General features: G+C 40.7%; 1 protein-coding gene across 9 annotated transcripts; it reads right to left on the bottom strand.

Annotated features, from left to right (window-relative positions):
* Positions 1 to 14,395: 14,395 nt before the first annotated feature.
* Positions 14,396 to 95,540, bottom strand: ARHGAP5 (Rho GTPase activating protein 5). 9 transcript variants are annotated; one of them, XM_005285315.5, is made up of 8 exons: positions 95,154 to 95,540; positions 89,469 to 89,578; positions 81,606 to 85,505; positions 67,216 to 67,363; positions 32,335 to 32,412; positions 31,022 to 31,153; positions 28,375 to 28,480; positions 14,396 to 16,691 (listed from the first exon to the last, which is right to left on the bottom strand). In XM_005285315.5, exons 3-8 carry the CDS (start codon positions 85,329 to 85,331, stop codon positions 16,361 to 16,363), a joined length of 4,521 nt encoding a protein of 1,506 aa, XP_005285372.2. In that variant the 5' UTR covers positions 85,332 to 85,505; positions 89,469 to 89,578; positions 95,154 to 95,540; the 3' UTR covers positions 14,396 to 16,360. The 9 variants fall into 9 exon arrangements, 5 of the variants coding, with proteins under 5 accessions (XP_005285372.2, XP_023957644.2, XP_042713413.2 ...); XM_024101876.3 differs by having other exon boundaries at positions 67,216 to 67,360; XM_042857479.2 differs by having other exon boundaries at positions 95,393 to 95,523.
* Between the last annotated feature and the right edge of the window lie 28,404 nt (positions 95,541 to 123,944).

Below are 123,944 nucleotides of genomic sequence, written 5' to 3'. Positions count from 1 at the left end.
AATATAAATTTTGTTTGGGTTTTCTGGGGATGTTTATTTTTTCTTAAGTAAATCAGGCAGTTTTTAAAGTGGGAAGTTATATCTTAGGTATTTATACTTTTTTCCTGAAATTCTATTCCTGGCTCAGCTGTATCAGTCTAAACTTCATCAGGTTTATTTTATAGTGAAATGGCCTGTATGGCCAGTACTGGGATAAAACAGAGTTTCTCAGATAATTGATAGTCAATAAGTAACTTTTTGTTTGACAACCATACTGAAATGTTCCACTGAAATCAACCAAGCCTATGTGCAAGTTGCATATTGTCTTATGACTTTTTCAAGGAGACTTTTCTATAAAACTGGCTTAATATTATTAATAGTCATCATCATCTCTATTATTACAGAACCTAGGAGCCCCATTCATGGATCAGGACCCCATTGTGCTTGTCACCACACAAACACAACAAAAATATAGACCCTGCTCCAAAGAGCTGACAACCTTGACCAGCTCTAAGTAAGGTCAAAACTTGCAAATTTGATTGCTTTTCAGTTTTACCGTAACCTGAAAGCAAACATTGTGAATTTTTGTTCTTCTTGCCAGAAGTATCAAAGAAACTTTAAAAAGGTGGATAAATCACAATGCATCAAATTGGGAGGAGTTGTTTGGTACGGTATTGCCAGAGATTAGTTTATGCAGTGTAATAGTAGCCGTGTTGGTATCAGGATATTAGAGAGACAGGATGGGTGAGGTAATATCTGTTATGGGACCAACTTCTGTTGGTAAAAGAGACAAGCTTTTGAGCCACACAGAACTCTTCTTTAGGTCTATGTGGCTTGAAAGCTTGCCTCTCTCTCACAAACAGAAGTTGGGCCAAAAAAAGATATTACCTCTCCCACCTTGACTCTCTAGAGATTAGCTTAAGCATTTTGGATGGGCCTACAAAATCATTTTTCAGGTCCCAGCCAGCCCTATCTCGCTCCTGTCCATTAGAATCATAACACTATGCACAGAGTTTGTTTTTCAGATTTTCTAGAGAGTAACAGAGGATTGTATGGGGCACCTCCAATACTACTCCTGGGGGAATTCTGCACCTAAAAATTTGGAGCACAATATTTTAAAATTCTGCATATTTTATTTGTCAAAATAAAGCAATATAATCACACTGATAATTATTTTGGTAATTTATTTAAACTACAATACAATGGATGGAGAATGGGAGTGGGGAGCATTGGAGGAAATCCCCAAACCCCCTTTGTCTAATAGTAATTTAGCTAGGTTTGACCCTTTATTTCTAGTTATTAGTCAACAAATATATGCAGCCATATGCTCAGTGTTACAGCATAGGCAACTGGAGCGCAAGTGAGGGTTGGGGAAATCAAACTCACAATTTATATTGGCTATTGACTATCTCCAGAAAGGTAACAAACAGTTCATGGAGCACATTTTGATAAGAAATGTTTTCAGTCCAAAAATTTAGACCAGTTCTAGTCACTATAAGCATTTATAAGGCCATACTGTCCTTTACACCACTCTGGCAATATAAAGGAGCCTTAAAACTTTTACACCTGTTTTATACTTCTGCGGGAATTCACAAAGACAACAGGAACAATTCACTAAGCAAGCAGGCTGCTACATTCTGCTCTGCCTGAGGATACAGAGCCTGCCCCACACCTACCTCCTCAGAAACACCCCAAAGCCCTGTCCCTCCATGCTGAACAAAAGGGACAGAATATCTCTCTCTCACACACACATGCACAACAGCCCAGCCCCCTGCTGCGGTGATTTACATCTCTACCAGCTGCTCCCAGCACCTGAACCGACCTGCCTGAGCTGCCGGGGAGGACCGCATGACCGCTCTTGTGGCTTCCCTTTGCGTCCCAAACAGAAGTAATTTTTCGGTGGGGAAGCAAAGAAATCTGGGGGGGACATGAATTCTGCACATGCGCAATGATGCAGAATTCCCCCAGGACAATTCAACACTTATCCGTTTCTTGTTATATAAAAAGGAAGTCTGTACCCAGCCTCCAGTAGCAGATGAAGTGGAGCCCAGTTGCTTTACCAGTTTTTCAATGGACAATTCTTCAAATAAGCCAGGGGCAAATGAGTCACTATCCCCCATCTACCGAAGCTTTGTATTTGCTTTCTGGTAAGTCTTTAGCGACATCAATTAATCACTATCCCCTTGAGGTGAGTTAAGTATTATCCCTCAGCAGAAAGGTGACTTGAATAAGGTTACAGGGAGAGTCAGTTTTAGAGCTAGGATTAGAAGAGTCCCTTGTTCTCAGTCTGATGCTTAGTTCGCTCAGTCAGGTTGGCTCTCACTATTTGGCTATACTCCTTGTGGCCATTGGTTGTCCAGCAGAGGAGCTGGCACAGCTGTTGGGGGGGGGGGAATCTTGCAATGAGCTAGCATACTGGGTGGGACCCTCTCACCCACAACCACCATAGATTGCTCTATGCTCTCTTGGGGGTGTGGGTGGGAGGGGAAATCAAATGATAGTCATAGCTCAATAGTTTGTACAATTAAATATTTTAGCATGTTGGAAGACAAAATGTTCTAAACATGTAAACATTTAATAAAGGTTGATATATAAACACAAATCAGCACCAAGTCAAAGACTGTGAGAACATCATCAAAAACATGAATCACTATGAATTTCAATTATTTGTCATCCATTGTACTTTGGTAGTACCGAAAATCTTGTTCTAAAGAGATATTCGATACTCAGAACTATCAGTAACGCTTTTCTTAAAATGAATTTTCTGTAATATTTACTTTCATCATCAGCTTGTCTACTTATACTTTTGAATCACCGCAGGTTCCTGAAACGTAAGAACTTTACCAAAGAAATAAAACAAATGGATTTGTAATTCACAAGATTAGCCCCAAGCATATACAGCCATTATTTTTGTCATAATACAACTCCTCTAGTTAAAGGAAGATTTAATGTGTTGAGATATTGTGTCCATCATACAGGCTTGGTGCATTGAAGTCTATATTTATCTGCTTACTATCGATTTGCTATGCTCTAGAGTTTGAGATAAACTCAGACGCTTTAGGATGGCTTATTGTATCTTTAACTGAGGGATCAAAATACTATACAAAACCTAGAGAGTAAAATCTCCTTACCATGAAGAATAACATTTAATTATGAGGATTGTTAGTTTGTCATGAGCAACATCTAACAGCATTCCCAGAGACTCACCTAGTCACCACTGTAAACAGATATAAAAAGCCAGAGATATTTTGGTCAGCTGGGTGCCTTGCTCCCTAAATAGTAGCCAAATAAAACAGCAGCTATAAACACTGCAACTGAACATTCTATTTCACAGGAACAATTAACTTTAATTACAAATATCAAGCCTCCCAAAATGTCTGAGAGTTGATAATAGAGGATAAAGTAGCTTTATTCCCATTTATATAGGGGAAATTGGCATGAAAAGGTTATGTAAATTATCTGGAGGAGCTAATGTCAAATATTGGAATAGATTTGGATGCTAGGAGTTCTGGCTTCTAGGTTCTATCTACTAGACATGCGCTCTCCATGACTATGAATGTACCATCATTTAAAAAAAAAAGTAGCATTTTTTGGGGGAGGAAAGTCCCCAATCAGAGGCAAAACCCCACAAATAAACAAAAAAAAATGCAGATTAAAAGAATAATACTTGCCAGGAATCTCAGGCTGAGATTTATGTTTGCTAATAATATTAACAATAAGGGAAACCTAGGGAGGTGATAAATTTGGAGTTTGGGATGTGTGTGCTCTCTTTCCCCTCCTCCCCACCCGGCCAGTTTACAAATAGATAAGTGAATGAACCATACCAAAAGCTCTTACCCTATTCATTTAAGGGCTTGATCTTGTCCTATTTATTTCTACAGTTTATTACAATGGGAGCAGGATTGAGTACTGATGACTGAACCCTACCACTGATCATCTCATTAATTTGAATGAGTTAATTTTAAAGCCTAGATGGGACTATTAATCTTAAACAGCTAAAGGAGACTTCACAAGAACATAAAAATCTGATTAAATACTAAATATTTACTCTAAAAAATGAATGAAGTGTCAGTATTTAAAAATAATCCCTCCAAAAGTCAAAGAAAATATTTTTTGGTGGGAAAAAAAACATCAAAACATTATGTGGCTCTCTAGGGCCAGATCCAACCAGGGCCGGTTCCAGGCACTAGCTGAGCAAGCTGGTGCTTGGGACGGCAGACTGTTCGAGGCTGCATTCTGCCCAATCCTAGGGCGGCATGGCCGCTCTTTTTTTTTGTTCTTGTTCCGCTCCGGTCGCCCTGTAGGGGGTGGCGGCGCGGAGAACCAGAGTGCCCTGCAGGGCAGTCCTCTTCCTTCCCTCCCCACCGACCGGAGCGGAGCCCTCGCAGCAGGTGGTGGTGCAACGGGAGGGGCAGCGTGGCAGCGCCCCTGCTGTAGCCCTGGCTGCCCCCTTCTCTCTCTCTCCTGCCCGCTCCCTCCCCCGCTCTCACCCCCAGCCGGTCCCCCTGCACCTGCGTTCTGGCCGCGCCGCAGGTTTTTTTTTTTGCTTTGCCGTTCTGGCCGCGCTGCAGTTTTTTTTTTGCTTGGGGCGGCCAAAAAGCCAGAGCCGACCCTGGATCCAACTCCAGTTAAAGTTAATGAAAAGACGCCCACTGAATGCAATGGGAGGGGGAATCTGACCAGTAATGAATAAATCACATAAATTATGCCACATAAAACAATATTTTTTTGGTCTAAGTATCAAAGTGGATGAAGAGAATGCAGGGTATATAATAGTACATATTACATATCTGGCTGACCTGGAACAACGCTTCCTCAGCTCTCATCCACTCATGCCCCTTCTCTACCTACGCTACATTGATGACATCATCATCATCTGGACCCATGGGAAGGAGACCCTGGAAGAGTTCCACCATGATTTCAACAGCTTCCACCCCACCATCAACCTCAGCCTGGACCAATCTACACGGGAGGTCCACTTCCTAGACACCACAGTACAAATAAGCGATGGCCACGTTAACATCACCCTATACCGAAAACCCACCAACTGCTACGCCTACCTTCATGCCTCCAGCTTCCACCCCAGACACACCACACGATCCATCGTCTACAGCCAAGCGCTGAGGTACAACCGCATCTGCTCCAACCCCTCAGACAGAGACCAACACCTACAAGATCTTCACCAAGCATTCTCAAAACTACAGTACCCACACAAGGAAATAAAGAAACAAATCAACAGAGCCAGACGTGTACCCAGAAACCTCCTGCTACAAGACAGGCCCAAAAAAGAAACCAACAGAACTCCACTGGCCATCACCTACAGTCCTCAGTTTAAACCTCTCCAACGCATCATCAGTGATCTACAACCCATCCTGGACAATGATCCCTCACTTTCACAGACCTTGGGAGGCAGGCCAGTCCTCACCCACAGACAACCTGCCAACCTTAAGCATATTCTCACCACCAACCACGCACCGCACCATAACAACTCTAACTCAGGAACCAACCCATGCAACAAACCTCGATGCCAACTCTGCCCACATATCTACACCAGCAACACCATCACAGGACCTAACCAGATCAGCTACAACATCACCGACTCATTCACCTGCAGGCCCACCAATGTTATATATGCCATCTTGTGCCAGCAATGCCCCTCTGCTATGTACATTGGCCAAACTGGACAGTCACTACGCAAGAGGATAAATGGACACAAGTCAGATATCAGGAATGGCAATATACAAAAACCTGTAGGAGAACACTTCAACCTCCCTGGCCACACAATAGCAGATGTAAAGGTAGCCATCTTACAGCAAAAAAACTTCAGGACCAGACTCCAAAGAGAAACTGCTGAGCTCCAGTTCATTTGCAAATTTGACACCATCAGATCAGGATTAAACAAAGAATGTGAATGGCTATCCAATTACAGAAGCAGTTTCTCCTCCCTTGGTGTTCACACCTCAACTGCTAGCAGAGCACCTCACCCTCCCTGATTGAACTAACCTCGTTATCTCCATACTAATTTATACCTGCCTCTGGAAATTTCCATTACTTGCATCTGAAGAAGTGAGGTTCTTACCCACGAAAGCTTATGCTCCCAATACTTCTGTTAGTCTTAAAGGTGCTACAGGACCCTCTGTTGCTTATTACATATCTATCTATCTATCTATCTATAGCATTAAGTAATCTTTCAAGAATCCATACTTGAGAAATGTATTTAAACTGGCTTAAGTATGCATGTCACATCGGTTGAAAACTGTCTGCCTAACTGTAAACAAAGGATAATGATAAATGGCAGAGCACCAAACTGCAATAAGGGCTCTGGTGTGGTATCATAGGGATGTGTGTTAGCTCAGTTTTATTTAACAGCTTTATTAATTAACTGAAAGGATGATGCAGGAAGAGAGCAGAATGCTGGTCAAATTCATAGGTGGTGCTAAATCTCATGAACACCACTGAAAACAAAGAAAGGGGATTTAGAGATATTAGAAATATTGGCAGAAAGGGGATTTTTAGCCTGGAGAAACATAAGCTAATGCATCTGAGGGAAAGTAATCCAAAACAGAGAACTTTAGTATGAGTGAGATATTTAGTAAACTCTTATAACCAATGGAGAATTTGGGGAACATGAAAAAAAGATGTGACATGTGAACCCTGCAGGGTTTGGTTCTCAGAGGTTCTTACTCTGAACTCTCCAGGTTTGCTCACAGGCATTGGCAGCAAGCCAACTCCCAGATAGTCACTGGGAGATCTAAATGATGAACTTGAACCTCCTAGGGGGAATATCTCATTATCCTCCCTACACAACACTTACACTCGAGGTTATGTGACCTGGCTGGCCCTCAGCTGACTAAAGTGAGTGTTTGCTAACTCACTGCACATTTATTGCAGTGGAGAAAGGACACAGACACATCCTGTCCACCAGCAAGCCCTTTATGGACTGATGATAGTAGTCCAGCCCTCAGAAGAGTTAGCGAGGAGGAAGAAAAAAGTAAGAGTACATACATATACCTGACACTCACACCTAGACCCATGATGAAGTGGGTGGGGAGAGAAAACAAGGCAGATCTGGTATACAAATAGATCAAATGTATGAAATGAGGGTCCTCCAAGATTTGTTGAGTGGAGAAGAGTGGCTCCGCAAACCTGTTGTGACCAGGCCCAGAAGTTTGCAAATACAATAAACTCACCATATGTACAAATGGCTTCATGGCTGTTCTTTTGCACAGAACAAGACAAAAGCTAATGTTGTTTTGAGCTGCATACACAAAAGCCATCATCATAAACCAGGAAAGTGATAATCCCCCTCTACACACCAAAGGTGAGGCTGAACACTTAGGACATTCTGCACACATCAATACCCAAAGGAATTTGGCACTTTGCAGTGAATTCAGAGAAAACCACAGTCACATAGCTCAAGCCCAAGCCCCTGCAAGTTCCTCAACTAGGCATTTCATCACCTATCTCACCTGTGGTGCTCAGAGTCAGGACACACCTAACCTCCACAAACACCTGGTGATGGTGGTGCCCCTTCCCCATTGTAACCTGTAGCTCAGGGGTTAGAGCATTCTCCCAGGACATGGGAGACCTACTTTCATAATCCCCACTCTGCCTGATATGGAGCAGAGACTTGAACCTAGCTCTTTCAGCTCTTCAGGTTTGTGCCCTGGCCCTTAAGTACTCTAGGGAAGTATGTACCTCAGTCTTCCCCGTTGAAGCTGCTACACCTTGTATAATCACTGACACAGGAACTTGGGCATCCCACTTCCAACGTGAGCACCTTAACCCCTGGGCTATGAAGTCAATTTCATTCTGTCTGTGACTATTTAATTATTTTTAGAAAGTGGAACTGCTTCAACAGCAGAGATTGAGAAAGACGCACCCCTAAATATCCTACAGCTCAGTGGTCAGGGCAAAGAACTAAGAGGTAGGAGACCTAGGTTCAAGTCAGAGAGGGGATTTAAACCCAGAACTCTCACATGCTGAGTTAGTGCTCTAACCACTAGCTTATAAGGATGGGGTGGCAACAGCACCACCACTAGCTCTGTATGTGAGATTAGGCATGCCTAGCAGATCAGGCCCCACAGGTGAGCTAAGCAGGGTAACACATAGTTTGAGGATCTCACTGGGGTTCAGGCTTGAGCTAGGTAGCTGAGTACATGCCCAGCAGCAGAATTTAGGGACCTAGTATCAATAGGATTAGGCAGCAGCTCAGTGGGTGTTTGAGGAGCTAAATTTTGGATTGAGGCACCTAAAATGGCAGATAGGCACCAAAATCCTTTTGTGAAAGCAGCACACAGTGCCTTATCTGTATCCTCCCCTCAGCATTGCTTCTCTATCCAACATGATGGGTATGGAGACTTCTGTGTGTGCAATGTAGTGAAAGAATTCAAACTGGAAATCACTGAGAGTTACTGATGACAGCTGAAAGGCACCATCAGCCAATCAGAATGTGGCTTTGAACAATCAGTACCCAGCCCTGCACCAATGAATTATGGGTTCATCTTAATATTCATGATATATTTTAGTTAAACATTTTCTTTCTAATAGGTTCGTTTAAAAAAAAAAAACAAAAAAACAATATACCTAAGTATACAAGAATGGGGAAAACAAATCTGGTCTTAGCTCATATTTCCAAGACATAAAATGTACAGTATATCATTTGTATAAGGAGAATTTTTAATAAGAAAGATACTGTGTTGTATTGTGTAAGCCTATTTCATTACAGAGGGAGATGGCATGATACTAGAATTATAAATGTATTCGTGTATTATAGGGGAAGCGTGTAGCAACTCCTAACAAAGTTTTTATATAGACCTCACAGTATATACATACAATGGCTTTACCACTCAGGAGTAATGTGGCTAATGCAAACTCATGTTAATAAAACCCTTAATGTTACTTCACTCAATATTGCGTAATGCATAATATATTTATATCTATATTATATTTTGAGCTGTATATATACACACACACATTTTATACATTAAATGTTTTATACAAATAATCTAAATAAGCAACAACTGCAAAAAGATGGTTTACATGATATTTTTATGCATAAAATGTTTCTGCCTTTTAAAGATTTACTAAAAGTTAATACAGTGGTGTCACTGATAACACCGGTCCACAATTTTTGAGAAGTCGTCTGCTTCAGAGATAAAATGTGCTATTTATTATGTATTTTGATGTGCTGAATTCAAATATGACAATTAAAACAACTGATTGGCTACTGTTTCTAAGGTATTTAAGTTTTTACATTTTATATCTATGTATATTGTGTAGATAGTAGAGTTTAAATCATAAATTGTAAACCTAGGTCTTTTCATGTATTTATGATTGCTTTAGATGATAATATTTCACCTGTCCTGTTTATGTAACACTTTAAAAATCAGCAAAAGGGTTATATAAATAAAATTTATTATGAAACAAAAGGCAAAAAACTATTATGTACATAGTTTAGTCCTATTCAGTGTCTACTCGGCGCTTCTTGGCTTGTCTCTTGTATTCATTAAATGGAGCATCTCTTGTCACTGTCCAGCAATAGTCTGCAAGCATTGATGGGCTCCATTTGCCCTGATAGCGTTTCTCCATTGTTGCAATGTCCTGGTGAAATCGCTCGCCGTGCTCGTTGCTCACTGCTCCGCAGTTCGGTGGAAAAAAATCTAGATGAGAGTGCAAAAAATGTATCTTTAGTGACATGTTGCAACCAAGGTTTTTGTATGCCTTGAGGAGGTTTTCCACCAACAACCTGTAGTTGTCTGCCTTGTTGTTTCCGAGAAAATTTATTGCCACTAACTGCAAGGCTTTCCATGCCGTCATTTCCTTGCCACGCAGTGCATGGTCAAATGCATCATCTCGAAGAAGTTCACAAATCTGAGGACCAACAAAGACACCCTCCTTTATCTTAGCTTCACTTAACCTTGGAAATTTTCCACGGAGGTACTTGAAAGCTGCTTGTGTTTTGTCAATGGCCTTGACAAAGTTCTTCATCAGACCCACCTTGATGTGTAAGGGTGGTAACAAAATCTTCCTTGATTCAACAAGTGGTGGATGCTGAACACTTTTCCTCCCAGGCTCCAATGACTGTCGGAGTGGCTAATCTTTCTTGATGTAGTGGGAATCTCTTGCATGATTATCCCATTCGCAGAGAAAACAGCAGTACTTTGTGTATGCAGTCTGCAGACCAAGCAAGAGAGCAACAACCTTCAAATCACCACAAAGCTGCCACTGATGTTGGTCATAGTTTATGCACCTCAAAAGTTGTTTCATGTTGTCATAGGTTTCCTTCAGATGGACTGCATGACCAACTGGAATTGATGGCAAAACATTGCCATTATGCAGTAAAACAGCTTTAAGACTCGTCTTCGATGAATCAATGAACAGTCTCCACTCATCTGGATCGTGAACGATGTTGAGGGCTGCCATCACACCATCAATGTTGTTGCAGGCTACAAGATCAACTTCCATGAAGAAGAATGGGACAAGATCCTTTTGACGGTCAGGGAACATGGAAACCCTAACATCACCTGCCAGGAGATTCCACTGCTGTAGTCTGGAGCCCAACAGCTCTGCCTTACTCTTGGGTAGTTCCAAATCCCTGACAAGGTCATTCAGTTCACCTTGTGTTATGAGGTGTGCTTCAGAGGAGGAATATGGGAGAAAATGTGGGTCCTGTGACATTGATGGTTCAGGACCAGAAGTTTCATCCTCTTCCTTGTCTGACTCAAGTGAGAATGATTCTGGTGCACCAGGAACCGGCAGTCCTTCTCCGTGGGGTACTGGGCGTATAGCTGATGGAATGTTTGGATAACGCACAGTCTACTTTTTCTTCTTTGACACACCTTTCCCAACTGGAGGCACCATGCAGAAGTAACAAATGCTGGTATGATCTGTTGGCTCTCTCCAAATCATTGGCACTGCAAAAGGCATAGATTTCCTTTTCCTGTTCAACCACTGGTGAAGATTTGTTGCACCAGTGTTGCAGCATATGTGTGGGGCCCACCTCTTGTCCTGATCTCCAATTTTGCAGCCAAAATAAAGGTGATAGGCTTTCTTAACCATAGTGGTTATACTGCGCTTTTGTGATGCAAAAGTCACTTCACCACAAACATAGCAGAAGTTATCTGCAATGTTCACACAAGTACAAGGCATCTCTGCTCACTCTGGCTAAACAGAAATGTGTCCCTTTGCAAAATCAAACACTGACAAATAAGAGAGCACAACACTGATTTCTAGAGCTGATATAGGGCAATTTGTTCAGCAGAGTGATGTAAGCTTCGTTATGATTGCATCATCCATGACTTCTAGCAATAACATGATGCAATTCATATCATGTATGACGCAATACCAGCTTCAGATTGCATCATTCATTGTTTTGCCTAAAAAGCAAGTTCTGTCCAAACCCAGTCATAGATTTATTCATAGATCCAGTCAAAGATGTATTTTAGTCATTTCTGGTTTAAATTGAGATCCCTTCCCTTTAGAACTCACTTATCCTCCGCCATTCCCAAGTCAAGGGTCGTATATACTGACCCAATAGCATATCTTGAAAACTAGAGCCAATCAAGAATTTTAAGCATCATTTTCGTTCTCAGTGACCCAGAATTAGTAAAGTTTAACTACATTTATTTCAGAGGCATTTTGGCTGTACAGCAGGGGGGGAGGGATAGCTCAGTGGTTCGAGCATTGGCCTGCTAAACCCAGGGTTGTGAGTTCAATCCTTGAGGGGGCCACTTGGGGATCTGGGGCAAAATCAGTACTTGGTCCTGCTAGTGAAGGCAGGGGGCTGGACTCGATGACCTTTCAAGGTCCCTTCCAGTTCTAGGAGATGGGATATCTCCATTAATTTAATTTAATTTAGAGGATATATTCCTGTCTAGGAATAGCAGAACAGCAATCCATGGAAAATTGACCAATATTATATAAATTAGAGAATCTAAAAATAGCCTCAAAATATGCACCGATAATTTTTAGTTCAGGATTAGTGTTCCAAGCAAGGATAAAAAAAATATTATTCTTCATTCTTAAACTGTTTCTCGGCAAACCAACATCAAGAAAAATGTTTCCATAATCATAACCAATTCCATGTTGAACAGCTCAAATCAGGTTAAAAAAAGTCAAGACACTCTGAAGACACGGAATTTAACTTCTGTTGAACAAAGTCCTCAGTTTGTAAAGGATAAAAATATTTTAGAGGTTTTGTCATTTTCAGGGGCTCTATGCTTCTTCAGTGTATGTGTGTATACATCTTCATGGACCAATATATTCCTAAAGATGACTCAATTATTGCATGCATCAATACAAGGGGAGAAGTTATCCCTTATTGGCATGCTTTTATACTTAAATATTCAAGAAACCAAACAGCTTTTCAAGTTTTATAAGAAATGTTAAAGAGATTAAAGAAAACTACCGAATTATAAAATATTTGGTGTAGTCAGTTTGTAAAGACTTACTGCTAAATTTCACCTTGGCATTTTATTGAAAGATATTGGGTGATTTTGCCTTTAAAATTTTAATAGGCAACTAAACTGAACATTCTACACAGTAAGCATCTTAATGTTTTATTCATTGAATTCTTTATACAGAATAAGTTTCACTGATATTTAATTCACTGCAGTATTCTGTTGGTGGTGCAACACAGGATTACATTAATTATAAACAAAGAACAAAGATCTGACTTTTTTAAATTATATACATATATATATATATACACACACACACACACACATACACACACGTATACACACACACACACACACATACATACACACACATATATATATGTATATATATATATATTTTTTTTTCTCAGTTGACAAATAGCATCACAATTACAGTATAAAAACTGAAATCACCATGGAAGCTAAGGCCTACATTTTTTTAAATCTCCAATTAAATTTCCCTCTGTATATATTTACCAGAGATATTAGGAACAAAATTCCAGTACCTTGAAAATAAACAAGTCTATTGTAATTTCTAGCAACCACTATCAAGAAATGAAGAAAACATACAAGATAAAAATGTTTCTCTTCATTGAAGTCAGAAATCTGTCACCTATTCAGACTATGTATGTTCAAAATCCATAAAGTTGTGTATATAATGAATTTTAAAATAATCCGTAAAACATTACTTAACAAAATGCCACTTTTCAAACTCAATGTGTGGGATTTTAAAAATATTCAAAGAAGAATCTACTAAAGAACACATTTAAAAACAATACATTTTAGTAGCAAAATTGCCTATAACAAAATACATAAAATACTAATTGGAGTTAACGTGTCAGTGTGAGATGTTCAAGACAACGTCACATGTTTATCAAGATATTGCTCTTACGATTATTGTAAAAATGCTCATTTAAAAAATTTAAAGCAATGCTTTTCGTGGTTTGAACTTTAATTAGAACAATTATAAGAGACAATTCCATTAGCTAAACTATGGAGAATCTGTATGGAATGACATTCTTCCTTGCTTTATAGCAGTACTAAAGATTACCTATAAACTTCATTTTAAAATAGCAATGGTATAATTTTCTAGTATCTTTATTTTCTGTTACTATATATATATAGCCATATAGTATTTTAATATTAATCTAAAGCAGGGGTCAGCAACCTTTCAGAAGTGGTGTGCCGAGTCTTCATTTATTCACTCTAATTTAAGGTTTTGCGTGCCAGTAATACATTTAATGTTTTTAGAAGGTCTCTTTCTATTATAACTAAACTATTGTTGTATGTAAAGTAAATAAGTAAATAAATTCTTTAAATGTTTAAGAAGCTTCATGTAAAATTAAATTAAAATGCAGAGCCCCTAGACAGGTGGCCAGGACCCGGGCAATGTGAGTGCCACTGAAAATCAGCTCGCGTGCCACCTTCGGCACACATGCCATAGGTTGCCTACCCCGATCTAAAGACTACACAAGAAATACTGACAATGTCACCAAGTAGGTGTGTCATGCCAAGCTTTTTTTTTTTTAATTGAACCTTTTAGTAAGAGTTAAAGACAATTTCTAACCAGGCCAAATACAAGAGCAGCATTTTAACAACTCATTATGGAATAAGGGATGCAGTTGTAATAGAATACATAAAAACAGATGATATTGCAAATATTTTTGGATCTATAATAAGCTTAACTTGAAATGGAGTTGTGGAAATGTATTTGTAACATAAAAATAGATAATTTTATAATCAAAGATGAATTTAACATCATGGCCAACTAAACGTATACTTCCACACAGGAAGCAGAAAGTTAAAAATGAAATTCAAAACACGAAGACTGAAAATTGTTTTACCAGCTAGAACTTTTAAATATAGTTTTCTTTTTAGCCTACTTCCAATAGAAATAATTTGGTTTGTTTCCTGTACAGTTTGATGCTTTGTCTATACCATATATAGTAGAAAAATAAATTCTTTAGCAACCTAGAAACAGTTTATAAAACTCTTGAAGTTTAATTTTTCTTTGCTAAACATGCCAATGTTAGACTGACACCTATAAATAAAAGCTATGTAGACAACAGATGTAATGTAAAACAAGTTAAGAATACTACAATTTACAGGACAGACTTTATTATTGTACTTTATCAATTCCTGTGTGCTTTGCGACAGGAATAGGGCTTTTTGTTCTTGTTTTCTTAGAAAAGATAATTACTTGCAAGAATATAACACAAATATCAAGATAATTTATCATATACATGTACTTCAACAGCAGCCTTGTTTATGGTATCATCTTAATCTAGAATGATAATCCAAGTCATAATTAGAAGTACAATACCTAGGACATAATTGGGAAAGGCAATTTTTATTTTAGGAAAATGGAGTAAATCAAAAACTCTTAAGAGCCTTAATCCTCAAAATCATCTATTTACTATAATACATAGAAGACGATCTTAAAATCTCATTATGAATGAAGATTACAACGGTGACCATGATAAAGCTTTTTTAAACTACACATAACATATCCTAGCAGCTGAGTGAACCAAATTTTTTTTTTTCTTTTCCAGACCCAAAAACAAAAAGCTATAATTTGAGTATGAAAGAAAAAAACTGCTAAAAGTCTCACAAATATTTTTTACCTATGTCCTCCCCTCAATTCTGCGACAATGTGTAGTCTTCTAAAACAATTACCACCAATTAAATGTTGAAAAATTTTTTTTAAAAGCAGCACTCTTTTAAAGCAAAATTGGTACCAATGTAAAAGAAAAAAGTAATAATTAAAAATGGTGCAAAAAGTCAGTAATTTTGAATTTTTAGTACAACATACCACAGAAAAAATATGAATACAAATATGTGATTTTATATATACACTCCAAAGAGGTTAATTGTCAGTACCCAAAGTATTTATTGCTATATATTAGCAATGCATTTTTGTATATCTTTAAAGGGCCGCATAAAAATAGATTTAAAGAATAGATTAAATTGAAGTCCTAGATTAAAACATTGTTTGGTTTACAGAATTTTACTACAACAAAGTTCATGTTTATGTATGAAAAGTTATATAACCTTATATGAAAATGTCATGAACTATTTTCTACACACTAGATGTGTTCCCAAGTGGGAAAAATTAAAATATCTAAAATATATTAGATTAAGTTTACAAGACCATCAATGATCTTTTAAACATGCAGCTGTTTACAGAATTAACAGTATTACAAAATGTTTAATTCAGTAATGGAACATAAGGAAATAACTAGGAGACATCAAAATTTTTGCACAATATTTGAAACTCACTTTTACAACAAGCATGTCCTTGGTATTGTGCTGTAAGAAATAATAAGCAAGTTCAACAAATTGTCCACAGGTTTACTTAGAAGTAAAGATGGAAGGTGCAGGATTGTAATATTTTCAACAGTGCATTTTGCATTTTTTCAAAAACCATCCCAAGCATACTATAGCATAAGTAGCCAGGAGGTTACAAAATAAACTACAGCTGGGCTTCAGTTCTCTACACAGAATGCCTGAATGTGAATAACGCTGACAAAAATAGCACATTAAATAACAAAAACAGCCATAAAGCAGGCTGTAAGCACTGAATGTATCATAAATGTGATCTTTTAAATCATTAAATTTCTATAGAAAAATTTTATTCACAATATATTGTGACAAACTGCCACAGGAATGATATAGTGATTGCAATAAGGTTTCATGCAGCAGCAGCTTTGTACTTTATAGCTATTTTTGTTTTTAAAAATTAAACCTCTCCAGTCATGCTTATCCCATGGTTTTGATCTGCAGTGTGTATGAATGAAGAAATACAGTATGGGTTATAACAAAAATGTCCCATCAGTTTGGATGTGATTTTTCATAAATATGAAGTACATTACTGAATCCTGAAACATGCATGTCTAGCTTTATTTTCTGTCCAATGCCAGGCTGCCTGCATCTTCTTCTATTTATATAATACCAAGAGGATCTGCTTGTAATTGTGGTTGTATCAGCTGAGGTTGCAATGGTGGTGGTAACTGAAGTGGTACCATTGGTTCCACCATCTGCACTGTGTTGGATGGTGGTGGCTGACATGCCACAGAGTTGGAGGTTTCTATAATCTCTCCATTGTAAAAGAAAAACTGGCACTGTTGAATGAAGGTCTCTATAACCGACTGGTGAATCTTGGTGGTAGACAGGAACTCTCGGTTTTCAAAATCAGGTCTCATCAAAGTTGGCCAGAAACAAATTGATAAGTTATCAGCAGTCATAAGATTGGTTCTATTTTGCTGGCTAACCCTGAAATGAGAATAAATTTTCAGAACACATTCACAAAGAACAATTAAAAAAGATATATAAACAGGTCTGATTTCAAATATTTTCATAAACATGAACGTTAATGCAAAAGAATATATTTTACAAATATCTATTAAAACAATAGCCCATATTCTTAGATGTTACACTGATGCAAATCCAGAAATGAATAAATTATTTCAGATTTAACAGCTAACAGATAAGACTTCGACTCAGTGTTTTACTATTCAAATTTGAATCATTGTGAAAACTAAAATGCAACAAGTTATACAACACTTTAAAGAAGTGAGAATGAATGTATATGTTAGAGTCCAGCAACTCACAGGGGATTTCCTGCCCTGCAAGGTAAAATCCATTAGCTCTGTATAACGTTTGACCTTTGTGCTGAGAGGGCTGGCTACGGGAGAGCTAAGGTAAATTTTGGAGTGGCTATAGCCCAAACAAGACCTCCCATAGCACTGCTCCTGCCTATGTGTCTGACTTTTAAATTATAAATTACTTTTTTTTGCCGATCTCAGTGTTCTGATTGGTCTTCGGTTTAATGCAGCCCTATAGCTGCTGAACAATCAAGCTCTCTAATGTTGTCTCAGCCCCAGGGGCAGCATTAGGGAAAATTTTGACAGGTTTCAGAGTAGCAGCCGTGTTAGTCTGTATCCGCAAAAAGAACAGGAGTACTTGTGGCACCTTAGAGACTAACAAATTTATTAGAGCATAAGCTTTCGTGGACTACAGCCCACTTCTGCATCCGAAGAAGTACAAGTACTCCTGTTCTTTTTATTAGGGAAAATGGCATCCCCGAGCAAACTTCTATTTTGGTGCCCCTTCTTTGGAGGCAGAGTGGGGCTGGATGGGGTCAGGCTGTCAGCCCCAGCATGTATGGGGCTAGGGCTTACAGGCAGAGCCCCGCCATGCATGGGGGCTTACAACTCATGAGCCCCACATAAGAACTTTGCGACCTCCAGTTTGAGGACCCCTATTCTAGAAGAAAAAGAAGACAGCATGCCTATACAAAGCGGAACCTATATTTAATAATATCTATATATCAAAAGAAAAAAGCAAGTGAAGATTGAAATATTTCACTTCATTATAGGCTTTTCATATTAGCCAGTGATAAAATAGTGTCTGAAATTAAGCCGTGCTATTAAGCAAATTCCCACTGTTATCAGTAGGTGTTTTGCATACATCAAGATGCACAGGTTGAAGTGCAACATGTCGCCCCTCACAGTTACTTTGAGGAACATACACTGTTGAAAGCAAGATGATTCTGCCATGTCATCATTAGCTAATGTGAAAAATGGAGAGTATAAATAGGAGTAAGATTGACTTTTATTTTTTAAAATGTTTAAATTTAATATAGCTGGGCAAAGCTGGCAAATTTTTTTTGCGAAATTCAATGGAAAAGTTTTCACCCATTCATTTTGAATGGTTTGAGCCCTCCCAATTTTATTTTTCACAAAATTTCAAAGTCCCATTTTTTTAAAGTTTCTCTTGAGAAATCTACTCCCAACCTGATGTTTCAGTTTTATATCTTTGACAGCTTGCGCAAAAGCACCACAGTAGCTTGAGTTCCAGCTGATTTCATTTTTTAGTTCTGATACTCAAGTTCAAGATGCTAAAAAGATGTTTTTAACTTGGGTGGGTAATGGGGCAAATCTATAATACAAACAGTTTAGGCCAGGTCATGCACTTTGCTTTTTGTTTTGCAAGATGGAAGCTGTTGAACGAAGCATCATAAATTAAGCTGAAAAGAATAAAAAAGGTACCAATATGCTGCTTCAGTGATTATCCTGAGACTCAGAGAAATCCTCCAAACTGAGGGAAAAAATTAACTATATTGTACATTTCAGATATTTGTATAGATTGATAGTTATTGTACATCAGTGTCCTCCAACCTTTTTACACCCAAGATCACTTTTTGAATTTAAGGGCAACCTAGGATCTACTCTGCCTAGGGTGACCAGATATCCCGATTTTATAGTGACAGTCCCGATTTTGGAGTCTTTTTCTTATATAGGCTCCTATTACACACACACACCCTCCGATTTTTCACATTTGCTGTCTGGTCACCTAACCCCGCCCCTTGCCCAAAGCCCCGCCCACTCCACCCCACTCTCTCTGTCACTCGCTCTCCCCCACCCTCACTCACTTTTACCAGGCTGGAGCAGGGAGCTGGGGCTCAGGAGGTGGTGCGGGCTCTGGGCTGGGGCCGAGGGGTTTGCAGTGTGGGAGGGGGCTCTGGGCTGAGCCTGGGGCAGAGGGTTGGGGTGCAGGAAGGGGTGAGGGATGCAAGCTCTGGGAGGGTGTTGGGGTGCAGGAGGGATGCAAGCTCTGTGGCAGAGTATCTGGGGTGCTGGCTCTGGGAGAGGGCTCAGAGCTGGGGATTGGGATACAGGAGGGGATATGGGGTGCTGGCTCTGGGAGCGGACTCAAGGCTGAGGTGTGGCCTCCCGCCGGGCGGCACTTACCTCGGGCAGCTCCCAGTCAGCGGCACAGTGGGGCCAAGGCAGGCTCCCTGCCTGCCCCAGCCCCACGCCACTCCCAGAAGGGGCAAACACACCCTTGCAGAGGTGGAGGGGCCACGTGGCTCTGTGCACTGCCCCTCTCTGCAGGTACCACCCCCAAAGCTCCCATGGGCCACAGTTCCCCTTTCCCAGCCAATGGGAGCTGCGGGAGCGGTGCTTGCAGGCAGGAGCAGCGTGCCGAGACCCAATCCATTGCAATTAACAAGTTGGTGACCACTGTTGTACACTGTAGAATCATTATCCTGAAAACAAGAATCAAGACTATCTCCACAAAGCAGGTCTATGTTAACAGACTGTTTGTCCCTGTTGACAAACAAACCTTCTATATAGGGGGGCAAAAATGAAGACTTTCTGTGCTATGAAGGGCCTTGTTTAATCTGCAATTTTGGAACAGCTCTCTCCCTCACTTTCCATTGATGATTTCCCTGACCATCACCTTTTCCTCTTCAACATAGGTCTCCTGCCTCCTCCTAGTCCCTGCCCTATCCAACCCTTCTGAGATTTCCAGTCTACCCACATCAGTGACTTCTCTATTTTAAGTCCTCATCCTCTCCTCTGTTATCTCAGTAGACAACACTACACTTCCCTTGACTCCTTTGACTCTCTCCCATTGCCTAATCAAGCACAAGCCACGGCTCAGCCGCTCTCCTATATCTGTTGCTTATTTTAATAAAGCATGATTATTTCACTGTTAACTTGTCCTCCCCTTCCTCACTTGTCTGCTTCATTCACCTGTTGTCTTTCGCCATATTTAAGCTCTTTGGGACAGTTATTAAATTATATGCATATAGCACCTGGCACAATACAGGCCAGATCCCTGGTTGGAGCCTCTGTGCATACATAACCAACATGAATTTGTAGTGATAGGGCAAGAGATAGGCAGTTTTTAACAATTTTTGTCAGTATTTTATCGATTAGGTTAACTATTGATATTGCTCTGTATGTCCTACTGCAGTGGGTCTCAAACTTTTATACTGGTGACCCCTTTCACATAGAAAACCTCAGAGTGCAACCTCCCCTTAAAAATTAAAAACACTTTTTATATATTTAACACCATTATAAATATTGGAAGCAAAGCGGGGTTTGGGGTGGAGGCTGACAGCTCGCGACCCCCCATGTAATAACCTTATGACCCCCTAAGGGGTCCCGACCCCCAGTTTGAGAACCCCTGTCCTACTGTCTTTTGGATCTTCATACATTTTTTCCCCAAAACATATGGTTATACACGCTTCCAAACAGAAATATGGGATTTTGCCCTTTCGAGGAAGTGACAGAATTTTAAAGTATTCAAGGTATATAAAACTCCTAAAAAGATGCATAGGTATTCAAACAGTAAAGTATCAAAGAACAGTACCATAACTAATGCCAATCAATATGGTTTTATTAAAAATCTATCTAGTTAAATAAACGTGTGGTTTTTTGTTTGTTTGTTTTTAAGAGATTATACATTTGGTTGACAAAGGCAACTGTGTTGACATAATAGACTTCTGTAAGGCATCTGACTTAATATCACATGATATTCGGATTAAACAATCAGCACTGTACAAAAATCAACATAGTACACATTAAGTGGACTAAACACTGGTACATCCCAAAAAAGAACTGTAAATGGGGAATCATCACACAACATATTTTCTAAGGTCTTGCACGGATCTGTTCTTGGCCCAATGATATTCAATATCTTTTTATCAATGATCTGGAAGAAAATATAACATTGCTAGTCAAGTTTTCACATGACAACATAGATGCAGTGGTAAATTTTAAGGAGAAGTCAGTTCTACTGAGTAATCAGAATTGCTTGGTAAGCTGGACTCATTTGAACCATTTTAATATACTCAGAAATACAAGGTTATACATCTAAGAACAATGAACACAGGTCATACTTACAGAATGGGGAGGGGAGCCCTGAATTTTGGAAAGGAGTGCAATGCTATGCATAAGAAAGCTAATGCCATTATTGGATGTATAAGCAGGGGAATATCAAATAGGACTAGGGAGAAAGTATTATCTCTGTATAAAGCATTGATAAGACAAATACTGGTGTCCAGTTCTGGTGTCCACAATTTTAAAAGAATTTGACAAATTGGAAGGAGTTCAGGAAAGAGTTACAAGAATTATTCGAGGTCTGGGAAACCTGTCTTCCTGTGAGAAAGTTAAGGGATGACTTCTTCATGGTTTGCATGTATCTACATGGAAAGAGTATGTCTTACAGTAGTGGGTTCTTTAATTTAACAAAGACAGAATTTCCAATTACTAGAAACTGAAACTAGAGATTCAGACTAGAAATGTGGTGCAAAATTTTAACAGTGAGGGTAATAAACCATTGAAACAATTTACCTAGGAACATGCTGGGTTCTCTGTCACTAGAATTCTTTCAATTCAGTTTTGCTCTCTTTCTACAAGATATGTTCTAGCTCAACCAGAGGTTATGTGCTTGATGCCAGAACTACTGATGAAATTCTATGGCCTCTGTTATGCAGGAGGTCAGATTAGGTGATCATAATGGTCCTTTCTGGCCTTACAATCTATGAAACTCACTGGCAAGCTTGTCTTTAAATCCTGTACTTTACCCAGCAGCAGTATGTTGGATTTTTAGGTTCTTCAGAAAATGATATATTTGTTTTATAGCAGAAGTTCCTGAGAATGAATTAAGCATTATATAAAATTTTTAATGAATTTAATGCTTTATCATCAACTCCTGTAATTAAATGACATTTTTAAAGTAACAGCTGGCTTTGTGACCACACACACACACACACACACACACACACACACACACACACACACACACACACACACACACACACACAAAAGGATTGAAATGAGAGTTCCTTTTGATTTAGATGTGACCATAAGAGAGCTCTTGCTTCTTTGAAGTTCTCAAGTTGCAACTGAATTTCTGTTGTGCCTTTGTTTCTTCAGTTTAAATGTTCCTGACAAAATGTGGGATTCTGTCCTACTTTGAAATACTGCTGCGTATATTTATTAAGAAGAACAATTGTTTTCAACATATAAAACGAGAATTTCCATCTTGGGGCCTGATCTTTGATATCCTGCACTCCTGCCAGGTGTGTGATCTGAGATAGGTATAACACCTATTTACTAGGCTAAATATTTCACTACTGTTTCAGCTTTACTGAAAATCAAACTGGTTTTAGATAAGGAATCTTTACCTTTAAAATGGAAAAAAAACATACATAAGACTACAGACATAAGACTACATCTTGTTCCGCAATTACAGATTTTAAGGTTTTAGATTCGTTGTTTATCTGGAAATTGGGCAGAGTTTTATCTATTTTGGTTTTTAATACATGATTAAGGTTCACCAAGTTCATTATTTGTAGTGTGAAAATAATTGGTTAATAAATCTGATAGACAACTGGGACATTAATCTGGACTGAATGTATGCACCAAATATTCAGATAATTGTACAAGAAAATATTTTCTCATTTGCAGTGGCAGAAGTAACTGCAACAGGTAATATTTTGTGTTAATAAATGTAGTGCCTTTATCAACTAGTATAGGATGCATCAAATATTGTCTGTTTTGAATGTATCATGTCCAGAGATATTTACATACTCATCCTGAATTTGGGCAATATATACATTCTCTTTCTTGAGAACTTCTTACATTTCAATGAGTAGTTAATGCTGTCAATATTCCATGTACAGAATTTTAAAGAATTCAAAAGACAATAGGGAAGAGGATGCATTTTGTTTAATGCTTGTATCCAAGAATTTAAAACAAAAGAAATTGGCTCTTCTACATAGAATTGTTTCTTAGGGTACCCCTCAGAGGAAAATTAATGAGTCAGTCTGTTGCCAACTGAATAATTTAATTAAACTTTTAAGAACATTGTTAAATGTAAACAGGATAAAATGGTACACAATACCCTGCTGACAGCAAAGGGAGTAGACTAGTTATCAAAAGGTCATGTTTAAAGATAGAACAAATGTTCGGTCTTTAAAGTTATCACAGAACCTTCTTCCTTTTCTCCTTGAAGTAATTCAACATGTTGCCTAGAGATGCTCTCTGGAGCTCTGTCTTAAACTCCATCCTTGACCCTCTCCAGTGAGACTCTAGCTCTCTATACTGCTCTGAAGCTGCTCTCACTTACATTGCTAATAACTTCTTCAGTGCTAAGTGTCAGAAATTCTATCTATCTATCAGTATTCTATCCCCACCTCCTGTCAGGCTGCCTTTTACCCTGTTGACCATGCTGCTCTCCCTGAAATCTTGTCTCCCTCAGCTTCCATGACTATTCTCTCTTGGCTCTTTTACCTCTCCAATTGCTACTTCAGTGTTTGGTTTGGAAGATTCTTCTCATTCCAACCAATGGGAGTTCTACTGCGCTTCTTCCTTAGCCCTCAACTCCTCTCTGTATGCAAAGGTGATTATACACAGATAGAACAAACCTATCATCTACCTTCTCTGTGGTGACAACACCCAGATCTACTTCTCCACTCTGAACTTGTTCTGCTCCTGGTCCCAGCTAAAATCTCAGCCTGTCTTTTTGATATCCACTGGCCACCTTAAACTCAACATGCGCTTTTAATCATCGCTTCTAAATCCTCCTCATCCCTTCCTTTCTCAGTCACCACGACAAAACTTGCACTCTTCTCTAAGAACTTGAGTGTACCTTTAATTACCCGGCCCAGTCTAGGTATAAGATATCAATAGCTGGAAATAAGGACAATAAGGAAAAATAATTTTCAGGGGCATGGAGTCTATCTCCATGAAAAAGATAAGTGATATTTCATATAGACCCCCTTAATTAGTACTCTCTGTAATTGATATGGAAAGTGTAGACTGCTCCACAGTAAGATCATGACAGGTTAGATTGTGATAAATCATAGGAGATAGTCCATTTAACACAATTACTGAAGCTAAGCACATACCATGGAACTCAAAAGGAAAATATTTAAAATATCTCTTTTAACAAACAGTAATTGCCATTTTAATTACATACCCACATTAGTTTAAACACAAGGTAGTCTAATCTTCTACTCAGGAGCCTTTGCAAATTTCAAATCTTCTTCAGAGTTTTTAAACAGAACGTTTGTTTCTTTAAAGATCTTACGCTGCCTGTCTATTCCACTGGTTTCAGATGACTAGATGACCCATCGAGGTCCCTTCCAGTCCTACATGTCTATGATTTTCAAATCCTTTTACCATCCATTACTGTGGTCAAATTTAAGGCAATCTCTTGCATGAGTTTTGTTCTGTATAACTGCACAACTTCCTCATTTTGATCTGGTTCCACTCTTTTAGAGCTGTTAACTTTAATAACCAACTTAGCAGGACTTTCTTTCCTAGCGCTCAGAAAGGTTTCTGTAGGGAGATACAGAAAGCTATTTTTGTGGTTTAATTAGTTGTGGAGCCAAATAGTTTTTTGAATGAATATCTTTAAAGGATTCAGCTGGGAGCTGCAACATGTGACCTCTTATTTAGCATTTTATTTTTCAACATGTTACTATTACAGCAAACTAAACATAATACTACCCTGTAATGTATTTTACTATAATACACACTCCCAATCAAATCATACATTATATAACTACATTAAAAGTCCACGAGAATACAACATTAAAATTGTATAGCTAGTCCAGAAATGCAACTATGGTTGAATATTCAACTGTAACTATGTCACCTTGAGCCTATGTATTATAAAATGTTTATACTATATTGTGCTATTTAAGAAATATTAGTCATTATGAGATATTTTTCTGCTCTAGATGAAGTTAAGCAGAAGAATGTATACAATAATCTAAGAATCAGGGAGTTTCTTAATAATCACTTGAAACAGCCTCATCCATTGCACAGATTTTTAAAAATTGGATAAAAAGTCACTATAATGCACTCTACTCTAGTCACACCAGTTTGGCTTCAGTTGAGTTAATTCAATTTGTACCAGTGTAACTGTTATCACAATCAGACCCAAGGCTTTTCAGGGCATACTCTTGCATTGGTGGGGTGAGAAATCAGATGACCAAACTGGTCTTTTCACTCTTCTTTCCATGATTCCGAACATTACATTCTTGTATAGATACACCAAGTCATGGTATGGGTGGTGCCCATCTGCTAGTCTCAAGATTAAAAACAATTCCTTATTTGTTAAAATCAAGGAAAAACCTTGACATCATCAAATGCTCATGTAGAAGACCAGATTTGAGGAGACAAATATAAGACTTTCACTCCATAAGAAATATTTGTTTTCAAGCAGTTTTATTAAATAACACTTAAAGATGTTATGAAAAGCCAGGTGCAAAACAGACATGACCCTAAGTACCCCTGTATTTACACCTTACAAGCTACTGCAATGTTTGTACAAAATATACCTTGTAATGAATTCCCTCTGTATAATGTTACTATAATATATTTAAGACAAAGACAGCCTACCCTAGGTAAAAGTGATAAACTGGTCTGTCCTAGACAAAGGAATGTGATTTTAACTCAATTTACATATGAGCCATAAACAAAGCTATCAAGCTAAACCTGAAGAGGTTATCTTGAGCCTAAACTGGGATCTGTGGCCCTTCCAGGCGTAGTCTCTCTTTCTTACAAGAAGGGAAAACTGTCCAAAAAAAACACTGCTGTGTTGACCGCAACAGTGACATCTCTTTATGGACGGAATATATACTCCCAAAGAACGGGACTTAGCTATGGAGTCTTTAAGAGTGCAGGGTTTCATCATTTTTTTCTGAAAATAAATCCCAGCCATCAAACGGTAAGTTCTCAATGGTCTGCTACACCTCACATGCAATGCCCAAATTCTGCAGCCATGAGGCCCTCCTCATGGTCACAGCCAATGCTGTAACTCTGGTTGTGGCATCTACTATGTCCAGAGCTAACTGCAACAGTCTTAGCCACCATACGACCTTCTGCAATGAATGCTATAAACTATTTCCTGAGAGGGTTCTGGCAACTTATCCACAAACTATATAATATACACGGCTGTCCAATTGACAAGTCATATTTAGAAACCAAAGCCCGATTGTTCCCAATGGACATTTGCATGGAAGAGAAGGTATAAGTCTTCCTCCCCATTAAGTCCATCCTTTTGGACTCTTTGTCCTTAGGGGTGGACTTACCCTTCCTTGCCATGCCCTGTCATTTGCTGCAGTTTCCACCAGAGAGATAGGGGCCAGATGGGTGTAAAAACCCTCAAAACCGGGCATAGGAATGAAGTACCACTTTTCTGAATGCTTTGCCATGGGAGACAATGAAGCTGCAGTATTCCAGAGGGCTTCTACAGGCTCCAAAAGAGCCTCATTCATCAGGAGGGACACTCTCCCTAAGGCGAATGATCGGAGAATATTCAACAACTTACGTGTATTTTCCTGTGGGCATTCCACCTTGATACCCAAGATAGTGGCCATATGCCTTCGGAGGTCCTGATAAAACTTAAAATCCTCAGTCACTGAGGGAGAGAAAGATTCTGGTACAAAACAGTCATCTAGGGAGGAGGTTTGCTGCATCGCAACGGGTCCTGTTTTTGCACCATAGGATCTGATCGGAATAACCCCGGAGGTCTAGGGGGAAACAAGCTCAGCAGTTGCTTGCAGCTGAGATGGTCTGGGAGTGGGAGCCACCACTGGGTCCGGGTATCTCGCTCTGTTGTCGGTCAAGGAGTGGGACCTCAGGAGCAAAGAAGCATCCGAAGGCTTCCAAGGAGGCCACTGGGCTTAGAGATGAGGCATTGTTGGCCAGTCTGTACTGGGCCAAGAGCCCCTGTCCCAACTGCAGAGCAGATGCCGATCTCCGTACTGATGGTGATCCAAAGGGTATCTGTGATGCCTATCTGATGATGAAGGGTAGGATGACCCAGACCTGGAACTTCAGGAGTCCTGGAGCTTCTCTGCTGACAATGGGGCAAACAAACATACTCATCTAAAGTCCAATATGGGAGCGGCATTGGTGCTGAAGAGGAATGGGCGATAAGCAATGGCAGTACCAAATGAGAGAGAGAGTCCCATCTGGTACTAGGAGAGGCACCAGTATCAAGACTAAGGGCAGCACTGAAGTTGACAAAGAAATCTGCTGCCAAGATGACGGTGCTGAAGGATGCACCACCACCAGGGGCCATTCAGTGCCGGGCCCAATGTTGGCCTCAATTCCACAGTCTGAGGCCCAGATGGTGCTCTGGTGACGACAAGCCCAGGAGCTCTGCAACATGCGGGTGGCTGCGGCTTCTCACGGCCCCCATTGGCCCGGGACGGCGAGCCGCGGCCAGTGGGGGCCGCGATCAGCCGAACCTGCCGCGTCAGCAGGTAAATAAAACTGGTCCGGCCCGCCAGGGTGCTTACCCTGGCGAGCCGCGTGCCGAACGTTGCCGACCCCTGGCATAAGGTAAAACACACCACATGGAACTCCAACATTAGCCACAAGTGGTCAGAAGGAACTGAGGAGGTCGGGACAGCATTGCCCTTTCATGGCCGGGGTGGGGCTAGGGCCATAGAATATGAGTGTGCTCCTACGGGTAGTGCTAGGCAAAGTTCTCCAGCTCCTGTGAGCTGGGTACGCACACATCTAAGTAGATTACACAGCTGCATCTACTCAAAGAAGAACCAGAGCTCCACAGCACACAGACACTCACAATACTGCATGCTTGTCTGCAGACTGTGAGCCACAGCAACAGAGCATTTAAGGCACCAGGGTTACAGGGAAGGCAGTGACACAACCTCTTACTGATCTAGCCTGCAGAACATGACAGTAGATTAAATACTTATTGCATTCTAATGTTATTTAGTTCATTGTATGGTTTTGTGCTGAATTTTAATTAAAGAACTCCCAAATCTACAATTGTTGCACGCAACTGTCTCTTCAACAGAGATATTTACTCAAGATATAAGAAATTTTGCTCTATCCCACAAAATAGTGATAGTGTCAGATTATCCTACTTTAACAAATCACAGTATTAATAAGCTATAGTAAGACAAACCTATTACACAAACCATGAACTCTTTTAATTACAAATTAACTTACATTTCAAATCCCCTTTCCTGCATTCCCTTTTTTTTTTTTTTTGGCCCTTAGTATTAGTTTGGTCATGCAGTCAATATTTTTATTGACAGATGAGTGATATCAGCATACAATTTTTTCAGTAATTATTAAATAGATTTTTAGTAGTGAAAACAATACTAAACCTGTTTAGATGAGTTATTACAAATTTGAAGACATCGTAGTTCACAGGATGGAATTTCTTCACAATTTCTTTTAACTCATGCAGTCGTTCTGTCTTATCCAAGATCTCTGTAGAGATAATAGCAAAACACCAATTTTCCTTATATACTTAAAAGGAAACCTTTACAACTGGTGCTGCTAATTCGTCTCATTAGTATGTAGGGACAGATAAAGCATCCATACTGGAAAGGAACGCCAACGTGAGAAACAGTATTTGATAGTTACATGAAGAATTGTATATAGATGAACTATTATATAGTTTTACTTCTCTATCATAGGTAGAACATGCAGTCTGTGCCTGATAAAATTATTTATCTGTGTTTAAAGTTGGAAAATCATTTTAATAGCTCATTGTTGGCTTGTGAGGTGATCATTAACTCACTTACGAATCAGATTTCCCTCTTTCACACTATTACTACTCAAAATATTTTATAAGTCTTTTATTCAGACAGAAGATGCCCAAAATTTGGGGGAGGGGTTGTTCTAATACTTGATTTATGCCCATGAATTGAAAATATGTTAAGCCTGTCAACTAGTCCAATTGATGAAATAACATGATTGAGCCTGGGAGAAATGATTTAAAAACCACTCCGTTTAGAAGAGGAAAAGGTAGAATCTAGCAGAATCAGGCAAACATTCAAATTTTAAAGAGCAAGTATGGACAACAGTCTAGAGAGTAAATTAACAGAGAAGCCTTCCACAGACTATTAAAAGTGCAATGTACATAGGCTAATTTTTCTGTATGGATAGCAATCACAAGTTTATCCAAACCTTTACAAATTTATTTCAAATAATCTCTGCAACTGCTGTTTGCAATTTCAGGGTGAGTTCTTAGTATTTAGATAAAAGGGCTGGCATATAAGGAAAGGTCATTCAATATAAAAAAAAAGAAGTTTAACGTAGCAGTAACAGAGAGAGCCATTGGAATGGGATTGGTCCCTCTCGGAAGGGATATGATCAAGATACCCTCTTTAGCTGATATTTGGGAAATATTTTGTGGCTCCCAGTGGAGCAACAGGACTGGCAGTTTAGTACTGCTGAAAGTTACAATTGCAGTTACAATTGCAGCAAAAGGACTGAAGCTCCCTCTTGGTTCTCCAGAAGACAGTCATAATTTCTTCAAAGGCTGACTGAATGAACGTCTAAAGAACTGAAACATAAAGGATGCCATCATGCATTTCTCTGGATAGCCCACCAAGATGCATATGTGAAAAATTTTTGAGTTTTAAAAATGGAGAGAGAGGTGGGGGTCAACTGTCCAAATGATATTGCTAAAGGGAGCGATGCTGTTTTACAGCTTAAAAAGGACTGAAATGGAATTGTGTCTAGGGCCAGGAACTCCGTGTTTGTCATACAGAGGAGGAGACTTCTAGTGTGTTTTCCTATTTAGATGGTGTTAGGATTATTACTTTCTTTAAAAAAACAAAACAAAACAGTTCTTTTGATCCATCAATTTTACTGTTACCTTATCCTTCTGACTGGTAATGCTTAATTAAAAAAAGGAACAAATCTCTCTTACCCAACCTCACAATAATGCTACAATTAAACAATATGTAGGCATCAGGGAGTTTCCACTCTGCCCTGAACATGCAAACACTTTCTATGCTGTTAGCGCCATTTGGCATCTCGTTCATTAAAATGTTATCTGCATGATTTTATCACTAAAAACAAATTTGAAATGCAGGGCCATACAACACAGCATTAAATCTGTTCCCAAATTGGGATTATCATTCTGCAACAATAACATTTAATTTATATTCCTTTTTAAACCGTTGCTTCTATAGAAATTAAAAGTTTTCATGGGTTTTGACACATCTAATAAAAAAAAAAAATCAGTAAAATTTGCCTGTAGCTCTATTAATCAAGTAATCTAACTAAAAATACTGATTGAGAATTAAGACTACTAACACCTTTTCCTATAAATAAAGTATTTATGGATATCAATTAGATAAAACCAAAACATACAAAGATACATGTGTTAAAATGTAGGTTAATCTAGCTGGTCTTCTGTACCAAATTTCCAGATTTAGTGTGATGAATATATTGTCATGCTTTGGATAAGAAAACAATACTATTTATGTCATAGTTCCACCCTGCAAAAATATGTAACACTGGCTTACATTTATGGAATAGTTTGCTGCAATCCAATTCCCTGACCTAATCTGATTCAAAGAAAGAAGGCCTTTAAATGGGTGAGATCCACAAAAGGTATGCTTTACAGCTGTAAGTGTTGTATAGTTTTTGTTTTTTTTAAATAAAGAAATTTGGGAAAATTCCCAAGTAAAAAGAATATTAAATATTTTTAACTTATAAACCTTTTTGAACAAAATATTTAACTCATGCATGCTTCCTTATTACTATTATATAAATTTCATCTTCAACTTTACTATAAAATGGCACAAAGCTAATTCTTTCAGTTGAATGAGTTATCCAAATAAGACAAATAATAAAATCACAATTTGGTCTGAGATGTTCATTAAAGATTTACTTCTTTACGTAACAGTGTTCATTCATTTTAAAGAGCTAATCATTTCAAAATATAATGAATTTAAAACCTATAATAAGATAACCCACAGAACGTAATCAACAGAGACAAGATTTACTACTTACTTGATGCTTCTACCAACTCTGGATGTAGAGAATAAGGTATTAAAGGATCTGGCAGATCTGCAAAGAAAGCTTTAAGAGCCCCTGCCACAGCATTTACTGTCACTTCCATAGATTCTAGGTTGATATTATGATCTGTGAGACACAATGAAACAGCAATTTATTAGTGTAAGCAAAACCAACAGCTATCACTGCACATACCGCGTTATATTGAACTTGCTTTGATCCACCGGAGTGTGCAGCCCCGCCTCCCCGGAGCACTGCTTTACTGCATTATATCCGAATTCGTGTTATATCGGGTCACGTTATATCAAGGTAGGGGTGTATATTGCATCAATCCAACTGTGGGAATCAAGGGCAGAGTGGATGTTTCTATATAAATGACAAAGACTGGGGCAGTATATTACAGGGGGATATTCAGAGAGGAATAATAAATAAAATAAATAATAAAATAATAATAATAATAATAATAATAATACAGGACATCTTCCCTTGGAGAGCCAGATTATAACCACAATACACTATTTGCATTCATGTACATACTAACAAGATGAATAAAGGCTCTACATTGTACTGGAAGTGGACTACCTAAATTTAACATTTTAACAAGATTATTCAAAATATAATTCACTAACAACAGAATCCTCATTAGTCATACATCTTGCTTTTTAATTAGAACATGAATGCCAAATACTAATAAATATAAATATTTATCCAAAAATGTAACACTTAAGCTAGAAAAAAAGTAGAGGTATTTTGGGAAATTACAGTTGAGAAATGTCAGTCAGAACATAAGAACTGCCATACAAGATCAGATGAGTGGTTCATCTAACCAACATCCTGTCTCAGAGTGACCAGTAAGAGACAGGAGTGCTCTTGGATTCTTCGCTAACACTAAGGGCTTGTCTAAATGGGAACACTCAGGAAAATTAATCCAAATTAATTAAAGATATCAATTTACAGTGGATTAGTTAAACTGCATTAAACCCATGTGGACAAACATTCAGAATTGAAGTGGGTTTAATTCACTTTATCTTAATTCACTTCAAAAGTCAGTGTTCCGCTTTAGGAGTAGTAGAGGGGATATGTTAAAATACACTGTTAGAAGTAGAAGAACTCAAGCACTAATGACATTCATTTGAGCAATCTAAAAGGAATTAGAAAACAAAATACCTGAGCTCTTATGAATAATATTTAATTTATAACTGCAGAATGCTAAAGAGTGACCAATAGTGAACCTCAATTCCCTTCCAAAAATAGCTATTAAGAATAATTCTGGAGAAGAGACTTATTGCAGTACCAGGAAAACCAGCTACCTTGATCAAACTGCTTCTGAATGTTGTCTTGATCAGTTTTATTCCCACTAACACGGTAGAGGCCTTCAGTGCATAGCCCTGATTGGGGAAAGAAAAAACATTTTTTAAATACAAAATTATATTTTACAGAATAACAATGAGATGGACATACTGTACATAATTATTCATTCATACATGAAAGTAGCAATTAATGTGTCCTGCACATAGATTCATTCAAAATAATTTGCTGGGTATTACATTTATGTAGGAATTACCATATTGTTTCAGTCTAGTCCAGTATCTTGTCTCTGACAATGGCCATAATTAAGGCTACATTTTAGTCACAGGTATTGTTAGTAAAAGTCATGGACAGGTCATGGGCAGTAAACAAAAATTCACAGCCCGTGACCTGTCCATGACTTTTACTATACACCCATAACTAAAACCTGGGTGCTCTGGAGGGGGGTGGCCCGGGGGCACCGTGCGTGTTCGGGGGAGGGGTGTGACCCGGGACCTCCGCTGGTGCTGGGGTTCAGGGGAGGTTGAAGGGGCTGGCTCCCTGTTGCTGCTTCTGGGGAGCCACCCCTAAGTAAGTGCCACCCGCACTCCAACCCCGACTCAGCCCTAAGCCCCCTCCCACACCCAAACTCCTGCTGCTGTTAGGGGGAGGGGGTGTAGTGGCCAGAGACTGCCCCAGCAGCGGCCGGTGCCACTGGCCCAAGGGCTGCCTGAGCAGCTCTGGCAGCCCCTGGACCAACTGCACCAGCAGAAGTCACAGAGGTCACAGAATCCTTGATCTCTGTAACAGACTTGCAGCCTTAACCATAATACATGCCTGCATTAGCCATATGTGGAATAAACTCCCCGCCACCAAAGAGATAAGGATTAGATCTAGTCATCAGATATTTGCTTAAATCATGAAGTCCAAGGTTTAATATAATTTCTAAATACACTGTCAACAACAACAACTTTGGATATTGATATCTATGTAAATATATAATCCTTTTTTGAATCTTAATAAATTCTCTGGATCAACAACTTCCTGTGACAATTAGTTCCACAGTTTAATCACATGCTGAATGAAAAAATTACCGTACATACTCGTTCATAAGCCGAATTTTTTTAGTAAAAAAGGGAAGCACCAGAGAAGGGGGTCGGCTTATGAACAGGTATAGAGAGGGAGAGGTGGGACACAGCGCCTCCCACCAACAGAGGGAGCAAGGAGAGCCTGCACGGCGAGCAGAGCCAGAGGGAAGAGGCGGGGACAAAGTCTCCACTTCTGGACACGCTGCTCTCCCCGCAACCTCCAAAGCAGCTGCAGCTCTGGGGCTGGCAGGCTGCAGCTGTGCCGCTCAGCCCCGCCCCTGAGACCAGGCTGTGGCCACGCCGCCGTGCCGCCTGGCCCAGCCCAGCCTGCTGGAACATGCTGCGGCCGCACCGCTCACTCTGGCCTGCCGGAGCAGGCTGCGGCCACACTGCCCAGCCTGCCGGAGGAGCTCCAACCAGGCCAGAGACATCCTCCCCTGGCCCTCCCCAGATAAGATAGGAAGGGAAGGGATGGGATGGGGAGAGTGTGGGGGTCCCAGGCTAGGAGTGGGGTCATGTGCGGGGTGGTCACAGAGGTTACTCCCCTGACTCCCAGCTTCTCCCCCCCAAAAAAGTTTCCCCACCAGTTGCTGTCCCGGCCCGTTACGGTAAGCAGGACACTTTGTTTACGTAGGCTTACCTCCGTGCCTGCGGACGCTCGATGTAAAAAAACATCTTGGCCCACCAGCGGCTTATCCTGATGGCCTGGGAGCCAAAGCTTGCTGACCCCTGAATTATAGGGTCAGCATATGAACAGGTTATTTTTTTTTCCATTTTTACTTATCCATCTGGGGGGGGGGGGGGGGAGACAGGGGGGTAGAGGTCGGCTTATAAACAACAGGGGGGGAGAAGTCGGCTTATAAACGAACCGGCTTATGATCGAGTATATACGGTATTCCCTTTTATTGGTTTTGAATTTTCTACCTTTTAATTTCATTCTACCTTGTTCTTAGTTAAAAAAAGAGAACAGATGCCTCTGAGATCTACCTTCTTTATATCATTTATTATTTTATATACTTTTATCATGCCCCCTCTTATTCATCTCCTTTCTAAGGCAAATAATCCCAATCTTTTGAGAATTTTCCAGGCCTTTGATCATTCTCATCAATCTTCTCTGAACCTCTTCCAGCTCTGCCAGACCCTTTTGAGTTGGGGTGACAAGTACTACAAAAGTATTCCAGCTGAGGCCGAAGCATTGATTGTATAAAAAGGATTATGTTTTCAATATTATCCTCCATTCCTTGGGTAGCCTAATATCTTGTTGGTTTTTTGGCACATTTTCATTGAGCTGTCACCAGTGATACCAAAGTTTCTTGGGTTGATAAACTTAATTTAGAATCCTGAGAGATGTAAAAGTAGTTTATTTTTTTTTCCTCTACTGTGCATTACTTGATGTCATATTTTGTTTGCCATCATAATGCCTATTCACCTAGCTTTAGGTCTGTCTGTAGTTCCTTACATTCTGCTCTGGTCCTGACTAATCTAAATAACTTTGTGTCATATGCAAGTTTTTCTATCTCACTACTCACTTCCCCCACCCACTTTCCCAGACCATTAATAAATATATTAAATTAACATTAGGCCTTGTATGGAGAGATCTAACTGTTAACCTTTTGCCATGTTGAAAACTGACCATTTAATCCTATTCTGCTTTGTCTCCTAGCCAATTTTTGATCCAAGACAGTACTTTGACTTTCACCCTGCGCCTACTTAGCTTCTTTAGTAGCCTCTTGCACAGGACTTTGTCAAAGACTTTTTGGAATTCTACATACACCGCTACCTCGATATAACGTGACCCGATATAACACGAATTCGGATATAACGCGGTAAAGCAGTGCTCCGGGGGGGGCGGGGCTGCGCACTCCAGTGGATCAAAGCAAGTTCAATATAACGCGGTTTCACTTATAACGCAGTAAGATTTTTTGGCTCCCGAGGACAGCGTTATATCGAGGTAGAGGTGTATATTATGTCATCTTGTTCTCCTTCATCCACTGCTTTACTGATGCATTCGAAGAGTGAGATATGATTTTCCTTTGCAGAATCCATACTGATTAGACCGTAGCAGCTCAAGATCTTCCAGACATTTTATTTTTAATTGTCAAATCACCAACTTGCCATGTATAGATGTAAGGTTGACAGTTCTACAATTCCTCAGATCACTCCAATAGCCTTTTTATGGATGCAACATTTGCTACCTTCCAATCCACTGGAACAGTAAATGTTTTGAATAAAAATGTATTGTTAGCAGCTCAGCTACTTCCTACTTGAGTGCCTTTAGAATTTCTGGATGTACCAACTGGGCTTGGAGCCTGATTCTATTTTAAATTACCATTTTGCTCCAGCACCTCTCTAAGAGTATATAATCTTTATCATGAAAAAGCATGCTCGGGCTAGGAATCTTCCCAACATTGTGAGTAGTGAATACTGATCAAAAGAAGGCACTTGGCTTCTCAGCAACATCCTCATCTTCCTTAATTCCTTTAATCAGTTGTGATCCAGCAGATGCACAGATTCTTTCACAGGCTTCCTACTTTTGATACATTTAAAAAAAACTCTTGCTTGTTTTTGCACCTTTAGCTATTTGCTCTTCAAACTCCACTTCAGCCTCTCTCATTTTCTTCTTTCTTAATGCCTGCTGTAACTTATGCTACTGTTTATTGGCTTCACTATGGTCAGATAAATACATTTTGAGTAATTTCTATCTGGCTCAAATAGCCTCTCGAACTTTGCCAGTTAGCCAGAATGGTTTCATCCTTGCTTTCCTGGTTTCCTTTTTGTTTAGCAGTACGCATGCCTCCTTGACTATTATTGTTTTTCTTAGTAGCACCCAAGCCACATCCAAGGTTTTAACTTCCTTTACTTTTCAGTTTAGGGCCTTTTTGGCTACCCATCTCATTTTATTGAAACCTCTCTCTCTATAGTGTAGTGTCACTGTCACTTTTTGGTATGTTACCTGCTCTTCAGATACTGGACCTAATTAGATTACGGTCACTTATTTAGTGGGTCAGTTATGGTCACCTCTTGAATTAGCCTCTATGTTGCTCAAGACTAAGCCACAAATAACCTCTGCTCCTGTGTGATCTACAACAAGTTGTCTCAAGAAGCAATCACTTAAGCATTGAGAAATTGTTTCACTGAAGACTGTTCCGTTGTGCCATTTGACCAATTTGTATGTTATCGTTAGATTTCACTGCCTCATTGATCTTTCAACATTATGCATTTAATTTCCTTTTCTTCATCTGGAGACCACTGGTACTGCTCATTTTATATAATATATTTATAATTTTTTGAGGTTGAGATTTGTAGTCATATAAAATTCAACTGTGTGGCCATTCAGAATTTTTATCTTGTTGGATTCTCTGAAATCCCTTATATTCAACCGTACTCTCCCAACACTTCAGTAGTCTGTCTTTCCTGTACAGGAATATCCCATATGGCTTATATCATCCCACCACAGCTCTGTAATGCATGGTATATCAAGGTCCTCATCCACTGCAAGCATTCCGGTTTGCTTATTTTAGCATTTAATCTTCTTGAAGTTGTATACAGACATTTACAGTTTTTATTCTGGATTAAGTGCCTGTTTTTATTTAACACCTTAATCTAACACCTTGCTGAGTTTGCGGAATTTACCTCTGTGTTCTTATTCTGTCTCTTCTCTAATTCAGTTGTAATTTGCACTTTATCCTTTACTGGATACACAGATACCACTGTATTACCATCTTTATCAGATGACGCTGACTTGTGTGCTGCTCAGCTACTGTCGGCTTTCCCCATTTATAAGTTTAAACATTCCTCCAACATATTATTTATTTTACGTACCAAACTCTCCTGTGCTCATTTCACCTTCTGAGTCTGGAGCTTCTCCTCGTTGGAGACAAGCCTCTCTCAGCCTAGCTCTGTAGATAAAGCTATCCCAAACAAAGACCAACGGCCTCAACTCCTACCACCCACTTGATTAGTGATGATTAGTGTCCTGACGCTGGCATTAAAGAACTTAGTACAATGCCTAACTCAAAAAGTCTAGGGGGATGTCTACACTACAGATGCGAGAGCGGTACAGCTACAACACTGCTGCTGAAGCACCATAGCGTAGACACTTCATACATTGAGGAAAGGAGTTTTTCTACCTCTCTGAGAGGTGCTAGCTAGACTGACAGAAGAATTCTTCTGTCAACCTAGCTGTGTATACACTAAATCCATCTCAATACAGCACTCAGGGAGCAAAATTTTTCACAACCCTGAGCAATATAGGTTGATATAATTTTTAAGCATATACCAGGACTAGTGATGGTTATACAGTTTGAAGAGTTGCTGTATGCAAGAGCCTCTTTAAAAAAAATAAAGTCAGCAAGATATTTATAGATCAGTAATGTAAAACTGAATCTTCTTAATATGATTAACATCATTCTAGTTAGTTACCACTGACATCTCTAAATCCATTCTCTCTTCCATACCAAAATTAGATATTTTCTGTAGACTGAAATCTTACACTGAATAGTGTAACTTGGCCTTTATTATAACCTAGTGGGAATCAGAGGCAGTGAGGAGCAGCCTATGACGTAAAGAGCCTGAAGGCTTGGGGCAGGGAGTGGGGTGTGAGGAGTGGAAGAGGCATGGGATCCTAAGGCAGCCAGGCTCCCCTCTTCTTCCTCCCACACATCCCTTATTTCCCTTCCCTACTCCAGCCTGTCCCCTTCTGTTCCTGTTCCCTAGCACCTCTCTCTTTTTCATTCTGCTCCTATCACTCAGTCTACATCTGTTTCTGGCTCCCCCAACTCTGCATCTCCTAGCCTGCACTTCCCCTCTATTCTGTTCTCCCCTGCTTCTATTCCATTCCTCCTCCAAACATTCACCCCATCTGATCCCATCCTTCTCAGTCTGCACCTTCACCAATTTCTTGTCCCCCATCTCTGATCCTCAAGCCTCTGCATTTGAGTCATCTTGTTCCTCCTCCTCGACACTGCCTGAACACCAGCAGGGGGAGTGCTGAGAGTACAGGAGTGTTCTCAGGGCTGGTCTACACTGAGGGGGGGGGGGGGAGGGAGGAGGGTCGATGTAAGATACGCAATTTCAGCTATGGGAATAGCATATCTGGAGTCGACATATCTTATTTCGACTTATCTTGGGTCCTCACAGCGCGGGATCAACGGCCGCGGCTCCCCCATCGACTCCGCTACCGCCGCTCGCCCTGGTGGAGTTCCGGAGTCGATGGGAGCACGTTCGGGGATTGATATATCGCATCTAGATGAGAGGCGATATATCGATCCCCGATAGATCGATTACTAGCCGCCGATTCGGCGGGTAGTCTGGACGTACCCTCAGTTCTTGTCACTGGCACCACATCAATCCCCAGCTGTCAAGAGAAACAACTGAAAGAGAAGTTCATCTCAGCCCAGCGAGACAATATTTTGAGATTTTAGCTGTTTACAAATCTCTAAAGAACATGTGTTACAGTGATTTTCATAGATTTATAGTTTGGACAAATCTGAGTAGATTTTCATAGAGACAGCACGAAATACATCTGATGTCAAGGCTCATAGGTTCTGATTTTCCAAAGCGCTGGGGGAGGGGGTGCTCGAATCCTGGCTCTGCCCCAGGCCCTGCCCCACTTCACCCCTTCTCCCAAAGCCCTACCCCCACCCCCTTCCCACCCAGTTCCACCCCCTCCCTTGAGCCCGCTGTGTCCTCACTCCTCCCCCCTTCCTCCCAGCCTCCAGCACACCACGAAACAGCTGACAGTGGTGGGCAGGAGGTACAGGGAGGGAAGCACTGATCCGCAGGGCGGGCGGGAAACATTGGCGGGTTATGGGGAGAGCTGACAGGGGACTGCCGGTGGATTCTCAGCAGCCACCATTTTTTCCCGGAGCACCCACAGAGTCAGGACTAGTCCCACCAAATTTCAAGTTCCTACTTCAAAATATGGAGGATGGGATTTTCAAAAGCACCTACATGAGTTAGAAGCACAGCTCCATTTTGACTTTTGGTATTAAAATCTCACACAAAGGCACTGAAGCTTTTCATTAAGAATTTAACATTGGCAAAACAACCTATTTTTTCCCTAAACTTCTTCCAAGAAATGGCTGTACAGTTTCTGTTGAAACTTTAAAAACAAAATATGGCTCAAAGCAGCCACCTGGCATGGAAAATTTCAGAACAAACAATTAAAGTTTGGCAAAGCAAATAAAAACAGGTCCTGATATAGAAAAGTGTTAGGCCATCTTGAAGTGAAAAGGGGAGTGAATAGGATGAGGAGTCTGGGGACTGGAACTTAGATGAGAAAACTGGAGGAAGACACTTGGACAAGGTGGGAAAGCGGGGTGGCAGAGACAGGAGCTGTAATGAAGAGGCCGGCCAAGGACTGAGGATGGAGAATGGGTTTGATTATACAAGGAGATGGACTGGGATACAAAGCAGGGGTGGGATAGAGAGAACCCTTTGCAGGTTGCAAGAGACATAAACAGAAAAGCCTGTGCCCAGTAGAGTACACTGTTCCAGGACATGGAATGGGACCCAGCAGTCTTGAGTCACCCCCTTCGTCTACTGTCAGCAAATATTTGCAAAAACCACTGGCAAAGTTAATGTTTTCTGCCCTTCTAGTGGATGACCCATATGGAGGAGGGTCGACTAAATAGTACTAACAGTTATACAGTTAGCTCAAGTGACAGAGGCCTGTGCTGTGGACGTGAAAGTTCCAGCCCTGCTGATGACTCAGGTAATGGTCAATATGAGTCCCACAGGATGAAATTTGTTTTTCTGATTTGTTTTTAAAAAGTTAAGAAATTACACACAAAATGCTATGTTAAAAGTATGTTAATGATTGCAAAGTCAAGCTTTCAAGTGTTAGGAAAAGAATTAGATTAATTTGGCATTCCAGTGTGTATGCATGATACAATCCTTAATTATGTGATCAGAGTTTTTCCAGTATTTTCCAGACTATTTTAGTGCTGTACAAACATATAACAAAAAGGTATCCTCTGCTCCAAAGAGTTCATTATGCAAGTACCAGTAATTATTAGTAATCTAAGGTTGTTCTATAATTGCAGACTACAGGTTTTCTTAGGTCTTCCCCTGAAGCATCAGATATATTGTCAGACTATACTGAACTAAATGAACCATTGATCTGATCTTGTAGGGCAATTCCTATGTAAATTAAATAATTTGTGGGGAAAGACTCTAACCCATTTTATTTTTGAAGGGGAAAAAGAATAAAGCAAATCACTTATTCAAGATATGTTAAAATTTCACATAAAATTAACCTATATAAATGATAAATTTAGAAGAGCAGATATTCTTAATCTAAGCTTTTTAATTTGTAGAAAGGGTGGGATTTACAAACTACTAAAATGAGGTACCATTCATAAGCTCAAAAAACCAGAACCAGACAACTTCAACGTTAAAGTGATCTAACTGAGCTAATGAAAATTATAGTGAACATTAAGAACTTTCAGTAGGCAGTAGTGTGATCATTTAAAGTTGAAACTTTTGAAAGGTAAAAAACAGGGAGAGCTTCATCTGATGTTGAATTAACAGTTCTACATCTGCAAATACTAAAACTTTTTACATTAACCAATCTCTAACAAGCCCTCTGGCACTACAGCAAGCATGGCTATTCACAGTCTTGTGTCCTGCAGTGTGTTCAACCTGCTGACAACAGAATAAGATTTCTACTAATATGACATGACAAGCAGCAACTCACTTTCCCTGCAGATGTCCTAGAGGAGGTGCCTATGCATTTATTTTATTAAAGAATGAGTAACTCAAATGTGAAGATTATTTAATTTGACTGTACCCAACTGTATCAGGTGTTTGGGTGCTTCTGGGGGGCGCGGGAGGATAGTATATCAGTAACTACAGTGAAAGCAGACATTGACACCCATATTTAGATTTATGCTCATATGGTTTAGATCTTCTTTACATAATTTCCATTGTGTTGGCTTTGAAGAGATATCTTAATTAGTAGATAGCTGAAATGTACAACATTATTGTATATTTCAAAACGTGACATTTCAAGATCTTGTATGATACATAAAAACTAATTTCTTTCTTACTTGTATTCTGTGAAGCCCCACACCAGTACAAACTAGTGATATGTTTCTGTCCTCTGTAGCACATGTGGTGTCCAGCCAGGATACATGATTTTTCATGCTGGCCTCTGCCACCTTCTGTATTTGTGTAGGCAGACTTCTCACTTTATTATTTCCAAACTCGCATAATACAAGTTAATCTGTGATGTCTTTCCTAACCTTGTCAATCAGCCCAGGCCCCAAGTACGATGAGGTGGGCATTTATAAATGCATGGTCACTCCATGACAAACAATTAATGGGTAAGAATGTTACTAGCAATACCCCCAAACTATGGAGGGAAAGCTAAAGGGCAGGCTGAGGTAAAGTGACGAAGTCAGAAGGGGATAAAGGAGTGAAATATTGGTCCTCTCCCCTGTGAACGGTAGCTTAGGTCCAACAAGAGACTACAGCTCACAGCACTTACTGTCTTTGCCATAGCTGAAAAGGATCAAATGGAGGCAGAATTGGAGAAAGTGCATGGAGTACCAAACAGCAGTCTGATACAATTCGTCTACTGAGGTTTCTCCCTCTTTTTCCCAGGAGGTGGGAACTATCCCAGCCGAGTGAGCCTGGAGTTAGAGCTCTAATCCACCGAGTAATAATTTAGAGGCTTTGTTTCCCTTCTTAAAATCCTCATATAAGAAAAGGATTGGAATTGCCTAAATTCCTTGATGAAATCAAGATAAATCTTACATACCCCACCACACATCTAAGGAATGTGACCAAATTTCTATGTGTGCTTTGGAAGAAAAGCAGAGAAAGAAGTCTGCTTAAAGAAAAAATTGACACTATTTTGGGGGGAAAATGAGACAGATAGGAGTAATCATTTTTCTCTATCAAAAACTTGGTAGGCTCTGCAGACAAAGGGGCTAGCCACCTAAATGTAAACTATCCAAGACAGAAGAGAGAGAGGCACTCCAAGTATTCAGAGGTATCTAAAAATAGGTGTTTTCACACTAATTTGAGATTTCAGAGGGTCTGAAAACTTAAACGGGACGGGGATATCTTAGGTAAAATAAGTCACTGAGAAATCTATACATGGCCAGATAAGATGCATTATGAATCCTATCTACCTGACCCTGGAAAAAAAAAGGGGGGGGGCAGAGACCTGGACCTGGAAGAAGCTAACTGCAGACTGTTACCAACACTGGCCTATATGAAACCTAAAATTACGAGCAGTACCGTTTTCTGTTGGAGAATTTGAGAAATTTGCATTAAGTGCCTGGCTCAAATCCTGTAGTAGGCAAACAAGGGCTGTTCTTCCAGTAGGACCGAAGAATGATTAGGACTCTGCCATGCTTGATTTATTTAGAAGGCTTTGTTTACAAGGTGGGCCATTAGCCTTTAAGCTGCAGGACTGTGATGCAGAACAGATTAATCAAGCAAGGATGGGTCTTCTGTGAAATGGAAGATTGAGACCTTGAGACAACTAGAGCACATCTGCAAATCACATTCTTGGCCAATCCAGAGCCCCTAGATCAGTGGGCCTATGCTGTTACTTTCCTTTTTGAGAAACTTCCAAATTAGACGTAGGAGTAAAGTAAAAAATTCCCACGCGTGCATGTGTACACAAACAAAGAAAATACATCTTGGCCCACACCTTGGATTCTGCATACTGTCTATAGCACTGTGGTATCCAGTTGAAAATTAACTCAATGACCTCTCAATGTTGGCTATTAACAACAGTTCTTTGCACAGCAACCATTCCCTTCCTTGGATGGATCAATATTCTGTCAAACCAGTCAGACTGGGTGTTCAAGAGGGCAAGGAATATGGAGCAATTTTAAAGAGACTCCAAGTGCTTCTCTGACCATTAACAGAAGAGAGAAGACTCTCAGTAGATCTCTACTCCTGGCTTCCCCAGTCTCCTCAACAGTTTGGGATGCTCTCCTTGTCATCATAAGCCTGGGTTCTCTTTATAACCTTAGCCTACATGTCTAGGAATAGTGCCAATCCTCCTCCTCCACAGCTCTCTTTTCCCCTGCACAAAGCCTTGGAAACCAAGGAAGCAAAGGAATAATGAAGGCTGCCTTCTACTGGGTTTTTCCCATTTGGGAAAAAACTGAGTTTTTGTGTCAGATTTCTAAGAGGAATGAGTCCAGTATGGCTGGATCTTGGGCTGGTATGGTCAGTACTCAATTGGAGACTTGCAGAGAGAGAGATCTGGGTCAGCCCCTCCTAGAATAAAGGGGGGAAAAAAATGTCTCCATGACCTTAGATTCCAAGATGGAGAAGACATGTATAAAGCAGGGAGGTTTTTCTCCTACCAGGTCTCTTGGAGAGCTGAGTACTGGACTTCACAAAACAATTTTGAGAAATTAGAAGATCTGAGCTTTGAAAATAGAAACTTCCCCCGTGCCAAACTTCTGGGGCTCTGCTTGCTAAGATGAAAGCCTCCCCAAAAAACAACAACCTCAAGATAATTATAGACCTGAGCCTTGATGTTGAGACTCTTCAGAGCTAGCAGACACCTAGTTAGATTTCTGCAACCTAGTTTGTGAAGCCAGGAACAGAGTACTTTTGTCTAAATGGACCTCCATTAGACTTCAGATGGCAGCTGTAGATGTACAAGGGACATGCACAGCTGTGGCAACAGGCTTACACCCTAGGATGAATATCTGTCTGATCAGCCCTTCATTCATGCAATTACTGCCTCCAGTCAAAGACTAGAAATCCTGAAGTAAGAGGCCACTGCTGACTCCAAATTGGGGTGGGGCAGCCAGAGATCCTGAAACACTGAAACTGAGTTTGTAAACCTTGTACTGATTCATAGGAAAAGAAAAGGCCTTGTCCAGAGTGGAGTAACCCACCTCTAACATTTTGATAGAGGGATGCACAGCGAGGACTTTTTCGTGAGTTAGCCCTTGAAGGAATACTGAAAAGCTCAACCTCATTCTTGGTGATCTTTTGCTCAACAGCAAAGATAGAAAGTCAATGCCAAATGAGACATTAGAGAGGCCCACATCTCTGGTAAAATTATCTGGGAATTCCCCAGTGAAAAGACTAGATTTGAGAGAGGGAGACAAAACTGGATCTTTGGAGTAAGAGCCTACTTTCACTTCAATCTTATGCTTCATCTCCAGAGAAATGGAGAGCCACACACAGGACCCTTCCACCTCTCAGGGCAGACAAGTCCAAGAATAGGCCTGAGAAGGAAAGTCAGAAAGCAAGATGAGAGGGAGCCATTTAAGAAGCTTGTTATCTGAGGAGAAAGGAACTAACCCCCACAGACTGGAAAGGAGGGAAGCAGAGTATGGTTGGTTTACCTAGGCAATGGTCCTGGGATGCAACGTCAGGAGAAGAGGGGGGGAAACAATGGGTAGGGAACTCCACTGGGTAGGGCCAGGGAAAAGGATCTCTGAGGGTAGGTCTTCTTCCTTGAAAATAGTTCTCCTTTTCTTCCAGTCAAGGGGGAGGAGGAGGCTGGAAATATTACAGGAGAACCCAAATTTGACCTTGCTCCAGGTCACACCAGTGGCAGCCTGCAAAAGCCTGAGGGATCTGTAACAGTGGGGAATGCATTAAAGGGATGAAAATTTGAACAACAGAGGCAAGTGCTTGTACTTCCTACTTGGGATCCTCTCCTTTCCTGTTTTTTCCATCTTCAAGACTGAGGTGGGTCTAAACACCCCTCGGCCTGTGGGAGAGCCTGTCAATTACTTGATTTTTTTTTGAGAAATTAGGTGCAGTGAGGAAAAAAAGATTATCTCCATGTTTCTACAGCAGCATAGGAGATTTCTGCAATTGTAGCTGTCAATATGGACAATTATACTAACAGCTTTTGAAAAGCTATATTATCTAAAGCAGTGGTTTTCAATCTATTTACCATTGTGGGCCACATATGCAGCTCTCCTTATGTTATATAGGCCGCATCCAGGGATGAAAGTAAGTTAGGCCACTTACGGGTATGGGCCGAGGGGAGGGGGGGGGGCCTCTGGCCCCTGGAAGGGGCAGGGCTTCAGGCGGAAGGGGCGGAGCTGGGGGGGGTCAGCATCCCCCAACCTGCCCTTTCAGGCCGCCTGACCTGCGCCGCCCGGTGCTTCGGTGTTTATTTAAAGGGTCCGCTAGCGGCAGCAGCGTCTGGAGCCCCAGGCCCTTTTAAATCGCTGGCCGCAGGGTAACTGCTCCCTTTGCCCCCCCCCCCCCCGCCCATCAGAGGCTGCGGGGGGGGGGGGGGGGGCGCAATGGGGCAGGGACATTAAAGTGCTGCAGGGCCCTTTGCCACGGCAGCGCTTTACCGTTGCTGCTTCCCCCGCTGACCCGGGGGGGGGGGGGGGGGGGGCAGCACACGAATGTTAAAGCGCTGCCATGGCAAAGGACCGTCATGGCAGTGCTTTAATGTCCCTGCCCCTTTTGCCTCCCCTGTCAGTATGGACCCTACCAGCAGGGCCGCCGATGGGGGGAAGAGGCAGCGAAGTTAAAGTGCTGCCACGGCAGCACTTTAAGGACAGTCCTTTGCTGCTGCAGCGCTTTGAGGATCCTTAAAGCGCCACAGCAGCGCTTTAAGGTCGCTGCCCATTCCCCCTCCCCCATCTGCGGCCCTGCCAGTACAGACCCTACCGGCAGGGGAGGCAAAAGGGGCAGGGACATTAAAGCACTGCTGCAGCAGCTCTTTAATGTGGGCTGGGTATGGGCCGGTGCGGGTTCTTACCGGTACAGAGTACCGGCCCGGCCCAGCTCACTTTCACCCTTGGCTGCATCCACACACTATATGTACACTGTATAGCCCTGAGAATATCACATGGACTCAGCTGTGTGCTGATTGGGCAGGTTGAGAACTACTGATCTAGAGTCACCCTATTTCTATGAGAGAAATAGAACAAGGTAGGTATAGCAAGTGAGAAAATGAAGATATGAAAAATTATGCTCAAGTGGGAGTTTCACCACTTCGAATCCTAGCTGTTAGCTATATTGCACATTGTAGATGGGGCTGGTAGCACTGCATAGTATTAAACTTACCTGATACTTCTCATTATAAACCCCTATATTCAGCTCTTATAACTTTACCAAACTTTAACCATTTAGGTTGAAGTTTTCCATGCCAGGTGTCTACCCTAAGCTGAGTTTTTTTGGAAAATTTCAGTCAAAGCAGTTCAGCTGTTGCCAAGAGAGGCTAGGAAAAAAACATTTTGCCCATGTTAACTCATGGTAACCTTTACTTTGAAGAGTTCTGGCATCCCCATGCTTTGGAGCAGGGACTTCAAATTTGGCAGGAAAGCGTCCCTTGTATCACAGATATGTCTTTTGCCAGCCTTGTGAAAATCCACTTAAATTTGGCTAAGTTATAAGCCTTTGGGGGGGGGGGGGGAATGCAGTTTGCATGTGCTCAGTAGATACTTATTAGGATTAACAACTAAGATCTCTGAAGATTTTGCCCACACTGGGTATGCTCACGGCTCAGCAGGACTTTCCTGCAATTGCTGCTCTGGGCTGCTGTAGGCTCCATCAGGTCCAGGCTCCAGAAAGCAGAGAGCCTGTGGGCTTGTTGAGCTCCAGAAAGCAGAGAGGCTGTGGGCTCGTTGACACTAAAAATGTTGTAGTGGCATAATGATTCACTGACGACACTATATATGCCAAAGTGGGCTTCTCCCATCAGCATCGGTAATCCACCTCCCTAAGAGGCAATAGCTAGGTTGATGGGAGAATTCTCTAGTCAACCTAGCACAGTCTATACCAGGAGTTAGGTTGATTTAACTGCATCATTCAGGGGTGTAGATTTTTCACATCCCTAAGTAACACAGTCATATCGACCTAATTTCCTAGTGTTGACCAGGCATATCTTCCTGTGCTCTCAAAGCTCCCTGTGTTGATATCAGGATATTAGAGAAACAAGGTGGGCGAGGTGATCTCTTTTACTGGACCAACTTCTGTTGCTGAGAGAAGACCTCTGTGTAGCTCAAACACTTGTCTCTCTCACCAACTTCAATTTGTCCAATAAAAGATATTTCACCCACCTTGTGTCTCTAATATTGCATACACTGTTTAAGTGTGCATCCTTCTGAAACGCCTTACTCTGATTTTTAGAAAACAGCAGATGGGGAAAAAACCTATAATGTACACGCACTGAACACAAGTTTCAAATAATTCCCCATCAGTGAAGTCAGTATCTTTAGTTTGGGACATTACAGTTCATTTTCATGGTATAGATTGTGATGTCACAAACACGATAATTTTCCATTACTAAATGAGTCAATAGGAGTAGAGAAAAACAAGGTGAGTGAGGTCATCTCTTTTATTGGACCAACTTATGCTGGTGGAGAAGACAGGCTTTCAAGCTTCAAAGAACTTTTCTTTATGTCTGGAGAAGGAAACTAGAGTATCCACGCTAAACACAAGGTGGGACAGATTGTTAAGTATAAGGGGTTCACATATTTTGTAGGAGACCGCTTAAAATGAAGTTGGCAATTAACGTTTCTGTAGTCCTAGGACAATGAAGGGATAGTAGACTGCAGAGTGTGCTACTAGTTGCTGTAATAGGCCACAAAACCAGTGTGTCTATTAAGTCCATGGTTTTTAATGTCCAGAAGAGTTATGAATTTAAGCTCCCAGGCTCATTTTTTGATGATGTTGTGCAGTTTTCCATTGAGGATGTATCTGACCTCTCAGCTCTCAGAGTGATCTCCTTGTGCAAAGTGTTCACCCACAGGGTTAGGGTGTTTTTGTCTTATTTTTCTGAAACAGTTCATTCAAGAAAATGTGTTGGGGCATTTGATGCGCTGGATGAGGTACACCACATGTTGTGATAGGTATGTGTGGGACCCATACATCTTGAAAAGTGTGTTCTGTGGCACATTGTAGCAGTGGAGATAAGTCTTCAGGTTTTACATCTGTTATTCTGGCAGGGTCTGGTGCCGCTTTGAGTTAGTGTGTCCGGGTCTGCGGGGAGCTTGCCAAGGTTAAGGGTTATCTGAAGTCCAAAAGTGGGGGAGAGTTGGAAAAGATTTCTTCCTTCAGGATGTAGTCTCCATCAAGTATGGGTTGTAATTTTTGATGATACCCCATATAGATTCCAATGTGGGGCGGTAGGTGACGGCCAGGATGTGCAGTCTGTTTTGGGGGGGTTCTCCTGAGGTATTTGAAGCAGGTTCTCCTGAGGTATTTGGGTGGCCCATTCCATGTGATCTACTTCTCGGGGGGGGGGGGGGGGTTCCAGTCAGATGATTCCTTTTGCTTATGATTGTCTGGGATGTGGTAGTTCTGAGTGGTATCATCTTTGTTGCGAAAGAATTCTCTGAGGCAGAGTCAGTGAAAGAATTATTTTTGTTCACCATGTTAGTAGGATACCAATTTCTGCAGTGGTGCAAAAGTTCAGTCCCTTGTCATGGTTACTCTAGAGCAGTGGTTCTCAAACTGTGGGGTGCATCCCCCCCCCCCGGGGGGGGGGAGTGGAGGAATGTTCAGGGGGATGGGACCAGCCCCGACAGGGGGCAGGGAGGGTGTGCCACACTTCCATCCCCGCTCCACCCCCAGACCAGCTCCACCTCCAACCCCAATCAGCCCCCAGTCCTGTTCCACCTCCAGGCCCAGCTCCACCCTCATTCCATCTCCATCCAAGACCAGCTCCAACCCCAGCTGCAGCTCTACTCCACCCCCAGCTCAGCTCTGCCCTCATTCTCTCTCCATTCCCAGACCAGCTCCGTCTCTATCCCCAGCTCCTCCCCCATCCCCAGTTCTGCCCCCAGCTCTACCTTCAGCCCAAGTTCCACTGCCAAGGACGCCTTAGCTATGCAGTAATGAAGGGGAGACGCAGACAGATTCAGTTACTGGGAAAAGGGAAGCACAACTGAAAAAGTTTGAACACCACTGCTCTGGAGGTGTTGTTCTGTTGGTTGTGGAGTTATAGTTGGTTCCACTTTTTGTTTTTGTGTTGGATGGCTTGTTACCCGGGGTTTTCAGAACCCTAAGCAGTGGTAATTTAACTGTTTCTCTCCAAGGGGTAGCAAAAATAAATCAATGGGAACACCATGCTTCCATCTCATAAATGATTGATACAACCAAGTGTGCTCTTATCTAAAACTACTATTTATTAGATATTAAGCACACACCTGCAATAGGTTGAGGACAACGCAGGTATAGTTACCCATAGTCTGAGATGGTTTCGAGTGATCTCCAGCTGGCCTTCCAGGGACCCTCCTTCCATCGAGTTGATGGGGAGTTTAGAGGTCAGCTCCTTGCCCTATGAAAAGCTCCCGCGAACTGCTTTGAGGTATTTACTTTTACCTAATCTTTTATAGTTAATTCTAACAAAGCATAAAACCTATATAGTGGCTCCTAGCGGGTCAGCATAATAATCTCTACTGGATCACCAATTCTCCTAATTTCAACAAACTACTCACTATCTCAAAACATGTGTAGCTATAAAAACAATATGTCAGAGGCACCTAAAACCAAGATCTCTAGCGACTCACTCTCTTCCATAATTTTTGTGTCCCATCCTCCCATTCTGATTAGCAAACTGCAAGTATGCAGTCATCTGACCTTGCCTCACAAAAGCCTAAAATTATTCCTCGATATGTGGCATTTGGTTTTCAGCTGGCAATGGCTGAACATGCAAAATAACTGACTGCGGTACTATCAAATTCTGGGGTGCAGGAATGTTGAATTCCAGGGAAACAGGCTGTCACCATGTTTTCTGATAGTTGTTTTGGGGTTCCTGCATGATTTCCAGTAAGTTTTGTGATTATTTTTTCTTCCAGTGTGTGTGATAATGTAATGGATTTTTTGTTTGACATGGTCCCTTCTGGAGTATGTGAGGTGCAAAAGATGGTTCCTCGGTTTTTCCAAAGTACGTCTGCAGAGCTGTTCAGCATATGTGGAGTTTTATACGGCATATGTGGTGGTCAGAAGGTTGTAAAAGGCGAGTTCTCTGGAGATGGTATTTTGTTTCTTGCCTTTGCTCAGGAAGTAGCTCAGAAACTTTGCACTGTTAAGTTTGGTTTCCTTCTTGTTGTCGTTGTGGAGTTTCCATTCAGTAGGAGCAGGCAGATTATCACGGTCTCCTAGCCAAAAAACTCAAAAAACAAGAAAGAAGAACTTGTTTTGAGACTAAGTGAAAAGAATTGGTTGATTAAAGGCCAGGTATCTACTGTACAATGTAATGGAGGCTCAGGCCTTGGGAAAAACAGGTAACAGGAACCCAGTAAATTTTTTAATAGTGGCCTGCAAGAGATTTATTGCCTTTGGCACACTAGAAAAACCCATTCTCTTGCATGTTCTTTTATTCTTCCTCATTATTAATTTAAGGAGGAAATCCAATAGCTGTCTGAAGTATTTGTGCTATATAAGACACAACAACTGAAGTCTCAGCAGGTCTGAATAATGAAAAGGACCTTGATGAGTTAAGTATCTCATGAGCAAAAATAGCTATTAGTCTGATGTAGATAAGAGAACCATGGTCTGCGAGGCCAAAATTGGAAAGTTAGAATCAAAAAGGCATAATCCCTATAACTTCCAAGCTACTTTTACCAACAAATAGAAGGCAATAAGTCAAGCACTCCTCAACTAGAAGGAAAAAAAAGTGTCCATCTTCCAAGACTCCATAATGAAACTTCTGTATAGGTAATTTGCAAACAAGGTTATCTTTTAGAATTAACTATTTGGGGCTAGAAACACAAGAATATCCTAGCTCATTTTCCTTTATTTCTGCGAAGAGATCTCTCAGCCTCATGTGGGCTGCTTCCTCTAGATGTAAGTGGTCCAAAATGGAGATCTAGAGGTTACAGACATTGGCAGGATTTCTGAGTTTCTGGATCTGTTTGTTTCTAGTGCCTCCTTTCCTACTGATGTGAACAATGGTGGTGTGGTTGTTGCTTTCTATAAGCAGAACTTCTAACAGCATTCTTGGAAGGATGATTTTATTGGACTTTCCAAATGACCTCATCGCCAAAAGGCTTATGCTGAAACAAGAATCTTCAAGATCACTCCGGACTAAGGGAAGGCTTGGCTACATGTTGAGTTGCTCCTGATTAACTTTTCTTGATTAACTCCATGTGTAGATACGTATTCCTGAATAATAATGTCAGAGAATTAAGCAGAATAAATCAGTGTGTGGACTAAGTGTTTTCCCATCTGAGCATCTCACAGAGAAGGAGAGAAAACTTAACACAGCACAAGGGGTATTTAGCCCTCAATCACTAATGGGAGGATATTAGTCACAAAGCAAAGTCCTGAATAAAAAAACAAAATGGGAGTCTTACAACTGAGGAATGAGAAAGGTGAAAGACTAAGCCTCAAATTTGAGGCTTACTTGTCTTGTTCTTTGCAACGATTGGTAAGAAAATTGGCGCTGAAAGCAAAATAAGTCTGAATGTATATAATTACATAATCTTGAATTATTTTGTAATTTTCTCCTTTTTCTATTTCTGCCATCAAAATTGCCACTTCAGAGCATTCCACGTGATTTCTGTACAATGTGGCAACGTCTGCAACAGAAAAGAAAATTGCCAGACCTTGGCATACTGGGACAGCAAGTGTTCCTTACAAATTAGGAAAGGACCTGGAAGGAATGCTAAGAACCACTATACTAAGTCACTGGAAAAATCAGTTAGCAGTTTGGAACTCTAAGGAAAGCTTCATGTAATGCTGGTGCCAATCATCAAAAGTAAAATCTTGCTTGGGGGATGAGGGAAGGCTATATTAAAATAGAAACTGGCAAAATCCAACAAGTCTACTCTTTAAAAACTCAAGATATTACACTGTTCTGAAAACAGATTTGCTTTCTTTAACATTTATTTTTGCTTCATCTCTCATAAAACAGAAGCTTGAGTAAATGGAGTAAATACTTGTTTTATGGCATGTTTTAAACATCAGTATATTTGTAGAAGTTCCGGTTCTTTCTTCTTACATTAATTATTCACTGAATATACAACCTTATGGAGGCAGTACAAATGGAAACAGGGGTGGTGAGGCTATTTTCAGGGTGGGTAAAAATCAATTTTTTTTTAAATCTTATTTTTTGATAAAATGCTTTTTGGGGGGGGGGGAATCTATCTAAAGATAGTTTTAATTAAGATACATTATAGCTCAAAGATTTCTGATCATGGAATAGGGATTATAAATTCTAATTCTAGGGTATGACACAATATATTTATGTAATGTTTAAGAAAAGTTTTCTAAATGAGTTCCAATAGTTCTTGGATTAGGGACCCAATCTTATGGGGTTCCAGGGGCTTCAGTATAGATTATTTAGGTTAATCTTTCTATCTACCCAATGGGACTCAGTGCTCAGTCTAGAAGATACTATCAGAGATGCTTAGTTTTACAGTTCTCAAACTGTGGATTTGTGTCTCCAGAGATAACATGCTTGTTAATAGCAAAAATGTTTTTAAATAAATATATAGAGATGAGAAATAACAGACCTCAACCCTATTGTCCCTCTGCAAATTTGTGTACACAGAGTCAATCCCTTACCTCTCTCTAAAAGTGCAAAGTTTCAAAAAGTTCAATGAATAGAAGATTGTTGGGGGCAGAATAAATCTGGATAAGGAGAAGTCTGGAGATAAATGTGAGAAGGGAGGGATAGGCAGTAGAAACAAAAGTGGAACTGTTTGAACAGCATATTCCAGAAGTCTTGAGGTCTGAGTGTAGCCTTCATTGATTTGAGATCTACCATACCATTCTCTCACTAGCGGGTAAAACCTATAATTGCTGCAGGCCATAAAAGAGACCCAGTTTGGGAATATTTTAATGAAGTTCCTCTATCTGTGGGTAAGACAGGCATGCGTGCAAAATGCAAACAGTGCAACAAAAAAAATGCAAGGCCTGGTTGCCCAAATGAAACAACATCACGAGAAGTGTTCCTTCTTAGGAGGAAGCTGTGTTGAAGATGATGAAAGGAACATGTCTGAACATGCAGGATCTTCAGGTTGGTAAACTTTTTTATTTCATACTTCTTTCTTAAGGACTGCCTGTCTTCCTTTTGGACTACTCTTAAATTCTCATGTTTGAGCAAAAAAAATAATAGTTGTTCATTTAGATGCAGTTTTGATAAAAAATAAATAGCTGAAATAGGCAGATCTTCCTTTTACAATTTCACCTTTAACGTAGTACTGAGTGTCAGTGAATGCAGTGAGTAATACTAAATGAGCAGTATGGTAATAATAATTAAATAACTGCACTGATTTATTTTGTTTAGGAGAATCCATCCTCAACATACAGGATTCTGAAGACTATCCACCTTCAAGATCACCATCATCTTCTATAGTTTCAGAGTTATCTGCCAATGATAGTTTTTCAGTCACATCATGTATGTCACATAGCCACAGTATATCACCTATAGCAAAGAGAGAAAAATCATCTCCATCATCCAGAAACAACCAGTTTGTGATAAGAACTAGCAGATTACAAAAGAGGTAATTGATTAAAAAATCACCCAGTTTGCTTATGCAACAAACTCTCCTTTCCATATGATTGAGAACCAACACTTCATTAACATGTTTCAGTCATTAAGACCAGGATACAGTCCACCCAACAGAGCACATGTTGCAGGCAAATTGCTGGATAAAGTGTATGAAAGAGAAACTGAGCAGTGTGCAAAAGGTCTAAAGGGTAAAATTGTTAACCTGAGTCTTGATGGGGGGAGCAATGTCCACAATGATCCTGTCGTATTTGCTTGTGTGACAACAGAAGAAGGGAATGTCTTCCTCACAGAAACAATTGATACATCAGGAAATGCACAACACACAGCAGAATACTTACAAGTAGCAGCAGTTACAGCTATAACTGTGAAAAAAATTAAAATGTCTAGTACGCAGCTTGGTCACAGACAATGCTGCAAACGTATCCAAGATGAGAAGAAATTCTTTAGAAGAGAGTGAAGAGAGTCCCAAACTAGTAACATACAGTTGCAGTGCTCATTTGATGCATCTCCTAGCCAAAGAATTGATGAAATGTTGTTGAAATTGCAAAATACTTCCGTAACAACCACTTTGCAGCAGCTGCTCTGAAAAAACCAAGCTAACGCTCCAACAAGACTTGCAATGGAACTCAGTAGTGGACTGTTTTAAGCACTACATCAAGAACTGGCCTAATCTAATGAGAGTTTGTGAACAAAATCATGAAAAAATAGATGGCACTGTCACAGCCAAAGTTCTCAACATTGGGCTTAAGAGAAATGTTGAACACATGCCGAGTATCCTGAAACCTATTTCTGTAGCCTTGAACAAAATGCAGGGAAATAGCTGTTTTATTGCTGACGCTGTTGAAATTAGGAAGGAACTGAGTAAGATCTTAAAAAGAGAAATATGCAATGACAAAGTTAAATTACAAGCATTAAAAAACAAATGGGACAAGCACTATCTCCAGCTCGTTTTCTTGCAAATATTCTCAATACTCGGTAACAGGGTCAAATCTTAACTGCTGAAGAAGAGGAGTTGGCTATGACATGGACATCCAGCAATCATCCCTCCATAATGCCAACTATAAAACTTCAGAGCTAAGGGTGAACCATTCAAGAAATATATGTTTGCTGATGATGTTCTAAAGAAAGTCACACCAGTGAACTGGTGGAAATCACTTAAGCACTTGGATTCAGAGACTGTTGAAGTGATAATCTCATTTTTAATGGCAGTAGCTTCTTCTGCTGTTGTAGGAAAAATATTTTCTTCCTTTGGACTAATTCATTCCAAATGGAGAAATAGCTTGGGACCTGAAAAAGCAGGAAAACTTGTTTTTCTTTTCCAGATTATGAACAAACAGGAAAATGAAGGTGAAGACGACTGAGTTAGCTGCAGAAGCCAATATTTTAAGTTTCTCATGTTGACCTGGCTAACAGTTGATTTAATTTGTTTGTTTTTTTACATATTTCATTTAACTATTTTAGTTAAAAACAATATTAACAAAAACAAATCTGATTTTAAAAAACTTGAACGTTTAACTAAATTCAAAAATTCATATGCTTGTTTTGTTAAAATATTATATGTTTGCTGTTGAAGAAAAAAATCCAGAATACTTAACATTGTTGTTCTAGTTAAATAAAACCATTTTAATGTCTGTCTGGTGATGTTCTCCTCCTAATACAGCATGGCAAGAAAATCCTCCAAATATTAATGATTAACCTATTGAATTGGAGATAGATCACCTCCCAATGACTTCATAAATATCTGCTTCAATTACCTTTGGTAAATGAAATAAAAAACGGTTACTCACCTTTGTAACTGTTGTTCTTCGAGATGTGTTGCTCATATCCATTCCAATTAGGTGCGTGCGCGCCACGTGCACGATCGTCGGAGAAATTTTCTACCCTAGCAACACCCAGTGGGTCAGCTGTGGAGCCCCCTGGAGTGGCGCCTTCATGGCGTTGGATATATACCCCAGCCAACCCAGCGCCCCCTCAGTTCCTTCTTGCCAGCTACTCCGACAGTGGGGACGGGGGGCGGGTTTGGAATGGATATGAGCAACACATCTCGAAGAACAACAGTTACAAAGGTGAGTAACCTTTTTTTCTTCTTCAAGTGCTTGCTTATACCGATTCCAATTAGGTGACTACCAAGCCTTACCTAGGCGGTAGGGTCGGAGTGAGACATCGCTGTGTGTAAAACCGCTGATCCGAATGCAGCATCGTCTCTGGACTGCTGTACCAGTGCATAATGAGCGGCGAAGGTGTGGATCGATGACCAAACCGCAGCTCTACAAATGTCCTGGATCGGGACTCGAGCCAGGAAGGCAGTCGAGGAGGCTTGAGCCCTCGTGGAGTGGGCGGTGAGGCGCAGCGTCGGGGCACCGGCCAGGTCGTAGCAAGGACGAATGCAGGACGTGATCCAAGAGGAGAGACGTTGTGAGGAGACCGGTAAGCCTTTCATCCGGTCGGCCACTGCAACGAAGAGTTGTGTCGTCTTCCTAAACGGCTTTGTACGCTCAATATAGAAAGCCAGGGCCCTGCGTACGTCCAAGGAATGCATACGCTGGTCTTGACGGGTGGCGTGCAGCTTAGGATGGAAGACCGGGAGAAATATATCCTGGTTCACATGAAAAGGTGAAACTACCTTGGGAAGAAAGGCAGGGTGGGGGCGAAGCTGCACCTTGTCTTTATGGAAAACTGTGTATGTAGGCTCAGACATAAGTGCCCTGATTTCAGAAACACGCCTTGCTGAAGTGATGGCTACCAGGAAGGCTGTCTTCCAAGACAGGTACAGAAGTGAGCAGGTAGCCAATGGCTCGAACGGGGGCCCTGTGAGCTTGGAGAGAACCAGGTTAAGATCCCACGCCGGAACGGGTTGGCGTTGCTGTGGGTAAGTCCGGTCTAAGCCCTTGAGAAATCTAATGACCACCGGGTTAGAGAAGACCGAGGAAGCAAGTTCTCCTGGGTGGAACGCTGATATAGCGGCCAGGTGAACCCTGCCTGAAGATATCGCCAAGCCCTGCTGTTTCAGGGATAGGAGATATTAGAGTATAAAGGGAATTGACGCCTGCAAGGGGGGCGTAGCCCGCTGCGCGCACCAACAGGAAAACCGTTTCCACTTGGCTAAGTAAGTGGTGCGTGTAGAGGGCTTCCTACTTCCCAGCAGAATCTGTTGCACGGGATGTGAGCATTGTAGCTCTGTTCGATTTAGCCATGGAGCATCCACGCTGTGAGGTGGAGTGATTGCAGGTCGGGGTGACAGAGTCGGCCGTGGTCCTGAGAGATCAGGTCTGGGCACAAGGGAAGCGTGATCGGAGTTTGAACCGATAGCTCCAGAAGCGTGGTGTACCAGTGCTGTCTTGGCCAAGCTGGAGCAACTAGAATGAGACGTGTCTCGTCTCTGCGTAGCTTGAGCAGTACCCTGTGGACCAGTAGGAATGGAGGAAAAGCTTAGAACAGCTGGTCTTTCCACGTCAGAAGGAAAGTGTTCGAAAGGGAGCCCGGAGATCGCCCTTGTAGGGAGCAGAACACGTGGCACTTCCTGGTGGCTTGAGATGAGAACAGGTCCACCTGGGGAAATCCCCACCTCTGAAAGATGGAATAGATGATGTCTGGGTGAATCGACCACTCATGCGTCTGGAAGGATCTGCTAAGACGGTCCACTAGAGTGTTCTGGACTCCAAGGAGGAACGATGCCATGAGATGTATCGAGTGGGCAATGCAGAACTCCCACAGGCGAATGGCCTCTTGGCATAGGAGAGACGACCGGGCTCCTCCTTGCTTGTTGATGTAGAACATGGCCTTGGTGTTGTCTGTGTGGACTGACATGCAACGGCCGTGCAGGAGACCGAGAAATGCCTGACAAGCTAGACGTACGGCCATCAGCTCTCAAACATTGATGTGCAGAGCTAGTTGGGTTGCGGTCCACAAGCCCTGGGTGTGGTGCTCTCCGAGGTGAGCGCCCCAACCGAGAGATGAAGCGTCCATGACCAGGTGCAGGGAGGGTTGTGGGGCGTGAAACAGCATTCCTGCGCCAACCTTCTTGTGATCCAGCCACCAGGTGAGAGAGGTCAGGACCGAGTTCGGTACCGTGACCACCATGTTCAGGTTGTCCTGATAAGGACAGTACACTGACGATACCCAGGGCTGAAGTGGGCGAAGCCGAAGTCTGGCATGCCTGGTTACGTAAGTGCAAGAGGCCATGTGTCCCAACAGGCCGAGGCACGTCCTTATTGTGGTAATTGGGAAGACCTGGAGCCCTTGGATGATGCCTGTGATGGTGTGAAACCGATTGTGAAATCGGGCGAGTCTGGAGTCTAAGACTGCCCTGATAAACTCTATTCTCTGGGTTGGCTCCAGAGTGGACTTTTCTTTGTTGAGTAGAATGCCTAACTCGTGGAATGTTTGTAGTATTATCTGGACGTGAGTTTGAACTTGCTCCCTGGTGCGGCCGCGCACCAGCCAGTCGTCTAGATACGGGAACACCTGTATCCTTTGTCGACGAAGGTATGCTGCCACGACAGCCATACATTTGGTGAACGCTCTCGGAGCCGCAGACAAGCTGAAGGGAAGGACAGCAAATTGATAGTGCACCTTGTTTACTACAAAGCAAAGGAAGCGCCTGTGTGGGGGGTAAATTGCTATATGAAAATATGCGTCCTTCATGTCGAGGGCGGCGAACCAGTCTCCAGGATCCAGGGAAGGGATGATGGTCCCCAAGGAGACCATGCGGAACTTCAACTTTACTATGAATTTGTTGAGTCCGCGTAAGTCTAAAATGGGACGTAGACCCCCTTTTGCTTTGGGGATCAGGAAGTAGCGGGAGTAAAACCCCCTGCCCCTTAACTCTGGCGGAACCTCCTCTATGGCCCCCATAGAGAGGAGCCCAAAAACCTCCTGTGTAAGGAGATGCTCGTGAGAAGGGTCCCTGAAGAGGGACGGGAGGTTGGAGGGGGAGAATGAAGAAAACTGGAGAGCGTATCCCCTCTCCACCGCGCGAAGGACCCAGCGGTCCGAGGTTATAAGGGACCAAGCACGGTGGAAACGGGAGAGGCGATCCCGAAATAAAGGAGATGGATCCTGGGTAGTGGCTGGTGACCTGTCCTTGGGCGCAGCTTCAAAAGTTTTGCCTAGGTCCTGAAGGTGGCCTAGGCGGGCCCTGGTTCTGACCAGGTTGGGGGCCGGTCGACCTCCGTCTACCACCTCGTCCCCGCCTTCTGGGGAAGTCCTGACGAGGAGGAGGAGTGTAGAACCTTTGTGGCTGGGGCCTAAAGGGCCTGCGTTGGGGTCCTGGGACATGCATCCCAGGGAGCGCATGATGGTTCTCGAGTCCTTGAGGCTCTGCAACCGAGAGTCTGTCTTGTCCGAGAACAACCCGTGGCCCTCGAATGGCAGATCTTGCAGGATCTGCTGCAGTTCTGGCGATAACCCCGAAACCTGGAGCCAGGAGACGCGTCGCATGGCTATCCCAGACGCTAGTGTCCTGACGGCAGAGTCTGCAATGTCCAAGGAGGCTTGTAAGGAGGTCCTAGCCACCTTTTTCCCTTCCTCCACAAGGGCCCCGAACTCCTCCCTCGAGTCCTGGGGGACCAACTCCTTAAATTTACCCATGGAATTCCATGAGTTATAATTGTACCGACTCAGGAGCGCCTGTTGGTTTGCGGCCCTGAGCTGCAACCCCCCCGCTAAGTAAACCTTGCGTCCAAACAAATCAAAGCGTTTAGCATCCTTCGATTTGGGCGCTGCCGCCTGCTGGCCATGGCGCTCTCTGAGGAGACTACCAGTGAACACGGCGGATTGTGTGTATAGAGGTACTCATGGTCTTTAGAGAGGACAAAGTACTTCATCTCTACACCTCTGGCAGTGGGAGGGATGGAGGCCGGGGTTTGCCATATGGCATTAGCATTAGCCTGGATCGTATGGATAATGGGCAACGCCACCCGGGATGGGGCATCAGCTGAAAGGATGCTCACCACCAGGTCATCCACCTCCACTATCTCTTCAGCCTGTAGGTCCATATTTCGCGCCACCCTACGAAACAAGTCTTGGTGGGCACGGAGGTCTATTGTAGGTGGGCCTGAGGCTGTTGTACCCGCCACTGCCTCATCTGGGGAAGATGAGGAGGATGCCTCGGGGGTAAAGGATCCATGTGCAGGTCGACTCCAAGGGACCCTGATGTGCAGGATCCCCTGGACCAGGGTCTGGTGCCTGCGTGGGTGTCGGCGCCGGAGCCTCCATGCCCCCTGCGGGAGGATGGGAGACGATGGCCTCAGGAACCCTGGGCTCAGAGCGTGCCAAGCGAGAGGCCGCTGGTAGAGCCCCTTGAGCTTGGTGATACGCCCATGGGGTCCAGAAAGACCAATGTGCAGGATCCTGTCCAAGGTCCTCTGCCCCCTCCTGCAATGACCCAAGTTGTCTGCAGCCTGAGCAGGGTACGCTGAATGGGAAGCCCCCTTCAGACGAGCAAGATGCCGATCTCGAGGGCCAGGGACTCATCCTGGTACGGTGCCGAGCGGTGCCGGTCCACCGGCCAACGGTCTCTGTACGGTGCCGGTGAACGGTACCGGGATCGAGAACGGTGCCGATGGCCATGTCAGTACCGGGATCCGGATCTGGATCAGGAAGACGAAGACCCTCTGTGGACTCGGTGCCGGGAGCAGCCTCGCGAATGGGAGCGGCGCTCATACCGGTGCCAAGAACTGTGTCTGGACTCCGACCGGTACCTATGCTCAGGTTGGTGCCAAGAAGTAAAGCGGTGCTGGGAGGAAGATCTGGGCTGCGAGTACGACCGGCGCCAAGATGAAGATCGGTGCTGGGACTGCGAGCGGCGTTGGGACCTGCTCCGAGACCAGGAGCGGTGCTGCGAGTCCACGCTCGGAGATGGCGGGCGTATCAGGGTAGGCTTGCCCCTGGATTGCACCGTACGAAGGGCATGCGGTGCCGCGGGTTGAGACAGCGCCGGCTCCGTGAGGGCGATAAGGTCTTTCGCCGTGGCAAACGACTCCGGTGTAGAAGGGAGACAGGGCTCCACCACCGGACGAGGCGGTGAGCCAGTCCGCACCGGACTCAACGGCCCTACCCCCGGTGCCGGAGTCAACGGTGCTGATGACACTTGCACCCTCTGGCGTTCCGAAGCTGGATGCAGCTCTACCACCGGTGCCGGGGGAGCCGGTGCCTGTTGGACGGCAGCGTCCTGGGCCTTGTGGGGCCTTTTATGTCCCGGAGACAGGGACCGGCGCCGAGGGGCTTGCGGCGGACGCGGTGCCAAGGGAGGACGGTGCCGTGGGACCTTATCCGTGTCTGCTTGCGGCGCAGTACCGGAGGGTGCCGCTGCGCACCGAGGCGCTCGGTACCGAGGCGCTCATTGCCGGAACTTAGCGCGCCGAAGGAGGATCTGGGCTAAGTGCCGCCTCCACGAGGAGCTGCTTAAGCCTAAAGTCCCGCTCCTTTTTGGTCCTTGGTCTGAAAGCCTTGCAGATCTTACACTTGTCTGTCTGGTGAGACTCCCCTAAGAACTTCAGACAAGAGTCGTGGGGGTCTCCCGTTGGCATAGGCTTAGCACAGGTCGCGCAAGGCTTAAAGCCAGGAGCCTTGGGCATGAGCCCGGCTACGCGCTGGGGGGAAAAAGGGGGAATAATAGCCCCCTTAACCCCCGCTAACTATTTATAACTACTCTACAAAAACTACTACTAATCTCAAGTATATAACCAACAACTATCTACAAGAACTAACGAGTAAAGCTAGGGAGAGTGGAGAACAGCTATGCCGCGCTCCACAGTTCCAACAACCGTCACGGGCGGTAAGAAGGAACTGAGGGGGCGCTGGGTCGGCTGGGGTATGTATCCAGCGCCATGAAGGCGCCACTCCAGGGGGCTCCACAGCCGACCCACCGGGTGTTGTTAGGGTAGAAAATTTCTCCGACGATCGTGCACGCGGCGCGCGCACACCTAATTGGAATCGATATGAGCAAGCACTCGAAGAACCAATCATTCATTTTCTGATATAGCTGTAAAACTAACTGAAAAGTTTTCAAAATAAATCACTTGGCTTTTAGTATCTTAGCCTTCAGTTGTATGTATTTATATTATTTTAGTTCAATTACATAACTGCAACATGAAAGCCATGCAGCATGGGACCACTGAGACTGCCTCATAGGTAGATATGCCCATAACTCCAAATACTGTTACAGCTATCAAACCCAACAATTGTATAACACCTGCTGAATCAGACAAATCTTCTCCTTCCTCAACAATGAGAGAAATAATACAGCCTTGTGATTAAAAGCACTGGACTGTTAACTCAGAAAATTCTGGGTTAATTTTCCATGTCCACTGCAGTTTTCCTGTGACCTTTAACATGTCAATCTCTCTGCACCTCAGCTCCCAATCTGTAAAATGGGGTAATCATACTTTTCTCCCACTCTCTGTCTTGTCTATATAAACAATAAGTTTCTTGGTCTAGAGATTACATCTAGTGTGACAATGCCAGTTAGGGCTGCTAGGCACTGCTGTAATACAAAGAATATTCAGTATTGTCATGATCCACACAGGAAGACTAGTGCATCCTGATACCCCAACTGAAAAACTTCCTGCCCCAGATGTGTGGCAAGCAGGACTCTTACGCAACGCGCAAGGTACCATGAAGCAAAATCACCTGCTTTGTGGCACATTTGGAGCAGTATATTGGAAATTCTGGATCAGCCTCAAATAAATTTAAAATAAAGATTTTTTAACTGAATACACAAAGGAGTATAATCCAAATAGTACTTGTTTTTATTGTGTTATATTAAGTGTAATATGTTTTTCCTAAATTGTTCAATATTCCACCTACTTTTGTATTGACAATATAAAACTGCACTGCAGAATTTATATGGGGGAAAATCTAACCAATTCTTGTAATTCTATATTAGGAATGAAGTGCCATGCCCTGAGAAAGCTCCCACTGATTCAGAACAGAGCACCCAGCCAGCTCAGAAACACAGATTGCCAGGAATACATTACTTCAACTTGCCAATTTTTGCACTAACTCCCCAGTGACACAGACTAGTTCAAGGCTATTGTCAAGATTTTCAGAGTCCTACGTGACAGAATGCTTCTCTGTCCATGACCACCTCTCATGACATCTACACTGGAACAATGAAACTGTTGATCAATATGGCAAATTTATGACTGCAAGAAACAGAACTTTCATGGGAGCCAAACAAAGACAATGGAACTCACTGCCAGATGAAATAAGAATGACCAGCATTAGCAGAATTCAGAGCTAAATGCAAAAAACTCACTTAATCCAAGTACCCTCAACTTTTGGCAACTATAAACGTTACGAAAATGAATCCATTTTTATGTAAAAGCTTCCGTTAAGTAGGAAGGTCTACTAATCCTTGCACTCAATCTTCAGCCTACGTGCAGATTTGAGGAAAGAATCAGACTTGTCAACCACTGGCAGTAAAGAAGTGGTCCTTTTCCTGGAGAGGCCACTAGTTTGAAAACTTTCACATCTAAGAATACCGTAATTATAACTAGATGTCAAAGTGAACATTTGTAACAGTGAACTCTAATAGAGAAACTATGAATTTGCAGTTCTCTAATGAAGATCTTAATAATTTTCTCCTCCACTTTAACAGCTACCATTTCTTATAATACAACGTTTTAGCCCAGGATAAATTAGATCTGATGAGATTCTCAGATAATCACAGATAAGGGAAGGACAAAGGAAGGTTAATAAGTAGAGCATAATTTTAGAACACTGCACAGTCAGCGTGCGAGATAAAAATGTTGAGAACTATACATACAATTTACATATCTGTTTCCACCTTACAGAGATAGTACAGTAGACTATACTTTTCTGCTAAATGCAGCTTCAGTTAAGCTAACATGCCCACTTTCCAGAACTTTGAGAGAGTGGGATGTCCTTGAATTTTTAGCCTATGTAGATAAAACTGCAGGACCCTAACATGCCAAGTCCCTTCCTTACCTCAGTAGAAGTGTGGCAATTCTCCAAAAAGGGCCATATTTTTGGAGTTTAATATACCCACCGTATACACAATCACATCATATAGGATTTGAAAGTTTATTTTAATATATTTAGATGAGATCGGATGTTGAGCTGCCAAGTGGTGACATAAGTCTGTAGACGAGGTAAAACAATGGTATGCAAAATAAAAAAAGTGTCCTTTTTTTTTTGCACAGTTTCAGAAACACTGCAACATGACTACTGACTACAGTTATTACTGATTACATTAACTCAGAACCTTAATGTGTTATTTATTGGTCAAAGCTGCCAAATGACAACGTATTAAGAGATTTTTAGTGGTTTTGAATGGTCAAAGATTTCCCTCCCTCCCCCCCACCTCCGAAATGATTAAACTGTTTAGCATGTGTCAAAAATAGCAAATAACATTTTGCAACATACTAACATGAAATATTTTCACATTGCATATTCTTAATTGTTGAAGTATTTCACAAGTGATAACAGTTTTCTATACTTTCAACTGAACACTGCTGACCATATCAGTCTCAAACTAAAGATTATGCACCAGGAGCATGTGTTCTCATGGCTCGAACAGCATAGCGGGTAGATATAATGTATGTGAATTCCTATCGTAATGCTTCTCCATTTGCAAGCTTTTGTTCATAAATGCAGCCTCTAGTCTTCTTAGGGCAGGTCTACACTATGGCAGGGATCGACACTCTGAGATTGATCCACCGGCGGTCGATTTAGCAGTAGTAAAGACTAGTAAAGACCCACCAAATTGACTGCAGATCACTCTCCAGTTGACCCCTGTACTCTACCCCCGACGAGAAGAGTAAGGTAAGTCGACAAGAGATTTTCTCCCGTCAACCCCCCGCAGTGTAGACTCTGCAGTAACTTGACCTTAAGGTACGTCGACTCCAGCTATGTTATTCACGTAACTGGAGTTGCATAGCGTAGGTCGACTTACCACGGTAGTGTAGACATAGCCTTAGTAGAAGGTTTTAATTTGTAATAGCCTGTGCATGCACTGCTAGCTTTTGAAATACTCTAGAGACTAGCTTTTTAATTCTGTGTCACTTATGCACAGGTCAGTATTAGTGTTATGCATGACAATACACAGCTTCATAGTATATATTTGCAAAAGCTATTCATAATAGAGAAAGAAGTGGCCCAAAAAAAAGTAGTGAAGACAAAGTTCACAAACAAGTCCTCGCCTCTGAACTGAAGAGGGATGTAAAGCATCTAACAGCTCCTACCAACCATGTCATTAATAATCTGACAAACCCACTGATCCTGAATCACATCTAGAGGTGAATATCAGCATATCTACCAGACTGCATGTGACATCAGATAGACAAGAGACTCTACTGACAATAGCACATGTTGGTGAAGAACAAATGGAGAGATTGGTGAGAAGTACACTTGATTCCGATGGGACATCTAGCTCCTTCAGCGCAGTCAAGAAAACGGTCATCAAAACGTTTGCTGACATGGCCAAGACCACCAAATTTGGCAAGGGAAGAAGAATCACAGTAGCTATCAGTCCAGATATTGCTTCCGCAGAGCCCTGTCCTTAGCAAGAGAAAGATGTTTCAATGGGAACTGTTCTTAATCACCCAACAGGACTATGTGCATGTCAGACAAAGCTGAATGAGAGCATCAAGTAGGAGCTCAAGCTGAAAGATCCATGAGCTAAAAACCCACAGGCAAAAAATCCACAGTGTACATCAGCAATGCCATGGCCATCATACCAATGATGGCTGGAGACAAACTCCACACTTTTGATTAATTGACTGCTGAGCATTTGATGCGGGTCCTAAAAGGATTTGACAAAGCTAATTCTGTAATCAAAGTCTTTGAAAGATACGACAATAGTATCTCTGAAAAATGCAGAAAGACAGCACAAGACAGTATTTCTTGCGGCTAACCTTATATCCTAAGTGATTGGTGGATGCTCTGTGCCTCCATGTGTGGTATTCAACAAGCAATCGCCTGTAAAATTCCCCGGTTAATATAGGATTCAAAATTAACTTTTCTCAGAGAATTGAAAGTGCTCTCACAAAATTAAATGTCCAATTTATCATTTGACAGCTAAAAGACATCTGAATATGCAAGAGTTTATTTAGATAATATTGTATATTACCTATCTGTAGACTTTCTAAAAATTAAATTTATTCTTCCAAAATATCTGGTGATAAAAGTTATTTTAACTTAGAACATTTTATTCCCATTTTTAAGAGAACATTTTTGATTTGGGCAATGGATTCACCACCAATGAACATATTCATCTGCCATATTCTGGTAACATTTGCAAGCCATTATCAAGTAGACTACTGTATACAGTGCCTTCTCTCTCTCTTTTTTTTGGAGGGGTTGGGGAGGGTCAAACACCAGCTCTTGCCTTTAGGCAGGGAAGTCATGAAAGAAAAGTGTTAGAGACAGACTATTCATTTTCTTAATTCTCTGATCCTATGAAAGGTCAATGCCAGATCAGTTCATCTAATGTATGGACATCATATCAATGCCACATACGACAGCTGGAACTTCTCCATGGCAATGACTACTGGTCATATCACCTGCAGTAGCTCTCTTGGAAACATTACAATAGCACATACTAAACAGCATTTGTATTACTGATAAAAATTTACAGTTTTATTTTACTAGCAATAGATATACTGTGTCTCCCTACAACCATTGAGATCACTGGAATGCTACAGGGGGTAAGAATGCTGGCCAACATGAATCAGTAACATCTTAGTATGATGCTTTCACTGGTGTAAAAAAAAATACAAAACAGATTAAGAATGTGTGTTATGCTGTATTAGAGAGTGTGCATGCATATACTGTTTTCAAATATTTTTTACTATTAGAGAATCCTCAGAAGAGTTCAACTGGACTACACAATGTACTGCATGAACAGTAATTTTTACTTGAAAAATGTTAAATATCATAAGAGAACCACTAAGAAAAGCATTATGTCAATTTAAAAAGAAAATGTAAGTTGGTAGAAAGGATTTTATTGAACAAATTGCACTCACGTTAAAATCAAGAAATTGTTTTCGCCACTTGAAAAATGTGGATTGAGGTTTTTTTATATATGATTATGCAAAATATATTAGTGACAATCATGGTGTCATTGTGTTAAAGTTCTAAATAATTCTACTTACGTTAAAAATGAAGGTAGCCGCTTATTTAAAAAGCTGCAAATTGTGTGTGTAAATACCCATAAAACCAATCACTTTAAGCATATGGTCTAAACATACTCGATCTTCCTGAAATGCATTTTTATCTTACAGTAAACAAAACCTTAAAATTGTACAAATATGTACTTGTATGTCAAAATAAAATTATCAAATCAATTTCACAACTAAAGAAAAGACATACATTCCTCACTGAAGAAAAGGGTAAAAATCTTTCTTCCAACAATACTTCTATCCTACCTGTATCTTCAATAAATTCCACACATTTTTCAACAAACAGTGGTATGGGCTTCTCAGGTGTAACCAGATCCTGTAGGGGCATCCCAAAGTAATTACTTTCCCAGTTTCTACGGGTTGGAGGATTGAATGCCTTAGTTTTCTTTTTCTGCTACAACAAAACATACCACAGTTACTCCAAAAATATTGTTATTAAGCAGTGTAATAAAACATTCACAATACAAACCTTCAATTAAGATCACATCTACAGTATGTGAGTTTTCCCTAATGGCAAAACTTAAGTAAAAAGATATTTAAAATAGTGTGCTTTAAGTAAAAAGCATTCTGACATAATGGAAATGATTGGTCATATCTGCACCAGAAAGCAAACAGGATGATCCAAAAAAAAAAAAAAAAAAATCACAAGAACAAATATGCAGCCTCAGGAATATAATATACTATTTGTCTAGAGTTACAGTGATGCTTTTTCTTCTGTATTTAAACTAATTAATATGTTAACATGAAACACCATTAAAGTGAAATTATAATGATGCCATCTTTCACAACAAATCTACAGAAGTCAGTTATCATTATGTATACACAAAAACAGATGTAATAAAGATTCACATTGACAACAAAGGAGGTAAGAATATTTCTGCATCTTTTGAGAACCAAGTTGCTTCAGTATGTTTTATATTAAGGATACTGCATTCTGCACATTAGTTAGTTTACTTACATACACACAGAATATCCCACAACAAATGTAAAATAAAAGTATAGTGTAGCATCAGCTTGGCATCTAGGACCCATTCATTGGGGCTTATTAAAAGTTTTGCCATTAGGCTTGTGATTTTGGCTTAAAAGGTTTACACTGGGTGAAAACTAAAGAGAAAATAGCTGAATTTCATGTCCAAGTCTTTTATTATTAGCATGTGCAGGAGCTTTCCATAATGAAATTCATGTTCCAGGCTACTAAACAACTGATGAAAATAATCCTGAAATCAAACATATTATCTGTCAAAAATGTAGTACTACTGGACTGTTTGCAGCTACATAGCCACTTATTTTTTCCATTTCACTTGTATAATCAGCACCTAAATGTGGAAATTAAACTAGCAACCAGAAATAAAATATATTACATTTCATTTACAAGTTATACACATACAAAAATGTCAAACTGAACGAAGATCAGAATCAAGTATGTATCAACACAAAGATGCAATCATCAGTCAACACTTAGAAAATAATACAAGAGTAGTGAGTTGGAGGCTATCTAAAAACTACAAAAGCAAGCTTTTAAATGTGTTAAGCAACTTTTCAATAAAATGTTATTCAAACTACTGACCATAATTACAGTTCTGCTGATATGTCCAAAAGATTATCACTTGAATTAATATTTAGAGTACATCATATAATCCAAGATTTTTTATTAGGAAAAAACTCGCTATTAAATCATCATCTTGCAAGACACAAGGACCTATTAGGATATTTAAAGACAGAATTTCTTTAGATGTTATTTCTTCTGAAACTTCACACAGTTTCTTCAATCTCGTGTTTACAGGAGGGTATTTTCCTTGGTGTGAAAGTAAATAAAAACGTATCTGTTGCACAGGATAAAACACTGCAGCATCCTCCCCAATAATGGGAAAAAAACAGACTAATAGAAATGTCTACCTTCTAAACTGGGTTGCATATAACAGATTATTAAAAGTAACTGCTTCCCCCCCAAGCTGAGTATTTTTAAGTTATTACCCCTTTGCCTACTACAGGGCTGCTCCTTCTGAGGAGACTGGATTAGATCAATGTACACAAGAAGAATACCCTCCCTACCTCACATGAGTGTTATGAGGGTTAAAATTCTTTAATGGTGGTGAAGCACTCATATACTACAGTGAGGATGGATAAATGTGTTAAGTTCTTCTCTTGGTGTTTTTCCTGAGGAGGCAAGGAGAAGAAATGAAGCGGTGCTGGTGCATTTTACCATTAGAGCAATTTGAGCAGGACAGGTGAGGTAACTGATGCAAAGCCATGCCAGCACGAGTGCCATATTCTGTGCACTGCCACTCCAGAGGCCTGTTGGCAGTGGGATAGGGCAAGAGCTAAGAAGGATTAAAAAAGTGTGTTTTTCTCAGGGTCAATGGTCACCCTCATCAACTCCTTTCCTCAGAGATCCCTCTAAGTATATGCTTCACTTATAGTTCAGGCATAAGGGACTTGGGATGTTTGGCTTTGAGAGGACTTGGCAGTGTGGGTACTTCCTGATCTTGAAGCTCCTGCAGGAGAAAGACCCCATGCTGCACTCACATGAAAGCTGACCCACTGCCAATAAGTTTAAAAGCTGGAGGCACAGCAGTGTGAGGTTCAGTGTGAACCTCAACACTGAAATGTCCTTGTTTTTGAGTACTTGACTTTGTAACTGTAATATTCTCTTAAGGTATTTTTAAGGCAATTTCCTAATTTTTTTAAAAAGCCTATTGAAAAAAAAAAAAACCCACAGGAATTACATGTGGAACCATTATGACTACCAGACAGCTCATTAGAAGAGTTGGAACCGTGAGAGCCAGAGCACAGATCACGCAAACTACTTGAGTTAAATGAGTAACTGATAGCAGTTAGCCTCTATGCAGAATAGAAACGATAAAGGGAAAAGACATTTTGCCAGTGCGTTTCACAGCTATTTGGAAGACAGCAGAGGACTACTGAGACTCCAAGACCCTGGATTAAATTCAAAGTTCTGCAGGAGAATGTTTTCTAGGAGTTAAACACACTTCTGCACTTCCCCTTCACAGATACTCCCTGCCTTCATCGGCCCCTATTTCCCCTGTCAGACTCCTGCTCCATCCCCTCCACCTTCCAAGCTCTTATCCATATGAGCACTACTCCTGTCCCTTCCCCACTCCTATCCACATGCACATGCCTCCTGCCCTCTTACCACCTGTTTTTAGCCTGTTCCTGTCTATTCCATCTTGTCCCTGCCCTCCCTCTGCATTCATCAAGCAAGTTGAACTATTTCCTCCTCTACTGCATGGTGCCTGGGTAAAATGTTTTTTTTCGAGGTGGGAGGTGGGAGAGAGGGGCATTCAGTATACAGGAAAGTTTTCCTGCTCCCCATTTTTGTGCTCAGCAGTACACAGCCAGCCCTTGGTAGCCAGGAGCTATTGCAGGAAAAGTCCTCAGTTTTGCCAACCCACAAAAGTTCTAAAATCATGAGTCAAACCACAAAATAATCACGACTGGCCCAAAAACTGAATTTTTAATACACCAAAAAGTACAAGACAATTTTTTCATTTCTGAACTCTCCCATGCCACCCTGAATGCATGTGGCAAACCAGTGTGGCCAGCTCTCTCAATGCGTAGAGAAAGGTGATTTTGGCCCCTGCTGCAGGAGCTCTCACTGGCTGCCTAATGATTTGGATCTTCCAACTTCTCTCCAAATCCCAAAATTTTAATGAATTCTGTGCTGTCCCCAGCATCGTATCTATCCAGCCTATCAATGTATTCACCTCCCAGCCTTGCATCTTTCTCTTGCTCATCAATGTACCTCTGCTCCTCCTGAGGTTTTTCACCCTTCCTACCCAGGCTTGGGGTTATATTTTAATAATTTATAATTATGAATAGTGAATTAATTTAGATAAGGTAACACTTAAGTCAAGGCCTTACTAGCATGATTGTGGATTTGCCAATTCTCCTCCTCTCATACAGATTTGCTTAAAATGATGTTATTATTGACAGGACAAAGGTATCATGTTGTGCTGGAAGTTCTGGGGTAAAAAATACACAAACCTACAATGATAAGAAGCCCCTTTTTCATGGGAAAATCCAGGGGAAGGATGACAATGAACCATGACGACATGGAAATTAAACAGCAAAAGTTGTGTGAATTGAAGCTTGTGCATGACCTAAAACGCTTGCTTAATGTGCTTAAAACTGATTGGAGAAAGGTTAACAAATATGTAATGAGGAAATGTATAAAGGAACTGAAGTAAACAAGGCCCAAATTGGAGAAACAGCAGACCAGAAACTGAAGGAACAGGACTGAAGGAACAGACTGAGGGATCAGAGGAGGTGACAACCATCACAGAGTATAGGAGAACTTCCAGGTGCCCTGAAATGTGGTAAATTGGGACCCATACCCATATAAATATATGTTCAGACAGTATAAGTCCGTATTCTGTCTGAAATTGTATAAATAAAGGCAGAAATTCATTACGCCTAAATTGGGTGGACTCAGTTTCCCACCTTAAATCCCAACAGGGTCCATTTAATATTTATTTTCAAAAAGGGCAAAAATCTTCAGCCACATTTATAGAAACATTTAATAATAATTCTATTATGTTTTAATCATGATTGAAAAAAGGGAAATTTAAGTGAATTACAAACAATACATTTTAAACAAGTATTTGAATGTAAATGTTTTCCTGAAACATATGCCCAAAAGAGAGATCTGCCCTTCTGCTTACTACAATTTAACTTCAACATCACTTACAGTAGTTTTACATAGATTTTGTTGAGTGGGAGGAGTCAGACATGCATGAATATCCTCCTGTAGCAGCCTGGTTTATAAATACTGTCATCCACAACTCACTGGCAGCTGAAAAAAAACCTCTCTTTCAAACTTTTTAGCCTTTGGACAATTGTTATATATGCTTAAGAAAATAAGAGTGGCCATACTGGGTCACATCAAAGGTTCATCCAGCCCAGTACCATGTCTACCAACAGTGGCCAATGCCAGGTGCCCCAGAGGGAGTGAACCTAACAAATAATGATCAAGTGATCTCTCTCCTGTCGTTCATCACCACCCTCTGACAAACAGAGGCTAGGGACACCATTCCTTACCCATCCTGGCTAATAGCCATTAATGGACTTAACCTCCATGAATTTATCCAGTACTTTACATTTATCCACATTAAATTTAATTTGCCATTTTGTTAACCAATCACTTAGTTTTGTAAGATCTTTTTGAAGTTCTTCACGGTCTGCTTTGGTCTTAACTATCTTGAGCAGTTTAGTATCGTCTGCAAACTTTGCCACCTCACTTTTTACCCCTTTCTCCAGATTATTTATGAATAAGTTGAATAGGACTGGTCCTAGGACTGACCCTTGGGGAACACCACTAGTTACCCCTCTCCATTCTGAAAATTTACCATTTATTCCTACCTTTTATTCGCTCTCTTTTAACCAGTTCTCAGTCCATGAAAGGATCTTCCCTCTTACCCCATGACAACTTAATTTACGTAAGAGCCTTTGGTGAGGGACCTTGGTGAGCTTTCTGGAAATCTAAGTACACTATGTCCACTGGACCCCCCTTGTTCACATGTTTGTTGACCCCTTCAAAGAACTCTAATAGATAAGTAAGACATGATTTCCCTTTACAGAAACCATGTTGACTTTTGCCCAACAATTTATGTTCTTCTATGTGTATGACAATTTTATTCATTACTATTGTTTCAACTAATTTACTGGGTACTGACGTTAGACTTATCAGTCTGTAATTGCCTCTAGAGCCCTTTTCAAATATTGGTGTTATATTAACTATCTTCCAGTCACTGGGTACAGAAGCTGATTTAAAGGACAGGTTACAAACCATAGTTAGTAGTTCCGCAATTTCACATTTGACTTCTTTCAGAATTCTTGGGTGAATGCCATCTGGTCCCAGTGACTTGTTACTGTTAAGTTTATCAATTAATTCCAAAACCTCCTCTAGTGACACCTCAATCTGTAACAATTCCTCAGATTTGTCACCTATAAAAGCCGGCTCAGGTTTGGGAATCTCCCTAGCATCCTCAGCCGTGAAGACTGAAGCACGATTATAAAACAATTAAATTCTTGCAGATTCATAAAAGTTGAACTAATAGGGATAGTCAAACTCCAACATCTATGATGGTCCTGGCAGCACTATTAGGTGTTTTTCCATTTGCCACAATTTTAACTTCTGTAGACAAATAAGTCATTGCTTGTCCTTTAGCTCAGGGTCTCCAAATTATCCTATTCAACATTCCCACACATGCAGTTATTGGAAAGTGTCAATATATAATCAGGCTAGACATGCATCATGTAATTTTTGGGTCATCTTCTCTTTCATTTCCAAGCAATTCACTGTATAGCTGTAGTTAAAAAGTTAAATTGTGCAGATTCTTTATTTTCATACTTCGCATCTCCACCAAATTCCTCCACATGTCCAGTGTATGCGCCGTCACAATACGGCTTCTCCAATTTCTTGACCAGGATAGGTTCTCTAAAGCTCACAGAAAAGCAAAAACCACTTTTCCCCATTTATAAAATACACTACTAAAGGAGCACATTGCTATTATATCCTAAACTCACTTTACTTAGGATCACCAACCTATTTGTACGTAGCCTGGAGTTAAAAAGACCATAATTTTATAAAAAAACATAATAGCTAATACATTTTTAAATCTTTAACCGAAGATTTTCTTGATTTATGTATTACAGTGCAATTCTTCCCAAATATTAGGTAATAAGCTTTAGAGAAGGTTTCCTAGTCTACTTTGATTATGACTTCTTAGCAAGAATCCTTGTAGAACAGGCTGACTGCTGCTACATGAACCATGGTGTATTTAGCCTATAAAGGTAAAAGGCTGTGGTACTAGTGTCAAGTCTAAGGGGAATACACTGAGCATCTCGAGATGATTAATAGTGCCTGGATCAAGAACTAGGTGAAGAAAAACAAACCATCTTCAACATCTTATTTCTGAAGTCAGTATTACAATTTACGAGCAGAATCTAAAGACCTTGTCTGGAGTTAATTTCCATTTCAGGAATGAGCGTAGCTGCACCAATGCAAACCCTTAGTACAGATGAGGAAAACTTCAGTTTGCACTTGTGAAGTTTACCTGAATTTCAAGCAGGTGTAAGCTTCACCATTGGAAATTGTGACTCTGTCTATGGTAAGGGTCTACATCAGTGCAGCTACACTAGTGGTTGAAAATGGGGCTAATTCCAGGTACAGAGAAATTCAAAGATCCAACAACTTCATACTGAACCCCAGTCCCATTCCAGATATAACTAAGGATACATCTACACTGCAGCTATAGGTATAATTTCCAATTCAGATAGACTACATGTACACCTCTACCTCGATATAATGCTGTCCTTGGGAGCCAAAAAAATCTTACCACGTTATAGGTGAAACGGCATTATATCGAACTTGCTTTGATCCACCGGAGTGCTCAGCCCCTGCTTTAATGCGTTATATCGTGTCACATTATATCAGGGTAGAGGTGTACTAAAAAATACCTCTGCAGAAATGGCAGTGTAAGCAGCAGCATAGACTATCCTCCTGAGTTCAATCCCATCTGAAATCTAGTTAAGTACTCGGGCAGCTAGCCCACACCACTGCTGCCACCTCACTACTATTTTTAGTGAACTGGCTCAATTAAACACTAGTGCATGTACATCTACCCGATCTTGAAATTACACCTTGGGTCAAGGGCTTAGGTCTAATTTCCAAGGTAATTCCTGGAGCCTTTTGGATTCAAGCCTCTGAAGTCGAGTCATACATTGTCCCAGGAAAGGATGTGACAGGCCTGAGAGATCATGAATTAGTCAGACTGTAGGGAGAAAAGGATAATCTTCCATTGCTCTGAAGAGAATGGAGCACAAATTACTGTCACTCCAAGCTCCCTTTTAGAACGGACACAGCACTCTGATCCAAAGGACTCCAAAGGTAAGAGAGCAGACTGTCAAGAATCACATTTGAGGGGCCCAGAATTCAGAAAGTCAGGATTCCACACTCCTTCTGACTCCAAGACCCTTCCAAACCCAATGGATGCTACCGCCTGTACACTAAACTCTTATCACTGGCTCTTCATACTGGGCTCAAAGACAGTGCTCAGATTCTTGCCTTTGTCTCTGGCAGTCAGAAAAAAAAAAGGGATTAAGAATTCTCTCAGGCTTTGTCTACACTGGATTTTCATCGGTGAAACTTTTGTCGTTGAGGGGTGTGAGAAAAACCAAACACCCCGAACGACAAAATTTTTACCGACAAAAAACACTGGTGTGAACAGCACTTTGTTGGCAGGAGAGCTCACCCGCCGACAAAGCTACCATCGCTCATTGTTGGGGTTTTTGTTTTGTTTTTTGATGGCGGGAGAGCTTCTACCCTGTGCACCTTTGAGCAGCACAGCTGTAGCAGCACACCTGCATCGCTAAAAGGTGCATAGTATAGACAGGGCCGGCTTTAGGCCGATTCAGCCGATTCCCCTGATTCAGGCCCTGCGCCTAAGAGGGGCCCGCGCCCTTGCCATCGCCGGTACTACGTACCAGGGCGGTGCGGCTTCCCCAGGGGGCAATTTAAAGGGCCTGGGGCTCCCAGCAGGGTCTGGAGCCCCAGGCCCTTTAAATTGCCACCAGAGCCCCACTTCTGGAGTCCTGGGGTAGGGCTGTAGGGGCTCTGGAGGCTATTTAAAAAGTCCAGGGCTCCCATTGTTTCTACCGCCCCGGGCCTTTAAATAGCCACGGGAGCCCTGCTGTTTCCCCAGGGCTCTGGCAGCTATTTAAAGGGCCGGGGCGGTAGAAGCAGGGGAGCCCCTGCCCAGCCCGCAGCCAGTCCCTGCTGCACCCCCTGCCCGCACCCTGCACCCCCGCCCTACCCGCAGCCAGTCTGTCTCCAGCCAGCCCCGCACCCCTTGCCCTGCCCACAGCCAGCCCCGCACTCCTTGCCCTGCCCACAGCCAGCCCGTCTCCAGCCAGCCCCGCACCCTCTGCCCGCAGCCAGCCCCTGCTGCAACCCCTGCCCTGCCTGCAGCCAGCCTCACACCCCCTGCCTGCAGCCAGCCCTGCATCCCCTGCCCTGCCTCCAGCCAGACCCTACCCTGCCTCCAGCCAGCAAGGTACACAATATATAATTTTGTTATTATTTATATAGTTATGGAAAGTAAATACATGGAAGAAATGAAAGAGGTTTTTTTACATTTTTTTTTTAGTCATCCCTGCTGGGGCCCCGCTGAAAATGTTCGAATTGGGCCCCGCACTTTCTAAAGCCAGCCCTGAGTGTAGACATGCTCTTAGTCACTCAACTCCAGATCTGAGTACATAGGGTTTAGGGGAGAAGGGCAGGGGGGTGGGGAGGGGAGGGAGAGAAGGGAAGAGATGGGACTTCTGCAAAACTACTTAAACACAGCCTTCAGTCTAAAGCCAGAATATTTGGATCTTGTGGACTGTTTCACTCTGAAGCAGCCCTGCATCCTGAGGGATTTAAGAGTCTCTGAAACAACAGGAATGAAAGAAACGGAAACAGTACTATTAAGCTCAGCACTCTAGGTTCTCTGTGTTAATAGTAGCTCCAGCCAATGCTCCTGCTTAACTTAATCCACAAAGCCAATAATACACTGACTGCAGAATCCTTTAGCAAAAGAACTGAAGAACTTTCAGCATTTGGAGTACTGTTTTCTCTTGGATACTTTGTCCGAATACAACATCTGAGATCACTTGAATCCAGATTTCTATGCAGAGTTGTTGCATTTGAGCAAACAAAAGGAGCAATGATAAACTTGCACTAAACAAGAAAACACTTATATAATTTTACTTCTTCCTAAGTTAGAAATGTTAAATAGTACTGAGCACTTAAAGAGAAATGATGGTTCAGAGACCTGCTCCCTTCAATAATAGGAAATGAACATAGAACAGGAGCCACAGCCCCTTTCAGACACATGTGAAGGCATATATACCAGCCCCACATCGTGATTTCCAGATGGTTCTGTGACTAGTAGGCACTCTTGAGAGTGGGGATCTGCAATGGCAATACTTGACAGAAAAGAAACCAAAAACCTGGTAACTCAAATATGGAAAAAATAAAAAAAATAGAGTTTTAATCTATAATCATTAGCCATGTACAAATCTGGACTCATCAACTATTTACACCGTTCCATGACATGCTGACCAAGATCATCTTAATCAAAGACATCAGCAATTTACAAAGACTCTTCTATTAGGACAAACATACACAGTACCAAGGTAAGGCCTGAAAAGTGCTTCCTTTAATCAAAACAAGCTGTTCTGGTCTCATTCTAGGCAAAAAAGCATCCATCTCCTAGCACGAATTAAATATAAAAGCCCCTCAAGCTGACCAGTTTATTGGACTTTTATTTTCTCAACAAAACTCAGCTATATAGCTAGTTTCAGCTATTAGAGAAGATCAAAATACTTACATTATACACCAATAATCCTAACTTTAAAGCAATTACATGGCAGCAGGGTAAGTTGTAGATGTGGCTTTTTGTATTCAAATGTTTTCTGATATATATATATATATATATATATATATATATATATATATATATATATATATATATATATATATATATATATATATATATATATATATAAAATATCTTACTGGCAAATAACTAGAGCAAGATTTTCCTTTGCTAAAGACATTTCTAAATAGAGAAACAGCAGCCACACAAATGCTGACGTAATATACTTTTATCCTCTCATCCAATTTGTATATTCTACAGAAAAATATTTTTATTTTTGGCACAGCACAAGAAAAAATCAGTTTCTATAAATTTTGTTTACTGTGTGGGTATTTTGTTTTAAATACTTTTACTTCCAATAGTATATCAAGCTTTTTACATTAGACAAAAGAAAAGGCGTGTATACATTGTCTTGGTTAGAGACTATTGAACAAAAAATCAACTCTAAGTGTAAAAGTCTATACAGACACTCAGACAAGACCCGACTTATGCAAATTCACACTTACAGAAAAAGTTCCATAAGCCAGAAATACTTTGCTTCATAGCAGACAGAAGATAAAGTTCCATAAGCCAGAAATACTTTGCTTCATAGCAGACAGAAGATAAAAAACCTAAAGACTTTCCACAACCTTCTATGCAAAGAGTCCTCTGCAGTGCTATACAAGAGACCCAGATTAAATACCAAGTCTTTCACTCCCTTAGCCAGAAAAGAAAGAAAGCGTGTTTCAACAGCTAGTAGTCAGAAGCTTCTAAGGGCATCTTACCTGGAATTTCTCAGTCACTATAGAATGGTAGGTGTTCGTGACACCAACAGAGAAAGAGAGGACACCAGTCCATGCATAGTTTTTTTGTTTTTTTAACGTTCATTTTCTTTACATATTTACAGCAATCAAGCCGGAAGTTTCCAAAAAGTTTTATGAATGCATGGGCCACAAATCTATCTGAAACATAACAGTACATTCCACAATGTATTTCTAGCCTAATAACAAAAATAATAATATTGTACCATGTCATAGATGAAAGAGTCACTTGCTGAGAAAGGTAGCCAACTGTCCTGTAGCACCTCCTACAGCTGAACAATTGAGACTGATTAACAAATTTAAGAAGCCTGTATATACACCCTTCTAACCGTAATCTGTAACAGCAGTCCTTTCATGGTTGAAGGGGAAAAAAGTTTAAAAGCCTCTAAACAAAAATGCAACAACAGTTTTATATTGGTGGTACTAGGAGAATCTGGATGTTTGTCGTATGTGCAACATATCTTTTCTATTCAGTGAGGAGTGGATGTAGTGTAAGAGTCACATTCTGCAATTATAAAATTCACAAAGTGCTAAAAGACTACGTCTTACTCCTGAGGACATTATGCACCAAACATTTTAAAATTCTGCACACAATATTTTAAAATTCTGCAAATTTTATTTGTCAAGTAAATGTGGAAGCTCCAGCATGGCATTGGGGGGCACAGGCCACTGGCTGCACAGAGGTGGGAGATCACTGTGCAGCTTCCCCCCCCGTGACAGACTCAGTGGTGAGGCTGCACCCAACCCTCATGTCACAAGGACCGGGCCTGCCCCAGAAACACCCCAGGACCCTGTCCCTCCATTCCAGGTGCACCAGGTGTGGGCAGGCAGGCTCAGCAAGGCAGGATCCAAGTGTGTAGGGGCTTTGTGTGGGGGGATCCAGGTGTGGGTTGAGAGGGTTCTGTGTGAGGCAATCTGGGTGTGGGAAGCTCAGTGGGGAACCCAGGTGCAAGGGACATCTGGCTGCACAGGTGCCTGTTGGGGGAGTTCTAGGTGCAACAGTAATGAGACTCTGCAGGGGGGTTCAGGTGAAGATGATTGGGGATCAGCAGGGGGGTCAGTGTGAGGGGCGGGAGCTCAGCACAGGGGCCTGGGTGTGCAGGACTCAGTGGTGGATCCAGATACTGGAGGAGTGGGGCTCAGTGGGGTAGGGATCCAGGTGCGGGTGGCTCATTGTGGTGGTCCAGGGGGAATGGGGCACATCAAGGGGGTTCTGAGAGCAGGGGGGTTCAGCTCAGTGGGAGGGACTGGATATGAGGGGATCTGGATACACGGGGTTAAGGAGATGAGGGACCAGCTCCCTGTACAGGGATCCCTCCTCCTGCAGCTGAGGAGCCATGGGTGCAAGAAGTGGGGGGAGGGGGAGGGCGGGCAGAGGGCAGGAAGTTTGCAAAGATTCCTCCCCAGCCTAGCTGGGACTAGCAGCTACCCGTGCAGGGTAGGAACCACCAGCCGGATCTTCCCCAGTCCTACCCCCTGCCTCACAGTGATTTTACTTCTCTGCCGGCTGCCCTGGGCACCCAAAACATACAGCTGGGGAGGGTTGCATAACTGCTCTTGTGGCTTCCCTTTGCTTCCCTGTCAGAAAGTCATTTTTCTGCAGGGAAGCAAAGAAATCTGCACATGTGCAGTGATGCAGAATTCCCCCAGGAGTCATGACATCTAAGAGGTGTAGGAAAAGAAGAAAGGACTACACCCTTCCAAACTGAACTTCCATTCTGCCAGAGAATCCTCTTGCACTTAGATCAGTGGCTCTCAAACTTTTGTATTTGTGACCCCTTTCACACAGCAACCCCCCTAATAAATTAAAAACACTTTTTTAAATTTAGCACTATTATAAATGCTGGAGGTGAAGTGGGGTTTGGGGTGGAGGCTGACAGCTCATGACTCCCCACGTAATAACCTCATGACCCCTACCCCCAGTTTGAAAACCCCTGACTTTGATGATCCTGCTGGAGGTATATATGCCAGCTTCAGAGCAACTTTGTGCCAGTAACGCAGTACAGCAAAGGACATTTTCAACTCTACACAGCAAGACTGTTTGCACCCAAAGTAATAGACACCCCTCAATTAGGTTTATTACAAAATTATTTAAAAGTTACTAAACTTCGTTAAAAAGCATAACTTCCAAGTGAGTGTTTTTGTAACAACTTTGTCGAAGATATTTCATGAACATGAAGGTTTCGTTCATGTTAGTTTGGGAGCCTCAAGAAATTGGCAGTGACTTCATATTGAATACTATATTTCAGAAAGTACCGTATATACTCGATCATAAGCCGGTTCGTTTATAAGCTGACCCCCCACCCCCACCCACCCAAGATGGATAAGTAAAAATGGAAATTGTTTATAACCCGTTCATAAGCCGACCCTATAATTCAGGGATCAGCAAACTTTGGCTCCCGGGCCATCAGGATAAGCTGCTGGTGGGCCGAGATGGTTTATTTACCTCGAGCGTCCGCAGGCACGGAGGTAAACCTAAGTAAACAAAGTGTCCCGGCGCACCAGCTGCTTACCCTGACGGGTTGAGACAGCAACTGGTGGGGAAATTTTGGGGGCGGGGGGGGAGGGGTTGAGAAGCTGGGAGTCAGGGGTGTAACCCGTGACCACCCCCCACATGACCCCACCCCTAGCCCGGAACCCCCACACTCTCCCCATCCCATCCCATCCCTTCCCACCTTATCTGGGGAGGGCCTGGGAAGGATGTCTCTGACCTGGCCGCAGCATGTTCCAGCAGACTGGGCCAGGTGGCACGGTTGCAGCATGCTCCGGGGGCATGGCCGCAGCCTGCTCTGGGGGGCGGGGCCGAGCGGCAGGGCTGCAGCTGCTTTGGAAGCTGTGGGAGAACAGCGTGGCGAGAAGCGGAGAGACTCAGGCCCCGCCTCTTCCCTTCTGGCTGTGCTGCCTCTCCTTGCTCCCTCTGTTGGGGGGAGGGGCTGTGTCCCAGCTCTCCCTCACTATACCCGTTCATAAGCCGACCCCCTTCTCTGGTGCTTCCCTTTTTTACTAAAAAAAATTCAGCTTATGAATGAGTATATACAGTAGTCCATTTATAAAATGCGGATTGTGAAGGTGAACCTGTCTAGAACTTTGTAAACAACTGATTCATAAGGGAAAAAAACCCAGCTCATTCCCTCATATTAAACTGGCTGTGCAGTGCTAACAAGATTAAAATATGTAAAAACTTGCACAAAAGAAAACAAATACAAGTATGAATATACACAAAGAGCAGATCTATTCATAAATAAAGTGCCACTTTCTAATCACAGAAATTAATGTTAATGCTTTGTAAGTTAGGACAGCCAAACAACAGTTTAAAAAATTAAAAAATAAAAAGGGAGTCTTAGCTTAACGGAACTCATCTATACACCATTTAACAAAATGGATTGAACTAACTTACCTTCTTATCTTCTTTTACTTTGTGAGTTTTCTTCTTCATTTTTTTGTCATCTAACTCTTGATCTGAAGTGATAGCGGGGTTATCAATGCCACCTTTCCAGGTTTCAACTGGAGACAGAAGTGGATCTTCTTCACTTCCACGATGTCTTCCTTTTCTTTTTGTTTTCGATGTGGTAAAAGGCTCATCATCACTTGCATCTGAATGTGTTCTCCTGTAGTAAGATTTTGCTTTGCTAAATAGTGTCTTGGATTTATATTTGTATTTTGATGGCCTTCTTTCCCCATGACTCTTTGATATTCTATCAGAAAATCCATTTTCTTCATCTCCTGGGGCATTTATAACAAATGAGTTTCGAATTTTAATAATACGATTCTGACTATCATCTGGAACTGCATAGATCTCATCAGTGAAACCTCTGTGTTTAAAAATAGTGTCAATAGGTTCTGCATAATTATCGGATTGGTCTGAATCTTCTGGTGGTGCCAAAGGCACTCGAGAGGATTGTTTCCTTGGGTTTTTACCAATGCCAGCCTCAATTGTTTTTAGAAGGTTTGGATCCAGTTTTTTCACATTTCCCTTAGGTACAAGCGGCTTGGGTTTTATAGGAGGAGGTACTTTGTGGTTGCGCTCATGGTCATGACAGTTGAGTGGTGTGCTATGAACAGGATACTCATTTCCTTCCATGTCTAATCGATTTTTTGAACGATCACTAGGTGTCGGGAGCAATTGCACATCATCTCCAATTGGGCTGTAGGGAGGCGGTGCTTCTGTATCATCTTCTGAATCCGGGTAGTAATTATATGCAAGAGAATTTCCTCTGGGAGACTGCAGGAAAACATCTTCACTTGTATGTGTTGATTCTCTGGTGCTATCAGACATATAGGAATTTTCAATCATGTTTTTCTTCTCTAATACATCACTGAAGAACAATGTGAAAACCTCAGTCTGACGATGATACTGAGATAAAGAATATAAAGCTGTAAATTTAGCAGTAATCTCTGTTGCTATATGTTCTCCTTCAGTCATTAATTCCTTGATAGCTTCATTCTCAAAAAAATCTGCCTGACTATCAGTTACAGCCACCAACTGGACAGGAATAGTGTCCTGTACTTCTGAAAGAAAGGCCCGAAGCATTCCCATGGATGCCTTCCTTTTAGCAGAATAAACTAGTATATACCCATGAACTAGTTCATCTTTCCTTACACCAATTGAAGAATGGTATGATAATATTGTTATCTGTATTCGCCTCCTTTTTTCACCTATAATTTTATCAAGCATTAATGAGTTATTCTGGCCAGCCTGAGCAGCACTACAGGAGTGAGAGTCAAGGAAGGGTGAAAGAATAAGATCCACACTAAATGGATCTCCACACATGGCACACATCACAATTCTCAAGTCAGCTTCTGACAGATCTTTAATGGTGGGAACTGGACTTACAACATCCAAATTGTGTTTAACTGCTTCTAGCACTCCCCTTAGAGCTTGCTTTATTTGAGCTTCATTAAATTTACGTGGATATGTACCAGCAGGCACATCTACAAAAGGACACTGCAACTTATTGGCTAATTGCTGACCTTGGTGTCTCAGAATAGGTAGGTTTTTGCTAATGCTGTCTCTCTGATTAGCCAATATTAATGTAAATGGAAGACTAGCCATATACTTGTCTCTCCTTATCTGAGATGCTTCAGCCCTTATTTTTCCAATGCATTCTCCAATAAAATTGAGGGATTCAATAGAGTTAAACACACAGAAAAATCCATGTGGTTTAAAGGCAGAGGTCCATAACTGACTTAAAAGGTAAGGTGACTTTGCATCAACTGGCCTAAGATCTAGTTCATATATTTTTCCATCTAAGGCATATTCATCATCAGTGGATTGTGTCCGAATCTCATTTGCCAACTCTTGCGCAAGACCATCTTTACCCAAAATGAAAAGATTAACTTTATCAATATTGGCTCTATCATGGTACAAATTTAAGCGACCATGGTCAAGCTGCAAAAGACTATTGGCAAGTAACTGCTCTACTTTAATGTCCATGCAATTTTGGCCACTGAGACAAGTTTCTTTAGTAGGATGATAAACAAATCCTATGTGTTTAAGAAGAAGAGATTCTCTATCAGGTGCAAGTTTCTGTAAAGCTTTGTATCTAGGCTCTTCACTCAGAACTGCATGAATTTCACTCATTTTATCTGAACTGGGTGTTGCATTAAGATCTAGGTCATAGAACAGTTCCGAATGTTCAAAAAGCATTTCCTGAAACTCCTCTTTGGCTTTTTCAACTATTTCCCTCTGATGCCTACTATATACTTCTTTACTGTCCGCATCAGTGATATATTTGAATGCTTCATCCTCCATTACAAAGCACATAACTTCTTCCCATGGCTGCCCAGGTGAAATGAACTGTATTTTCTCAAGAGTTTTTTTGAACTTCTCCTTCATTTCAACCCTCCTCTTCTCAGATATAAGATGCTGTACATGGTTTTGATAGACTTTTTCAGCTTCTAATGTACTTAGAAGGTCAAATGGTATCCTCCTATCATTCACTTTGTCTATATGGTCAGTTTCATCCCACGGTGTTTTCTCTAACACAATAAAACAAAGTTGGAAGTCTGGTCTTTTCTCCATTAACTTCAGGGCTTCTGACCAGTTCAGGTGTTCAATCTCATCAAGGTTTGACAGCAATGTGTTAAAAGCTCTTGGTAGTGTATTAATATATTCTTCTCTTCTTTTTCTTATATGTTCCTGTTTAAGCTGCTCTATGTGTTTTGAAAATGTATTTTTGGCCTTTTTTGTTCCTTCCAAATGTATGTACTCCTCATAATCAGGATGATTTTTCAGTTTATTACTAACAATTTTCCAAGTTGCATGATAGTCTCTCACAGTTTGCACAAGTTTTTCAAATTTATCTGTTGCAGTAACAACAAGTTGTCTCTGTGTCTTATAGGCATCCAAATATGGAATTATTTTAGGTTTGCCACGAGTTTTATCCATCATTTGTACCAGTGCAGTAAAACATGTCTCAACGTTGATATTGAATCTTGCTGATGTTTCCACTACCACAAGGTTCTTTTTATTTGAAACAAATGCCTGCACCTCTCGTAGATAATGATCCACACATTCATCACATTTAGTTGCTGCTATTATTATAGGTTTTTTAGATTTTGAGAGCTGGATATAGAGATTATTCACAAATTTAAGTTGATCATCGAATTTTCTATTGCATCCTTGGCTAACATCAATGCATAATAAAAAGCCATCTATGTTCAGTTTCCCTTCAGGCATTTGTTTTTGCTCAAAGTCTTGCTCCAAGCCTAGCTGATCTGTGCAAATGTACATTAATTTTTCTGCTGACTGCAATTTGGAGGCAGCTGCCCGTTTTATATATGGTTGTAAATTCGTACTCCGATGAGGCAAGAAAGTCTGATCATCAATGAACTCAGTCTGTTCAATTACATGAATTTTGCATTCTATTCCGTCCTCACTGCTTTGTGTTACGTCACCCCAGTACAAAAAATGATCATTATTAACAACTCGTCCTCCAAAGTCAATTGTGCTAAGCACAGAGGTATGCTCAGGATAATATTCATCTGCTTTCGAACGCACAAACCTATTGCACAAACATGACTTTCCAACTCCACAATTACCTTTGTCTTTTTCAGTTCCAGATAGTCCAACCACACTAACAGCATAGGATGGGGGACGAGGCTCTTTGTTTTTAGCCATCATAACTTTCTTCTCGTCCTTCTGCACTCATCAAGATAACTGAATGTGGTTTTCATTCTGAAGAAAACTCTTCAAATTAAAATTGTATATCCTCGTCTCCAGGATTAATTTTCAGTTTTTCTTGTTTCCTCCATCACCATGAGAGCTTACATATTCAGGATTAGGTGAATCATCATCCTATAAGAGAAAAAAGTCATTTTTTAAAATGTTGACTATGATTTCATTTAATATTTCAGATACAAAATCAATAAGCAAAAGTGAATCTATTTCCATTTTAACTTATAAATATCATATTACAAATGCCCTTTTCAAGTTAGGAGGAAATTTTATAAATACTTTAAATTAAAACATTTGTAGTTCAGACTTCTCCCTTTTATATTATTTAAAGCACCAAAATTTAAACTTGTGTCTGAAAAAATTTCAACTACTGTGTTGTTAAATTAACACTTTAAACTACTCTAAAAGGTGAGAGAAAAATAAAATCTGTTGTTTTTTTTCCAGGTTGTTGGCTCTGTACATTTGGCAGCACTTTACACATAATCAGTGTTCCATTGTTTCCCTTGTTTGTTTTGGTCTTTCACATACCACAAGGCAACTAAAAAAAAGAACACCGAATTCTCACCTAGATAAAAACAATACAAAATATATTATCTATGGAACTGATGCTGTACACACTTATGCATCTCTCTAATCATGTGAGTAGTTCAACTGAAGTTAATGGGACTATTCATATGAATAAAGTTACACGGATGGGTTTGGGTCTTATGTTTGTAAAATCCAAGTCCTACTAAACGTAGCAGGAATCTGCATGATATTCCTTGAATACTTATTTCAGTAAAGAAATGCTTAAAAACAGAGTATAAAAACAAAAACTTGGTAGAGTAACTCAGGAGCATACACACAACCCAAAAACTAATATTTGCTTTTTTTTTTTTTTTTTTTAATGGACTAGATTTCATAGTTGACAGCAACCCATTTAAGCAAAACAAGTCACTAACAAAGCATAGAAGAAAACAAAATGTTAACATCCAGAATGGGCAATTACAAAGTAACCTTAATACTGAAATACACACAATCGCAAATTTTTTAATTGGTACCACTCACATTGCTTCCAAGAAAAATAAAGTTTTAGAATTTGTTGTAAACAAAATTTTTTTTTAAACAAACACCAAATATAATGGAATTACTCCAGGTTCACAGTGGTGTCCCTGAAACAATAATATGGCACAAAGACTACCACTAACTTTTAGCTTTCTTAACAGATCATCTATTTAATTTAGAAACTATGAAATTATGGGGAGAGGGGGAAGAGGGGAGTACATTTTGATAGGTAGTCTATTCTAGTTATGATCTGTTTTGACAGACTTCTGGGAAGACAAGAAGTACCAGATGACACTGAAGACTTGGTAGGACTACTGCTAGATTAGAGTACCAACCATACATTTGTACAGATGTAATGACTCATAAAATAAACATCCAATTGTGCATCTATAAGCAACCAAAACGCAAAGAAAAAAATTTAGGTGGGTTATATAGACTGAAATTCCAATTTTGTATCTCAATTTTGTAATCAGACAAATTATAAATTTAGTCTTCATTTTTATTATCCCAAGAAATCCATAGACAACAGTGGATATGAATGATGTGATTCCCAGAAAGCTTCTTTAGGGCTTGTTTACACAGGATGTTAATACACTGCACACTAATGTGCTGTAGATTTGCACCGTGGCTTACCACACACTAATGTCTCATATAGACAAGCTCTTAGGTTTGTTTGTTTGTTTTTTAAAAAGGTTGGCATAATATATTTCCAAAACCTGTCAAAGTTTAGGTCAAGACTTTTAAAACTGATAGGCAAATATTAAAATGTATCTACATTTGAAATCCTAAATTAAGATAAGGTAAACAAGAATGTATTGTAAATAGACTAAACTGATGTCAAATATTCAAGAAATTATTTTTCATGGCTTTATCTTGTAAAACAAATGTAACACTTAAACACGGCTTTTCATTTGACATCTACATTAGAAAGAACTAAAACTGAGCTTCAAATTGATCAGAAGCAAAATGCTTACATGTACCATCCGTTGTCATGATACTCACTTAAAATTTAACAGCTTTCACCTACGTTATCTCAGCTATACTGCTATTACTAAAATGGGTAATTTTAAAACCAAATACATTTCATTAAAAACAAGGAATTTAAACTCAGCTTGATTTCTACATCACAGTGAGTATTTTGGTCACAAGAGGCAAAACTACTATTATGCATTTTATTATGCTTGATATTATTTGCCAACAGTCTCAGTCAGAAACATGTTCAAAGAGAATAAAACAATGTAAGATATTGCAAGTTCCTTCTTCCTAGGTTTTTATCCCTGCTCTTACAACCCGGAGAATGCAGGGCTAAAACAAAATGGCTCTCTCAGCAAACCCATTTTAGCAAAAATAAATCCTTTGGGAACATTGTTTATATTACTATAAATAATACTAGGTTTATTTGTTTGTTTCTTAAAGTAAAACACATTATAGTGGCATCATTCACGAGATGACAATTAGACGGTGAGTCAACATTTTCATTATAAACTATTTTCTGTTCATCACAGTCCAGTAAAAATTTGCTGTGAACTTAAAGTTGGAATGTAAAGTCTTGGCCAAGAAGGTCCGATTCGCTGATTTATTTCAAAATACACCATCAATTTGAAATCCAGTTAGTTGAAAAAAAATAGTAAACAGTAATTTCAGGTACTATGACTACAAATTTAAGGTTTTACTTTCACATTCTCCTTTTTGATTTTTAAAAGTTTTATTTTCTTTGTGGCTGTAAGATGGCATAAACAGGACAAAATGAATGGCAATACCAAAGACTGATACCAGCTGCAGACAGAATACTGTCAAATGAGAGGTAAACAAACATCATAGAAAAAAAATCTTCTATGCTTTTGGTTATAACCAACTTGGAGTTACTCATAACTCTAGCATATAAATGTTTTCAGACATAACTGATTTTTCATTTGATGTATCCCCTTTAATATATAAACTGCACACCAATTCTTAAAAGCAGAGGAGAGGAGAAGGAAAGAAATCTGGGTTCAGAAATCAGTATCAACTTTCAAGTTGTACAACTGAGAAGACAGTAAGGAAGTTATTCTAAAAGACTAAACACTTAAGAACAAGAGGAATTAAGAGCAATTTCAACTAGGAATAACAGAATGAAATTAAAGAAAGAAAAACAGTTTTGCTGAGTAGCAGTGAAAAGTTCCTGACAGGTGTATTAGACTGATGAAGATCTTTCATGGAAAGTGGTAGATGTTGCATCAGTTGGAGCATTAACAAGACGGACAAAGGAAAAAATTGAAAGGAGGGTTGGCATTAGCAGGAACATGAACTACATGACCCAGCAGTTCTCTTTCCATCTCATTCATATATAGAGATAGCTATATATAGGTAGATATACAGATATCGAACTAGAAAATCACACACAAATAGACAATGAAATGGCTCTTAAATAAATACATGAGAAAGTAATAAACCTGTTAAAGAAATAAGCTATGAGTAGGCATAACATTACTACTATATTGTTCCCTAAAGGGAAGCAAGATTTTCTTCTAAGTACACCTGTATAACCCTACCTCTAAATGTTCCATGTTTACAAAGTTTTGTAAACTTACAAATGTGCATTTTCTAGAAATTCATGATAAGACATGAGCTTTAAAGTCTTATTCTATTCAACATAAAATAATTACACTGAAGTATCATTAAAGATACAATTAAAAGATGAATTTCTAGACATTTTCCCTAGTGTTTTTGATTGCTGTGAGTTCAGAGCTTTGTTTTGTTTCATTTCTAAAGTCCCCTACCTTCCAAGATTTTGGGGTTACTAAAGGATCACACAATTTCTATGTTTGGGTCCCTAAAAGAAGGGCTTTCTGAATTAAAGCATATTGAAAAAATGCAAGACATCATTGCAAAAAGAGTTGCTTTGAATTGCCTATGTCTTGCCATAGGACTTTGTCTGGACGGGTTTTTAAATTTCAGAATGATGTTGTTATAAAAAAACATAACAATATGTAGCGATCAGTATCCATTCACTTCTATTAATTTTTTAGAACATTATGAAGATCGAAAGCTTAAACTTACCCTGATAGAAGCAAGGTACCAAGCAAGAAGATGGTTAACTTGCAGGGATTTCCCTGCAGTGATGTCACACATTTAAACTATCTCCTTCAATGAGTCCTTCCTTGAGGGATCTGAAAATGAACACATGATCCATTAATACTTTCAAAATTATAAAGGCATAAGAAAACCAGCATTGGGCTAAGGAACAAAACATTTTATTTTGTTCATCAGAAAGATTTACTTTAGTTTAAATCTACAAATACATGTAATTTCAGAGGCAAAATCCAAGTCAGAACTCCATCCTTAACTTATGCTGTTGTGCAAAAATCCTCACCACCATCACATACAGCTGAGATAGAAACTTAGGCCAAGATTTTCTAAATCACTTGTGATTTTGAGAACCCAACTTGACATCGGGTCCTGATTTTTAGATGGTGGATGTGCTCAGTCTTTTCTGAACATCAGGCCCCTTAATGGCGCCTCATTTTGGACATCCAAAATCTGATCCAACCAAAATCACTAGGATGAATTTATTTTTGTAAGTCTGACTCCTTAATATTAAAATATAACATAGGTGAATTACATTTGTTTCTGCATATATGTATCTTAAAAATACTTACAAGAAATATATTTTTAAAATACAGTTATATATAACATTACAAGCTACTGGATAGGTTTGTAATTAGGAAGTTACAGTGGGTTACAACAATTGGAGCAGAAAAATAAAAGCATCGCTATGGCTCAAAATGACAAATCCTCAGCTTTTGGATATAAGTTTTTTGATTTTAGCCCTCCCCAAAAATTGAGTTTATACCAAGGGATGCTGCAATAAAGTAGTAAGAGAGGAAAGGGAATTACACTTTTACGGTGCTGCCCTTTGAAAAAGCACATGAACAAAGGTTCATTTTTTCCTGTCTCTGGTGGTGGTTCAGTTCTTAATTAAATATTAGACTGATTTTATTTTATTTTGGGGGCGGAGGAAGGTGTACAATTAAACCTTGAGTACCGGGAAACATTCACTAGGTTTTAGTGTTCAAGGCTGGGTATGAACTATATTGATGATGCATACACCAGAGCCAATGAACCACCAGTATTCATTTCATTACTTTCAGACATCTCAAGATGTTCCAGGATGTTAGTTACCAAGAGTTACCCTTAGATGTTACTTGTGAGGGCCTTTGTAAAGTGAGTTGGTAGTCTCAGTCCATCGCCTAGTGGACAAGAGTGGACGCACCTCACTTCAAATCAACACTCATGCACATTAAACAAAGCAGTTTAGGAATACTTGCACTGCCTCTGAACATATTTTACTCTTAAGTATCCAAGACTGTCAACTGGACACCTTTCATAAGCATTAATAATTTTAGTAAGAGTGACTATAACCAAACTGAATTATTTATAAAAAGTGATTGAAAATGTGTAAATAACTTTCAAAAATTATTTTAAAGGGTTAAAAACTCACAAACACTAAAGCAAGGAAGAAATCATTCAGGCTATATGTCAGGAAATAAGTGCAACACAGGAATAACTAACAAGAATAAATACGGGAACAAACTACAGGCCTGTCACATCTTACGCTGGGGTTACGTTCCGCAGTCAGCACGTAAAGCAAAAATCGCGTATAGTCAAAATTACATTGAGTGTAATGGCAGGCGGAATCAGCCGCACTACGGGTACAGTATTAAAATTGTTCTTTTTCTCTTTTTTTTTGTTTTGTTTTTGCCGACCGCGTAAAGCTGAAATCGCGCATGTTAAATGCGCGTAAGATGCAACAGACCTGTACCAAGAGAGGGCTTGAGCACTAACACTGCAGGTATTTCAAGATCAGAGAAGACATTAGTTTAAATGGTACAGTAAGTAGTAATGCAAAATAGATGGAGGATGAGACTGGGTGATCCAAATTTTCGTTTGTTTTTCTTTATTATATGAATTCTAAATATATCACATTACATTTTTAAAGAGCAATTAATCCTCATCCCAAAGCTATAAAGAAACTGCTATCCTCATTTTACAAACTGGGACGGCCAGAAAAATTAAGTGCTTTGCCCAAAGTGGAACCAAAAAAAAAAAAAAATACAATGGCAAAACTCGGGTTAAAAGTAAGTGTTCCAAGTTCTCAGTCCCTTTCTCAACCCACTAGATTTTCCATTTTATCTCTGACTGACTAATATTACATTCAGTTTGAAAATCCCCAATTCTCTTTTATGATTTAACATAATCTAAAAATTATTTCCACTTTTAAAAACAAAACACCCCACAGAGCTCTCAGGATGGGATCTTGTATTCCAATTGTTCCAAGAGTAACTATATTTTGACTATTGGTAATTTCACATGCTGCTCACCAACTAAGTTTACCATTTGCTATTTTGAAATTTCTCTCTAAAAATCCTAGGAAGCATTTTTATGACTATTACATTACTGTATTCAGATAAAAAGTTAACTACAAGTAGAGGTTACAATCAGGAACCTCCCACAACATGTGTTTTCTTGAAATCTCAAACAACTGTTTTATGAAGACACATGTTGGCAAACAGTAATGGTTCAAATTACCATCATTATTCAAGTCTGAACTTTTTTTCTCTAAATTAGGCTATTGGTCTTCTACAGAGGATTTTCAAATATCTGAAAGACAACTGTTAAATTTAGATACAATACCATTATTTAAACAGAAGCAAAAAGTAAAACTGTAACACAAAATCAGACTAGGCCTGATCTTGTAGTCATTGTGCAGGAGCAACTCCCACTAAAGATATTCATGCTGTTCAACAAAAGTTTCTCAGTGCAAAGACTGCAGGATCAGGCTCTCCATTTACAGATAACATTATAGTTACTCAAAGACCACAAAAGTGTTGCTGGAAGGAAGATTACCAAGAGGAATTATGGGGAATTCAAGACAGAACCTGCAAGATAATGGGATAAAGGAAGTGATGAAGGGGGGAGAGGGGAAGAAAAAAAGTCGTAAATTAGAGGAAGAAACTGTGAAACTGAACTAAAACCTGTCTGGCATGTGGAAGAAAAGAGAATAAATCCAATCACTAAAAGGATAAAGAAAATAGTGGAGCAGAACTCAGCAACCCATATGTGTTGTGTCATGTAAATCAAATGTCCCTTTTAAGGAGGAATTGTGATATATGGCCTAGGCCACAGTACTAGAAGTCAGGAGATCTGGGTTCTATTTCTAGTTCTGCCACTGACTTGTGTGACCTTGGGCAAATCAAACATCTTTGTCTCAGTTTCCCTCTCTACAAATGTGAGTAAGCATTATTTTCATTTTACAAAGTGTTTAGAGATCTATGCATAAAAAGCACACTCCAAGTAGCAAATATTATTAACTATTATAAAGAGATACTTTAGGCCAAGTTTTACCTTTGAAAACATTTTGCAGATATCTTCCAGTGCTAAAATAATTGCTCACTGCAGTAGTGGTATCAAATTATCTGGGATTTACTCAATGTTTTCTCTAGTAACTGTCCATTTACAGTAGAACATCTCTATGCATGGTGACTAAATTTTGAAGTCACAAATTACTCATTCACTCCAGACATCCACTTAGACAAAACTTTTATTCCTTCAATAAAGGTAAATTCACATATAGAATCAACTCTGGAGGCTGCTTTATAGAAAATTTTTAAAATATCCCAAAGTCTCATCCCAAATAAATGTTTTAAAACTATATGTAAGGCATCCTCCAGGAGTGCCACTATATTTACCTTTAGTTTTACCTCGATTTACTTTTAGTTAAGGAAGTACGCTTGGGGGTCTGATAAGATTGCCGGCATCCTTTAATACCTTTATTAAATGGAATGGAATTATTTTTAGTAGCATTATTAATAAAGATGCTCCGAAAACTTGAATACACTAATATGGTTATGTAAACTTCATAGAGAAAATTTCTGTGAAAATATAGACCTACCGGACAAAGAAAATTTTTTAGCTTTAACCTCAAAAAACAAACTTTGTTTGTTTATACTTGTGCTAACAATAGGATTTTAAGACAATTTGCTCTGAGCATAAAATATTTAATTGGATTATGTTACCCATGCCGCACCTTAGCAAAAATAAAGCCTAACACCACCAAAAGAAGAAACTTGGCTGTAAGTCTTTCATTTTATTGAGTTGTTCACAATTGCACCATTAAACCGATGTACATTCCAATCAAGCTTATAAAAGATATGTTTTAGTAATTTGTATATTCAGTGTTTAGAATGTTATTTTTCCAGATTAAAAGCAACAAGCTAGTGATAATGTAACAAACTCTTAAAGTAGTGTTCTGACATTGTATGATGTACTATATGGCCTCTAAAAATATCACCATTGTATTAACTGCACATTTACTACATTATAGTAAAATTAGTATATTTAAGTTGTAGCATATTACCATAAACAAAAACAATAGTCACAGGGAAAAAATATAAGCCCCCATGTCAAAAATGTACCTGGATGCTCATTTATAAACCTGCCAGTTTTAAATATGCACTATTAATTCTTTTTTTAAAAAGCGTAATTCTGGGATTACAATAACTGTTGTCACAGCTGAAAACAGTTTTCATACCACAGAACCTTATAAGGTAGGACACAGTGACATCAACACAATAGAAAAATACCACCTATTAAACTCCTCATTCATATATGAAATGGGTATACCAGTATCAGTGCTGTAATTCATTTCAATAGTAGTGAAAGCCTTCCAAAGACACACAGTTAAAATGGACGTGCGATTGATCAGCAAATGCAGTGATCCATTTCAGTTTTATTCTGCAGTGCACACTTTTAAAAAAAATTCTGCCAATCTCTACTACCTAAGCAAAAAAAAATTAATCATCTCTGTGAATCTCAACTTAAGGATACACACACACACACCTCTACACTATTTTGTTTTAGATTTAAAATGTTTGACTCCCACTTATTAGGCAAATCCTTAGCACTGAGGATACCAAAAGCCTCATATACAGAGGGGGGCAAAAAAGGGGGGTGGCTTCCCATTTTCTCTGTTACTGATCTTAAAATTTTAAACAGATCCAGTGTCCTCCCTATATCATGCATCTGCAACACCATATTGTTATTTCTATATGTATCTCTGGGGCTTTCCTTGGGTGGAGAAAGTCTAAAGGTTACACCGGTTGAAGAGATATTAAATGCTGTAAATTGCAACATCTCATCCTGGATCCCCTATTTCAAAATCCCACCTGGTGGAAAAATAGAAACGCACACAGATCATTAAGGGAGCGAAGTTTGCTGAGATTTAATTTCAAGGAATTTTTGAGGCGTAGGGGAAGGGGACTAGGGTGGGAGAACTGAGAACAGTTGAAATCCATTAGAGAAGGGAAGGGAAGAGAAGAGAAAGGAAGAATTAGGAGGAAAGAAGGAAGGCGAGAGGACTAGGATAGCTCCCCCCACAACCGTGACCAGCTGGCAGCCTCGTACGGCAAGCTCAGACCCTCCCATTGCTCAGGCCTTGCCCTTCACCTGTCTGGGACCAGGCAGCGCACTCCTCTCCCGCCCTCCCCCGCGCGTAGGTGCCGGGCGGTGCTGGGGCAGCCGGCTCCCCGGTTCCGCCGCTCCCGGCGGGCAGCAGTCCCAGCCCTCCGAACTGGTTACACCCAGCGACGGCAGCAGCTCCCTTTTCTCCGCCGGCCGGCTGGCCGGCCCCGGCCGCCCGGGTGGGGAGCCGGGTGAGATCCCAGGGGAACGGATTCTTTCCCCTACCTCGCGCGGTCGGGATCCGGCTCCTCCGCGGCGGCGGGGGTAGTAGCATTCCCGGGACGGTCTCTCCTCGCCAGCGGCTTCTCCTCCCCGCCGGGCTTCCTAGACTCGCCGGCCCTCAGCGCTCTTGGCCGCCGCGGCCCCGTCCCGCCTCCCCGACGCTCTCGGCTCAGTAATGGCGGCCGCTGAGCCTCCCCGGCTCTCGCTTCGCTGACGGAGTCTCTCTCTCCCCCTAACTTTACCTCAGCAGCTTCCCTGCCGCCGCGCGACTCCGCGCTCCCGAGGCCCGGCCGGCTGCGCGTGCGCGGGAAGAACCTCTTCTGCTCCCGCGAATTCCCTGGGAAGCTGGGCGGAAGCGCGCCTTCCCGCACTCCCAGTGCGCGTAGCCGTACGGGCGCGGGCTGACAAGGCTGATTTATTCCCTCTTGGCTAAATGGCTAGTCCAAGGAACTGGCAGAGTGTGAGACTCCGGTTCTAATCCCACCTCAGGCGGTGATTAAGGGCTACGTGTGCGGCCCTGGACAAGAGACACTTAAGCCAAGCTTTTTGAAAGCAGCTGTCCAAAACATTGGGCAGATGAAGATGGTCTTTTAAAACAGGGGCAACGTAACCTTTACACACACACACACTCCTTCTCCCCTCTATAATGTGGGGTAGTGACACTTGCCTACCTAAGATCATAGTTTGCAAAATTTAATTCCCACAGGAAAAAAAGCAAGAATTAGAAGTGTAAGGACACAACGATCAATAATACAGCCTATGAAATTTGCTTAACACTCCCCATTCTAAGACTGTTTTCAAGTGCTTATAATTTTGCCAAACTATAACTGTTTGGGCTGAGAATTCCAGCGAACACCCACTGCTCCTCAAAGTCATCTAAGGAGTCAGTAGACACACTCTCCCCAGAGGCATGATCGGACCAGGACGGAAAAGGACCCACCATTGTAGAACAGTTGTAGAACATTCTCCTCCCTGCCCTGTTCTCCACTTTCCTTCTCCTGCTGTGCTGGATGGCTGTCTTAGCCAGCACCAGGAGCAGGTTGACAAGGAAGTCTCGCAACTTTCTGAGGCCACAGATGGTGTGTGAGTGAATCAGGAGGTGCGGGAAGAAGTGTAGCCAGAACTTCAGTAGGAGGTTCTGGAGGTGCTGGAAGAAGGACTGCAACCTGACGCGTTCTGTGTAGATGTGCATCAGGTACACAAAAGGGACAGTTGTTGGGGGAGTTTGTGTTTGTGAACCAAACCAAGTACACAGCTGTGCTCAGAGTTCTATGAAGAAACTGCCAACCATAGGCAATGCATGGGGATTGGGCATGCAGGGTCTAGTACACCTCGCCCCCCCAGATTTCTGCTTGGCCTGCCAGGAGGAGGGAGAAGGGGTCTGTCCTTGTCTCACTGCACCTGCCCCCTGGCACACTCAGCCCCTGTCACTGGCAACCGGGCTTGGTTGGGGACCAGCCACTTTTCACGTCCGCTGCTCCAAATGTGCCAGGGGGCAGTGGGAGAAGGACAGAGCCCCTCTTTCCCCTGCAGATAATTCTGGTGGGGCAGCAAAAGCACGGTGGGCCCGGACTGGAGGCAGAGTGGGGGGGTCCACTGGGCAGAGAAGACGTGGGGTGGTAACGTGTCCTCCCCTTTAGATTGTGCCCCGCCCCCATCAGGAGGCACAAGTCGTCTATGACATCAACTAATATCCCTGGCGGGCTGTGGGACCAGAATGGAGTACAGACTGCCCCACCGGGGCTCCTCGCCCTCCTTCATTGGCAACAAGTCCCACCACTCGGTGTCGGGGCAGGACACAAGGGCAAGGTAGTGGATGGTGTGAAGCACAAGTAATACAAAAGTTTCCTGGGCGCAGTTCAAAGGCAAACCAGCTGAATGTTGTGCATTCGGCTCAGGTTGCATGTTGGGGTCAGCCAGGGAGGCTCACAGGACAGGGGCCCATTGATGGGTTCCAGAGGGCCAGGGTGGACAGCCTCATGCACTGGTTAAGCACCATGGGGTCCTCTCAGACCCTCCAATTATAGTCTTGGAGGTCTCAGTCTGGTGGTAGCAGCCAGACTGAGACCTCCAGTGCATCAAGGGAGATTCCACCACCTGCACACATAGACAGAAGAGCCAGTTCCCTTTAGATCCTGCAATGGAACCCAGAATTCCTGAGTCTCACCCTATCTCTGCTGCCAGCAAACTTCTTTGAAGCTCACTGACAAAGTGTATCATCCCCTTTTAATGCTGGTCTGCATAAAGAACCATCCTTCTACTTCTATCAGTCACTCTATTAGCTCAAGCAGCAGAAGTGTATGTGTGAAGTGTATGTGTTCCAGCCCTGTTGATGATCCATGTGAGTGTCCATACAATGCTAAAAAATTAAATTTGTTTGGGTTTTTTCAATTTGCTTTTTTAAAATCATAGGAAATTAACAAAAACAAAAACCACCAAACATTAAGCCTGCAAAATCAGGCATTCCCTAATTCTAGTATTTCTTAACTTTTGAGTCCTTAACTTGGCAGACTTAATAATATTCTTTTGTGCATAATTATATATATATATATATTATCAAATTCTGGAAAGAAAATAGGAAATTAGACGGCTAGTTCAACAATCTTCTAATCCCTTCTGAAGACCCGCTTCTTCTGAGATCTTGTCTACATGAGAAAGTTACACCAATTTAACATCATTGGTTTAGAAACCAGTTTTGTAAATTGGTAAAAACTACTTGTGTGAACACTTTCAGTATAAGAATACCCATATCAATTTAGCTTACATAAATTCCTCACTGGTTTAAGTTAAATCAATATGGTCCACTTTAAAACTGAAATAAAGAGTGTCTACACAAGAGGCCTGAACTAATTTAGGGTTTTTTACAACATCCTACTTTTCCAACTTTTGAATTTTTAATCTTAACTCTAAGTTGCCTGACTTTCAAGTGCTTGGGGATTTTTCTTTTTCTGTTTTGTTTAAAGTTTACAACTTAGACCATTGTAATTACCTTTTACATTACTGCATATCAAGTTACAGTTTAAATTCTATCTGAAAGTTTTTGCCTCGTATCTTAAGAAAATTGTTATTTGTGTAGCTTTCTAAAAGCATTGAAATATTGATTACCTGAACATTTTAAAGTAATGAATTAAAAAAATGTTTTATCCCATATACTTGTGTATAAGGCAACTCAGATATGAACCATCCATTTTGCCCGCAATCTGAATGTTAAAGTCATTCAGGGAGTAAAATTAACACAAACTGAGTAGGCTTATATTTTTATATAAACAATAGTACTAAATGGGACCAGGAAATATCAGGATAACCTGTCCAGCAAGCCCAAACCTTAAGAGTATGAAGATGAGTCAGGCTGCCTGAATTAGGAGCATACAAATCATCATTAGAAACTGCACTCCTTCAGAGCTTGAGTAGGATTGTCCCTTCTGCTTTCAGGTCTTTGGGGAATCTCCTCACTCACGTATGAAAGCAGAGTGAGTTAACTGCCTCTGCAGCACCATTTCCTTGTTCCCCCTCCCTCAGTCCCACAAGAATGCTCCACTAGAGAAAGGGGCAGAGATTGTAAAGTCTCTTTGCAGGAGTGGGTAGAGTCAGGGTGAATGCTCATTCTTCCTCTTCTGACTTCATGGTATCTCAAACAGGTTATTAATAAGAGAAAGCAGAAAGCCTACAAGGAATGGAAGATGGGAACAATCTACAAAGAAAGCTACCTCTTGAAGGTCAAGAAAGTGTACGGGAAAAGTGACAGGTTTCAGAGTAGCAGCCGTGTTAGTCTGTATCCGCAAAAAGAACAGGAGTACTTGTGGCACCTTAGAGACTAACAAATTTATTAGAGCATAAGCTTTCGTGGACTACAGCCCACTTCTTCGGATGCATATAGAGTGGAATAAATATTGAGGAGATATATATACACACATACAGAGAGCATGAACAGGGAAAAGTGAGAACTGCCAAAAGCCAAGTAGGGCTAGACTTTGCAAAGGGAATTAAAACCAATAGTAAAAGGTTCTATAGCCATAGAAATAAAAAGAAAAAAATGAAAGAAGTGGGACCACTAAACACTGAATATAGGATAGAGATTAAAGATAATCTTGGCATGGCCCAACTCCTAAATGAATATTTTGCCTCAGTTTTTAAATAAAGGTAATGAGCTTACAAGTAATAGAAGGGGGTCTAATGGGAAATGAGAACATGGAAGTAGAAATTACCTCATCCGAGGTGGAAGTCAAACTCAAACAGCTTAATGGGGCCAAATCAAGGGGCCTGGATAATCTCCATCCAAGAATATTAAAGGAACTGGCAGATGACATTGCAAGCCCAATAGCAAGGACTTTTAATAAATCTGTAAACTTAGGGGTCACACTCTATTACAGTAATGCTAAATATGTTGTTTATTGCTAATTATCTTTTGTGCCTTCTTTGCGACACAAATCCCCCTTGGAAACACCACAATACCTCAAGTATCTCACTCTTGGGTGCCTGGCATTCCATGAAAGCTCTGTAACATAGGCTAGTTCTATCTCCCGCTAAGGCAACATGACCTGAAGGGGAAGCAACAACTCATTGCCAGCCTCTCTCTCTCTCACACACACACATGCACACACTTTTCCTTCACTGGCAGCAGGAGGAGAGGAGAAGGCAATTCATGTCTTTATCCATCCCCTCTCCCCCAACACTTCTGGAAGGTTAGAAATGCAGTCTTGCTTGGTGACTCACAAATCATAGACCAGACCAGAATCATACACACTCCTCCCACTGGCATAGTATTTTCTTAATTGCCTTTACTTTTCTATTACTGCTTTCTTTCAATAATGTTGTAAGCATTTAGTCTCTTGGTTATAAAATACTTATTATATAACAGACAAAATGCTTACAACATTGTTACTACATGGTTTGATTAATTATTGTAGCATACTAGGTAGTATTTTTGTAAGGGAAAACAAGTCAACCTGGAAGCACAAAGTATTTATACGTTTGCATTTATATATTACAGAAATGTTATTTAATTTCTGATAGGAATCACTTAGATATTTTTAATTACTTAATAGGCCCACCACATCACATAGACTCACAACCAGGGATTTAGCTGTAGTGGAAAGACAGAGAAATTCCCCACCCTCAAAAACCTATTGGTTTCTTAGTTATAAAACATAAAATACCTTTCCAGTCCCAGGGCAGGCATTCCCCACATCCCCCTTTTGCTTTCACGTGGCTTGAATTATCATTTGTTAAATATGCTATTACATTTACCTGCATCTTTGAGATATTTGCATGATTTGCCATTCCCAAAGGAATTTCATAACTAGTGTAAATCATTGCTCAGAAGCCAGGTTATGCAAAATCAAGTACACTTTTACTATGATGCGTCTTCCCTAAGAATTCTTGACATGTTGTATGTAAACAAAAAGTGCCATTTAGAAAACCATTAGGTTACCATAGTTCAGTGTTTAGATTTGCAGAAATAAATTCTTTTGGAGAGAAATTAGTAGGGCTGTCTTGTAAAATAACTGTGGTGTTTTCTCAATCTTATTATTATATCGGAAATGAATTGTCCCATGCTATAAGAATTATTGAGCAAAGAGGACCAGTAAAATAACACAAGAAATGCTCTGTTATGTAAACATTGATATGTGCATCCATAGACAGTCATAGGATTAATCAAAAATTGCTTGGAGATTGTAGGCTTCTTGAATATATGATAATTTGTATATGTTAATCCATCCTTTACTGGGGAGGGGGCAAGACTACGAAAAGGGATTGTTGTGCTTCTGTTAGGTGAGTATAAATCCCTCCCTCCCCTCACTGTGTGTTCCCACACTTCAAAATAGCGAAGCATGTTCTCCCTTGTACTCCCAGATAACTCTGTGGGCCAATGAGGAGGAGCCATAGACCCATCTTTGCCATGCACCATTAGGGAAATGTGTTCTCCCCAGGGGTGTACAGAAGCAGCAGTTCTTGGGAGCCCCTTAGGATAGGAACTGCAAATAACCTTGCTTTCCATGAGCATGCAATGGGAGGAAAGTTCCTCTCAGTATTCTCCTGGGCTGAAATAGTGGCTACAACCCCTGTATGCATTCTGTGAACTGTGGCTGCTGGATCCATGTAACCCTGAATGCAGTTGTCCTGCCATCACCCTTTCCCTTACTCCCCCCCCCACCCTAAATCCACACCATTAATGGGCAATATGGAGCCCAGCTCCACTGCACACAGAAAGTGTGGTGTCCAAATAGCCTAATGGTTAGAACACGAGACTGGGGGTTCACAGACCTATATTCTAGTCCTACTTAGGCAGGTCACTTACTCTCTCAGTCTCAGTTTCCCCTCTATAAAATGGGTATAATACTTATCTGCCTACCTCATTGGGTTTTGAGAGGATTAATTATTTAAATTTATAGGGCACTTTGAAGATTTAAAATGGTATGTAAATATTATGTATTTATTATTATTGCTGGCCAATGAGAACCAGAACTGTACTGGTTTCACTACTCAGAGCTTTTCATAGCCTCTGCTACCATAGATGAATTTCGTCATCCTAAAGAAGGTTGCATACTTCCTTTTGTGTGAAAAGAAAAGACAACATAGGGAGAATCCAAAGAACAAAATAAAATGCAGAAACCAAATTCACCTCTACCCTGATATAACGCGACCCGATATAACACGAATTCGGATATAACGTGGTAAAGCAGTGCTCCGGGGGGGCGGGGCTGCACACTCCGGCGGATCAAAGCAAATTCTATATATCACGGTTTCACCTATAACGCGGTAAGATTTTTTGGCTCCCGAGGACAGAGTTATATCAGGATAGAGGTGTTCTTCTAAAGAAAAGACCAATAAGTCTGAGAGATTAAATACATACCTAGGAGTTCAAAATAAAGAAAATAGAAGAAAAAATCGTAAAACTTAAATGCAAAACAATTAAAAATATTGTCTGAAAAGCTTGACTGTCCCAAAGGTCATCTGCTCTTGCCTTAGAAATATATATTTTTTTAAATTGCACAATGCCGGACACTTAAAACATCACCAGAGGTTTCACTTCGCATAATATCTGTTCTTCATTTTATTTGGCAAAATTAACCAAACAAAGGTTTAGCCAGGGATCTTGCATGTTTTTGATTTAGAGATTTTACAGGGAAAGTTTAGCACTTTGCAATATGCCAATAGAACCTAAACTTTCATGGTGTTTTAAGACCTCTACAAGAATTAAATTTTCAATTTTGTGTGTGGGTAAGGAAAGAGTAGGTTAGTCAATTATTTGTTTGTTTATTTTATAATAAACCAATCTTAGCTTCAACTCAAAGGCCCTGACTGCTGTAATCCAGCATCAGAGAAATCTTGAGTCCAATACAATGGAATGCAATGCATCAGTGGCACTCCCCTACCCCCACCACACACACCCTGCACCCTCTGTAGGAGGCTCAGGGTAGTCACTGCCTTAGCATCCTTCTCAGCCAACACAGCCAATTGTTGTAGCCTGTACTGAGTTGGATACCCATTCCCATAGTCTTCTTAATAATTATGAATTATTTCAATACAGGTACCAGTCTGGTGCAGGAGAGGGAGGAAGGATCTTTGTGAACAAACACGCTTTTTCTGTTGCCTGCATGCTTAGGGAAGAAATCAATGAGTGAAGCTTTGGCAGCTGCTGGTGAGAGATTACACTTATCACAGGTGAACAAGAAGAGGGCTGTGAGAGGCAGATACCAAAGAAGACTCCTGGGGACAGGGGTATGAAGGTGGTTTGCTGTTACCATCCCCTCCCTCTGCTTTCAGACAACTCAAGCATTTCTATTTAGTGGCACATTGCTCTTTTTGGGGAGGAAGGAGGGTTGGGGATAAGATGGTTTCCTTTAGCTCTTTCTGTTAGATAATTGGATAGTACCAATATATTGCAGCTTCTGATGCCTCAGGGACACAACAGTCTAGGAAATGGGTGGATTTTATTTGCCTAATGTTTTAAAGCTATAATTGAGGATTTCTCTGTATGAAATAAAAAGATGCTCAATATGCCTTAGGAGAGGTGGTGGAAAATATTTAGACCCCATTCAAGATGATTGCAAACACTGTAAGGCTGCAATGCAAGCAGATGACCTAACTACGCATATATACTCGAAATCCTCATTTTACTGTAGTACGGTATTATTGGTCAAATCCTAACCAAAACACCAAAATGATTTGGATGGCCAAATTGTTGAACTATCAGATATTAGCCCCTTTGCTCTTACAACATATGTAATTACTAAAATCATTATTTTCAAAAGTCTTTTTTTTTTATAGGGAAAGTACTTTCTTCCCCTCCACAATAAGAATAGTTAGTCCAAATACTTTGGTATTTTAGTATCAGAAAAAGAACTATTGCCTCAAAATTAAACCAATTTGGTGAGTTTTACGGGCTACAACTTGAATTTATGGGGTTCATTTTACAATTTGAAAATAATACATTTTATACAGATTTCTAATATTAAAGCACTAATTGTAAGGATATCCCATGTCCTAAGAAAAATTGAAAACCGATTGGAACAAAAAATACTTACCGACTAGCAGAAAGAAGGTATAGCTACAACAGTCAGACACAAAATGGCAACTCCAGGGCTGCTGTTGTTTGTCTCTCCCAAGTTTAAAGGGCAAGCTCTGAGAAAAGCATGCTAGAAGAGGTTAACTATTAAGAAAGGAATTGCATTTTTATGTTTGCAAGGGATAGATGGAAAAGGTCTTGTGTTTCTAAACTATCTTTTTGATAGTATGCAAGTATAAAAAAAATAGATACTTTTTGAGCATCCACTTAGAGTTAACCTTTAATGTATCATAGTACTGTAATTCTGATGCATCATAAGACTGTTCTAAAAGTAATTGCTTTGAAAGAGAGCAAACTGAGATCAAATAGGAAACATATATGTTATGATATTTGTTATTTTTATATACATATATATATATATATATATATATACACACACACACACACACACACTAACTAGTATTTCCTGGTTAATTATTAAATAAAAACTTACCTCCCGATCCTGCAGCCTTACTTAGTCAAACCTCCCATTGGAGTCATAGTAGTATTAAAATGTTGGGTAGCGATCACACCAATCATTTGTTAAATCATATGTAAAGAGACAGGAGCAGTGCAGAACTACCAACATATGCTCTGATCCTGGAAAGAGAGCTGTGTGCCCTACACTTGCATGGAGCCCAGCTGATTTCAATGGGGCTTCCTGCAGCCCACAGGGGTCCATACCCATTGCTCTCTTTGCAGGATAAGCGCCATAGTATATTGGCAGGTTTCAGCTGATCTGACAAAAATCTTTATATCTAGAGTTCTGGGCTCTGACGCCAAGGTGACTCAGCAGAAAAGTTTTGTATGCCTATGCTGATTCGTAGAACTTGCCAACTTCTTACTTTCTAAATCATAATTTTAAAACAAATATAAAATAAATGGTCAGCTTGGCAAAAACAAACCTTAAAAAATGTTGTCAAAACACAAAAGTTATTTGCACATATATAATAAATAGAACATGTTTTGGACTTTCTCTTGTTTTTTGTCTTTGTAAATGGTTTAATGGGACTTTATATGAACATATTTAAAGGCAAACCTGCACATATTTAAGTCATTGGGAGATAGATCAGGGCCTAGTATGGTTTAAGCAGTAAGTGCATTCTTATCATTAGCATTGCCATTCATGCCACTGCAGGTATAGGATTTTGTCACTGCATTGTAAACCACCGTGATCACTGTGTTCAAGGGCTTTATATCTTGATATAAATAATTTTTCTACCATACACCCAAATGCAAATTTGAAAAACACACCTATGACTCAAGAAAAAAGGAGAAAAGAAAAGTGTTTGGGGTCTGGTTTAATTCCTTCTGCATCTTTAACTAAAAGATTTATTCTTTGCAGTGAAATCTTCCTGCCAAATCCTAACAGGAAAAAATGTAAAATATTTTTTGGCAACCAAATACCTGTTTTTACCCAGGCAGAATTCTCATTGACTTCAGTGGAAGCAGGAGCAGACCTTGAGCAAAGTCAACAGGATTTGGTCCTTTCAGCCTACAGTGTAAATAATACCTTTAGGTATTTTCATTTAAAACAAGTAAATGTAACTATTAAATGTATTCTTTACAAGTGTATTGTTTCTGCATGTATTTTTCCCCCCATTGAAAACTTATGCAGATCTTTAGCATATAAAAATTGCAGAACAACCTGATTTTCATAATAGACTCTAATGGCTCTTAGATGAAAAAGGTCCATACAAATTTCAAATACAGATCCTAACATCTCATGCAGCTTTCTTCTCTATCCAGTGATATGAGTTCAGGACAATGAGCCTATTCTTGCAAACCTGTATGTACGTGGGTATATTTTATAAATGTGAGTACACCTATTGCAGCCAAGAGTATTACTCACTTGAGTAAGGACTTGTTGCGTGAATGTGTTTGCAGAATCAGTTTAATAAGTACCCCTTAACATAGTAATTCTTGGCAAAAATTATGTGAATAGTTCTGCTTTGTCACAGTTTTACAGACCTATTCTTCTCTTGATGATTTTTTGTTTCCTATTAATTCTTTTTCAGTGACTCCTGCAATGTCATTTTCTATTGCACATTGGCATATATGTAGGTCTGGCTGGCAAGAATCACAGGGTGACATCATGGACCCACTGGAATCAACGGCAAAATTCCCCCGGATGTCACTAGGGCCAGGATTTCTCCCAGAGAGTCTGCTGTTTCCAGAACAAAAACACACACACACACACACACACACACACAGTAATTGTACAGCAAGTGGCTGAAAAGATCAGCTAAAATTGTTTTGCTGCTAGACAGCTGTTCTCCTCCTTGAGTACCCCTCATGAATCTGCCAACTTATGACTATGAATCTGTTTTGAATACATGGAGGTGTGACACCCCTGTATCTTTGGCCACTGAAATAATGGGAAGGAAGTGTTTGGTGAACAGTAAATATAAGCATTAACTTTTCTGTTATCTTATAAATTCCTTATGTACAATACCTCATCCATAACAATGTTGAAACGGAAACATAAAATAGTCTTCGCAAGTGGAACAAGTATGCATGTACTATAAATCCTGTTTCATCAAACAACTTGACAAATTCATCACCAAATTATTTTGCAATTAGGGGACTTTCCCTCTACTACAAAAGCCAAAATGAATTATATTCCAATAATTAACGGACTTATGAAATAAATCAAGCTTTGGATCTATTTTACACTATAATTTTCAAAAATATTTGCGTTTTTGCCAAAGTAAACTAGAGTAACTGCTCTACATTAGAGGATGCTTAGTGATGATGCAACATTATTATATTAATTTTAGCAAATATACCGTATAGCAACATTTATTTGGGTTTTTGTGGAATTCTGGATACTACAACTACAACCAAAAAATGAGTACATTCCACAAATTCCTGTTTACAAAACATGTCTCTCCCCCTGTGCAGCTTTTTTGCATTCCTTTGTGTCTTAAGGTCAGAATGGCCAGTTCGGTGCAAAGGTGAAGTTACACAGAAAGTGGTTGTCCAAGATCAGAAAAACAAAGAACATTTATTCATTAATAAAAATATTTAGAAGATATTTCGACATTGGTAAAGTATAATTTAGAACTATCCAATACTGAACTAATCAACATTTTATAGTAGTGACTGCATCTCAACAGACACATTAATATGACAGCTGAAATGTGTCTTGAGCACACCCTGTATTCATCCTGCAGCGGCAGCTCGGCTCAGCTCCCTGCTCTGGGCATTGCAACCTGGTACACAGGGTTTCAGCACCTCTCCAGTTTGGCTCAGCTGTCCCTCCAGCTTGAGGATGGGGACCAGCCAGGCCCAATTTGAGTGAGTGGCACTGCAGCCCCATGCACTAGGTTGCAACACCACTCACACAAATTTGGCCCAGCTGGCCCCCAGGTCAGGGAAGCCAGGCCAAACCCAAGCAGCACTACACCCTGGAATCTGCAATGCCCAGAGCAGAGAGCTGAGCCCAGCCAGCCCCTCAGGACAGGAGCCACGGGAGCCAGTGCTTACACACTGTATACTTATTTAGTACTTTTTACGTTAATGTGTATATTATATATCATGGGTGAGAAATATTTAGTAAGCCAAATGGTTTTTGCACTAGAACTATTTACTGGATTGCAACAGGCCATCAAGGTTTACAAATGAATCCTGAGCCCCAAACAGTTGAGACCCACTGCTTTAAGGAGTAGGCTCAGTAAGGACATCATTTTTGCTGGTAAATATGGCACAGCAAGTTGGTAATTCTTCACAAACCCATTCTGTACTGAGTTCAAATCCTATCCTAAGTTAAGTCAATGGGAGATGTGTCATTAACTTCACTGGGACTAGAATTTGGCCCATCATTCATGTATATCATTCATTAATATGAATTGGGTGTGAGTACTGAAGGCCAAATCATCCCTAACAGGGCTGATGTAGGCATATGTCAGGTGTGTGGCCATACAAAGTCCTGTTTTGTGGGTACCTACTGTGCATCCCTTCCCAGATATAAATATGGTTCCCCCATTAAATTTGGATACTCAGCTTTTTATGGCCAAACAATGAAAAGTACACTTCCCTATCAGCTGTCCACAGCCTTGCTTCCTGAGGGCAAGCCAGCTGATCTCCTGCCATTTGCCAAACCCTACCTTCTGACCCTTATATGTTGCATGAGTTAGTGTAATCTGTCTGAGCCTCATGAATTTTCCTTTACATAGGGTGTTGCAGAGGTTAGTATAGCTGTTGGTTAGCGCACAGGAGTGTGAACTAGGAGTTCTATTTCTAGATTCTCCCGAGTTCTTGTCAGGTGGCGCATGCCCCTGAGGGTCTGTGCCAATCCACCAGCGAGATACGCCTTGAGTCCCTTAACGTTTATGCCTCAGTTTCCCACTCTGTACAATGTGTCTAAAACTTTACAAGGATGTTGTGAAGCTTAATTAATTCATCTGTAAAATGCTTCGAGCTCATTAGATGAGTGCAAAGTATTATTTTCATTGTTCAAAACTGTGCTTAACTTTCTGTACATAAATTCAATGCACCTATTCATGTATGTATGTAAAGTTAAGTGGGTACAGGATCACAGCCTAAGGCAGCTTCTGCCTACAGAATAAATAAGTAGATATAACACTAATAGAAGCATAGGCCATTAACATGTCTTCATTTGTTGGTGTTTTCCTTGTCCTAACTACATCTCAGATTAACTATGACCCTATAGGAAACTTTGGATTCCTTTGCATGTAGGTATGCCATAGTATGCTCGCTCGCGCTCTCTCTCCCTCTCTCTCTCATTGAATAGTTATAATATTCACATTTATTTGTTCTTATGAGTGACAGTAGCAAGAAATGTTTTCTATTGTCTCCAGATTGCTAGAAGGTTGTTCTTGTTCTTCTCAGATGACGCTTTTCAACGGTGATTCACAAATTCATCACTTCAGCACTTGACTACTATATATCCCTATACCTAGGCATTTTGGTCAAGGACAACTAAAAATTCAAGCTCGTACAACACACAGCAGCCTGTCTCTGGAGCACAGCTTGCCTCTCGGAGCACTTTACAGCAGAGGTCTACAACTTCCATTAATTCCCCCTTCTCTTCCAGGTCCAATTTAAAGTTCTGCCTTAAGGCTCACGGTGGAAGGAAGCAACCTCTCCATCTGTGTCTCACCAAGACAACCGCACTCATTGTGTAAATATTACACAGAATTCTCCAATCTGTGAAGTCCACTTACATGGGGCAAAGTGGACTTCAAGCAGATGCAGATGACCAGTAAAGAATTCCTCCTATGTAAAGGAACAATGCCCATGGGGGCTGCCTCTTCCACCAGCCACACCCCTTAAGGATGCAATCCTCAAACTGTGCTGATCTTATCCTTGGCGTTGCTGAAGAGAGGGGAAGCAAAGGTGTTGCTAAGAAACCCTATGCCTCCCCTAATTCCAGAAGCAGTCAGGTGCCAAACTGGGCCCTGGCACAAATTGGAACACACCATGTAGAACACATCTCACACCTCCTAGGGACTATTGCTTCTGCCAAGGATTGGTGGAATGACTCACACCCTGGCTTCACCCTTCCTTCCCTACCAGCCCTGACAAGTCCCTGTGCCAGGGATGACAAGGAGAGGAAAGTGTAAAGTTGTCTTTATGTCACCCCATGATTCCTTCATAATGAGGAACCCCATTAGACTTTTAGGGGGTCCTTTGTGTCACCTTAGCAAGGGCTATGAGTCTGTCAGCTGATTGGCATAGCAGGAGCGTGCTGGGCCCATAACCCAGACATCAATGGGATGAAACCATCCATTGTTAGTTGTCAGCTCTTTCCTGGCAAGCAGTGACTCTGAAAAGGACTTAGGGGGGTCACAGTGGATAACCATCTGAGAGCTCCCAGTGCAATGCAGTGGCTCAGAGGGGTAATGTAATATTTGTATGTACTGTACTGTGTACATACTTTAAAAAGGATGCTGAAGGTTTCAGACAACAACTACAAGAATGGCTAGAAGTCTGGAAAACCTGCTTACACACTCAATCTATTTAGTTTATCCAAGAGAAGGTTAAGAGATGACTTGATTATATTCTACAAGTACCTTGACAGGGAGAAGAGTTGATAGTGGAGGGCTCTTTAATCTAGCAGTCAAAAGGGTAATGAGATCCAATAGCTGGAAGCTCATGTAAGACAAATTCAGAAAAGAAATAAGGTGCAATTTTTTTTATCAGTAAAGGTAATTAACTATTGGAACATTTTACCAAAGGATGTGGTGAATTCTCCAGTCAAGACTGGATGCTTTCTAAAAGATATGTTTTGGCTCAGAGGGTAAGGGATGAATACAGAAGTTACAGGGTGAGATTCTCTGGGATATAGTATGCAGGAACTTAGACTAAATTATCATAATTGTTGCCTCTGTCCTTAGAACAAAAATAAAAAGAAACAAGACAACTATGGATCTGACCAATAACTTTCTATGCGGAAGGGTGAAACTTACGTGACTCCCAGTGCTTGGCTCTGGGCTGTGAAACACTCTCTGGAAAAGATTAGAGAGAGCCCTACTCTTTTCTGTTTTCAGACCCCAGTCTGAACACCACCACAGCCTACCTGCAGTAATAGGTACTGATAAATGAACCTAGAAGAAAGATCGATAAAAGAGCATTTAGGAGCATGGAAGTGAAGTTTTTCAGTAGAACTTTCTCTATGTGTCAACATTAAATCACTTACCATACATTGTTGTCATTTACTAACTCTGGACCCAATCCTGCAAGCCCCTGATCATAGAATCTAAGAAATGTAGGGCTGGAAAGAGCCTCGAGAAGCCAGCAAGTCAAGTCCACTCACTGAGGCAGGAACAAGTAAACCTAGACCGTCCCTGACAGGCATTTGTCCAACCGGATATTTAAAACCTCCAATGATGGGGATTCCACAGCCTCCCTTGGAAGCCTATTCCAGTGCTTAACTGCTGTTATAATTAGAAAGTTTTTCCTAATATCTAAAAATAAATCTCCCTCCCTTCATATTAAGCCCTTTACTTCTTGTCCTACCTTCACTGGACATGGAGAACCATTGATTACAATCCTCTTTAAAACAACCCTTAAAATATCTGAAGACTTATCAGGTCCCCACTCAGTCTTCTTTTCTCAAAACTAAACATGCCCAGTTTTTATTTAAACATTTCCTCATAGGTCAGGTTTTCTAAACCTTTTATCATATTTGTTGCTCTCCTCTGGACTCTCCCCAATTTGTCCACATCTTTCCCAAAGCGTGGTGCCCAGAACTGGACACAATACTCCAGCTAAGGCATTCCCCATGCTGAGTAGAGCCAGACAGTTAGCTCCTGTGTCTTACATACAACACTCTTGTTAATACACTCTAGAATGATACTAGCCTTTCTTACATTTACTTCACATAGTAGATCAACTGTTGAGTATGAGTCAACAATAACCCACAAATCCTTTTCAGCAGTACTACCAAAGCCAGTTAAAGTATTTTTTAGTTGTACACTTGATTAGTCCCTCCTAAATGAAGTACTTTGCATTTGTCTTTATTGAATTTCATCATGTGGATTTCAGATCAATTCTCCAGTTTATCAAGATCATTTTGAATTCTAATCCTGTCCTCCAAAGTGCTTGCAATGCTTCCAAGCTTGGTGTCATCTGCAAATTTGGTAAGCATACTCTCCACTCCATTATCCAAGCCATTAATGAAAACATTGACTAATATCAGACCCAGGCCTGACCCCTGCAGGACCCCACTAGATACACCCTCCCAGTTTGACAGAGAACCATTGATAACCAACAACTCTTTGAGTATGGTCCTTTAACCAGTTGTGCACCCACCTTATAGTAATTTCATCTAGAACACATTTCTCTCATTGGTTTATGAGAATGTCGTGCAGGACTGTATCAAAGCCTTACTAAAATTAAAATACATCATGCATACAACTTCCCCTCTATCCACTAGACTAGTAACCCTGTCAAGGAAAGAAGAGAAGATGGTTTGGCATGATTTGTACTTCACACATCCGCACTGGCTATTCCTTATAACACTATTATCCTCTAGGTGCTTACAAACTGACAATTTGTTGCAGTCTTCTGCCACATACTGAAGTTAGGCTGACTGGTCTATAATTCTGAGGATTCTCTTTGTTCCCCTTTTTAAAGATAGATACTAGGTTTACCCTTCTCCAGTCCTCTGGAACCACACCCATCCCATTGATGATTGCTAGCAGTTTCAAGATTAAAATTCATCCCAGGGTACTTAAGGAACTAGCTGAAGCAATCAGGCCCCATGACTTCAACACATTTAATTTATCTAAATATTATTTGATCTGTTCTTTCCCTACTCTGGCTTGCATTCCTTCCCCTTGTTGTTAATATTAATTGTGTGGAATATCTGGTCATCATTAACCTTTTAAGTGAAGACTGAAGCAAAACAACACACACCTCAGCCTCCTTGATGTCATTAGTTATTAGTTCTTTTTCCCTGCTAAGTAGAGGGCCTACACTGTCCTTCATCTTTCTCAGGCTCCCAATGTATTTAAAGAACTACTTCTTATGGCCTTTATGTCCCTTGCTAGGTGTAACTTATTCTGTGCCTTAGCCTTTCTGATTTTATCCCTACCTTCTTGTGCTATCCTTTTGTAGTCCTCCTTAACAATTTGTCCATGTTTCCACTTTTTGTAGGATTTCTTTTTGACTTCCAGGTCATTAAAAAGCTCCTGATTGCTTTTTAATAAGGATAAGGAGCCATATTGGCTGCTTACTATTCTTCCTTTCTTTCCTTTGGATCAAGATAGTTTGCAGTTGGGCCTTTAAAATTGTCTCCTGGAGGAACTGTCAGCTCTCCTAAACTCCTTTTTTCGCTTAGAATTTCTTCCCGTGGAACCTTACCTATCAGTTCTCAGAGATTGTTAAAATTGGCTTTTTTGAAGTCCGTAATCCTTATTCTGTTGCTCTCACTCCTTCCTATCCTTTCATGATTACTTTCACCCCAAATTGCCTTCCACCTTCAGATTCACTACCAGTTTTTCTCTGGTGGTCAGAATCAAGTCTAAAATGTCTGCCTCCCTGGTTATTTCCTCCACTTTCTGGCACAAAATGGTTTCTCCAATACATTTTAAGAACTTATTGAACCTTTTGTATTTTGCCAATTACTTTTCCAGGAGATGTCTGGGTAGTTAAAGACTCCCTTACTATCAGGTCTTGTGTTTTGTATATTTAAGTTATTTATTCTAGAAATGCCTCATCCACCTCCATTTCCTGATTTGAGTGAATATAGTAGACCCATACCATGACATCACCCCTATTTTTTACCCCTTTTATCTTTATCTTATCCCAGAGACTCTCAACTGATCTGCCTCTCACCTCCTTTTGGACCTCAAGTGTATATATTCTTGATGTATAGTGCAACACCTCCTCCCTTTTTATCCTGCCTGTCCTTCCTGAACAAGATGCCTCTATCTTTCAAGGACAGAGAAAGAGCAGCATGGGGTTGTGGACAGATGAGCCTTGGCAACCTTCCCATAATTATTAGATGCAGGCTCCAGGCAGGCAGCACTCGTCACAGGCCATCATGTAGGTTGGCAAAGGAATGTCTCCATCACCCTCAGAAGGGACTCGTGACTGCCAGTACCCTATATCTTGGCTGTGGTGGTCAAGAGCCTCCCATCCTTGGTGGCAGGTAGCTTCTCCTCCTTAGCCATGGGTCTGCTCCTCACCTCCTGTTGCCAGTACATCATACCAGTTCTCAGGGTTGGCCTTACCATGAGGTGAACTGAGGCGGCCACCTCAGGTGCCAGACTGGGGGAGGGGGCACCAGTAGGACCCAGAGTGTAGAAAATTGTGTCTGCTGCTGGTGCATATGTGTTCTCTCTGCTCTAGATGCACAGAGATGGTGGGTGCTGTGCTGGAGGAAGGAGTGCACAAGAGACATAACAGGCAGGCAGGAGAAAAGGTGAGAGGGAATAACAGAAAGCAGCAGGACCTTCAAGGAGAGAGAGGAGGAGAAGCCTCTTATGTACCTCTGTAGCACCCCCAGGAGCCTGGACTGATTAACACCAGCTTCTCAGGGAGCTTCCTGTTTCCTGCTGCTTCCCTGAACCCACTTGAGGAGAATAAGCAGTCAACTGAAGTAGTAGGAGCAAGATAGGCCCTTAAGATGCTGATATCTTCCCTCACTCTGGCCCAGCTACCAACCTGCTTATTTGTCCCCTTCAATATTGAGTGTTGAGAGCCACTATAGCTGGCACAGAACATCAGTCATGAGTGAAAGAAGAAAATGCCCCTCTGGGGCAGCATTCAGAAAAAGAAAGAAAGCAAAGGAAGCTTTTCTATCTAAGCAGGCAGGAGCTCTCCTGAGATACATAGACACAAATGTTCACGGTGAGCCTTCCGGCCCCAGTGAGGATGTGAGCATCAAGAGAAGATTGCATCAAAGTCTCTTTACTGGCAAAATGTTCTGAAAAGGCTCATTGCCATTGTGAGAATGCTTGCTACCCAAAACCTAGCACTGCGTGGCACTTCAGATCAGCTGTATGTGCCAAACAATGGAAACTTCCTCAAAACTGTGGAGCTGATGGCTGAGTTTGATGCTGTACTCCAGGAGCAGCTAAGAAGAGTCACCACCCAAGAAATGTACACACATGACTACTTTGGAAAAACAATTCAAAATGAGATCATACAGTTACTGGCAACAAAAGTCAAACAGAAGATTGTGGCAGATCTGAAGTCAGCAAGATATTACTCTGTTATTCTGGACTGCACACCTGACATCAGCCATACAGAACAAATGACTTTAATGGTGCATTTTGTAACAACAACAGAACCTAGTGAAAATGTCCCTGCGATGGTGACTATCAGAGAGCATTTTCTAGAATTTATTGATACTGATGATACTACAGGAGCTGGTATGACAAATGTGCTTCTTAAAAAGCTGGAAGATATGGGAGTTGCGATAGCTGACATGAGAGGTCAGGGCTACAATAATGGTGCCAACATGAAAGGAAAGAACAGAGGAGTGCAGACAAGGATCCAAGAGTTAAACCCTTGCAGTTTTTTTTGTCCCATGCAGTTCTCATTCATTGAACTTGGTGGTCTCTGATGCAGCATCAGCTTCTAGTGAGGCTGCTGAATTTTTTAATGTAATTCAAAGCATCTATGTATTCTTATCTGCATCAGCTCATCGATGGCAACTTCTGGGAACATCCTCTCTGACACTGAAACCACTGAGTGCCACACAATGGGAAAGTCGAGTGGAGGTGATAAAGCCTATCAAACACCAAATTGGGAAGATAGATGATGCCATAGTTGGCATTATGGAGGATAATGCTATGACAGGAAGTGTTCATGGGAGAACAGTGGCAGAGGGAAATGGAATCACCAGATGGATGATGGAACCATACATAACTTCAAATTTCTGTGTGGCTTAGTGTTGTGGCATGACATACTGTTTGAAATAAATGTTGTAAGCAAGAGACTCCAAGGTGTTGACCTTGATATATCTGGAGCAATGGAACAACTGGACAAAGCAAAGTCATACTTACGGTCTTACCGGTCAGATGAGGGATTTCAAAACATTCTGAAGAGTGCACAGAAGTTGGCAGAGGAACTTCACACTGACGCTATTTTCCCGCCCATTCAAGAATACAAGAGTCACCCAAGAAGAAGACATTTTGATTACGAGGCATGGGATAATCCCATAAGAGACCCCAAACAACAATTCAAAGTTGAATTCTTTAACCAGGTGCTAGATTGTACAATACAGTCAGTTAAAGAATGTTTCATGCAGCTCAAGGAACACAGCAGTATATTTGGGATGTTGTATGATATTCCAAAACTCCTCACTATATCTGAAGAAGACCTACACCAGCAATGCAGGGCACTAGAGACAGTGTTGACATGCGCTATATTGATGCAAGTGATTTAGGTGATGAACTGAAAGCCCTTTCAAGATATATTTCAGCAGGATCAACTCCAAAGGCTGTTCTGGAATATATGTGCACAAATAAGATGACCACCCTCTTTCCAAATGCTTTAATAATAATATATGGAAATTTACCTATCTCATAAAGCTGGAAGGAACCCTGAAAGGTCATCGAGTCAAGCCCCCTGCCTTCACTAGCAGGACCAAGTACTGATTTTGCCCCAGATCCCTAAGTGGCCCCCTCAAGGATTGAGCTCACAACCCTAGGTTTAGTAGGCCAATGCCCAAACAACTGAGCTATCCCTCCCTTTTGTTGTTCTGGGAATACTTCTAACACTTCCTGTAACAGTTGCCAGTGGAGAATGCAGCTTCTCCAAGCTGAAGTTAATAAAAACACATCTACGCTCCACAATGATACAGGAGAGGCTGGTCAGCCTTGCAGCCATTTCAATAGAGCATTAGCTGGGCCAGACTGTGGACCTTCAGGAAGCAGTTCAAATCTTTACAACCAAGAAGGCACGGAAAGCACCACTTTGATTATTCAAAAAGATAAAAATGCCAATGTTTACTATGCAGACAAGAAAAGTTACATTTGTTGTTCAGGCATTTGAAAGTTAAGTGTTACTTAAAATTTTTGAACAAGGTATTTTAAGTTGTTAGTTCTCCTTTATTAGGATAGGTACCAGAGCAGTGCCATGAGAGGAGTAGAACATGAAGAAGGCAGAATTGAGACCTTTCAAAGTTTTGGCCCAAGTAAGGGGGTGTCATTTGAGCTCCCCGCCTCAGGTGCCAAAATGTTGTGGGCCGGCCAGTTCTTCACTTTGCTACACAGGGGACCTAGTGCTTCTGTAATCATCTGTAGTCTGCTAGAATCCTGTGTCCCAGGTGTTTTCATGTGCATTCTACCGATGAAGTCCTTGTGCTCCCAGATGCTACACAGATGAGCCACCTCCACCTGAAGTTCTCTTACCTGCTTCCTGAGGGACTCCACCAACAGACACCTCTCACACCAGGGAGTTCCCCCCTGCCTGGACTGTGTCAACAGGGACGTGCAAGCCACAAGAAAATGTCAGGGTGAAGTATCAGGAAATTATGGCACAATGCATATTCAGTTATGGTTTAAATTAAGATGTAATACTTTTAAAATCAGTATATTGTGTTTGGAGAGTGACATGTTAATTTAATGTTTTGCATAGTGGGGCAGAACCTTAGCAGAGCTCTTACATGAAAACGAACTTCTAAGCCATCTTGATGCTAGATGTATACATGCCTATCAAATAAATACATTAAACCCAGATAAGCATTATGTTATGTAAAACTAATTCCTTTTGAATTTTCCACAGCAGGTATAGGCTACCCAAGAAGAGCACAAAGATTATGTGGTATGTATAACATTTTGCAGGATTGAATATTCTTTTCATATTTGTTTTCTAGCAGTTTCTTTAGGTTCATATTAGTGAATTCATAAATTGAATTTCCCTTTTCCAGTTTATAAGTTCACAGTATTTGTCTGAGATATATTTTTCTACAGTAAAGAAATGTAATATTCCTCCATTCACTTGTATTACAAATTTGCCGTGAAACGATTTTTAATTTTTCAAAACTTTTTTCAACTTAATCTTCACTTTTCATTAATATTTTAACACACGTCAGTAAAATACACATCATATTAAATAGAAGCAGTATCAATTTTCAATTAGTAGCAATTTGATTTTGTTTATAAAGCTACTTCTATACTTACGGAAACTTTAAAAATCCAAGGTCAAATTGTGCCTTTCTGTAGAAATAGCACAAAGAGGTTGGCCCAGCAAACTCCAGAAATTGACCTCAAAGCTTTCTTCAAGTTCTTCTCACAGGAGGCAGAGGTTTGTGGGGGGACAAGGGACGGGATGGAAGTAGAGAGTGTGGCCACCCAGTCCTGAAGAACCCAGGGATTGGAGGGGAAGGCAAATCCCCCCATATAGTAGTGACCAGATACAATTTTTCTCTGCCTGCCTCCTACCGCTTTCTTGGCAGTATGGCTTCTGCTTTTTTCTATATTTCCTTCCCCAACATTACTAATTAATATGAAAACAGAAGCCTGCATTCTGTGATGTCACAATCCAGTTGCATTTGCAACTTCAGAATACATTAATATAGCAGTTATCAGAAATGGTGTGACAGAAAATACAGAAGAGCGATCTTAATAGGGTCTTTTAAAAAGATGACAATTTTCCCTCTTCAAATGCAATCATTTTATTTTATACATATTGTTTGATCCTTCTCCCATTGAAATAAATGGCAAAATTCCTACAAGCTTAAGTGGATACAAGATTTAGCTCATAGCCTCATCTGTCTATACATAAAATGGATCATGCAGTAGAGAACAAATTCATCATTTGCTTCTCTGTGACTGGTTTGTTTTTGAACCTATGGTCAGATTAGGGAGTTTGACAGATGGTACTTTCAATTTAAATGGATTTATATGCCATTAAAAGAAATATTTGCTGTGGCTAAGAAGGGCATTGACTGAGGAAGTCAGAGCTCTAGATCATTTCCTCTGGGAATATTTCAGTATCCTTCCAATTAGTCAATCAATATAATGTTCTTATAAAGATGATCCTTTATTTTTCTCTAGGGGTTTCTCTCTACCCTCATTCAGGATGTTTCTGAAAAGGACAAAACCTTTTTCAAAGCATCTACTTCTCCAGCACAGTGTTTATGATTAATATGCATTCCCATGTTATGAATGATAAAGAAACACATGTACTATTGCTTGCTCTGTTCACACAATGAACATTTGCTGCAATTTGATTTCTAGCCAACTTTCCTTTTTTTGGTAATAATTAGACAAATTATACCAGTAACCAACAATCATAATACAATAATCATACCCATAACTTCCACCAAGGACCTTTTCCAGTAGTTGAAAAGATAACATTGTATTTGCAGTTACATAATTCAGTATACATTCCTCATCATCTGCACTTTTTTAAAAACACCAACTCTGGTATTAATCACAGCAACAACTTTCTATCTGCCTTCTTAAAACAAAAGTTATAGTTTGCAGGACTAGTGATTGCAAATATTTCAAATGGAATCTTCATCTTAAGAAAAAATGTAATTAAGCTTATTAAAAGATTCTTAAGGTGTTTATTTGGATTCTAATTAAACAAAAATATTTTCACTAATATCTCATTTGAATAAAATATATCCATGTAGGATTAAATTCATCCCAGTGTAGAGGATTCATGCAAGATTGTCTCCACAATTTAAATTCCATATTGCTGCCTACAGCACCAGGATAAATTTTAACTATGTTGGCTAATAATTTTTTTGTTTGTTTTTCTTTATCATTATAACTATATCAAATATCAAACCCAATCCTAGAAACACTTTCTACTTTACTGCTGTGATTAGCCCCTTTGGAATTATGATTGTAAGTGCTACACACAATAATGTTTGTTGGACCAGACCTTTATAGTGTGATGCTGTAAACGTAGGGTTTGATCCTCCAAACAAACAAGAGTAACTTGAAAGGGATGAGTCGTCTCATTGAGTTCAATGGGACAACTCACATGAGTAAAGTTACTTCAGGATGAGTAAGTGTTTACGGGATCAGGACAGTCTTCTAATGGAAAAAAAAAACTACACGTTTTGCAAAATTTCACTTCCAAGAAGTAAAATTCTACATTTGCAATCTGAAATAAAATAGTAGAATGTTAGTAAAACATTTTGCAGATCTTTTTCACCATTTCACACAACTCTAAAACCAATCACAATACAGGAGACATGAAGACTTTTCCAGCATGCTGAGATTTTGATCCTGGCACAAGAATTATTTAGCGTGTGCTTCTTTTAAGGCTATAAAAATATACTTAAAGCTGAATCCTGGTCCCTTGTGCAAACCCCAGATAAACAGTCCTTTCACAGGGGGATTTTGCAAAAACCAGGTAAATGCAGTATTTCTCCAAAGCCGAGGAGCACCAGCAAAGCTGCTGTCACAAACCACCACTACATGGGTGAGTCTGACCAGTTAATCCTCAGTCATAGATCCAGTGATTGTACTCCTTACCCCTCCATCTCCCCACCATCAACACACTACACTGCCCTCTTGTGGAGGCAGCTGCACCTAAGCAGCAATCAGTGGCATATACAGATGCAGTCTCCCCCTATGTGGCATCTCCTTAACATAGCCCCTGACCAGCAAAGTTGTCTGAGCTCTTCAGCTCTTGTTCATGTGCATATGACTTTGATCCTTAATATAAATTTTTGTTGCAGCATGATCTAGGAATCAAGTGACCTGCTATATTAAATTGTGGATAAAACATATCACTTTGGCAATAAGCATCTTGATACAGCCCTAGACAAGATAGGCAAATCCCTATTTTAATAAACTGGTATGGAGATGGCGATATTTTTAGTGTTTGCTTTGTATCGCCCCATTTGTAAGGAATTTCATTCTGTAACTAGCTTTTCTACTTTCCTTTTTGGGGGGGAGGTTTCTTGAAAACAATCAAAGAGTTTGTACTGAGAGGAATATATATAGTCTCGCTGAGTCAATGGGGTAACTGGGAGTTATGGATGTACACGCAACTCCTTACTGTCTTCTACTTGCTTTTGAAAGGGAAATACAGAATATTAACATTAACATTTGAAAGAGCCTGAATGGCTTGAGAAAAAAATCCACGTAAAATAAGGAATGTTTTAGAGTCTTTCTGTGGGGTGATTTTTGAAAGCTTATAATATTTCAAAAACTATTCAAAAGGAAGAAAATGCTTTGCTTTTAAAACTAAAGATTTTAGAGACACACAGCTCAAGGATATTTTAACATATATCCTATAGAACAGCTCCAGTTCTGAAGAAAGATATTTATTGAACACAAAGTTTTATTGATAATTGTTTTTCTCTAGCTCTGAAAGTAACAGTAGAGGTTTAACAGACTGTAAAGCTATGAGGGAGAAACTGAAAAAAAATACTTCAGTTTAAGGTTACATTTCTCCAGTTGGCTGGAAAACATCTCTTTTAAACCTATATAGTTTGCTTTTTAAATCTAAACAGAAATTTTAAGATCACTGCCTGGAAAATAATTACACCATTTCTAAGGTGTGCTTGAACTTTTCCTATCACTACAACCACACACATTGATCTTAAGCAACCCCAGTACGTACACAATCTGAGCCACTATATGTTGGTAAGAACGCCTGACAGAAGAAATGCCTGGCCCCAGCCCCCACAAAAAACAATGAGCCTAACCCAGTTCAGCAAACAAGCTGTACTGTAGATGTGTCATGTTGGGCCCAAGTCTATGGTTTTTATGCAGACAAAAATCTCATTGACTTCAAAGGGGATGGAGTTTTATCTGCATAAACAACTGAGGAATGGGGCTATTAGTAACAATACACAACTTTTCAGATAGTAGTATTTAATCTAATCTATCTACAGATTTATAGTTTGCTTTTCATCATGATATCTAGGCACCAAATACAAAACCAATAGGGAGGTATGTTAGCTATACGGTTTTATATTTGTCATCATATAAAACTTAAAGTTTAGTTTCACTGTCCAAACAGAATGATAAGAAAAGAAGTGTATACAGTGAACAAAGAGTTGACAGAGGCAGAAATATATATAAACACTGGGCCCAGCAGTGGAACTTACTCACATGAGTAGTCCATGAGATTACTTGCATAAGTAAGTAAGTGCTCCCCACTTCCTGGTAATTAGAGTCCAAATACTGCTCAGTTTACTTAAGCAAGGAGACCTATTGACATAAGCAGGACTATTAGTGTGATTCAGGGCTTCAGGATCAGACTGAAGTTTTGTAAAATAGCACTATAAAAACTCTTGCTGTGATGGCCTTTGGTGTAAGGCTGCCAAGTAATTCACTGCAGGTGTCCACACAGTTATGTGCTACCATTGATATAATGACGAATGTCAGCTCAGTGGTATTTTCACCCCTCCTCTTACTGCCTCTCTTTTGTTCTCCACTCAGTTTGAGTCACGAAACTTTGCATTTCTCTGTTTATGACTATACTAACCATATATAAATTTAAATTAATGGAGCTATCCTATCTCCTAGAACTGGAAGGGACCTTGCAAGGTCATTGAGTCCAGCCCCCTGCCTTCACTAGCAAGACCAAATACTGATTTTGCCCCAGATCCCTAAGTGCCCCCCTCAAGGATTGAACTCATAATGCTGGGTTTAGCAGGCCAATGCCCAAACCACTGAGCTATCCCTCCCCCCATATAGAAGAGTTTATTTCCTTAACCCAGATACAATGAGGGATTGGGGAAGGAATACATTTATTTATAGGTGCATCGTCATTAACATTCAAAATGTGCAAAGGGGGAAGGCTGAGTGATTACCAAAGAACATTTTTGCATTACTTTCAGTTATATTTAAATGAGCTAAATTAGCAAAATGAACTAGCATTCATGTTCTCTTTTACTGTGTGCATTATAATTGCATAATCTATAATATTTGTAAATAAGTGCCTTGAAAATTAGAACAGAAAAAAACAGAAAAAGACTGAGGTTCACAAGGTATCCAAATGGAGTTCTCCCTGCACCTGCTAGGTAGGGCTAGGTCCTGTGAGGTTTTGAAAACCCCAGTCCCACTGAAGTCAACAGGAATGAAGGGTGCAAAATGCCTTGTATTACCCTATGGGACCCGATATTTAAAGGATTAAGGCCTCTAAAAATACAAATGGGAGTTTTGAAAATCCCAGAAAACCCCTAGGTGCCCAACTCCTACTGAAATCAATAAGAGTTATGCATCTGGATGCTTTTGAAAATCCTATTAGACCCCTATCTGCAGCTTTAGGAGCCTAAATCCTTTAAAAATCTGGCCCTTCATTCCCAATTATTTAACAAAAAATGCTTTTAGCTACATAAACAAGTTTAATTCTAGTGAATTTACTAACATAATGGGAATTTACAGTCTAGCCATATTGCAGCAAGTTTGCCCTAGTGTTAGTCCTTATGCTGACACTTAGATAAACTAGAATTCCAGCTCTGATGAGAAATAGCATGATACTAATCTCTGGCAAACACTTGCAAATTAAAAACAAAGGGAGTAGGGACAGCAGTGTAATGTATTACTCCCCAGCATCAGAAACAGCTTCTCTTAAAGACTTGGCCAGCCAGCCTCACACACAAGCTTACTTTTATGGAACAGAAGTTTAGTGGTTCTTAATTTTTATTCTTAAAAAATGTGATCCAATCTATAATTTGGAATGAGTTTGGGATTAAGTTAGAAACAGAAGACCTAACACCTGTGGAGTTACTCCGGCGTAAAGCAGTGGTGAATCAGGCCTTATGATCCTAATGAGCCAGAAACACCAAGTAGGATCAAGAAATTCTGGCTTCTGTAAGTGTAAATTGACTTGTTCAGGGATCCATTTTCATTTCTTGTAACGTTTATGCTATCATAGAAATTCTTGTCTTTTCTCCTCTGCCCTTTACTGCATGATCAACTAGCCTATATGTTTTTGCTATAGACTGTTTCCCTGGTCAGTCTTCAGAGCACAGAATGTTAAAATTGAAATCTTTGAGGTGTCTGAATCAAAAGTTGTTTTTTAAATAAAACTCACACTTGCCAGAACTACTCATCCCTTAGTAACATTGTGAAATCAAGTTTCCCAGGTTGCTTACAGCTCTCAGCATTTTGTTAATTACTGCAAGCAATGAAAGTGATAGACACACTCATATCAGCCAAAGCATCTTCCTCTCCAGTGAAGCATGCAGTTGAAATACTGTGCCCCTGGCTGATTGAAGGATCAGAAAGAAAAAGAAACTCCAGCAGATACATCTTCTTGACTCTGAACACCTTTGGATGATCAGTTATTAATTATTATTGTTGTCACCTTTTTTCAACCCAAGTGACTAGTCAAATTTCAGAGCCCTGGAGATGTTGCTGTTGGAAGTAGAAACTGTTGAAGGCTGGTATTTTCTTTGATGCAGTTTTGTTTTTTTACAAATGTGACAAAGTGCTCAGCTGAGCAGTTAGTGCACCTGCCCTTTGGCCCCTTGCCTCTCTGTCAGGGCAGTAGATGTGCCTGATTCCTGACCCTAAACTGGGAATCATCTGCCTCCACCCACATCTGGATAACAGCCCTTAAGGGGATGTGGTAGGGGAACCCAGGCTCTCCCTCTCCACTGGTTTCCAGCCCAGGGCCCTGTGGGAAGCAACACCAGCAGGTTCCTCCCTGCAGAGTCTAAGTTCACAGCCCTGGACTACTTGTTACCTATACGTCCCTTCAGTCTGGAGCATGGCCCCAATAACTCAACCAATCACTTAAAAAAAAAAAAAAAAAAAAGGCCAAATGAGTAGGGCTCCAGAGGACTTGTTCATTCTCAAGGGGGGTGGGGATTGGATCTGTCTGAGGGTCTTACCCACTCT

This window comes from Chrysemys picta, chromosome 4 (genome assembly GCF_011386835.1).
Source record: "Chrysemys picta bellii isolate R12L10 chromosome 4, ASM1138683v2, whole genome shotgun sequence".
Classification (NCBI taxonomy): domain Eukaryota; kingdom Metazoa; phylum Chordata; order Testudines; family Emydidae; genus Chrysemys; species Chrysemys picta.
Note: the sequence above shows the minus strand (reverse complement) of the source record. Positions and strands in the feature narration are given on the sequence as shown.

What these genes read in the sequence shown, in the direction of transcription:
- ARHGAP5 (XM_005285315.5), bottom strand. Translation starts at nt 85,331, where the DNA reads ATGATGGCTAAAAACAAAGAGCCTCGTCCCCCATCCTATGCTGTTAGT. An exon ending in AAGTAAAAGAAGATAAGAAG is followed by an intron (nt 67,364 to 81,605) that starts GTAAGTTAGTTC and finishes GTTTTGTTGTAG; the next exon opens with CAGAAAAAGAAAACTAAGGC. An exon ending in TCAGAAGCAGTTTGATCAAG is followed by an intron (nt 31,154 to 32,334) that starts GTAGCTGGTTTT and finishes TGTGTCTCACAG; the next exon opens with ATCATAATATCAACCTAGAA.